At 36.9% G+C, this 144,179-nt stretch overlaps 1 pseudogene; it reads left to right on the forward strand.

Moving 5' to 3' along the window:
* The first annotated feature begins 18,240 nt into the window (after nucleotides 1-18,240).
* Nucleotides 18,241-20,753, forward strand: LOC101427808 (repressor of RNA polymerase III transcription MAF1 homolog pseudogene; annotated as a pseudogene).
* The last annotated feature ends 123,426 nt before the right edge of the window (nucleotides 20,754-144,179 follow it).

The raw sequence follows: 144,179 nt of genomic DNA on the forward strand, positions 1-144,179 counted from the left end.
CTCATCACACAATTCAATTTGATCCACAATTCCTATGCAGATAATCTGTTGAGTAGAAAATAGAAGTTTTAGAGAAAGCAATCTTTAGATTTTTAGCTAGTAGAAATTAATCAGGCAATTTTGACGGGTATTAAAATGAAGTCGATTCAGTCAATCTGCAGTACAGATTACACATATTTCTGGTTCACTACTGAACTTTGAGGAAAACAAAAACCTCTTCTGTCATCCTTGCATGGGAATATGTGATGTGGATGGAGAAAATTTAGGATGGCCTCATGTTTGTCCAAAGAATAATTCAAAGGCAGAAGAAATGTTAAATATTTATAATATCCTGAGGAAAGAGCGAAGCCCTAAGACATTATCAGAGAAGGTGGTGATCGGATATGAGGCGACAAGATAATCTCAAATATGCGAATTTCAAGGAAAACAAAATCAGCCTAAGAAGATATGACTCAAAATAAATAACCCAGTGATGGAAATCATATTAAAAGGATTGTTTGTAAACACAGAAAACAATTAAGCATAAAACTAAAACTGAACATTTGTGGGATTTATAGATAAGGGTTGTAATGAGTTTAAATCTAATGATTATTTGAGAATTATGGCGTTTTATATTGTTTTCCCTTTTTTGTAGTATTGTTTAATTATTTTTAAAAGATGATACTTCTTTTTTTAACAAATCAATTTTATTGATACCTATTAATTTAAAGCAAAAATCCATCCAAAGTGTACAATCAATGGTATCTGGTATAATCACATGGTTGTGCATTCATCATTCAATCATTATTAAAGCATTTTAATTATTTCAATAATAATAATGATAGAAACAAATGAGCAAGAAAATTCCACACCTCTCAATCTTTGTTTCCCCTGCTGTACATAGCTGCTATTATAGGCTATTCTTGCATAATTATTTATTTGTTTACTAAGCAGTTTTCCTGAGATATATTCACATACAGTATATTCAAAGCATGTAGTCAATGGCTTTTCGTTGTTGTTAAAAAGCCCTTTATTTTTAAATTGTAAAAAAATAGAAAAATAGATTGGAAGAAATTACAAATCTTAAAAGAAAGTGCAAGGCCAGGTTAGATTTAATATAATCAATTATAAAAAATAGCATAGCAACAAATACTTATAAATGTAAATAATAATTCAGATATACTAGAAATTAATTATAACATAATTCTAGTTGTTATGTTACAGCCCTGACTATTGGATATATTAATCTCTAAGAATGAAATAATTTATTGGTTAATTAGTTCGTTTCCATTTAGGTCATATTCTTTCTAGATAATCAAATTCCTATTTGGGAATTCTGTATATCTTATTGGAATAAATTACAGATACAATTTGCCAATTCATAATTTTATGAGGCAGAAAATCTCAAAATCTTGTTCAACAGTAGTCATGCTAAATCATTATTGAACCAGATAGGTTATTTTAATTAGAGTATGAATTAGAAAGGATTAAAGAAAATTGAAGTATCCAAAAAAAAAAAACCTCTTCTCCAGCCCTTCTCAATTAAAAGCAAGTGTTTATTTTATATGAAAAAAGTTACAGAATACTAATCACAGGAAAAATTTACCAGTTGCACTGAGCAATTATTGTTCAAATACTATAATGTTATTTACATTTATTTACTCCAGCTCTTTTTTGGTTACTATTTGCATGGAATAACTTTTCCCACCATTTCACTTATAACCTGGTTGTGTCCTTATGTATGAGGTGGGTCTCTTGCAGACAACATACAGATGGCTCATATTTTTTTCTCTCTTCTATCAGACTATGTCTTTGATTGGGGAGTTCAATCCATTAACATTCAGTGTTATTACTGTAAACGCACTACTTATATCACCCATTTTGTCCTTCAGCTCTCTATTGTCATGTTGTTCTATTGTCTGTCTTCTTATCCTTTAGTTTGCTCTTCCTAATAATCTTCATTTCTAAACTCCTCTCCAAATATCTCACTCTAGTTTTTTCCTTTCAGGCTGCAGCACCCCCTCTAGTATCTCTTGCAAATCTGGTGTGTTGGTCATATAGTCTACCAGTTTTTTTTTTTGTTTGAGAAGACTTTGAATTCACTTTCATATTTGAAGGAGAGCTTTGCTGGATACAGAATTCTTGGCTAGCAGTTTTTCTCTTTCAGTACCTTAAATACAGCATACCACTTTCTCCTTTCCTCCATGTTTTTTGCTGAGAAGTCAGCACTTAATTTTATTAAGTTTCCCTTGTATGTGATGTTTTGCTTTGCTTTTGCTGCTTTCAGAATCTTTTCTTTATCTCTGATATGTGTCTTTCTGAATAGTGGGACTCTCAGAAAAAGTCTATTTGCAGTATTCTGCTTGGGGTGTGTTGTCCTTCTTGGATATTGATATTTATGTCTTTCATAAGGCTTAGGAAGTTTTTGTTCATTATTTCCTCAAGTATTCTTTCTGCCCCTTTTCCATTCTTTTCTCCTTCTGGGACATTGATAATGTGAATGTTTGTGTGTTTTGAATTGTCATTCAATTCCCTGAGACATAGTTCCATTTTTTCCATTCTCTTCTCTTTCTGTTCTCCTATCTCTTCCAGTTCAGATGTTCTGTCTTCAGAATCACTAATTTTCTTTTCAAGCAATGTGCTCTTATGTGTCTCCACTGTATATTTAATCTCATCTACCATATCTTTCATTCCCATAAGGGCTATTAAGCTTTTCTTTGCATTCTTTCAAATTGTTCCTTATGCTTTATTTCTTTCATCATATTTTCTTTAAATTCTTTGAAATGATTTAGGAGAGTTGTGTGATTATCACTGATTAATTGTATGATATCCTATATTTCTTCAGGGTATTTAGTTTGTTCTTTTGACTGGACCATCTTTTCCTGTTTCCTAATATGGCTTGTAATATTTTGCTGATGTCTAGGCATCTGAATATGTTGGTGAATTTGCTGTGATGGCTAATTTCTCTTGCTATTGTTTTGTTTTTGTTTTTTTTTTTACAGCTCTTCTTTGATTCAAATTATTCTCAATCTTTAAAATTGCCCAGCTTAAGTTTTCAAAATCAGACCAGAGACTCACTAGTGTGGCACAGATTTTCTCCCAGGGGTTGGATACAGAAAGCAAGAACAGTTTTTGTCCATGAAATTTCCAGACCAGCCAGCACATCACACTAGACAACAACCTTTCCATAGCAGTGTTTCCGTCCTGGCTTTCCTTTGTTCCTGTGTTGAATCTTCAGATCAGAGATTCAAGGCAGGCTCTGCTGGTTGAATTCACAGAAGAAAACATACTGACCTCCCCTCCCTTTTCCCTTGAAACAGCTGACTGGAAGATGTCTGCTCCCTCTCTATTGGATGCAGTGAGCCAGGTGTTTTACCTCAGCTTGCTATCTTGGGAGTGAGGGAGAGGAGCCTTTCCCAGCCACCACAGGGGCTTCGTAACTCATGTTTGTCATTTCAACTTTTTCTCTTTGTCCTTCACCCTTTGGGTGTTGTGTAGCACTGTCCTGGTCTGCTGACCCCCAAAGCAGTTCCTTTGGAAAGATTTTTGCTCTTTCTCCATTGTTTTTCTGAGAGCATTCAGCTTGCCTGTGATTCCATCACCATCTTCCCCCATGTTTCTTTTTAATAAATTTAATGAAGGCATTGTTCCAAGATTAAAGAAGAAACTAAATTATCTCATAGGAATTATTATTAGCAAAATAAATCCATTTTGGCATTCAAAATTGCAGATATGTTATTCAGATATCAAATCTCAAGTCATCTATTTAAAAAATTTGATCCAACCAACAATTGCTCTAACAAATGTTTATAAATAAAATAAAATATTTAAATTTTTCTTAGCAATCAAAAACACAGCAATTTGGAACTTTAGGCTTTCTCTTATATTCTTAAAGTTTTACGTCACTTTTTTGGGTTTACCATTGCTTATTATTCCTTTGATTAAAAAAAAAATTCCCACATACCTTGGAAAAGATTAGTTGTCCTATAGTGATGGTGGCAAGTAACCACCAGAAACTGCTAAAAACTCTTCAATTGCTCATTAATGGCTCAACTCAGTGAAAACCTTTAATAATCCAACCAATCAGTAACAGAACATTTTGTTTTTGAAAGTCATATTACAATACTTAAGATATAGGCTTAGCTGCCTTATAAGAAACACCCCACCCCCACCCCCCCAAAAAAAGAGAAATATATTTCTCTCCCTGATAAGGTCAGATTTATTTAAATAAATATGTCTCTGAATGCCAACTGATCAAGAACATCTCAGTTTTATGGATAAAGTCAACACAGTTTTACTCCTGAATGTCTGTCAGCCCCAGTGTCCATTATTCTTCAAAACCCATTTTAAGATCACCAATTTGCTCTTCTATGGGACACTATGCCTGACTTTTCTATAATAAGAAATACATTCAGAAGAGCCTTTTATTTCAGGTACTGAATGGTCTCATGAGCATTTGACAATTAGGGAGGTTCTTCTAGGTTTGCTTTGAAGATGCTCAGCTGGGAGCCTTCCAGGAGACTCTCCAGTCTGCGAGGCATGCACACGCTTAAGCCAAACACCATTTGTCCTTTAAGTCTGTTGCCCAGTGAGTCAGTTACAGCAATGATCTAAGCTCAGAAAAGTTTTATTGAGCTCTTGTTACTAAATACTTTTTGTTAGGCTAGGATTTATAACCAAACAGATTTTTAAATAAGATCCTAAAACCTAGAACTTTATATAAAATTTCCAAGTCTGGAGTCTTGTAAGAAGTAATTAGTTCTTTTGGTCTGACAGTATGTCACTTAATAAATTAGACCTAATTCTTCATATAGAATCATAAGACCTTTGGTTTGAAGATGGACTATTTGAAGGTGTAAAACAATTGTTTGCTATTAACATACTTATTCTGTTGTTTGCTGGGTTTTTGCTTTTGTTTGTCTATTTTCACAAATTCTTGTTATAAGGACATTTGTTTTGTCCTTGATTTTCTTGTTTCTGTTGAATACATGAAAAGGAGTCTTTGATGGATAGAAACTCATCCTGTACAATATGAATTCAGCTCTGAATGTTAACAAGGAAGTCTATTAGACCAGTGACAAGTTCATGAAAAGCCATTAGTCAACCTTTATCTTAGGTCATTTACAAAACCTTCATAAAGACACTCTCTCCCTCTTTCCTCTTGAACTGTGAATGAATGTAACTTTGTTTGTGCGGTATTCCGGTTAAACGATTGCCAGGTTGTTGATCATGTGACACTTTCCTAGCATCTGCTTCATGGGAAACTCAAAGACAATGTTTTTAAGCAAATATAAGCAACCAAACAGTGGTCTGCCTTTTTTTTTTTTTTTTTTTTTTTTTTGCCATGGGTTTGTCTTTCTCAATGTCTCAACCTCCTTCTTGAAGAAATTCTGTTTCTACTTAAAATCTCAATATAACCCAAAAATTCCTTGGAAAATGGTCAAAGAAAAAGTAACTTAGAATAAAGATATCCATTATGGTGGGACTTCTAACATATGAAAATTTAATAAATTAATATACTTAAGAGAAGTTTTATAAAATTTAGAGGGCAAATGCCCAGAATTCAAAAGTCAGATTATTTAATTGATATGTTGAGGCCTCAAAACAAAGCTTTAACTTCAGGAAAATCTCTCTCAACAATATGAAACCTCTAAAATTTACACTCTTTCATCTCTCTCTTTCTATTCAGCTTTATTTGATTTTCTAAATAAAGTATGTTTTCTTTAGGATTTCTTCAGGAAAAAAATCTTATTGTAAAATTGCTAGATCAGAAGGTACTGTAAAATTACTAGACTCTGATCTAGAGCAAGGGCTATAATTAAGAATTTCCCTGAACTTTAATAACACAGGCAAAAGTTGCTGCAAATTCAGGATTGTATTAGATATTTATTATCTTCAAAGACAGATCTGTAGCAATTAGCTCAGTTAATTATTAGGTGCACAGATGGAGAAAAATGTTTAATAAGAGGAGAATAGGAAAGAGAAGATTTAAATACCCCAGCTGAGTAAAACATTTATTACCTTGAGAAGGTAAGTAACAGATATAAACTACATATGGCAATTTCAAACTCCATATGTAAAGAAGATTGAACAAAGATCCAAAATTACAGACTAAATTAAATGTAAATGAAGAAACTATTGCAGGAAGAGCTGCTGCAAGAGCAAGCTGATCAAAATTGTGTTCCCATAATAAGCTGTGTTTGTGCTGTCACAGTCATGCCTTCCACATCAGGGAAGTCTAAATGCAAAGCAATATTTTATACTGCTTCCTGTGTTCATGTTTAAACATCCAGGATTGCCCAAATTGGCCTGTGACCAATCTTCCAGTTAATTATTGGCTTGAAAATTTCTGCATTAATTAGTACTAATTTGGATTGCTAACCTATGGAGGAGAATTGAGATATTAATTTTCCAGAGACATCCTTTAAAAGAGGGAATTTTTGCTTTCTCCTTGCCCTGGAACAATCTTTCCATCTATTTTGATGAAGAGTATCGTCCTTAGAAGGATGCCAAATTATGCAGGGAATCTTAGTTCCAAATCCTTGCCACCTGTGGATGGGTTCAATACCTCAGAATCTGTTTCTATGTGGCACTCAAACCCAGGCCCTTTGCACTTAGAATCTATTAAAATTGTGGTATATAGTCACCCTGGGCCCAGAATATAAAAGAACTTTCCAAATATGAATTAATATTTTGTATAAACACTTTTTAACTATCCTTACCAATTAACATTTCAGTCAGTGCATTTTATAGAGGAATTAACCAGGATGACTACAACGTGGAAAAATATGAAGAATCTACACACAAAAAGACTATCCAAATTCATTCAAAAACATACAATATGGCAAAGAATTTGGCAGATATGTGTAGTTTCTAAGTTCCAAATATTATCTTAATATAATATTCCATTATAATATGTCAAACATGTAATATAATATAACCTATATTAATAAACATTGCTCGATATAATTATTAAGTACACAGAATAAGAAATCACATCCCAGCTGCCTAGCATCCTATTTATGTAACTTTGAAGAACTTATTTAATGTTTTTAATTTTCTATTTTATCATATAAGCAATGGAAAATGATTATACCTAATTTATATTGATGCTGTTAGAATTAAATATTAAGTACTTACAGAGTTTCTGTCATATAATAAGCAAACTAAGTTCTGAAAAATTTTTAACCATCCTCAGTATTATTAGAAGTAATAGTAGTATTTCTAATATTATTGTAATCCAGCAGAGTCAGTAACCAAATGATATGTAGAAAGACCAAATAAATGGATTTTAGTTAGCACTATGGAAGAAGCTATGTTCTAAATTTAAACATTTTTATCTAATAGGTCAGTGTATTTTCCTCTCAATTTTGTCTTGTTAAATAAAATAATTTTTTCTTTTTCTATGACCATTTGTTTTGATAAATGTTTTATTTCCATATTAATCTAAATCCTACAAAATTTTAAACTACGTAGACACAGAAAAACTGATATGCAAAAAAAAATCATAAAATATTGCATTCAAGAAGTTTCCATATCAAGATATTAACATTTTGGCTGTCAGCAACTATATTCATTTCCTCTAAAGAAAGGTCAAATTTTACATTTTACATTCCTAACTCTATGTTTCAAAAATCTAAACTGTTTTGACAATATTGCAAGGTAACAGACATAAAAATTAATGGTAGTCGATTTAATGAAAAATTCTATAAGTTTAGGGATGTTTTTAGGGTGTTAAAAAGTCATTTATATCAGTCTTCTTTCCCTTCCTAAATCTTGGTTCTGAAGAGTAAATATTTATAGATACCCATGCCTCTGAAAATACCACTGTACAACATCCCAGTAGAGGCAGTGTGGAAGCAATTTTAGCCCTGATTCTAATGGCATGCACAAGTGTCATTGGACTTGTGCTGCCCTGCCTTTCTTCAGCTCCTAACTTTAACAATGGCCCTTAGAGTACTCACAATTGTGTTTCCAAGGCAAAATCTCAGGAAAAGAAGTTGTATCCTGCTCTGTTATATCTGCCAATAATCTATAAAGACTTGACTTCCTCCTTCTCTTAAAGTGATCTTCTCCTCCCATTGGAAGGTATGAAAAACTGAATCACAAATTTGCATCATGCTTGGCTTTTAGGCAAATAAAGAAGATAAATAATATACTTTAAAAATAATAAGAAAAAATTACCTCAGTTTCATTATGAGGAAGGAATTTACAAAAGATGCATATATACTAGGGTATCAATTTATCTTCAGTTGCATTACAAATATTCAGAGCTTATTCATTTTTCTATACATTTTGAAAGAGCTTGGCATTCTAAAGTAACGTATGTCAGAGACAACATTTATTGAATTACAATTATGTTTACCCTCAAACAATAGGAAAAAAACGACAGCAAAATTACCATGTCAAAACCTACGCTACTGCATATTATAGAAACTCATTAATTAACATTTGAGGGAATCACACCCAAAACCTAAAATATGAGTCCTTTTAAGTAGTCTCTATGACCTATTCTTTTTGGTCTCCCTTTATCATCAATATTACCTTTTCCTTTGCCTCAAAATTATTATTTGTGAAGAAAACCTCTCTGCAGACCTCATATCCATCTCTGTCATTTGAGTATACACTCTTCTTCATTACTTTCAATTTCTTGTGAAGAAATGTATTAAAGCCACCTGAGTCTGCGTTTTGATGGATAGTTTCTCACAGAATCTTAGAATGTGCTGATTTAAAAGAGGCCTCTACTAGGTCATCTAGTTTATCTCTCTTCACAAAGCTATTTATTTCATATTTTCCCTGAAACATCTCTAAAACAAGAATAAGTTGTAATTCTGCAACTTTCTTTTGTCATTGATTTCCTCTACTTGTTCAAATATAGACTTTGTGTTGCTATGTTTTTACTCATACTGTTAGCAAGCTTTTGTTCTATGTTCCTACCCAAGATTAAAAGAATCAATTATAAGAAGTTTCTGAAAGTATTGGAGAATCACTGTAATTTAATAATGTTTATTATAAGTTTTATATTTTTTACCTAGGTGTTATTTTTCCTTTATCTTTTATTAAGTATCATATCATAGCTTACAACCTTATGAGCATATTGTACTGAAAGAAGAATATTGACAATTCTGGGATTTGCCACTAAAATCAAATGTTTATGTAATATGTTTAGAAGTAATTGTCAGTTAAAAGACCAAATTAGTATGATAACCACAAAATAGAATATTTATAGGAAATTACATCTTAAATACTATAAGGCAATTCACAAACTCAAAACAATCGTCCTATCCTAAAATAATTGCAGTAAACGTTAGAAAAATATACTTTGCAAATCATAAAATTAAAGTTTTAGAGAAGAAATTTTATTTTTAAATAAGAAGATTTAGAGTGTGTGGAAAGATAGAGATTAGTACAGTAAGACAGTTAAAAAACAGACCCAGACACAGAAAAACAAAGAAAGAGACAGATAATTAGTGGGAGAGAACACAAAACACAAAAGTTTATGAAAATTCATAGTGGGAAAATAAACCCATAGTTAGGAAAAAAAGAATAAGAAAATAGAGCCCAAAAAACACTCTAGTATAAAGAAGATATCCAAAAAGTATGTATGAATAAATTGCTCAAATTCATTCAAAAAGAGCAAAAAATAAATTAAAAGCAAATGAACCACCAACACATGCATATAAGAATAGCTAAATATTAAATGGATTGGCAATACCAAATCTTGTTGAGGATATACAGATAACAGAATTTTAAATAGATAGTATCTTTTTGGAAATCAAGGTGTCACTATCTACTGAAGTTATCTAGCATTTTATTGATCAATACAGTCAGGAGAAAAGGATACAAATGTACATCAAAAGACATGCTAAATATCTTCTTAACATTTTTCAAAGTACCTGGAACTAGAAACAACCTAAATATCCATAAACATTGAGATAGATAAATATAATCATGATGGTTTATAAAGGAATACTATGTAGCAATAGGTAAAGGTGACAAGAAAGAAACCTGCATTTACACACAACATGAGGGAATTTCACGTACATTATATGAAATGAAAGAAGCCAGACACTTGTAAATTTAAAATAAAATACATATAATAACATATGCGAGATTCTCCAAAAGAGACAACATTAACTTCTGGTGTTAGAAGTAAGGATAGATACAACCTTTCAAGAAGGAGGGGTTAGTTTTAAATAGGACAATGGAGAGATTTTCAGACTTTGATAATATTCTACATCTTGCTCTATAGAAGCTACATGGGTATGCCCAATCAACTCATTGATTTGCATTTTATGAATTTTGCACTTTCTTGATGTGAGAATATTTCAATTAAATATTATAAAGCAAAACAAAAGAAAAAATAGTATATATTTTAGGGATTATGTATGAGAAGAGAATATATATAAATATCATAATTATGAAATCTAAATTAATAGAAATTCAAGAAGAAACCACCTGACATGTAACAGGTTTAAAAACAATGGGATTAGGGGAAGCGGCTGTGGCTCAACCAGTTGGCCTCCCGTCTACCATATGGGAGGCCCTGGGTTTGCGTCCTGGGGCTTCCTTGTGAAGGCAGGCTCGCCCGCACACTGCGGAGCACTGGCCTGCAAGCACCGCGGAGAGCCAACTCAGCAAGGTGATGCAACAAAAAGGGAGACAAGCAAAAAAACTGCAGAAGAATGCAAAGCGAGTGGACACAAAGAACAGACAGCATGCAAAAGGCCACAAGGGGGGAAGGTAAAAAATAATAAAAATAAAAATGGGCATTCCATAAGAACATAATAATAAAAATGGAGTTAAGAAAATTGGAAAAGATAAGTTTTATGGATGAAATGGTGGACATACTAGATGTATATATAAATACATATTTTTATATATGTAAAATAGATGAATGACAAATAGTTTAAAATAAACAATTGCCATAAGTTTCAGACAAAGCTGTTTCTATTTTTGTAAAATTTGGACTTAAAAGACACATTTTATTGACAAAGTGAGAAAAAAAGTGGTTATTAGGTAGGTTCTAATAAAATATAAGGAAGGAAGTAGTTTGAAATACAGATAAAGCTAAGGTACTGAATGATAAGAAAAATATGGAGTTACACAAATTGAGGAGTCAAACTGTCTCCTAGGCATTTCAAATAATTGGAGATGAGTTCTTAGCAGAAAACCAATAATGGAAACTATAAAATCAGGAATACCTTTTGGAGAATAGTCACTAAGAAACCAATGCAGGAAGCATTGCTCAGTGAAACACAACAATCACAAATGTGTTCATGTGACAATTCATGCTCTTTCTGTCCTATTCATTATCCTTTATTTGTGACATTTTGCTGGGGATCGAATAATGTGCCCTACTAAAGAAGTGCTCAAAACTTAATTCTCATTCTAGGGGATGCCACCCTTTATAAATGAATTCTTTAATATGTTATCAGCTAAGGAGTAGCCAAATTGAATCAGGGTGGGTTTTAATCCAAATGATTGAGGCCTTATAAAGAAATGAAATTAGGTTTCAGTCAGTTAGTAGAAGCTGGAAACCATTAGAAGCCAGAAGCAGAAGCCAGACAGGAAAGAGAGGTCCACCGTGACTGAATGTTATGAACCTAGAGAGAAAGCATGGTATGATGATTAGTCTCATGTGTCAGCTTGGTCAGGTAATGATGCCCATTTGTTTGGTCAAGCAAGCACTAGCCTACTTGTTACTAAGGGGACATTTTGTGGTCTTAAGTCATTAGGAAGTTGACTGCTTAAATCTGAGGAGACTGCCTTTAGCAATGAGAGACTCCACATCGACTTCAGCTAGCCAGTCCTCCTGGGGAACTGATCAATGACCTTCATTGCAGTTCCTGGCTTGCAGCCTGCCCTCTGGAATTCGGACTTGTGTAACCTCACAGTCACATGAGAAAATTTTATAAAATTTCATAATATTAGAGATATCTTCTGTAAATTCTGTTTCCCTGGAGAACACTTGGTAATATATATGGCCTTATCAACATCTTGATTTGAATTTCTTGTCATAGCAGCTCTGGCAAACTAAGACACACAGGGAAAATGTATTGAAAGATCAAGAGGTCCTGTGCCTGGAAGAACTATGACATAGTTTTGTTTTACAATCTCTACTTCCTTTCTCTGTGACCTTTCCTTGGTTTAAATTCAATCTTATTTAATTACTAAACTAAGCTCTCTTTAAAAACCACAGCAAAAGGTTCTGACTAAATGAGTCCCCACTTACTTGAGAGTTTGAATTTTTAAATATGACAGTGATTATGACTGCCTCAGGAGTTATTATAACACATGCCATGTTCCCTGTACTACTCAGCCAAAAGGGGTGATGATGCAAAATACCAGGAATCTGTTGGCTTTTATAAAGGGTACTTATTTGGGGTAGAAGCTTACAGTTACCAGGTCATAAAGAGTAAGTTACTTCCCTCACTAAAGATTGTTGCCACGTGTTGGAGCAAGATGGCTGCTAATATCTTCAAGGGTTCAGCCTCCCTCTTCCTCTTAAGACTCTGTGGTCCCAGTTTCTTCCAATATCAGGTGTAGGCTGGCATAAGTCTTGTCCCTCTCTTGGAGCTTGTTTCTTTGCTGGCAGAGCTGCTCAGGGCTCTGGTCTCTGCAACTATTTATTGCAAACTATTAGGCAAATGACTTAGCTCTTTTCCCAGGGCCTTTACTAAAACTAATGTATCTACTCCAGCTCAAAAAACAGCAAATCTGTCCTTTGCCATGTCTTTTCTCTGTGAGTTCCTACCCACCAATTGAGTAGGGATGTAACGTCCTACTGACATGGCCCAATCAAAGCCTTGATCATTATTTAATCAAGTTAAGAGTTAAACCTCTGAATCCAATATAATCTAACATGCCCAGAGGAGAAGATAGGTTAACAAACATAATCCAATATCTATTTTTGGAATTCATAAATAATGCCAAACTGCTACACTCCCAATCCTTGAAAAGTTCATGATGTGCGTGTATAAGACCAAGATATGATTTTTTAAAAATCTAAAACAAAAAAGCAAGGGGTAAACCTAAGGAATGGATTCAAAGTCGAGCAAAAGAGAGTTCTGGATACGACTATGTGCTCGATCTCACCACAAGCACTGCCAACATAGGAAAGAAAAAAAAAAGTCATGCCAGGAGAAAATGTTTAAGTGAAACTTGGGGACCAGTAGATAACTTAGTAGGATATCATGTACAATGTTGCTTGGAGTAATATTTTAGGGAGCGGTGGAGCATTTAGCTTGATGACAAGTGATATTGAAAGAATTTGCTCTTACATAATGGCATTCTTGGAATATATTTCTTGTTTTTTTCAAATGTTCTTTCCTGGATTCTTCTCTCTATGCTCCTGGCACAGAAAAAAATGTGCCTGTAGTTTCCTCCCACTTGGAAAGAGGTCTTAGTTTAAGGAAAGAATCCTCATTCAGGGAGAAGAGTACGATCTAGATCATTTATACTTGTCTCTTCTGGGAAAAGCGTCCTTCATGGTTCACTCACATTTGAGCCCATTTCTTCAGGGGACAACACTCAGGTTTAGTGATAGATACGACTGATTTTGCCCAAACTGTCTCCTATGAATTTGTAAAAGATCACCTGCAGCCATTGCAGGCAATTGGAACTAAAGCTCTATTTTCTGAAAGCATGAAGTGCATTTGTTAATGAACTTTAAAGCTGCTTTTGGTAGGCTTCTTGATTAACTCAATTAATTAAAAATTAAAGGTGCTCATATTCTCCCCCCAAAAAAACTCAGTCTTTTATTTTGTTAGAGGAGGCTAGTAGGACTCAAAGCAACAGGAAGGAGGTGAAACTTAGGTAAAAGGCAGTTCTATTGGTTTCAAAATCCTAATTTTTGTCAAGGGAATATATAAATATTTAGGTTCTGGTAATTAACTATAATTTAAATTCACCAAGTAGCTATTGCCTTCATATTTTTGTTTAAGTGTAAATTAAAATTAAATTGTACCCCCAAAATACTCACATATAGCTATAACAAAGGCAAATATTGCTTAAGAGAAACACCTTTGATGGATAATCATAATTGTCTTCTTAAACTATCATATACTAATGAGACTTCTCTACTTTACTCTTCCATAGTGATATATTCTGACCAAATTGAAAAATTTCATTCATACTGTTTAATATATAGTATTTCATTTGTTTTTCCCCTAAAACCAAGTTTACAGAAGATAGATTAAAATAAGCTAAATATAAAAATTCAATAAAATACATTAAATACCTCTCCATATAGACTGATTGCCTTTTATTAATACTGTGGAATTAAAGTTTTAAATTTGAATATCATTGCTAAATCCCACAAATAATGACAGTCAAGCTCAAATATTCATAACAAGGAAAAACAAGAATGCCTTAACTATTAATAGCTGATTCATCATTATATCTAAAATTTGCTCTACTGTTAATATGAAGCAAATACTAGCTTTGTCCCAATTTCACAGCTGGCAGTTATCATTGCCAAACTATTGAATAGGTCAAAGAAGAGAGAAATTTTGGCTTTAAGGGTCAGAGGATTTGAAATCAAGAATATTTAAAAGAAATAGAATACCATGAGCTTCTAGATTTTTATTTTTTGACTCATTATGGCCTGTCAAGAATTTAATTACATTGCTTTCTTCCCAGAACACTCAATAGCCATTGTACAGTTCTACTAATATATTTGGAATCTTTGCTTCACTGCTTTTCAAAGAATGTAAGTTATAATATTAAATGCTACCCAAGGGTTACAATATATATTCATTCCCTTATTGTTATCTAAGTGGCATAAATCCTATCTACAAAGATTGAACAATGACAGAATATCTCACCACTAGGGAATCTAATAATACCCCAGGGGACTTTTAGAAAGATTGTGAAAGAGTGTTAATTATGGAAAAATTGAAAGATCTCTGTTTGCATAGTTAGGAATCATTCTAAAAGAAAGGAATAAAACTGAATGTAAGTAAAGGAAACTATAATTTTAAAAAATCATTTAAAAAGAATGTATAAATAATTTTCCATGTTTTAGAAAATCATAGAAAGAAAGCTTATTTTTAAAATATAAAGCTTAATTTTAAAAATATAACTAATGATTTAAATGAAAAATGTTCAAACTGACATGATATTCATAAAAAGAATATCAACTTGAAGAATCACAAAAAATTGAATTCAAATGAAACCTGGAGTGTATTTAGGCCCACAACTCATTACTATAGTAAGATTTCTTTATTCAGACACCAGATAGGAATTTCTGGTGTCTTCTCCACACTTCTGGATACAGTGCCTCTCAAGAAACTAATTCCCTTCTTGACCAACTCTCACTGTCACAAAGATCTTAATATTGTATTAAATATTACCTTCAAGGAAATTTTTCTAAACAGTATTAGCTTTGCCATGAAAAGTTTCTGATTTCTTCCAAGTAAATTATGATTTACTGCACAAAACATATTTGACAGTTATTTCAAACTGTATATTTTCCAAAAAAACAATGAGATATACAATAGCCACATACTCACTTCAAATTCCCATAAATATATACATTCATATATGCAAAAATTTAAAAACGAGTAAATAAAACTATGCCTACCCTTACTTCTTAGGAGCTAAACATATATTTAGTCAGTTACCAAATATTTCAGTCTTTTTCATATGCAAGGCACAATGCTAGAAGATGATACCAAGAAAATGTATTATTTTCTAATGTGGAAGAAAGTGCACAGGTGTTAGTTACATCAATCTGGGAAAATAGATTCAAGAGTGAAACTATAGATGCTAAAATGATTTGCTCCAGAAAGTAACTGGAATGATTAATAAGGAGAAGGACTCAAAAATATCATATTAAGATATGGAAACAATGCAGTACCAGTGTGCCACCAAGAAGAAACAGTCAAGTTGTGTTTATGTGAATGACACAACTGGCAGTTGTGCAGTGCACATCTAGGGTGGCCAAATGTAACAGCCCTGGGAGTGTACCAGAGAATCACTAGGAAAGAGGAGAGCTAAAGATGCTGTGCACCAGAAGCAGCAGCATAGGCCTTGGAATTAGACACACCTTTGTTTATATATTGCTCTAGTACTTACTGACCATATGAAGCTGAATAAGTTAATCAAGAGGACAAGAATTTTTACCTTAATAGTAGGAATATAATAAAATCTCCCTTGAGATAGCTTTGGGGACTGTATAAAATGAAGAATGACCACTCTAAGAAGAGCAGCCTCTGTCAGCCTGCACAGGCTGGGGCACTACAATGTAAGGCTGCACGAAGAAATATGCCTTGCTTATCAGGATTCTGGATGGTTTAAATTTATCTTCAGTTATCAATGACCTAGTGTGTTAGCTGTCTCTTTGCTCTCAATTTTAATTATTAAAATTATGTTCCGAATCAGTTACGTGAAAGGGTGTAAACTCTCTGAGGGAGGAAGTGAGGCACGCTGGTATCTGGAAAGAGGGAAGACAGCTGGGGCTGGCAGAGAACAGGGCCCTGAGACCCACCTAGCAACCTTCTGAAGGACGGCGGCTGCTGAGGACGAAGCAGGAAAGACCCTGCCGAGACCCTGGCCATGAGGCCAGGGCTAAAGGGAAGCCCTGAGTAACTTCAAGCAGGCCTCCTCATTGGTCCTGGATAACTTCTAACGAAAGACCTCTTCACTGGCCCCAAAAACAAACAGGTGAGACCCCTCGCTAACAGCAGCTAAGGGAGGAGGAAGGGTCTTAAAACGCTCACCCTGCATGGCTCACGCTGTAGCACATCCCGCACCCAGGTCTCAGGGGATGTACTTATTACTCATCTCTTTGTTGTTCCTTAAAAAACTCTTAACGCCATTGTCTACCCTTAAAAATAAAGATTAATATATTTTTTAAAAGTATCCTTTGTTAATTCAAGGCAGTGTATCTGAATTTAACCTTCTTAGTAAATTTGGATTTTTTTATGAAGGGCACACCTGTAAGTAGGAACAGCTGTGAGTTTCCATTTAGCAAAGGTACAGAGGGTGAGTTATCAAATTGATCACATTTGGATGAAAATCAAGCTTTTCAAAGAGGAAAGAGTTGAATAGATTTTTGGCAACATGTTGAAAAGACTCAAAAAAAAAAAAAAAGATCCCACTATATTTTAGCTAACCTTATTATAAAGGTAAAATATAAATTATTTTTCCTTCTAACCTCAAGTTAATTATGCCATTCACCTCTTTACCTCCTGCAGAGATTCCTCATTCTCTGGAACTGTTCTAAACATTTATTTTATCACCTCTGTATGCCTTTAGACAGATGCTCACTGTTGCAAGCGAAACTCTAACCAGATCACCCATTGTCTTCAGAGAGCTGGGATTTCAGATGAGCCCTGGAGAACCATCTTAACATTAGACTATCAGCGATTTCGAAAAGGGAAAGCAAAATATGTTTACTACACCTGGTGAGTCTCTAATTACAATGGTCTATATGCATCATTTACACACATTTGTCATTTTAATTAATTACTCAGGGCTTGACTCAGTCCCTATGTTGCATGATAAAATTCCTATTGATTTAAAAAGGTTAGTTGTTGCTATGAAGTAGTAAGCTTTTTGGAATTGGTAGCTTTTATACAATCAAGTACTGTTCTATTCAATTCGTTTCCTACATAGAGTTTAGGTTTCTGCACTTAGAATCATTATGTCTTCTTTTTTCTGACTATGAATATGAAAAACCAATTTTGAGTATCTTAAAAGGTCATTTGAAAAGTTCTGTCAGTTACAAATCCCATATTTAACATTAAGAGTCAAAAAGGATTTTCATTAAATTATATTCCTTGTGTTAATAATTATTTTAAATAAATACATAAAGACTTATTTGGCAACTAGTCTATTTGCTCATGGGCAAATTCTTCCATAAAAATAACAGGATTAATGCTCTTATGCTGTACAAATATAATTATTTGTATAATTATTTATACATTGTCTCCAATATCTCTTTTTTTTAAAATTTCATTATAAAGTATATTCTTGGCTTTCATTGTATTCAATAACTTTAAAATAGAAACTAGTATCATGAAATAAATCAATCACAACCACATTTTGGATATCCTTGGGTTTTGAGTAATTTAAATTCTGGAGGAAAAAAAATATATATCGTGGCCTAAATAAACTGAACCAGAAGTCTTCACTAATCAAATTCATTTAAGTCGTTTAATATGTACTTGACGTACTGTTATTAGCCATTTCTTTAAGCAAGGCATATGTATTCCTATGTATGACAACTGTGATTGTTTATGGTGCCTTTAAACTATGGCAGGCATAGTTCGAAGTACGTTATGTGGAGAACCCGAATATATCAATCGTACAAATTTGCCAGTAAAACCTATTTTTATCTGCATTTTTTGGGAAATGTTTTTGAAATACTTACGTTATTGTTTTAAAATGTATTTCTGATGGGAAATTTTAGTGCATTATCCTATTGATAATTTATGTCCCAGAATATGGTCTACCCCATGCAATGCATAACTGAAAAGATCATAATTTTTCAGTGTAGTTTCTACATATTTTAAATAAGACAAAGTGGTTAACTATTATTCATCTCTTCTTTATTTTAATTGATTTATTATGCAGTTGTTATATCAATTGCTGAAAGAGGGATGTTATAATGTTCCAAACTATGATTATGGATTTGTGTAATTTGTCATTTATTTATGTCACTCTTCTACATGTATTCTGAAATTCTATTATTAATCACATACACGTTTATAATTGTTATGGTTTCAAAGTTTATTGACAATTTTATCAATAAGAAATGCCCCACTTTTTCTCTAGTAATATCCATTACATTAAAATCTATTTTAACTGTCACTAATAGATTACTAAAAGGTACTCTAGCATACTTATGTTTACTGTTTGCATAGTATGTATTTCTATCCATTTTCTTTTTTTTAGATTTTTTAAAATCTTCCCTCCCCCCGCCCCGTTGTCTGCTCTCTGTGTCCATTTGCTGTGTGTTCTTCTGTGACCACTTCTATCCTTATCAGCAGCACCGGGAATCTGTGTTTCTTTTTGTTGTGTCATCTTGTAGAGTCAGCTCTCTGCATGTGCAGCGCCATTCTCGGGCAGGCTGCACTTTCTTTTGCGCTGGGTGGTTCTCCTTACGGGGTGCACTCCTTGCACATGGGAGTCCCCTACGCGGGGACACCCCTGCATGGCAGGGCATTCCTTGTGCACATCAGCACTGCGCATGGGCCAGCTCCACACGGGTCAAGGAGGCCCAGGGTTTGAACCCTGGACCTCCCATGTGGTAGACGGACGCCCTACCACTGAGCCAAGTCCGCTTCCCCATTTATTTTCAACATGTGTCTGTCTAACTTGACACATTTTTCTTTTTCATTCTTTCTGGCAATCAAAGCCTTTTAATTACAGTAGTCTAATTTGTCATCTGTGCTTATGCACCAATACTAATAAACTAAAATTGACATAAATATCAAAATCTCTAGTGTGCAGCCTCTGCATCCATCTTACTTTAGGTAAGCCTGTGGCATGTGTTGCTACAAAGTTGTGTCTTGGGAACACAAGTTCAGGACAAAATAGAAGTTACTCGCACAGTGTAAAGAGTCCAGACAGGGCACATAATCTCTTTAGTCACTTAGGTAGCACAAATTGGAGGCAAAAATAGTGGGTGGGAAGTGCAAACACTTCCTCTCTGGCTGAGAGAGGAGGGGTCCACTCATTGGTCAGGGGTGATCCGTGCCAGTGGCCCCAGATTGGTGGTGAGAGCCAGGCACTGTGCAGGGGAGAGGCTGTGGCAGTGGCGGTCAGGTTGGGTCTGCAGGAAAGGGACATCACCCAGGAGCTTCTTCTGCCCAACACCACAGCCCCGGTGGAGGCCTGGGCAAACCCCGCAGCCCTGAGGATGCCTTCTTACTGTGCCCCCACCACCCTCTGAGACCTGGCCCACGCAGGCAGCACCAGCCTCTGTGGAACCTGGACCCCCAGCTCTGAAGCTGTTGGAGAACTCTAGCTTCGAAGCCATCAGATCTCAGCTGGCCATGGAGACAGGAGATGCCCAGGTCACCGGCAGGATTCGAGCTCCTTATGTAAGACGGAGGAAGATGCAAGCACTTGTTCAAGCAGCTCTGCCCGGAGGACCGGCCACAAGTGCTGGAGGCACCCAGACCTCAGGCCTCAACCCGGTCAGACTGAGCTAGAGCCCAGGCGAGGACGAAAGCTCTCTCAGTGACAAGTGCTGCCACAAGACCCTCTTCTACCTGGCTGCATTCTCCATGGGTTCTTTCCTGGCTATGACTTCAGCAGGGCCCGCAGCTGTGAATTCAACCCAGAGCCCTGCCTTAGCTGGGTGGTGAACATAGTCCACTGCAGACATTTCTCCCAGGACAAGAGGACTTCCAGGGCCCTAAAGCCCCAGCTCTGGAACACAGTGGACAAGGAGATCTGCTTGGCCAAATGCATCATCTACAGCTACAACCCCGACTTGGACTCGGACCCCTGCCACTGCTACAACTTCTAAAAGAGGCCACTTGTGGAGCCACTTCTACAAGAGGCTCAAGTGGATCATCTTCTTCAGCTGCTGCTCAAGCAGTGGCTCCACTTACCCAAGCAAGGACGTTGGCAACGAGATGGACACAGAGGTAGGGGAGGAGGAAGGGGACAGTAGGGGAGGTGCAGGCCAGGCGAGCGGGGCCAAGAAGACCAGCGCCATCCAAGAGAACAGGAGTCAGTTGAGCTGTTGGTGGCAAGGAGGAACAGAGGCCCCCGCTTCACCTGGCTCTGACGGATGCCTGGACCTGTGCTCCTAGGAGCCTCCAGGGCCTGCCCCCACGGCTGGCTGGACCCTGCTGCAGCCACAGCTGTAGCAAAGCCACAGCATCGCCCCTGGAGTCCTTCTGCTCCAACCTGTGAGCGTCTGCCTCACTGCCTCCCCACTCCCCCTGCCCCTACTGCTCACACTGCAGCTGGACTGGACAGCAGGGAACGGGTGAGAGAGCCTTCCCAACGGAGCCGCCAGAGGCAGGGGCAGCTGGACTACAGGGCCCATCTTTGTATTTCAATGTCCTGTGCCTTCACACTCCAGCCCCAGTCTGCTGGACTTAAACCCTACCCTGGTGCCCGCCTATGCACCGCCTACCTCTTCCATGTCACTTTGCTGCAGCTCCTCTATTTCCAACAAAAGTTTTCTATTATTTTTTAAAAAAAAAGCAGATGTCTCATTTTGGCTTGTCTCCTATATGGCTGAAAATTGCTAGGATTGGTAGATTGCATCTCCACATGACCCACATTGCAATGCAGAGGGACAAATCTGTACTGGGTCAGGGTATTTTTTATCCACCTGTGGCTGTGGGATTGGGGGACTGTCACTGAGAAATCCTGTTCTTATAAGCATTTGTGGCCACTTGTTCCCAGTTTTCCTGTTAAAGTTCTGCTGGGATGTTTCCATTACACTTAGCATGTCCTCGAAATTTGGGGAGTGGATGTCTCATTGGTTGAGCATCTCCTCCTCATGTAAGAAGTCCTGGGTTCAAACCTGATACCTCCTAAAAACAAACAAACAAACAAACAAACAAAAATGAGACAGAGTATAAGTAAGGAAGATGAATGAGGAGATCAACTTCAAGACAACTGGTGTCCCTGAAGAATAGAATTGAGGTAAAGTAAGTGAGACAAAGAGAACTGGGCTGGAGAAAGGCCTATGTGTAAATATTGAAAGGACTGACAAACAGAATCCAACATGCCAGGTTTACACATACAAAGACCAGGAAGGGAAGGGTGGAGGGGGAGGGAAATGTTTTTTAAAAAATTTTTTTCCTATGATCATTAGAGAAATAAAGCTTTAAAGTAGTTCAGAAAATTTAGAGATAAATCATAGCAGAACTTAAAACATGGTATAAACCCTCTAAAACATAAGTAAGGCTGAAAGCAGAGAAAGACAGACTCATGTAATATAAGATAAAAAAGCAAACAGTAAGGAAGCACAAAAACAGCATAAAATAAGATGGCAGAGTTAAGAGCAAGCAAATTAGTTATAAAAATTATGTAAATTGCTTAAATTCCTCCATTAAAAGACAGAAACTCTCCAATTGATTAAAAAACCAAAACCAGTATGGAGTCAGACAGAACAGAATTCTGGTCTAGTAAAATTACCTGTGGGAACAAAGAGTCATTTTGTATTGTTAACAATATCCTTTATATTGATAAAGGTGCCACTTTTCTTTCTCAACATTTATTAAGTTAAATAAGTAACTCATGAATCCATTCTCATAGAGAAAGAAAAGAAACAGAAAGGAAAAGAGAAAAGAGAAGAAAAGAGCAAAGAAAAAAGACAAGACAAGAAAAGAAAAGGTGGGGTGGCAGAAGGCAGAAGAATGGCCACTTCCGTTTGTGAGCTCCCCAGAGAAGAAAGTGGGGGTAGATGAGGGACAGGTGATGGCTGCTTAACAGGGGTGTGTGATTTCCCTACCAAAGCTACTTGCCTTAACACTGACCTTTGGCTTAGGTAATAAGCAGCTTTTCAGCCCTGAGGCATAAACTTCTCCAGTGCACAAAATCCACATCTGTGGCCCACATCATGCACACAGCTCACTGAAAACCCACAGCTGGCCCCAAGTGATAAGCTAGCCATCCCCACTGCTTTAAACTAACCAATCCTTGCCTCCTGCAGGAAAACTACTAAGCTCCACCCCTGGGCCACAGTAAAGGTACAAGCCCACAGGTCTCTCTTGCTCTGCTTGGTGGAGTAAGGCAGGGCAGTTGCACTTCCTGTCAACCCCTCTTGGTACCCATTCTCTCTGGGGCCTATGAATAACCAAGTATATTTTCTCATGCATTATGGGCTTAGTTTCAATTGTGTCACATCCAACCTCCACTCAGTCCCAAATTTTAAAACCAACTTAACTAATTCAAAACAATTTTCTAAATATTTTTGGCAAACCATGTATTGTTGCAATGACTTGAAATGATTAGTATACCAAGAATTCACATCACTTGTGTCTTATTGATAGTAAACAAACAAACAGCAAGTCTCATTTTAGAAGACTGTGGAGGTGGTGAAACAAGAACTTGTGTTCACTGAAAGAAAATTTTAAAAAAAATTAATTTAGGCAAGGAAATGACAATTTGGAAATCACTGAGTCTGAGATCAGATTGAAGACATGAATAATTTGAAAAGGAGCTATCACCTTGGGTGAGGCAAGATTCAGGGGAGTGGACTTTAATTTTAGCACATTAATATTCTTTTAACTTTCCTTTCTTGTCTATCTCGTGCATAGCATTAAATGCCAAAATGGCAGAAAAGCAGTTATTAAAGGTAAACTATTATGAAGTACCTATCTGCTCCATAATAATTACTTTGATACTCCATGCCAATTCTAAATTAAAGTTATGGTTCATAACAATCTCAGTAGATCAAAATCTAATTTATTTCAGAAAGTCGGTGTAACAGTTTGATATTATTTATCAATTCCAGAAAAAGATATTTGATTATGTTTGTAAACTAGTCTGTGCCTCTAGGCATGTTACCTTAAGATTGTATTAGATTCAGCTGAGATGCCTTTGAATTTAAATTATGCCAAGATTAGGGCTTTGATTCTACCACATCATTTTTTTTTTCATCACAGAATTGAGCTATCATCAGCTCAATTGATTTTTTTTTCATTTTTAAAAATTTTATTTTATTTTATTTTTTTAAATTATTTATTTATTTTTAAAAATTACATCAAAAAAATATGAGGTCCCATTCAACCCCACCGCCCCCATCCCCCACTCCCCCCACAGCAACACTCTCTCCCATCATCATGACACATCCATTGCACCTGGTAAGTACATCTCTGAGCATCACTGCACCCCTAGTCAATGGTCCACATCATAGCCCACACTCTCCCACGTTCCATCCAGTGGGCCCTGGGGGGATCTACAATGTCCCGTAATTGTCCGTGAAGCACCACCCAGGACATCTCCTCGTCCCGAAAACGCCTCCACATCTCATCTCTTCCTCCCATTCCCCAAACCCAGCAGCCACCATGGCTACCCTTCCCACACCCATTCCACATTTTCTCTGTGGACATTGGATTGGTTGTGTCCATTGCACATCTATGTCAAGTGGGGGCTTAGATTCCACATGGATACTGGATGCACTCCTCCTGCTTTCAGTTGTAGACACTCTAGGCTCCATGGTGTGGTGGTTGACATTCTTCAACTCCATGTTAGCTGAGTGGGGTAAGTCCAATAAATCAAAGTGTAGGAGCTGAAGTCTGTTGAGGCTCTGGGCCTGGGTGTCATATTATCAGTCCAGAGATTCAAATCCCCTAAATGTATCTAAAACCCCAGCACCAACTACAATTCCATTAAAGTAGCATGCAAGTCTTGTGAAAAGAGATCCCCTCTGAGTCCAATTCCATCACACAGAAAGACCAGCTCCAAAGAAGGGCCATCTGCCATGGCAGTGAACCCCATCTGCCATGATCATAGAACCCGTGGGTCTCTTTATTCCTCAAAAGAACCAATACCTGGGGTTGTATCTACTTTATCTGTCTCTCAGACTCTGCTCAGTTGTGCATAAGGGCATTCCTTCTGACAACCTCCAGACTCTTTTTTAGAGACTCATAGCCTTATATTCTCATTTCTCCTTTCCATTTCCCCCTTACATTAGGTCAAACAGCATTTTGAAGTTATGTTATTATATGTAGACAGGGATATTCTGCTGATCCGTGTTGAACCTTTAATTCAAGGTCCTTTTCTAGTTGCATCTTCAGCTGATATGTGGTAGTGATCCCTCGGTGCCAGGGAGGCTCATCCCCGGGTGTCATGTCCCACGCTGGGGGGACTGCACTGCATTTACATGCTGAGTTTGGCTGTGAGAGTGGCCACATTTGAGTAACATGAAGGCTGTCAGGAGGAACAAGGAGTTATACAGGGCATATGCCCAGGGTATATAGTAATGTCTAGATATACTCATAGTGGAAACAATTAAAAACAATAGCTGGGGGGGGGTACTGGGCCCCTGACCGGGGGGTCACTGTCGTGGACCCTGGTGGAGCAGCGGCAGTCCCCCAGGTGCAATGGCAAGAACCAGGAAGGAAGGAGGGCCCAACAGTGGGCTCCTGATACTTATGGCTATGCTTTTGAGCCTATACACCTACCACATCATTAGGATGACACAATTCTTCAAGTCCGTGCTCCTTTTGTGGGCTATATAAACAGAAACTCAGTCAAGGAGACACACAGAAGTAGATCTACAAAAGATACATGGGAATAGAGAGAGCTCTATAGACAACGGCAGAGGAGAGAACTTGATCCTTGGGCCCCAGAGAGAGATGAGACATTTGCCTGACAATTTGCAGCTAAAGAGACCAGAACCTTGAGCAGCTGAGCCCAGAAAGAAACAAGCCCTGGGAAGAGAGATGAGCCCTCTGTCAGCCTACAGCTGAAATTAGAAAAAGCTGGACCCATGGAGCCTTAAGAGGGAAGAGGAAGGTTGAGCCCTCGCAGACATCGCCCACCATCTTGCTTCAACACGTGGCAACAGTTTGGTAAGGAAGTAACCTGGAGTTGGACTCTTTAGGGCCTTGTAACTGTAAGCTTGTACCTCTAATATATACCCTTTATAAAAACCAACAGAATTCTGGTACTTTGCCTTAGTTCCCCTTTGACTGAAAAATACGGTTGGTGCGTGCAACAAGCATTGTAGCTGAATAGGAACCCACTGGCCATTTCAATTTGATCTTGTGAAAGCCCATGTGTATAACACCTGTATGTATATTGAATGTTTACCACAAATTTTCCATAGTCAAATCATTGGTTGCCCATAGAATCACATATGGGGGAAAAAATGTTCCTTAATCATATGCTTTAAATAAGCTCTAAAGTTCTTATAGGTAATTAGCACCTCCAGTATGGACAGAGTAAATGCTATCTGCTATTAAATTTTTTTCACGTCACTCTGCTTTACTCACACAGTAAATTCAGTGTTAAATGATCACTTGACACTTAGATTTAAGTTTTTAGTTTATAGTTCTAAAGCCCTGATTTATATTCACATCTGTTATTAGAAATCAAAATGGATTAGATATTAAGTTCCAAAAATTAATTTAACAAATATCTTTCATCAGTTACACAAAATAATCAACACATGCATGTGGTTTTACACTTTACAAATGTTCTAATATCATGGATGACTTTGAAAACTTTGAATTCTCAACTTACAGCCTGGTCAAAATAAGTGTCAATTATACTAAAAAAGTAACATTTCAGAATATTTCACCTAACTTTCTTTTTTTTTTTTTTAATTTTATTCATTTTGTAAATATATTACATTCAAAAAATATGAGGTCCCATTCAACCCCACCACCCCACCACCACCACTCCCCCCCCCCCCCCCCCAGCAATACTCACTCCCATCATCATGACACATCCATTGCATTTGGTAAGTACATCTCTGGGAATCTCTGCACCTCATGGTCAATGGTCCACATCATAACCCATACTCTCCCACGTTCCATCCAGTGGGCCCTGGGAGGATTTACAATGTCCAGTAATTGTCCCTGAAGCACAACCCAGGACAACTCCAAGTCCCAAAAATGCCTCCACATCTCATCTCTTCCTCCCATTCCCCATACCCATCAGCCACCATAGCCACTTTTCCCACACCAATGCCACCTTTTCTCTGTGGACCTTGGATTGGTTGTGTCCGTTGCACCTCTATGTCAAGAGGAGGCTCAGATTCCACATGGATACTGGATGCAATCCTCCTGCTTTCAGTTGTAGGCACTCTAGGCTCCATAGTGTGGTGGTTGACATTCTTCAACTCCATGTTAGCTGAGTGGGGTAAGTCCAATAAGTCAGAGTGTAGGAGCTGAAGTCTGTTTAGGCTCAGGGCCTGGCTATCATATTGTCAGTCCAGAGATTCAAATCCCCTAGATATATCTTAAACCCCAGCACCAATTACACTTCCAGTAAAGTAGCATGAAAGCCTTGTGAAAAGAGATCCCATCTGTGTCCAGCTCCATCACGCAGAAACACCAGCTCCAAAGAAGGGCCAACTGACATGGCAGTGAACCCCATCTGCCATGATCCTAGAACATGTGGGTCTATTTAGCCCTCAAAAGAACCAATACCTGGGGTTGTATCTACTTTATCTGTCTCTCAGACTCTGCTCATGTGTGCATAAAGGCAATCCTTCTGACATCCTCCAGACTCTTTTTTAGAGACTCATAGCCATATAAACTCATTTGTCCTTTCCATTTCCCCCTTAATTTAGGTCAAACAGCATTTTTAATTCCTGTTATTATATGTAGACAGAGATATTCTGCCGGTCCGCGCTGAACCTTTAATTCAAGGTCATTTTCTAGTTGCATCAGCAGTTGGTACTTGGTAGTGATCCCTCGGTGCCAGGGAGGCTCATCCCCGGGTGTCATGTCCCATGCTGGGGGGAAGGCATGGCATTTACATGCTGAGTTTGGCTTCGAGACTGGCCACATTTGAGTAACACGAAGGCTGTCAGGAGGAAACTCCTAGGCACAGTGCTGCTCTAGGCCTTGTTCTTATTTCAGGCATATAGGCTCACAAGCATAGTCATTAGTATCATGGGCTCACTGTTGGATCCTCATTCCTTCCTGGTCCTTACCGTTGCACCTGGGGCACTGCCGCTGCTTCCCTAGGGACCACGACAGAGCCCCCCTGGCCAGGAACCCAGTACCCCCCCAGCTGTAGTTTTTAATTGTTGCCACTATGAGTATATCCAAACATTACCATGCACCCTGGACATATGCCCTGTATAGCTCCCTGTCAACCATATATCACCTGTCAATAGCATCCTATACCAGTATTCCTCCGCTGCCATTGTTGAACCACTCTGTGATCCAAAACTTCCTGAAAAGTGAAGCCCAATATAATGTCAGGATCCCTTACTAGTAAAATGGAATATAGCAATGGGTTTAAAGCTTAGATATAGAATGTGTATTGATTTGGAAAAATTCTACATCCTATCTTTTTCTTTTCTTTTTTCCTAATTATTGAGCTTCTCTTCACAAGAGCCCTAGACCACAGTAATTCATATATACACTATACAGTACTCCCACACATCTACCATAAAACCTTTTCCCTTCCACAGCGAATATTCTTATAACTTATTCATATCATATTTACTTAAACTGATGTACAGACTCTGAGACAATAGCTTTCAAACAAGGTGACATCTGTGCTTACATTGTGGTCCATACTTTAGGATATACAGTTTTCTAAATTTTTAGTTATCCTATGTTTTACATTATGGTTTACATTATTAGTCTGTCGTCCCCTATATATTTATGGTGTAATATTACATGTTTTATATCCATCCTTGTGTACTCTTGCAAAACTCCTCTCTTACCCCACATTTACCTTGGTTCCACACATTCAACATCCATTTTCCCCTCCCCTTGGGGCCCACAGTGACAGCCAACCTCCATTTCCTGAGGAGCCACGTCCAGAGATACTTGCAACAGTGTTCAGGGCCTGACTTGCTCAACTGCCCTAATGCCCTGGGAGCCACCCTTTCTCTCGAGAGATACAGTTCCCTCTATTTGATGGCATTAGTCCTCCCCAGGATGTGGGTCCACCCCCACTCTCACTACTTGGGTCTCTACCCAATGGTACAACCCACTGTGGCAAAATGAGCATTCAGACATTTCCCAGGAGCCCGTCCCGCATCAGACCATCCCCTCCGAGCATCCTAAACAGGTAACCCTCTTAATTATATTTTGATACGATTTTCTCAGCATTTTACTCTCAACCAACACCTGACACTCTCCTATGTTCATATGTTGCCCCTCCCTCCCCCCACTTTTTGGGCAATATTACCCCTCCGCCCATCCCCAGCCCCCCTCAAACCCGCAAAGCCCCACCCAAAGGCAACCCCTTGCCCCCATTTTATCTCTTCTCTGTGTTCATACTTACTGCCAGCTCATCATAAATTCCACCCCTGCAGACGTCGGCTCACATCCTTCCTCCACCCCCAGATTTCCTGTAAGCCTATCTTTCAGTCTCTAGCTCTCTGAGGCAGCTTGCTTATTTCATATCATTGAGGTCATGTAGTATTTGTCCTTCAATGCCTGGGTTGCTTCACTCAACGTAAAGTTCTCAAGATTCATCCATGTTATCACGTGTGTTTGTAGTGTATTTGTTCTTACATACATATATATGTGTATGTATATACCACATTTTATTGATCCACTCATCTGTTGATGGGCATTTGGGTTGATTGCAACTTTTGGTGATAGTGAACAATGCTGCTATGAACATTGGTGTACATATATCAGTTTGTGTCCTTGTTTTCAGTTCTGATGGGTATATACCCAGCAGTGGTATTGCTGGGTCATATGGCAAATCTATGGTTAGTTTTTTGAGAAACCGCCAAACTGCCCTCCAGAATGGTTGGATCTTTCTGCATTCCCACCGGCAGTGGATGAGTGTTCCCCTTTCTTCACATCCTCTCCAGGATTTGTATTCTTCTGTTTTTTTCATAGCTGCCAATCTTATGGGAGTAAGATGGTATCTAATTGTAGTTTTGATTAGCATTTCCCTGATAGCTAGAGATTTGGAGCATTTTTTCATGTGCTTTTTAGCCATTTGTATTTCTTCTTTGGAGAAGTGTCTGTTTAAATCTTTTTCCCATTTTTTAAATGGGTTGTTTATCTTTTTATTTTCAAGATATATGAGTTCTTTATATATGCAAGTTATAAGTTTCTTATCAGATATATGGTTGCCAAATATTTTCTCCCATTGTGTGGGTTCCCTTTTTACTTTCTTGACAAACTCCTTTGAGGTGCAGAAGGCTTTCATTTTGAGGAAGTCCCATTTATCTATTAGTTCTTTTGCTGCTCGTGCTTTTGGTGTGATATTCATGAAGCCATTTCCTATTACAAGGTCCTGTAGATGTTTCCCTACACTGCTTTCCAAGGTCTTTATGGTCTTGGCTCTTATATTTAGGTCTTTGATCCATCTTGAGTTGATCTTTGTATAAGGTGTGAGATGGTAATCCTCTTTCATTCTTCTACATATGGCTATCCAGTTCTCCAGGCACCATTTGTTGAATAGGCCATTCTCTCCCAGTTGAGAGGGTTTGGTGGCTTTATCAAATATTATATGGCTATATATGTGAGGTTCTATATCAGAAATTTCAATTCGATTCCATTGGTCTGTGTGTCTCTCCTTATGCCAATACCATGCTGTTTTCACTACTGTAGCTTTGTAGTATGTTTTGAAGTCAGGTAGTGTGGTTCTTCCAATTTCGTTTTTCTTTTTCAATATGTCTTTGGCTATTCGGGGCCTCTTTCCTTTCCAAATAAATTTCATAGTTAGTTTTTCTAGTTCCTTAAAGAAGGCTGTGTTGATTTTTATTGGGATTGCATTGAATATGTAGATCAGTTTTGGTAGGATAGACATCTTAATAATATTTAGTCTTCCTATCCATGAACAAGGAATATTCTTCCATTTATTTTAGGTCTTCTTTGATTTCCTTGAACATCTTGTATAGTTCTCACCGTATAAGTTTTTTACATCTTTAGTTAAACTTATTCCTAAATATTTGATTTTTTTATTTACTATTGTAAATGGTATTTGTTTCTTGATTTCCTCCTGATCTTTCTCATTATTGGTGTACAAAAATGCTACTGATTTTTGCGCACTGATCTTATAACCTGCGACTTTACTAAACTCATTTATGGGTTCTAGAAGCTTTGTTGTAGATCTTTCAGGGTTTTCTATGTATAGGATCATGTCATCTGCAAATAATGAAATTTTGACTTCTTCTTTTCCAATTTGAATGCCTTTTATGTCTGGTTCTTGCCTCAGTGCTCAAGCAAGTACTTCTAAGACAATGTTAAATAGAAGGGGAGATAATGGGCATCCTTGTCTTTTTCCTGACTTTAGAGGGAAGGATTTTAGGATTTCTCCATTGTAAACAATGTTGGCTGTAGGTTTTTCATACATACTTTTTATCATGTTCAAAAAATTTCCTTGTATTCCGATCTTTTGGAGTGTTTTTATCAAGAAAGGGTGCTGTATTTTGTCAAATGCTTTTTCTGCATCTATAGATATAATCATGTGATTTTTTTCCTTCAATCTGTTTATATGGTGTATTACATTGATTGATTTTCTTATGTGAAACCATCCTTGCATACCTGGAATGAATCCCTCTGGTTGTGGTGTATAATTCGTTTAATGTGTTGTTGAATACGATTAGCAAGTATTTTGTTAAGTATTTTTGTGTCTAGGTTCATTAGAGAAATTGGTCTGTAATTTTCCTTTCTTGTGGTGTCTTTGTTTGGCTTTGGTACTAGGGTAATTTGGCATCATAGAAGGAGTTAGGCAATGTTCCTTCTGTTTCAGTTTTTTGGAATAGTTTCAGCAGGATTGGTGTTAGTTCTTTCCGGAATGTTTTGTAGAATTCACCTATGAAGCCATCTGGCCCTGGGCTCTTCTTAGTTGGGAGGTTTTTAATGATGGATTCTTTCTCTTTACTTGTGATTGGTTTGTTGAGATCATCAATTTCTTCTTTTGTCAATATGGGCTGCTTATGTTTTTCTAGGAATTTGTCCATTTCCTGTGAATTGTCATTTTTGTTGGAATATAGTTTTTCAAAGTATCCTCTTATGATAGTCTTTATTTCTGTGGGGTCAGTGGTGATATCTCCTTTCTCATTTCTTATTTTGTGTATTTGCATCTTCTCTCTTTTTTTTTCTTTGTTAGTCTCGCTAAAGGTTTGTCAATTTTGTTGATCTTCTCAAAAAACCAGCTCTTGGTCTTCTTTATCTTTTCAAGTGCTTTTTTATTTTCTATTTCATTTAGTTCTGCTCTTATGTTTGTTATTTCCTTCCTTCTTCTTCCTGTTGGATTACTTTGTTGCTGTTTTTCTAATTCCTCCAAATGTGCAGTTCTTCAATTTTTGCTCTTTCTTCTTTTTTGATATATGAATTTATGGCTATAAATTTCCCTCTCAGTACTGCTTTTGCTGCATCCCATAAATTTTGGTATGTTGTGTTATCATTATCATTTGTTTCAAGGTAGTCATTGATTTCTTTTGAGATTTCCTCTTTGACCCACTGTTTTTCTAAGAGTGTGCTGTTTAATTTCCAAATTGTGGTGTGAAGTCTGGGCCGCTGACCCTTGCAAATTCCCAGCTTCACTCCACTGTGGTCAGAGATATTATTTTGTATGATTTTGATCTTTCTGAATTCATTAAGCCTTTCTTTGTGGCCTAGCATATGGTCTGTCTTGGAGAATGATCCATGTGTGCTTGAGAAAAATGTATATCCTGCTGTGTTTGGGTGTAATGATGTATATATGTCTATATATATATAATATGTCTATTAAATCCAGCTCCTCTAATATACTGTTCAAATGCTTTGTTTCTTTAGTGATTCTCTTTTGAGATGTTCTGTCCAGAGTTGATAGTGGTGTATTAAAATCCCCCACTATAATTGTAGATGCATCTATTCTTTCACTTAGTTTTTCCATCGTTTGCCTCACGTATTTAGAGGCGCCCTTGTTAGGAGCATAAATATTTATGATTGTTCGAACTTCTTGACAGATTGTCCCTTTTACTAAAATGTAGTATCCTTCTTTGTCTCTCACAATTGTTTCGCATTTAAAGTCTATTTTGTCTGATATTAATATAGCTACTCGTGCCTTTTTTTGGTTATTGTTTGCTTGTATGATTGTTTTCCAGCCATTCACTTTCAGCCTCCATGAGTCTCTGGGTCTAAGATGTATCTCTTGTAGACAGCATATAGATGGGTCATATTTCCTTATCCAGTGTCCCAGTCTGAATCTTTTGATAGGTGAGTTTAATCCGTTGACATTCAGTGTTATTACGTTCAGAGAATTATTTGTGTTAGCCATATTTTGATTGGAGTTGTGTTTATCATATTTTGTTTGCTTTTTTTTTCCCTTCTATTTTTGTCTTTTTTGTTGCTCTTACACTCTCCTCAACTCTGCCTGTCCTGTTTTTTCCTTTCTTCCTGCAGAACTCCCTTTAGAATTTCTTGAAGGGGAGGTTTCTTGTTGGCATACTCTTTCAGTTTCTGTTTATCTGTGAATATTTTGAACTCTCCATCATTTTTGAATGCTAGTTTAGCTGGATAGAGTATTCTTGGTTGGAAATTTTTTTCCTTTAGTACCTTGACTATATCATACCACTGTCTTCTTGCCTCCATGGTTTCAGATGAGAAATCAGCACTTAATCTTATGGAGCTTCCCTTGTATGTGATGTTTTTTTTTTCTCTTGCTGCTTTTAGAATTTTCTCTTTGTCTTGAGCATTAGATAATTTGACAAGTATATGTCTTGGGGTGGGCCTGTTGGGGTTTATGACCAGTGGGGTACGCTGTGCTTCTTGGATATGTACATCTGTCTCTTTCAGTATATTTGGGAAGTTTTCAGCCATTATTTCCTGCAACACTCCTTCTGACCCCTTTCCCTTCTCTTCTCCTTCTGCAATGCCTATAATACGTATGTTTGAGTGTTTTGCATTATCATTCAGGTCCCTAAGTCCTAGCTGGATTTTTTCTACCTTTTTATCGACCAATTCTACTATCTGTTTGATTTCCTATGTACTGTCTTCCACATCACTAATTCTCTGCTCTGCCTCTTCTAGTCTGCTGATATTTGCTGCAAGTGTATTTTTGATTTCTTGAACTGTGGTGTTCATTCCCATCATATCTGTTATCTTTTTGCGTATGTCTGCAATTTCCCCTCCAAGTGTTGTCTTCATGTTGTTAGCCTCTTCCTTTACTTCATTAAATTTTTCGGTGATAAATGTTCTGAGATCTTTCATTTCTTGTGCAATGTTCTGCTCCCCTTCCTGATTTTTAGTTTGTTGATTGGATTCATCCATATTTTCCTGATTACTGGTTTGGTTTGTAGATTTTTGTTGCTGTCTGGTCATCATTTTATCTTGACGGGTTTAATCAGTTCCTTAGCTTCTTTGTCTAGTCTTGGGGATTAATTAGCTGTTGTTTTTGTGTAAATGTTATATCTTCTCTTTGTCACTTTGTTCTTATTATTCTAATTTCTTATTGCTGGTTGAGTTCACTTTAAAGGAAAGTATTAGTGCCGGGGAAAGGCAATTGTTTACGCAAGGAAAAAGTGTAAAGTAGTATTGGTGATAAATGTTAACAGAGCAACAATATAAGATCTGGGAGGATGGATATTAGATTCATGTAAGTTGTGTAGAGTTATAGCAGTAGGTATAGTACCTATAATGAGGTAGTAGACTGAATATAGGAGGAATATGGTATGAATTAAAAAGCTAGTATTTTCGTGAGAGAGGGAAAGAGAAAAGAAAGGTAGTAGTTTCAAGAGTGGATAACAGACAGAAAACAAAACAAAGGTATTAGAAATTAAGAGTTAGACACTTTGTGGATCAAAGAAAGGGTGGTGGAATATAGGAGAGACAGTAGATGAAGGCGGATATCAAGATGTAGGGGAAAGGGGATAGTGTAGGTAGCCAAAATCAGTTCACACAGAAATGAGGCTGTGGAGGATGAGAAAACCCAGCAAATTGAGGTGTTCCCTGTGGCACCTATTGTATAATTAAGTTAAAATAAAATAAGAAGAAAATGAGGGACAAGAGGGAGAGAAAAAACAGAAGAAAAAAAAAAGAAGAGAAGGAAGGAAGAAAGAAAAAGGGGTGGGCAAATGGCGGGGAACAGGTAGGGGAAAGAAAAAAAAAAAAGATATACACCAACCACAATTGCAACACCAACAACAACAACAACAAAAAACCCTAAATAACTGAAAAAAAAAAGACTTTGGGGGATACGCTGGGAGAAAAGACTAGGGGATAATGCAATATTAGCAATCAGGACATTTAAAAAAGTAAAAAATAAGATAAAATGAAAATAAAAACAAAACAGAATGAAATAAAAAAGAAAAAAATGCAAACATTGAGGGCTAGGGCATTCAAGGACCTCAGATGGACCTCAGGGCATGATGGATTCAGGGATGGAAAGTCTGAGATATTGAAGGCTCAAGAGGTGTGAGTCTCTGGGGTGTGGGCCACCAGAGTTTAGGGGATTCAGACCTGGCAACCTCAAATCTGGTCAACAGGGAGCCTAGGAGCACCGCAGTGTAACACAGCCCTCAGGGATCCCCGCAGCTGGGTGCCAGCCCTATGGGGGAAGCCAGATCCACAAACTCTATGTTATGTCTGAACCCTGCAATTCACTCACTCACTGGGGTCTATTATGTGGATATATCATTAATTCAGCTTCTGGACAGCTCCCACCCTGTGATCCCCCAGAACAGCCACCTGAGGGCGCCTCTACACTGCAGCCAATTTAACAATGCAGATCAGAAGCCAGGCCGTGGGTGGGGCTTCAGCCAGAAACACCGATAACAGAGTCCAAAACCGGAGTTCCCAAGCTTGGCAAAATATTCCCCAATCGGCTTCCAGATGTGTCCTCCGCCCTCGCCGCACCCTATAACAACCTCCCAATTGCGTCCCTTTATTGCCAGCAATCTAATTCTGCTGCAGATTGGCAGCTGGGCTTGTGGGGGCAGGGCTCCAGGCAGAAGTGCTATTACTTGTGTCCGCAATCAAAAATTCCCTGTTTCGCAACAAAACACCGTTTATCTCCCCAAATCGGTCTGCAAAGGCATCCCGTCCTGTCCACCCCCTAACAGCCCACCCAGGGCTCGCAAATTCCCCAGTACCACAGAGCCTCCAAAAAGCGCGACCGCAGTGCCAGTTCCGCCGCTCCACCCCTCCCAAGGAGGGAGCAACCCGTGTGCAGCTCTCACCTCCGTGCAATAGAATTTCAATTATATCTTATAGACTAATCCTCTCCGTTACCTTCCCACCAAATTGATGTCCAGACATTTCCTGCCCTGCAAAAATCCCGAAACAGCCTGGTCCCGGAGAACCTCCAACAGTGCCCAGCCGCTTCTTTGCAGGAGAGATCGTAAGGGAAACTCACTCAGCCACCGTCTTGCTCCGCTCCCTCACCTAACTTTCTGTGACAAAGAACAAATGTCTTCAGGGTTAAGAATCAGGAAAAATGGTAAATAGGAAGGAAATATTTAGAGACTGTCAGATGAAACAATAACCCTAACGTTAAAAATATTTAAAATGGTAAATTGAAAACTATGTAGTCATTGAAACCAAATATTCTCTCAAAAATAAGATTTCTTTATGAGGAACTTTAGCTGCTTTTATAAACACTAGCTATATACAGCTTTGAGGGAAAACTTGATTCTGAAAAGAGCTAGGTTTTAAACTAAGAAGTATGTTTTTCTCTACTTAGCAAAGGAAAATGCAAATGTTAAAGTTTCAAGATCCTTGGAGAAATGGTAGAGTTCTCTACAGTGTTTGCTGTGAAACATTTCCACATGTACACACACACACACACAAACCAAACAACTTTAAATGTATTATTATGTTGGAATATGGACATGTATATAACTAAATGAACTCTGCCTACATGTTCCCTTTGTTAATGATTCAAATTAATTTTTGAAACCTCATCTTTAAAACAGTCATATCAATATTCAGGATACTTCAGCAAACAAATACTGAGGTGGTCCCTGTCATCCCCATCCACTGGATCTTAGGCCTTTGTGTAATCCTTTTTCCTTGAGTGTGGACAAGAGGTGACTTACTTTCAACAGATAAAATATAGCAAAATTGAAAGGACCTCATTCCCATGAATACATGGTGGTGGTGGGATGTCAATTCCATGGTTATGTTACATTACGTGAGATGTGGTGTGCTGGCAGATTTTCTCCCTGTTTCTCTTGCTAGCCTTGAAAAAGCAAGCTTTTGTTTGGTAACTGCCTATGTGAGAAGATCATGTGCCAGGAAAGTGTAGGCAGCCTTGAAGGCTAAAACCGGAACCTGTCAGTCCACCCACAAGGAAAGGAAGTCTGCCTTTATTCTGAGTGTGTTTGGAAGTATATTATTTCCCAGTTTAGATTCCAGATGAGAACACAGCCTGGCCAACACTGTGAATCCTGCCTTTTGAGACCCTGAGTAGAGACCAAGACTAAGCCATGCCAATAATATTGATGAACAGAAACAGGCATAAATATGCATTGTTCTAATCTGCTGATTTTGTGGTAATTTGTAATGCAGCACAAAGAACTGATACCGTAATGCTTTACAATGATATTCTGTTCATATAAACTGCATTCTTCTCAATTTCACTTATTTCTGATTACCAAGTTATTGGGAGAAGGTGCTGATTTACTATTGGGTGTTTGCCACAAGGTGATTGGTAATCATTATTGAATTAATTAGACTTCAGTTTAAGACTTTATTTATTGTATATGACTTTGTTTCTATGAAGATTTAACCTGTTACCTTGATTCGAGATATGTATGGATGAGCAACTTGTCCATACAGACAAAAAGCAGCTTATTAAATTTAGTTTATATATTTGGAAGTAGCTATCATTCATCTATCTATATCATCTATGTATCTATCTACAAATATATTTATCTATCTCTACTCCTATACATGTGTATTTTTATAATTCAAAATTATATATATTCATTTTGATGGGTCATATACCTGATATATGACTTACCAAATACATATATATGCATATATATAAATATATATATTTGATAATGAAATCCCCCTCAAAATCTTCACTAGTATCTGAAATTCATAAAATGCATGTGGATTAAATCTAAAGTCACTTAAGCAGTTTTATTTAAAAAGCCCCAAAACTCTATCAACTATTGGACCTATAAATTAACTGTTCATACATTTTTCAGGCATTTATGCTCAAAATTGTATGATAATTTTTCAGAAAACATATGAGAAGTCTTTTTCTGTAATGTGTAGTAGAAATAGATTAATGCTTTCACTGTCAACTACTAATAAAGCAAGATAAATTACAAAAATCACATTTTTAAAGCCATCACAAACCAACAAACACCAGATGGATTCAATGTATAGAGCAGACAAACTCTTCAAAGGTGAAATAAGGATTAGCAGCTGGGTTTATTTTTGCTCTCTTCTCTAGTTGCTTTAGTCACATTTGCAAATTCAGAATGTAGACTTAGACTATGTAGAAACCATTCCAGGATGCAGAGGGGGAAGTGTAAAGAGAAATGAGACAAGCTTTTAGCAGTTACTCAAGACTCATATAAAAAAAAATTGGGAGATTGATGGGCCTCAAACTCATGACTGGTTTAAGCTGCAAAAATTTTATTGAGTTTTGAGGATACAAAAGAAGATATAGAATTAGATTTTCTTGAAATCAGAGTGGAAGTCTCCATGTATTGTGGTACCTATTGGACTAAGACCTGTTAGCAAGTGACCCTAAGGAATTGAAAGCCCTGGAGAGAGTATAGAATTAACACTGAAAATTTTCAGATGCATTTTTCTTGAGTAACTTTCTACTGTGTTTATTGTTCAAGGACAAGATAATAGGCTTTGCTCCTAGCAGAGGGCTACTACTGAAGGAAAGAGACACCAACCTAGATTGTTCTGGTAGTTATTAAAATGAAAAAAAAAAAAGAGACTCTTTAAAGACACAGTCAGTCACCCCCTCAAGATATATGACATTTTTCTTTTTAATATGGAAATGCAGATCTGAAATACTTTGGAAGACTGAGACAAATTGCCAATGATCTTTCAGAGCTAAGCATCCAAATTCTAACCAGGCTATCAATTAAAATGCCTTAAGGACATTCTCTGGAAACAGAAGTGAATCACAGGTAAACTTAGTCTTATGAAAACTGAAACCTAGCCCTGACTCAACCCAGTACCTTATTGTATTATAGAAATGCACCTGATTAATAGAAGGAAGGTTAAACTCTCTTAGGTAGAACACAACATCCTCTGAAATGTCTACAGTTGTTTTATAGAGAGAGCTCAGTATAATTTTAAAACATACAAGGAAAAGGCAGGACTGTATAATTCATAAACAACTAAAACACCTGGCAATAGACGTGAACAAATCGGTCATCCAGACAGGAGAGAAAGCAGACAACTGTGATAAATTTTTTACAGAAAATAAGGAAAACATAGAATGAAAATTTGATGAAAAGACAGAAAAGTTCAGTAAAGAATTTAATGAAGGCATATAATATGTCCTAAATTTCTAGAAAATGAAAAATGTCAAGCGTATGTGATATAAACACTACAGTGGTTAAATTATTAAAATTGGAAGTTGTTAAATGGGAACATGGAACAAATAAAAATATTGATTGATTGAAAAGAAGACAACACAGGAGGGAAAATATCTTAAAAAAAGTGAGCCAAATAGAAAACACATAATAAACTTATAAGTAAATCTATAAATATCAGTCATTATACTGAATATGGGCAAAATTCTATAAGTAATACACTAATACTGTAAGAATGGATTCAATTCAAAGCCTAAACCTGTGCTATTCCAAAACAAATAAATTTTAAAGAATAAGATACATAATGGTTGAAAGAAAGCCTGGAGGAAGGTATACCATAAAAAGACCAACCAAAAACAAAACAAAACAAAGCTATTAAGACAAAATGTTTTTTAAGACAAAGAAATTATTAGAATGTTACAGAGATTTCAAAATGACCAATTATAAATATATCACAATTGCAAATTTATGTGTTCTTAGTAACATTGCTTAAATATATGAAGCAAAAAAATCAAATTCAAAATAGAAAAAGACAAATTCACAATCACATTAGGAGATTTTAACATAACTTTTTTCAATAACTGATAGAACAAATGATAAAACTAAGGAAAGGACTAAAATAATTTTTAAAGACAATTTAAAAATCTACCTTCTCTCCATATATAAAACCCCATGTGTCAGAACAACAAAATTCACACTTTTTTCCTAACTTACCATGAAGGATTTGCCGAATTTTATGGATGGGCTGGAAATCCTCAAAAATGTTCAAAATATTGAGATGTTTTCATTTTTCTTACCAAAACATAATTATAGCTAGATGGCTATAATAAAAGATCGTAATAACTAGATTATTGTTCACTGCCTGGACATCAACCACCCATACCTCTGAATATGCCTTGGGTAAAACAAGAAATAAAATGGAAATTAGAAAATATATTTAACTGTAAAATAGTGGAAATTTAATACATGAGTTCTTCTGGAATAAAATTAAAGTAGGGTTGAAGTGAAATGCACAGCCTCAGATGAATAACTAGAAACAAGAAAAACAGAGAAGCAATGAGAACTCAAAGATTTGAGCTTACTTCAACTTCAACCTAAGAAAAGAATTTCAATCAAGCTTAAATGTGGATTGAGGTACTAAAGAGCAGAATTTAAAAAAAATAATTTAAAAACCATACTATAGAGAATTTAGACATGGCCAAGCATTGATTCTTTGAAAATTTTAATAAACTTGATTAATATTTCATATTTCATCAATTTAAAAAAAGAGAAATTATCAAATGTCAAAAATTAAAAGGAATATTACCACATATCCTACAGATATCGTCATAATAAAATTATATGTAAAAATATATCAATAAACTTGAAAGTTTTGATGAACATGCCAAAGCTGATATATTCAGAAATATATTGTACCAATTCAAGAAAAATTTAATCTATTATACAAAAGCTTCACAAATGCAAAACTCTTGTTCATGTGGCTTCACCTATAAAATTTTCTAAATATTTAAGGAAAAATAACATTGATTTTATACAAAGTTTTGCAGAGAACCACAAAAATGGGAAGTTTCCCAAATCTTTTAATAAAGTCAGTATAATCTTGGCATTAAAATTTACCAGGATAATGAAAGAAAGGAAATTTGTAGAATAATCTATTTCAGAAAGCTAAATGCAAAAATAAAAATGGCATATAAGCAGATCAAATATAGAATTGTGGCAAAGGATAACATATCCTGATTTATTGCAGTAAGGTTCATTTAACACATAAGCATTTAACAATGTTTACCACGTTAGTATAAAAAGGGAGACAATCCTGTGATTATCTCAATAGATTCAGAAAAGGTATTTTGATAAAATATATCATTCATTTACAATTAAAAAGTCTTAGCATCCTTAATCTAATAAACAGTATCTATCAAATATCTACACCAAACACCATACTTCATAATGAATTTTTAAAGCTTTACCTCTTAAGATTATGAAAAAGACAAAAATGTTTGCTATCATCATTTCTACTCAATGTTTTACTACACAATCTAGCCAAAGCAAAATGTAGAAAATAAGGAAATGGTATAAGATTTGGAAAAGAAGAAAAAACCCTGTAATTTAACAGCACTATAAACACAGAATTATAAAAGAATCCAGACATATAAAATATCATGAACAACTTCAATCAAATCCAAAAGCAGAGACCAACTAGCATGAGAAGGTTCTCAACTCAATTTTTATTTAGACAATGCAAATTAATTCCACAAGTTATTAGAATGATTTAAAATTGAATTTATAGAGGTTCCTGGATGCATGGCCAATAAAAAAAATCAATGGTATTTATATATTAAGAAAACACTTAGAAAGAATATTTTTACTTATGCAGCCTACAAAGTATCAAGCATATAAACTATCTGGGAATAAATGTAACAAAAGATGAAAATTACAGAGAAAACTATGTAAATTAAAGAAGTTGTAAATAAATTGAGGAAAAATATTATGCTTATGGACTGGAAGACAATATTTTTATTGATGCCAATACTCTCCAAATTAGTCTTTGGATTTAAAACATTTGTCATCAAGATCCCACCAGGATATTTTTGTTGATGTTGAAAGTGTGAAGATAACTTTAAAATCTATTGGCAAATGTATAGGGCCACAAATACACAAGGCGATATTGTCAAAAAAAGAATATCACTGGACGACTTACAATAGCAAATATCAGTACCTATTATATAACCAGTTAATTAAGGTTACTGCCTGAAAATTACATAAAAATGACCATTGAAATAGAGTTCTAGAATACTTGCACACATGTAGAGTTTTACTTGGTTTCTGACAAAGATTACAGTGCAGTATAATGGGAGAATATGATCTTTTAAGTAAAGATATTCAGCCAATTGGATATCCCAAAATATGTCTTGACTCTTACCTCACGTCATCCACAAAATTCCATTTAAAAAGCATTGCAAATCTAAATGTGAAAGGCAAAACCACAAATTTTAAAGAATTCTTAGGGAACATTTTTGATGTTTTGGTGTAGGCAAAGATTTCTTAACAAGGACCCTAAATCACCAAGCATGAAAGAAAATGTTGATGAATTGGATTATATTAATATTAATAATTTTATCAAAAGACAGCATTCAGAGAATATAATGGCCACTTGCAGAGTAAGAGATCCTTAGTATAAATAACTGACAAAATGAGAAAAATACTTGAATATTAACATAAACAAACAATGTATCCAGATGGCCAACTAGCACATGAGAAGATAATGAACTACACTTGTTTTCATGTTTTATAAAATTCTAAAAAAAAATTTGTTGTTTTTAATTCAGTACATTTAGAAAAGATGTAAATCTTACTGAGGGCTTTGTAAGTGAAAAATAAAATTCAGAGATAGGGTTAAATGCAGACATACAGCAAGTCTTTTATATGACTTCTTATAGGTAAAAAGAATGGAAAGTCAAATTGTTTTCAAATTCTAACATGAATAACTTTAATCAAATACAAAAGCAGGGGCCAATAAATGTATCAAAAGATTCTCACCTACATTATCTATTGGATACTGCATATTCACACCAAAATCCAGTACCACTATATCCTCACTAAAACTGCTAAATTGGAAAACATGTAAAAGATAACATTTGATGCCCTGGTTTGGGTCAGTAAATTATTGCAACCTTGGAAACTGACAATATTTACTAGAGCTGGATAGTATTTGCATATTGCTGCAGCTGACACTATTTGAAGATTTGTTTTATCTTTCTCTCTGGACAATACATTTTCTGTTCAATGGTTATTTATGATAAACAGGTTACAAAAAAAATATTCATGCATGTCTTATTTTGTTTCAACTTAAAAGATAAATGGCAGATATCAGGATTGGGGAATGAATGATGGACTACAGAAAACCTACTGTTATTCTGCTATAGGCTTATTGTATTCTAGCAATGGAAAAACTTATATTTAATGTGGAGTCAGTGGTCATTGGAGGTTCTGAGGGGAGGGGGAGGGAAAAAGAGATGTAATTTGGGGGCATTTTCAAGATTTGGGAATTGTCCTAAATGACATTGCAATGACAGATACAGACCATTATATATCTTGTAATAACTTATAAAAATATGCAGGAGAGAGTGTTAACTGAAATGTAAACTATAATCCATGCATAGTGGCAATGACCCAAATGTATTCATCAATTGTAACAAATATGCAACACTAATGAAGGATGTTGTTAATGTGGTAAAATGTGGGAGGGCTATGGAGCAGGGCATATGGGAATCCCCTATAATTTTTATGGAACATTTATGTAATCTAAATATCTTTAAAAAAAAATTTTTTTTTAAGTATTTAAAAAAATAAATAAATATGTGCATGTGTTCGCCTGTCTTCAAGGGACTAATTCAAGATTGTAAGTTTAACTGCCCCTTTTTCCGCATATATTAAATGACATCTCCATAATATAAAATCATATTTATATAATAGTTTATTCCTGGGTGTGGAGGGTTGAATTAGGTACTCCAGAAAAACATATTTGCTCCGGCCGGCGGGGGCGAGTCCAGGGATCTGTGGAAAGAAGCAGAATGGGGCAGGAGTCGAGAGAAGAATGGAGACAAGACAGGATTCTGATCAAGTCTCGGTTAACACGGGAATTTATAGGGAGGGAAGGGAACGTGCACATAGGTGATAGGCTGGTCTCGTGGGTGGCAGACGTCCAAGGAGGGGATTGGCCGACAGTTTGCGTCGGGTCTTTGGAGTCTCGTGCCTTGCGCATGCGTATTGCTGTGGTCACCAGAGTTGCGGCGGGAAGGGGAGAACAAAGAAACAAAGAGGAAGAAGAACAAGGAAATGACAGGGCAGATTTGTGAACTCCGCCATGTTGTGACATCCGCCATGTTGTGGCAGGCTGTAAATAGGTCTCATAGTGGGTGGCTCCTTACACATATTCTCAGTTTTAACCCATTTCTCTGGGTGTTAAAGCTAAACGGAACCTTTCTTAGATGTTATTTTCAGTGAAGAAATGGGTCAGTTGAATGAGGTTGGGCATTAAACTTATTACTGAAGTCTTCTTTTTTTTTTTTGAGGTACTGAGGGCTGGGGCTTGAATCCAGGACCTTGTTTGAGGGAAGCTGGCACTCAACCACATCAGCTTCCCTGAGTTGTTTTTTTCATTTGTTTTGCTTGCTGTTGGTTTCTGGTTATTCAGAATTTTGTTTATTCAGGTTCTTGGGAACCAAACCCAGGACCTCCCATGTGGGAGGCAGGTGCTCAACCACTCAAGCCACAACTGCCCCTATATTATGGCAAGTGTAATGATGAGAAAGCCATGGTGAGGAGCAGAAGCTGGGGAACAAAAGGGCTGGAAGAAAATGGAGATGATGCAGTCATGTGATGGGAATATATAGGAGGTAGAGAATTTTATCACAACAATATATTAACAGAAATAAAAATTCAAAATCATAAAAACAATAGTTAACTTGAGATAATAAATATTAATGTATGATTTCTAAAAATATAAATCACACAATTTTAAAAGGTGAAAATGAAATAAAAGTAAATCCAGTAAAAAAGTATTTTTTAATTTGCCATATCTTTTCTTTTCCTTCTCTTTGAAGTTGTCTTTGTTTCTTTATGTTTGCTTGAATAAGTAAATGCATTGTTTTTTTCTGATCAGTACAAAGCTGTTATGTTTAGAATAAATTCAAATATCTTAAGAAATTGCCCTGACCATCTGTATATGTGTTTAAGAATTTCTGTTATTTCATGTACTTCAGTAACATTTATAGCAAAGAAACAGCCATAGTAATGAAACATTGAAAATATGTTTGGGCATTTAGTCACATTTTTACAAATTTAAAGGATTAAATGAGCTTATAGTCCTTGGTTTGTTTGTTTGTTTATTTTGTTATTGTGGTTGTTTTTTAATTAACCAGGATCACCTTGGCAATAACACAAATGTGGAGTATATTCCTTTATTTTGAACAATTAAATAAATTGGTTTATACTTTCTTACTCATTTATATTGATCAACAACTGTATCTTGCCAAACAAAGGCACTTCTCTTTTTTTATAATTATTTTTTTAAAGAAGCTTTAGATTACATGAATGTTACAAAAAATATAAGGGATTCCCATATGCTCCACCCCCTCCTCCTCCCACACTTTCCCACATTAACAGCATCCTTCACTGGTGTGGCACATTTGTTACAATTGATGAACCCATATTGAAGCACTGCTACTAACCATGGACAATGGTTTACATTGTAGTTTACACTTTGTCCTGCACAATTTTGTTAATTATGACAAAATGTACAATGGCCTGTATCTGTCACTATAATGGGCATTTCTTGATAATTTTTTTAAAAAAGAAAAATGTGGTTTATTGTCTTCTTCTGAAAAATCGTGTTTAATCAAATCAGAATCATTCCAATTTTATGAGAAGAAAACTAACAAGTAAACAAGATTTTCCTTTGTTTAATTTGGAACAAAAAGTGCTTCCTACCCATAACTCTGTGGACATAAGGAAGAATAAAGCTGAACTAGAAACATTTCCCTAAAAATCAGATTTTCCTTCTCTAAATCCAGTTCCAGAAAAAATGGCAATATGGTTCCAAGTCACTAAAGAATATTTTACATGCAATTGTCCCATTTAACTTCTTTTATTTTAACCAAATCTAGGACTAAATCAGAATTCTAGGCAAGGGACCCCAAAGAAACCCAGCAGGATTAAAAATAGTAATACAAAATAGAAAACAAGGGGTAACATAATTAGACTAAACCCTGGAACCCATGAAATCTAAAGACATCTCGTTCTATTTTATCCAGTTATCAGGCTTTACAATAGCACAGAAAAAGGAGTGTGTGCTCATATAAGAAGAAAATGAAGCAACTCTTAACTTTTAGATCAGAGATTCTTAACTTTTTGTGTTCCATGGGCCCTTTTGCCTGTCTGGTGAAAACCATGGACCCCTTCTCAGAATATTGCAACAGACAATTTTATGACACTTAACTGGCATTGGGTCTAATAACAACCGTAATTTATAAGTATGGATGAGCATGATTTTTCAAGATATGCAAGAACTGTAATGTGATATGAAATGAATAGTACTATAATTTATTGCATATATTCATAAGTGAAGGAAATGCTAGATTTCAGTTACAAGTCAGGGAAAATAAAAATAATAAGTTGATTTTTTTCAATTCAAGCCCACAGACCCCCAATTTAAACCTCTCTCCTCAGGGAATGTGACCACACAATATAACCAGTTACCAAAAGCACCATTTCCACATGGCAGTAACTCTAATGTAAATGATCTTAATTATTAAATAATCAACCAATCCTTATTATATTTCTTAATATGAAGAGCCATTTATTTCTAGCAACTTTTTCAGGTTGTCAGGATGTCACATTTGGACTAAATCATATGCCTTTAATCTTATTCTTACTAGTTTAAATTCATATTAATACTGAACTTGCCCTGGTAATTATAAAGTATAATTTATAGAAATCATAATTAACTTTTAACACACTGGAAAATTTTGACCAGTCAAGGACTGTTTTATTTCATTTTGTTTTTAATTTTCACAGCCTGTATTTAATATCATCAATTATAACTTCATTCTGTGGAAATAAAATATATGTTCTTTCGTAAAACTCCATGTAGTTTATATTTATTTTATATAATGCTCATGAAATTTCAATCAGGATGGAGATGGCTGCCATTATCCTTATTTTAGAAAAGGAATAGAGAAGATAAGTATGTTGCTTAGACTTTTGAGCCATAGAAAGTCAGGGATATCTTTCTAAAGCACAAATCAGGCAAAAATATTTTAATGGCTTCACTTTGCCTATGGACCTAGATTCCAAATGGCTTACCAGAGAATCCAAAGTCAGAGATTGTTTGGCTCAAATCTAAATTTTATTTCCTATTTCATCTCTTACTAAACTTTTTTACAACGATCTCAGATTTATCACCATTTCTCCAATACAGTATGCATTTTCACAGTTCTGATAGTTAACTCTTGCAGTTCTTTCAATTAAAATACCCTATCTTCTCCACACTCTGAAGGCCTACTCACTGTTCAAATTTCAGTACAAGTGTTTTATCTTTCCATCAACCCTTCCTGCTTCCTTCAGATGAATTTAGGTATTCTTCTGTTATGATCTCATTGTGAGAATAAGCATTATAGCATACACTTATTTCATTCTCCTTTGTAATATGGCAAGTTAAATCCACTGTTAATACAGTATAATTTATTATAGAGCATGGGAACATATCATCACAGGATTTCACACAAAATAGAAGCTCAATAAATGTTTATTGAGTTCAAGCCCTTGTGTTTAGAAACCACCATGCCAAAGCTGGTATTGGATATTACACCAGCCAGTGAGAATGAAAATAAGATTTCCTGAGTGACTCCTCTGTGATAAGTACGTTGCTTACAGGTTGTTTGCAGGTTCTGTAAGTTGTTTACAGGTTCTCTCTCACTAGTTGTTTGCAGGTTCTCTCTCACTAGTTGTTTGCACGTTCTCTCTCACTAGTTGTTTACAGGTTCTCTCTCACTAGTTGTTTACAGGTTCTCTCTCACTAGTTCCTTAACTCTGGTACAGGCATTCCAGGCCCCACAGGCTCTGTAATGTTGGGGGTGGGGACACTCAGGTCAGCTTTGCTTTACCACCTCTTCGTGAAGAAAAAAAACTATGTATGATTCCACCAGTATGAACACAAGAGAAATGATTATGTTGATGATCAAATCAGGAAAATAAACTTGAATGTCACAGGATAAACAATTATGCATTGTAATCTTTTTTCTCTGACTACTTTAGAAAACAAGATATTCAATTTCAAAAGTAAAGTGTCCTAAGGGGAGAACCAGCAAGATGGCGGTGGAGCAAGGAGTTCCCAGAGTCAGCTCCTGCTACAGGGCAGTTAGTAAACACCCAGAGCTCTCTGGAGCTAGCTGAAGCACCTGTGTGGGGGCTCCAGGAGACCAGAAGGGCATCCTGCAACATCCTTGAAGGAGTGGAAGGAGGAGGCTGCCCATCTGCAGAGAAGACTCGTAAGTAGAGGCTCCATGCCAGGAGGCTGGTGCCCACCCTCCACTGGAGGCACAAGCTGGATCAGATACTGTTCTGCAACTGGAATTGAAAGCTCCAGTTCCCCATAACAGGGGAGGAAGAGACGGTTGGGCACCAATTTCAGCTACTGATGAGGAAATTCAGCGGGCTACATTATTATGCTGAGAACAGCTAAGGTTTGAGCCTGTCCAGGTCCGAAAGAGGCTGCCGGTTGCCATCTTAACTCTGCACCTGGCACAAGGGGAGGCGGGGTGGACTGAGGATCTCAGTGATGGTGAGAACCAGCTTCTTCCCATCCAGATCATATTGCAGGTCTAGCCTAGGCCCCAGTGCCACCTCCAGCAGGGAAGAGGCTGTGGGGCCTGCGCCAGCCTCTCCCGGAAATGACCAGCCAAGCCGCGTAGGCCAGTGATTATCCTACTTTGGTAGCATAAGCTGCCCCAAAAGCTGTTCTGTGATGGGAATTGGAAGCTCCATTTCTCAGAAACAGGGGAGAAGGAGATGGTTGACTGCTGATTTCTGCTACTGAATGGGAGACTTGGCTGGCTAAGAGATAAACCTGAGAACAGCTGGGGTGAGTACCAGTCCAAGCCAGAAAGAGGCCAGTGGCCACCATTCTGACTCCACCCCAGCCTGCGGGGAAGCCGGGTTGACTGAAACTCTCAGTATCAGCGTAGGCAGGAACCAGTTTCTTTCATGCAGATCAGCCTGCAACCTGCCTAGACTTCAGCCCCACCTCTGGTGGGGAGGATGCTGAGGAGCCCTGCTGCTCAATCTATGGCTGGCATAGATTGAAAATCAGAAGTCTACCAGGGAAACTGTGGTCATCTTGGACTCCTCCCCCCCCACCCCCCCCCCCACACACACACATAAATCACTGCCCACACCTGCAGCTCCATCCCTGCCCCAGGCAGGGGAGAAAGGGATGTGAAGCTTCATCAGTTTCTCTGGGCAACTACATTCTAGGCCTGCAAGTAGGTCATTCCACATAGCTGTGACTCTGTCCCACCCCTGCAAAGGAGAAAGTTGAAAGAAGCTTCATTGGTTCCTGGTGCAATGAGGGCAGCTTGAGCCTCCACAGCTTACAGCACCAACTACATGATTGGCTGCTACTACACAACCAGCAAGGGAGAAAGGCTTCCTATCCTAAAGAGTAAAACTGCACCCAGAAAAAATACTCTAGTAAGTCAGATGTGAAGACACCAATCAAAAATTACAATCCACATCAAGAAACAGGAAGCTATGGCCCAATTAAAGGAACAAGATAAGCCTCCAGATGACATAAAGGAGTTGAAACAACTAATTAGAGATGTTCAAACAAATCTCCTTAATAAATTCAATGAGATGGGTAAAGAGATTAAAGACATTAAGAAGATATTGGATGAGCACAAAGAAGAATTTGAAAGCATACTTAGAAAAATAGCAGATCTTATGGGAGTGAAAGGTGTAAACAATGAAATTAAAAAAACATTGGAATCATAATAGCAGATTTGAGGATGCAAAAGAAAGGATTGGTGAGCTTTAAAAAATAACCTCTGAAAATGAACTTACAAAAGAAGAGATGAAGAAAAGAATGGAAAAATTGAACAAGGTCTCAGTGAACTAAATGACAGCAAAAGGCATGCAAACATATGTGTCATGAGTGTCCCATAAGGAGAAGGGAAAAGGAGCAGAAGGAATATTTAAAGAAATAGTGGTATGGGCAAGTGGACTTGGCCCAGTGATTAGGGTGTTCGTCTACCATATGGGAGGTCCTCAGTTCAACCCGCGGGCCTCCTTGACCCATGTGGAGCTGGCCCATGCGCAGTTGCTGATGCGCGCAAGGAGTGCCATGCCACGCAGGGGTGTCCCCCACATAGGGGAGCCCCATGTGCAAGAGTGCACCCCGTAAGGAGAGCCACCCAGTGCGAAAGAAAGTGCAGGTTGCCCAAGAATGGTGCCGCACACAAGGAGAGCTGACACAATATGATGATGCAACAAAAAGAAACAGAGATTCCCATGTCACTGACAACAACAGAAGCAGACAGAGAAGACGCAGGAAATAGACATAGAGAATGGACAACTGGTGTGGGGGAGGAGGGGAGAGAAAAAAATAAATAAATCTTAAAAAAAAAAACAAAAGAGATAGTGGTAGAAATTTTCCCAACCCTACTGAAGGACATAGATATCCATGTCCAAGAAGCACAATGTACGCCCATCTGAAAAAATCCAAATAAACCGATTCCAAGACACATACTCATCAGAATGTCAAAGGCCAAAGACAAAGAGAGAATTCTGAGAGTAGCAAGAGAAAAGCAATACATAGCATATAAGGGACACCCAATAAGATTACATGCTGATTTCTCACCAAAAGCCATGGAGGCAAAAAGACAGTGGTCTGATATATTTAAGACACTACAAGAGAAAAACTTCCAGCCAAGAATCTTATATCCAGCAAGGCTGTCTTTCAAAAATGAGGGTGAAATTAGAATATTCACAGATAGGCAGAAACTGAGAGAATTTCTAAGCAAGAGACCAGATTTTCAGGAAATACTAAAGGGTGTGCTTGAGCCTGAAAAGAAAAGACAAGAGAGAGGGGCCTGGAAGAGAGTCTAGAAATGAAGATTATATCAATAAAAGTAACTATGTGTCAAAACAGTGGTGAAAATAAAATATGACAAATAAACCTCAAATAATTAGGAAAAAAACTTAACCAATGATGTAAAGCACTTGTATTCAGAAAACTGTAACTCAATGTTAAACAAATCAAAAAAAGCACTAAATAACTGTAAGAACATTCCATGTTCGTGGATTGGAAGACTAAACATCACTAAGATGTCAATTCTACTAAAATTGATATGCAGATTTAATGCAATCCTAATAAAAATTCCCCCAGCATTAAAGAAAAAAATGAAAACATGACCATTAAATTTATTTGGAAGGGTAAGTAGTCCTGAATAGCCAGAACATCATAAAAAGGAAATGTGAACCCTCATCTCTAGACTTTAAATCATAATACCTACCTATAGTGGTAAAAACAGCATGGTACTGGCCTAAAGACAGATACAATAGACCAATGGAACCAAATTTATGATTCAGAAACAGACCCTCACATGTACGGTAAAGTGATTTTTGACTAGTCTGTCAAACTCACACAGCTCAGGCAGAACAATCCATTCAACAAATGATGCTGAAAGAATTAGATATCCATAGCTAAAAGAATGAAAGAGGACCCCTATCTCACATCTTATCCAAAAATTAACTCAAAATGGATCAAAAAACTAAAAATAAAAGCAAGAACCATAAAACTTGTAGAAGAAATTATTGGAAAATATCTTCAAGACCTGGTGATAAGTGGTGGATTCTTAAAAAAATAGGAGGACTGAGTGGACTACTGATGTTTAATATATATAGAAGTTTTAATTATCTTTACTGTAAAAGTGTGGAAATGTGTAGAGTGGATGGCAACACACACTGAGTAACAGCTAGTCTATAAATGGGAATGTGACTGAAAATGGTAGTCTAGTTACATAAATGCCAATTGACAGAATGCTAGAGAATAATCTAGGAAGTGGATAGCACAGTATACCAAGAGGTGGATGAGAATTGTGGTTGAGGATACAGATGCAAGAGTGTCCTTTGTTAGCTAGAGCAAATGTATATCACTACTGCAGAGTGTTGAGAATGTGGAGAAGCATTGGAAAAGTACAGCTGGAGTGACTTATGAACTGTTGTTAGTAGTAATAATATAATATTCTTGCATCTATGCAAAAGATGTACTGTGTTGACATTGAGGCAATATGGAAAATGTGAGCCGAATGTATACTATGGACATGGTAACAATCAGATGATATTATTTTATCTGTAGCAAATGATGGAGGGGTGTTGTTTGGGAGTTCTGCACATGTGCATGATTGTTTTATAAGTTTACAACTTCTGTCATAAAAAATGTTTAAAAAATAATAATAGGATGGGTTGGGAGAAAAACACACCAAATGTAAGATAAGAACTATGATTAGTAGTAAGATTTTGACAATATTCTTTCATAATTTGTAACAAATGACTCATGACAATGCAAGGTGTTTGTGAACGTTTGTATATGGGACCCCTGCATGATGTTATGCATGTTTGCTTTGTAAGTTCACAACTTTTACTATACAGTTAATTGTTTATGTAGGTTCATATATAAATGATATAAAGATAATAATAGGATTGGTTGGGGAAAATACTTTGTTTAGTAGTAATATTTTGACAATGGCCTTTGATCATTAGTTAAAAAGGTTTAACAATAATGCAAGTTATCAGTGGTAAGGTGAGCTATGAGAGTCCTGTATGATGTTATATATGTTTGTTTTGTATGTTCACAACTATTATTACACACTTATTGTGTATGAGTGATATATTTCAATAAATTTTTAAAAGTAGTGTCCTCATGATGACCTTGATCTTCTACTTACTTTTTAAAATAGATTCTATTTCTAGAGCAGTTTTACATTTACAGAAAAATTAAGAAGATAGTATGGAGAATCTCATATATCTTACATCCAACTTCCCCTAATATTAGCAACTTCTATCAGTAAGGCACATTTTTTACAATGAATGAACCAATATTGATATATCGTTATTAACCAAAATCCATACTTTATTTGGAATTCCTTGGTTTTTTACCTAATGACTATTTAAGTTCCAGGATTCCATCCAGATTATCACATTACATTTAATATCATATCCCTTTATTCATCTTCACTGTGACAGTTTCTTAGCCTTCCCTTGTCTTTTATGCCCTTGCTAGTTTTAGGAAGTACTGGTCAGATATATTATAGGATGCCCCTCTAAAGGAACCTACCCAAAACTATTCTCATGATTTGATTGGGTCATGGGTTTTTGGGAGGAAGACCACAGATATGAAGTATCATTTACATCACATCCTAAGAAGTTTGCAAACTATCACCATAATTTATCAATGTAGATACTGGCATTGATCACCTGACTGATCAAATGACATTGATCATTTATCAAGTTTCTGTGCTTTCAAGCTACTAATTTTTATCCTCTTTCTATTCTGTGCTTTTTCAAAATCCCTATATGCAGTCTACATTCAGGGAGTGAGGAGATGACTCCCTCTCTAAGGATGCAGTATCTAGGTATCTACAAATGTTATTGGAATTCTTCTTCACAGATCATCTTTACTCTCCCATTTATTTGTGCATTCAATAATTTACTTATAACAGTATGGACCCATGGATATTTTGGGTTATAATCCAATATCAAATTATTTTTTTAGTTCAGATTTTCCCAATATTGGTCATTGGGTTCAGTTGGCTTTTGTGCCCCTTTTGCACACCCCCATCATTGTGAGTTGTTTTCTTAAAGCAATTGCTTACTTTCTAGTACTACAATATGCTCCAAACTCATCCAGTATATTTCCTGCCCCAGAAATTAGAATAAACCATTTCTCCAAGGAACCCTATTACCATGTATTTGTAAATGGTGTTAGAAACTAAGATCTGTGCCCTCAGTGTGTTCATTGCTACTGGGGTGTCATTTCTTTTAGGCCCTCTCAGCTGATAGAGCAAATAAATATATGTTTGTATATTAACCTATGTATATACACATATCTGTAAATATTTCCATATGTAATCATTCATTTTAAGTTGAACATGAGTTCTTAATGACATCTCCAAATCTATTCTATTACCGTGACATGGATAATTCTAACCTTTCCCCCTCATTTACCTGCAAATTCTTACTCCAACAGTGAGAAGCCTGGCTCCCAGTATCCACTTTCCATATACTGAAGTATTAATTTCCATTATACACATATAGCAATATCAGAATTGGTAAACCAAATACTCTCATTGGATACAAATTTATCAACTTGGGTACAGTGCCTTTATGAAGTTCCATTTGATTTAGTTTACAGACTCCACTCATTTCCAAAGTTACTTAGGTCAGTACATTTTTCCTCCAACCCTTTCATTGATTTTGTTTCATACATTTGTAATAAAATTAGATTCTATTGTCACAGCCTGCATTCCTTCCTGGGATCCCATAACCTGACTTCCTAAATGATTTTTAAAAGATTCTTTCTACTCTTAACTTCTCTGGTTTTGCTAAATGCATAATGTCATGCATTCATCATTATATCATCGTAAAGAATAATTCCACCACCATAAAAATCCCCTGTGCTTCACCTCTTCATTTCTCATTCACCTTCTCAAACCCATTTCAGTAAACTGAAATGTTTACTTTCCCTCTAATTTTGCTTTCCTAGAATATCATATAATAGGAACCGTTACAAACCACTGGAACATTTACTATATCTGTAGTTTGTTTTGCTTTTTTGCCTTTTCTAGAATGACATATAATTGGAATAATACAGTAAAGAGTATTTTTTTTTGGATTCTTTCACTTATCATTATGCATTTGAGTTTCATCCAGGTCTTTTCATGACTTCATAGTTGTTTGTTTTTTTTAAATCACTGAATAATATTCCATCATGTGGATGGATTACAGTCTGTTTATTCATTCACCTATTAAAGGATATCCTGGTTGCTTCCAATTTTTGACAAATATTTTTTTGTCAGTGGTGTTGTCAGGGTCTGAATTTCAGCCATTCTAATAGGTATGTAGTGATATCTCATTTTTGTTTTAATATGTAAGTTCACAATGACATACAAAGTTGAGCATCTTTACATATTCTTACTTGTCATCCACTTATCTTCTTTGATGAGGCATCAGTTCAGATCTTTTGCCCACTTTTAATTATGTTATTTGTTGTCTTGTTAAATTTTAAGAACTCCTTGTATTATTTGGATATCTTCTTTCTAATTTTTAATTGTTGGAGTGAAGCCATCATCCCCTTAAGATCACCCTGGTAGTTTAAGGAAAATGCATACTAGTTGAGACACTTGTAATAAGCTGAATCATAATGCACCTTGTTTACAACTTAATTAAGTGATTTTTCAACTATTTTTTTTTTAAGATCTCTGCTTTATAATTTTAATGATATCCTATATACTTTTCTGCAAGAAAAACTAGACAATATTTTTTATCTCTCTGTCCTGGGAATAAACATACCACATTTTCTGCTGAGTTTCCTTTAGTGTTTGTGTTGCCCATTCATCTCATGATTTTACTTCTTTTGGGAATAGAATATATCATTTATCTTGCTGAGGTCACTATGAATTCTGTATAGTTTCTTGAAAATATGAGAAGGTGTATATAATACTTCAAGGTTATACTTAAACATTTAAATATGTATACAGTTTTGAAATAAAAAATGTGGAACAGATTTTCATTATGACCTTACAAAGCCAAAAATATATAAAATAACTAGTTTTAGAAAATTCCTGAGACAAAAAATTTGGAATTCGTAGCCTTGTTTCATTCCATATTTATTTAGCACTATATGCCAGATATCCTTTTGAGCATTGTAGACAGGCAATGAAATGAGAAAATGTCCATACACTTATGGCACTTATTTTATAGAAGGAGGCCAATAATAAGAAAATTAATAAATAAGAAAATGCCAAATAGTGCTAAGTAGTGTGATAAAAATAAAAGAAAACAACAAAGTATGGTAGATACTTGTCTCTATTTCCAAATAGTAGTAATTTGTAATTACTTTTAAACTAAATGTATTTACTGACTGTGTTAGTCAGCCAAAGGGTTGCTGATGCAAAATACCAGAAATCTGTTGGCTTTTAGAAAGGTATTTATTTGAAGTAGAAGCTTACAGTTCCAAGGCTGAAAAGAATAAGTTATTTCTCTTACCAAGGTCTGTTGCCATGTGTTGGAGTAAGATGGCTGCCAGACTCTGTGAGGGTTCAGGCTTCTTCTTCCTTGTAAGGCACCGTGGTCCCAGCTTCTTCCAATATCAGCTGTAGGCTAGAGCATAAGGCTTGTCTCTCCCCCCAGGGCTCCTTTCTTTCTGGGTTTTCTCATCTGTTGAGGGCTCTGGTCTCTTCAGTTGCAAACTATCAGGAGAACAGCTTGGCTCTTTCCCCAGGGCTCCAGTATCCAAAACTAAACTCTCTATATGCTCCTTTTCTGTGTATTTACTTCCTTGTCTTTGACTGAGCATCTGTTTATATAACCCACAAAGGGAGAGGCAGGTACTCAAACCAAGTTGCCCTAATGACATGGTCAAATAAAAGCCCTAGTCTTGATTTAATAAAGTAAAATTGAAACCCCTGAATCTAATATAATCTAATACACCCAGAGGAAGAGACCAGTTTACGAACACAGTCCAATATCTATTTTTGGAATTCATAAACAAAACCATACTGTCACACTGACTCAAAGTGGCTCTTTCTTTTAATATCATAGACTCTCTTCATCTCCTTTTAGCTATGTTTATTTGTCCTGGAACCCTAATATACAGGATGTATCCAAGATCTCTTTGAAACTATTGCTTATATAAAGACATGGAATTCTCATGCAATGCTATGTGCAAATGTAAGTATGCTAGTTAATATAGTTACAATTTACAGTTTTTCATAGAGTATGGGCGTATTGGAAAGCATCTTTAATATATAAATATTCTATGCTATTTTTATTATTTTAGAGTCAAAGCATAAGAAGCTAAATGGGTGCATCTTTCTGATCCTAAGGCTCTATTTTGTATAGAATTTGGAACAGAATTCAATGTCATACTTTGATTGTATACATCTATAACTCTATAGAAAGGTGACTTAGAGTACCATCTATGTAACTGTGAGGTCCAGCTCTGTTGTGACCACTCTTAAGAATTTAGGAGTTCTTGGTATGGTGGTTGCCCATCCTCTCCTCCTTGTTAGTTGTCCTGGGTGAGTCCAGTGAACTGGAGAGTAGGTGTTGCAACTCCACTGAGGCTGGCATACAATAGTCTAAAGATTCAGGTTTCTTGGATGTATACCTACCAACTCCAGCACCACCTATAGGTTCAAATAGAAGGGACAGAACCGAGTCTACAACTTCAAGCAAGAGAGTCCCATCCATCAGCCATATGGAATTGAAGCCCCCTATTAATTAGAGGGGGAGTGGGCATCACCATCCCAGAATCCTCAGGACTGGGGAATAAAATATGGACTAGAGCGGACTTCCTGGTACTCTACTATAGACTTATTGTGATTCTAGCAATGGAAGAAATTATATCATTAATATGGAGACAGTGGCCACTGGAGATGCTGAAGTCAGAGAGAAGGAAAAAGAGATGTAATATGAGGGTATCTTTGGAACTTGAAATTGCAAAGACAGATACAGGACATTATATAACCTGCCATAGCCTACAGGTTTGAGTGGGAGCGAGTATAAACTATAATGCAAACTATAATCCATGCTTAGTGGCAATGCTCCAAATGTGTTCATCAATTGAAAGAAGTTGTTAACGTGGGGAAGGGTGGGCGGTGAGGGGATTGGAGCATTTGGGAAACCCTTATATGTTTTGTGTAACAATCTGTGTAATTTAAGCATATTTTTAAAAAATAAAAAATACATTAATTTTTAAAGAAAGAATTTAGGAGTGATTGTGTGCTTAAATGCATTGAACATAGCCAAAGCCCTGTGTGAGGCATGTCAAAAGTACTATTTTATTGGCAGTTGCATGGATCAATTAATGTCTGAGTGATTTCACTAAATGGATGAGGAAATATAGTAAAGGAAAAAGTAGTTACGGGTTTTTCTAAATACTTAAATATATAAACAAACAAATATATATATACACACACATGCAATTTTATATGTATACACATATGTGTACAAACAGACACATACTAATACCTAAGCGAATCACAACCTGGAGAAATACAAGCCAACCATAAAACAAACAAGTGTCATCATGATATGATATGAAAATGCGCTATAGGAATTTGGATGGATCATATTGCAACATTAATAGGAGTGGGGATTAGTAGGGATGAAAAATATTCCTTCAGAGGCATGTTTTATCTACGGCCTTATTGTTGGAAAGAAATCTTCTGGAAGAAAATAAGGCTCACCCGACTGTGGAGAAGAAAAGAATTTATTTTCAATCTTGTAAGAAGGGACACACAACCAGAAAACGTGGCTGGCGCCCTGAACAAAGAAAAATGACACAGTTTATCCCCCTAAGCCTAGCACGCAAGCTCTTCCTCTGTTCTTAGATTGGATACTTCAGAAGTTACAGCCTATCCGAGAAGATCTAACTTTCCCATGCAAAAGTTTGTGATTAACCGCTTTCCCCATCACTTTCCAACCATTTTAGTTTTTACCTGCTCCCCTTTGTCAAATAAGGAATGGAATTTAGTGCTGGATATGTATTGACTTAGCTCTTTCTTGGGCATTTTTTTACTGCCTAAAGGACTGGCTTAAGCTGGTTTCCTTTGTTGCTGCTTAACCCGGGAATGGGAGACTGAGGCAGTCGGCTGCCAGATGACATTAATCAATATATTTTTTTCCTTTATGTGAAAACTAAACTAATCTTCATTTCTTACAGTATGAAGGCTTAATGTTTTCAATAGGAACCACCAAAATATATGAAGGTTTTTTAAGTTCTTATCTTCTAAGGAGATACTACAGCTATTGAAGTCAATGCATGGCAGAAGTGACACCAGAGCCCTGAATCAGGCTATGAGGTGGGATGTCATAACGGAAAATGTGTTGGTAGAAGGTTAAGTTTACTGGCTTACCTGTCATCAATTGATAATATATAAACCCAGTAAACTTAATATATATATAATATATATATGTATGTATATATATATACACATACATATATACATAATTACTCCTCTGTAGAAATCTTCTAAAATTATAAACACTAAACATTAAGGGAAATGCTGCAATTCATAGGAAGATTAATCAGAAAGATCTCATTTTGGCTTCTTCACTTGAAATTGTTGCAAAGTGCTTTACTTACATAAATACTCCCATGATGATGAGTATTTGTATGATGAAAATGCTATTCAGCTACAGCAAGCACAGTGACCAAAATCCCGCAGCCCACCCCTGTACTTTGTCAGACACATTTCTATCTGACAGCGTGCCCCATTTGTTCCTTGGTACGACCATGCGATTGAGAAGGGTATGCTAAAATGGCTATGGCCTAATGCCACAATTTCAAATAATGGCAACTTCTGCAGCACAGGTAAAGGAATTATGGGAATTTGCTAATTTGTTTGTGCTCAGAACTCCAGTTTACAATTCTCTGGAAAGCCACAGTTTTACATCCGTAGGAAACTGTTCACGAAAAATGAAGTATATTTTTCAGGGCAAGGGGTGGCTTTGGAGAGAACAACGGGAGACATCAGTTTCACAATGCAGCCTAAATGGAGGCTCACCCCATTCCTGGGGCCTGGACTTCCTGCCCTCAACAAATATGCAAATATATGTAAATCCAAGGAATAACAATGTACATAACATTACATGAGAAATGCGATAATACTAGATAAGGTAAATATCCACTTAAAACCAATTACATATATCTATACTTTCATAAGACCAAAAAAACCCCCAAACAACACTGAAACAAAGGAATGTTGCCCAAAGCATATATCCACAGAAGTATGAAGAAGGTTGCATTTCTTTCTCTCTTAAAGAATATCAAAGTCCAAATCCCGGCTACTTTGCAGACCTTTTTAAAAGGCACTCTGCCTAACAACTATTATTTGAAAAACCCTTTAGAAAATTGGGTCCTTTTCCTTTCGCACTCTCACTCTGGATCCCGGTAGGCGTGTTTTGTAGATAATAGGAAGACTTCCAAAACACACATGGACTTTTTATTTAATGAGAGATAACACTTGATTTTCTCCTGCCACTCGAAGAGATTTATTCCAACTCTCTTTTTGATTTTGAATAAAAGTCAACCGAGGATCATTTTTAAGGAAAAAAGTAATTTAGGAAAGAGCAAACGGTCACATCAGTGAGCTGCTTCAATATACATGAATCTGACTTGGGCCTCCACACTGCTTGCTTCCTCAAGGATTGTGAAGAGCTGTGACCGGTTCAGGAATTCCTGGTGTGGGGGAAGGGAGCCAAATCCCAGTTAAAACAATCAGGATCACTAGATGTTTACTCCCAAAACAACACAGATTTTACAAAATAAAAAACTATTGCAGGAATTTTATATTCTGCATCTGATCCCAGACACTGAAAGTTTGAAAATAAAATAAAGGTGTCTAAATACTATTTGTACCTTAAGGAATCGAAGCAATTTGTGTCATTGGGACATACTATTTTCTTGGGGGCGTGGATTTAATAATTTCTCATGGTTTATTTCTTAGAGATGTTCCTATGAAGCCATAGCCTTTAGTAACAGTATTAGAGGCAACTCGTGTAGTTTTATATAACTAAATGAGAAATCTTGACTTTATAATAAAATATTTTGTGTAAAGTATGAAATGTATGATGAAAATGTTTGCAATGTTCATTTATGTACATAAATAAACAGGTATATTAATTTTTACTTTTTGGGCTCTTTTTAATAAGTAAGCAAAAGAAATATTTCTTACATTGAAAGATAAGTCCATAGGTCCAAAATTTTACTTGAATAATATAATCGTAGAGCTCTTGGTTTCTTATAGTGGGGGGAAAAAAAACATACCAGATCACATTTGGTTAATGAGATTGGGATATGGGGGTGAAGAGTCCTACTCAAAAATGTACTCCTTCTCAGACAATCAGTGTCGGTGAACACTAATCACATTTCATACAAAAGCACATTTTAGTTCACTGTTACAGTTCTCTAGTGTTGTTCTACCTTTCCAAAGCAGGTAATTGGAAAAGGCACACTATATGGTACAAATGTTTTCTCTTGGCTTTCTGAAAAAATGACTTTTACAAATAATAAAAGCCAAAGCCTTTCCTAGTCACAAAATTTCACATAAATTATACCTCCAGCTGCCTACGTTTTTATTGCCACAGACAACATAGTAATTGACATATGTGATTCTGGATCACACTTCAGATTTTAAATCATTTCAGTCTGCTGAAATGTGTTTAAGTGCACTAACCAGATATACTTTCAGTAATTCACCTTTTAATGACTATCCTCGCTTCAGAGCTACCTTTGATGTTAAAATAGTCCAAGAAATAATGTAATTTCCCCACATGCTGGTTGGGTTACAGTCAGATGTTTCTTAAATATTTCATGTAAGAACTCTCCCTGACCCCAACCACTGTGAAAATGTGAGGAGATTTTACTTAGAATAATTTTATATCTTGTAGTTCACTAAATTAACTGGAATGATCAGGACCTCAACCAAAATTGATTGCTGAACCTAAAATAAGATCAAAGCAATAAATCAAAAGTACATAGCAGATGTAAAAATACAAATTAGAAGAATAAGTTCAGAATAATTAGTATTTGCAAAATTGAAAGGCAAAAGATCTTAGAAGGTATAAGCTCGTAGCACATTAAAATCTAAAAATTTTAAAAAGGACTCTGAACCAGAAAAAAGACTACTAATCCCGTCTAATTTGCTGTGAAGCCAACAAGCATGATACCACAGAGCTCTATTGACAATTGCAATACCTAATTTCTTCTACTGCCTTAAACTTCTTATTGCCAGACCATTCAGAGGGAAGCCACACATAAGAGCAGTCAAAGGATTTTTAATCATCCTTCATATATATTAACCAAGCTCATATTTCCTGTTCTCTTATCCTTAAAGTGTTTAGAGAAGATATAAACAAATATAGAGGAAAATTATAGAGGATTGGTCATTGGTATTGATAGAAAAGCTTAGGAAAGAAATGAGAGGAATTCCAAGATATTTTGAATGGTTATGACCCTGTTTTAGTTTGCTAAAGGCTGCCAATGCAAAAATAATATAAATTTGTTGGTTTTTATTATGGGAATTTATTAGGGTAAAAATCTTACAGCTCCAAGACTGTGAAAATGCCCAAATCAAGTCATTATCAGAGATGTTACCTCTGGACACTACCATGTGGCAAGGCAAAACCACAACAGTACTCTTTCTTGTCCAACAGGCTCACTTTCTCCCAAAGCTCAGCTTTGGAAGATCATTTATACGGTTCATCTCTCCCTCGACCTCATTTCTTCAGCTTCAAGCTTCTCCACTGGTTCCAGCCTCTGGCCTCTCTCTCCACCTCTCAGGGGTTCTCTGTCTTTCATCCCCTGCAGGTGACCCTGGAATCCTCTTGTCACATGGCAGAGTAAAAATGGCAGCTCCCTTTTCCCATGTCTTTCTGCTTTCAGTTCTCGGGGTCTGTAAGATTCCAGTAAGGGAGCCAGTAACAACCCTGGGTCACATCTCACTAAAGTAGTTCAATTAAAGACCTTAAAATGCTCTAATCAACAATGAACTAATCAAAAGTTCCCTTGACTGAATCTGATACAATCTAAGGGTCACACACCTACAGGAATGGATTAGCTCCAAGAATACGAGGTTTTTATATAGTTTATATATGTGTGTGTGTATATATATATATATATATTCCTGGGCAAAATTTAGTTATTAGTTTTAAAAACTTTCTGACTAAATGATTTGAATTCAATTTATTTTAGCTTGTCTTTAAATGCTAATATTAAAAGATGGAACATGTTGTCCAGGAAGTTCATTGGATTGTGACCTCAAAATAAAAGTCTTTTGGGGAGTGATAGAGGTAGGATTCTAACAAGCGAAGTTGAAATGCAATGCAGTTCCAACAAAGACTTCAGCTGATAACATGCAGTGCTGGGAACTCCAGATGTGATTTAGGAATTGGCCTCTCTGAAGGACAGACCTTTATACCATCTACATCAAACAGACTTCATGTAGAGGCTGTTCTTAAGGAGACAGAATATACCTAGAGGAGGCTACTCTGGTCTTCGGAGGGAATTCCGAGAGAGGGCTTAGAGTCATCAGACACCAACCCTCTAGCAGCTGAAGGACAAGTGCCTCGGTCTTCAAGGCGGATTTGGACAGATCACCATAGCATCCCCTGCAGGCTGCCTTCTGGATCCCTTTTTTTCCCCTTGTCCTAACAGTGGCATTGTCCCTTTACTTACTATTGGCTCTATCTCCAAGCTTTAAAAGCCACCCTAGAAGCATGGTGTAACTGTTTCCCAATGTAACAGGTGAGTGTTCCCATATCAATAACTTCTTTTACATCCAACCCAATAGCCTGCCCACCTTGATCCAGCATTCTCAGAATCCAGTCCTTTCTATATTTCCCCAGCTCCTCCTGTTACATGTCGGTGAGATCCTGCCACTCCATCAGTTCTAAAATGTATTATTATTTCCTAGCATTAGTAATAACACTCGTAATGCTTGTAGTAACTTTTGTAATTTTTGACAGTTTCTCGGTTGTCTTCCAGATTCCCTTCCAATCCTGTTCTAAGCAAAGCCCCCTGATTCCTTGATTAATCTCCAGTATCTGAAGCCTGCATCCTCTGTAAGACAGAAGAAAATGAGAACGTTTGTTAAAGGTTTATTAAGTGTTCTACACTCTATATGTATTGTCCTAATAACTGTGAGGCCAGTTTTACTTCCGTTTTATAAAAGAGGAACTTGGAGCCTCAGAGAAGTTAATTGGCTTGAAGTGAACAAATAGCTAATAAATGGAAGAGGAATAATTTGCTTATAAAATCTGTATGTTTGCCAGCTAATTCCTTACTAGCAATGTTAATGAAAGCTGTCAATTACTGGGCATCTGCAATGTGCTCTGCGTTGTGAAAGGGGCTTCATACATTTTGAATTTAACATTTACAACACTGCTATCAGCAAAATATATTATCCTTATGTTACAAAGGGAGAATTTGAAACTCAGAAAGGTAAAGCTCCTTTGCTCAAGGTCATGCTTCCGACTATCTTTTTCCCAAATCACTGTTACTTGAAAGTGCTGTGCCCAAAATGAATGCTTCTTAGGTATGTTGAAAATCATTAAAGACAAAAAAAAAAAAAAAAATACATATGAAATCATTCAGATGTGAAAAATCCCTTTTGTGAATGTATAGTAGCAATCTCATTGGAAGTATTTCAGGTTAGAATAAAGTCACAATAGAATAACTATCTGGTAAATTCACATGCTTTATTCTTAACCACAGAATAGTTGAATCATGCCATTTTATATATAATATGAAATATAAAATAAATCATATAATGAGTGTTGTATAGAAAATAAGATAGTATATAGGGATTTTGAAGTTCATTTTAGGCTACTCAGGAAAAATTAATAATATTCTTTATAGAGTACAGTAAATGCGTTATTTTTTTTTTAAAAGTCCCTAAAGTTGTCTCACAGATAAATGAATTTTACTGCTATTTTAATAAGGCTTGCATGATTTAAATTGGTAAGCCAAATCACTTTATCATAGCAAGTACTAAAACAACATTCAATTAATAGGTCAATCTAATGGATTAAGCTATTATGCTCAGGGTTCCCAGAGGTAAGGGAAAAACTTATATTGGTCTATAATTTTCAAGATTAACAGACATTATAAGGACAATATATATGTGTTGAATTAATTTACAAATGATAATGAAGAAAACTAAACAACCGCCAAAGCTAAAATAAAGTCTAAGCAAATAATCCTAAGCCTAGAAGACAGGCCAGTACAATCTTTCAGAGAATGGCATTAGAGAATAATTGAGAAGTTCATTTCAGTGATAGATACTGATGCACTTTATTTGAAAAGCACAGGAGTGATGACTTGGGCCTTTATAAAGAAGAGTGCATTCTAAGTTCATTCAGTTTAGAAATACATGGAATAGACATTAAATTCCTTACAACATGGGTTTGGCAGCAAAACAGTATCATTTTATAAAATTCTTCCTAACGTGGGCTTAATTATGCTGTCCAGTAGAATCATGCATGATTTAGTCTGCCAATATTTATTTGAAGATAAGTGATTACTGCTATACAACAATGTTAATCCTTTTCAATCTTGTACATAAGTAGGTAGAAATGCTAGAAGTAAAATCCAATGAAGCATTATAATCACTGAAGTTTTTCCACAGGAGTGTGCAAAATTGTGTTATAAATACTTTGACAATTTCAGAATAACATTTCTTATCTGGATGATTATACCTTGATTGTTTTAATGTAACAAATAACAACAGCACAATATTTCTAAATAGGATATGTAATTTTTGGAAGGGTAATACAACTATAAAAATTATAAATGAAATACTCTAAGAGGTGAGCTGTTATTTTTTTTTTAATAATATGAACTCTACTACTGTAGAAATGAAATAATTCAGAAAAGAAACAGATTCATCTTCTCTCACTAATGAATGAAATTGAATATCATCATTGATAGAAAGAGGCAGTATGTATTAATAAGACCTTGTCTGCAACTTTGAGATCTGTACAAATTTTACTTTTTTGTCTACAAAAAAAAAAAAAGAAATCAGTTAATGTAGTATTAAAAACCAGGCTAATGCTCTCTTCACATTACAAATATAAATTTTCTTAGGTGCTAATTATATCAATAATGGAAAATTAAAGTGAATTATACTACTAAACATGGGGCTCCATGACACAAGGAATCCCGTGCTAGAAAATGGACTGTGGTTAACAGGACAAATATGAGAATGCTGTTTCATTAACTATAACAAATGCATAATACTAATATAGGATGCTAATAAGTAGGTGGATTGAGGGAAAAATATACCAAATGTAAGATATGGGCTATAGCTAGTAGTAATATTTTGACAATGGTATTTCATAATTTGTACCAAAAGTTTCACAACAATGCCAGGTTTTGGTGATGGGGTGATATATGGAAGCCTTGTATGATGACATGCCTGTTTGTTTTGTAAGTTCACAACTTTGCTATATATTTATTGTTTATGTATATTCATGTATGAATGATATACTTCAATAAAATTTTATTTTAAAAATTAGGGGCTTGTTACCAAGGAAAGGGGAATGGAGAGTTATTAGCTAATGGGTACTGAATTTCTGTTTAAAGTGTTAGTAAAATTTTAATAATGGTTGGAGGTGATGATGGCACAACATTGTAAATGTAATCACTGCTACTGAATTGTACACTTAAAATTGTTGAAATAGTTTTATGTTATGGATATATGTTACCACACATAAATCTTGTTATATACAGTATATGTATATTTGTTATATACGTTACTATAATAATTTTTTTTAAAAATTTGTTGGCCATATAGTTGTTTTTATAGAAAAAAGTATAAATGTGGCTAACATTCTTGATAGGAAAGGAAGGGCATGTGTAAAGAACCTTGAGTAAAAGTAGGGCATGCAACAACTTGTTCATGCTGAATTTGTATAGCTCCACCAAGCAACAGACAGGCTATTAAAACTGTATTGTTTCAGGGTATAAGCCTATTATACTCTCCAAATGAAGATGATGACATTTTGCTGTATTGGCTGAAAAGATTAACAGTTCACAAAGCACAGTTCCAACTGTGCCAAATTAAATATACTAAAATTTGAAGGTTTAACATTCTATATGCCCTCCACTGTAAATGCACATACCATATAGTTTAAACGGCTACAGTTGCTCTGTTAATAATGCAGGGGCAATGTCAGTTTTGGAGATACAATTTAAGTCTTTTCTACTTTGTAATAAACCATGGCAGGGTGTATTTTTCTAAACATTAATGAGTATGTCTGGTGAAAAAGTAAAGTAAAATATGCTTAGAAGCCTATTTGTTTATTTCTTTATTTTTTTAGGCACCCATGCCCTGAGATGCCTTAATACACTTAGGAAGCAATATGCAAAATACTTAAAGAAGAAATGATAGCTATTATTTTAAATCCATAAATATATAAGATCTGATTGCTTCCCCCACACATACTTTAATTCAAAGTTTCCTATTATTTAGATAAACACTCTTTAATTCAAATAACTGGTCTCTTATTATATGAATGCAGATGCCATGGAAAGATTATGTTATTTTATCTGCTTCAACTTCAATTTTTATATGTGACCTATGGATATTAATACCAAACCCACGGGGTTCTTTGGAGGATTAAATAAATGCAGTATTTTAAAGTATTTATCATAATATCTAGCATATGAGAACATTTAAAAATTTAAATAATGACAGCTATAATGATAATTATCTGTACCACATATTTGTATTACACACTCATCTGGTATTCATGGAAAGTACCTCATATAATTGAACACATTCTCTAGGCATTGGAAAATATGCACCAAATCACCTGATGCCCTTCTTTACCCAGTAATGCCATTGTGGCAATAATGCCATATGATTTTATCTGATCCCAATTTTTTCTCTCCTGAGAAGAAAAATTGTGCAACATGTTTTATTTTTTCCACAAGAAATGCACAATCTCTCCAGAATCTTGCCCTACCTCACCTGAGGATTAAGCGAGCGTGATGACATCACATGCCCTGTCTCTCATGTAGTAGGATCATGCATCTCCACCTATAGCTATGGCCAGTTTCTGTATGCATAGCTATGTGTATTTTTTTTCCACTTCTATTCAATAATTCTTTATTTTCAAATACAAGAATGCATATTTAGTCAAGTGATTGTATGTACATATATATCAAAGGTCATATTTGTATTTATTCAACACGTTGACTTATCTTAGTAAGTTTCATCTTCAATCTTTTCAAGGAGTCATGATGTGAACTAGTTTAAAGTGGGCTACCCATAAAAGGTAGGAACTGAGTTAACTGACTTGGTAAAACATTTAGGTGCAAAATTTCTTGTAACTGCAAATTATAATAAGATAAAAAATGAGAAGGTATAAAAGGAAGAAGAAGATTGTAGGTATCATTTAGAAGGAAATTCGCTGTACCTTTCTCAGGTTTGCAAGGGAAACTACCAAATTTTAGATAAGTCCCCAAATTCCCCATGAGAAGACAAATAAGTGATGGTTCAAACCATGTTTTTGTTTTGTTTTGTTTTGTTTTGTTTGTGGGAGGTATTACTTTTTCTATTTATAACTGTTAAAAATGTCCCTGAAAAAATGCAACAAAAAGATTGTATAACCAACATGCCAATTTTTTTCTTCTTTATTTAGAGGGACAAGGAAGAGAGACAATATAAAAATAAGAAGTAAAGTCCTGGCATTCACTCTCCAGGTTGTTAGGACAGATTTTAGGGCTCTTTGAAAGAGATGGCTTAAACAAATAGAATCACTGTTTGAGCTGACTGATGATCCATCAGAAATACCCAGATTCACTATCCCTTCATTCATTAACTCACCTATTCATACAGTAAACAAGTACTGAGGGTCTTCTATAGATTGACCATTCTCTTAGGTACTGTGGCTACAGTAGGAAATAAAATAGGGAAAGTTCCTAACTCCACAAAGGTCATAGTCTAGTGGGATATTTAGAAAACCTAAAACAGCTTTTCATTTTCCACCTAATTCATAGAATTTTAAGTTCCATACTCAGTGATCACTAGTTATTTTCATTATTAAAACATACTGTTAAAATTCATTTAATGAAATTCATATGGTTAGATTTAGAAATGAGAAAATTAATTTAAGGAATCAGAAAATTGATTGCAAATACTTGTTCAAAAGAATTAAACCATCTTTTATTTAATAGAAGGCAGTATTATAGTAGTACTTTGCTTAGTGCCAATTTAATATTACAAAGCAAGTACTTTGCTTGGTGTCAATTTACTATTACAAAGCACCAAAATTATTGAAATTATTGGAAACTGAAGAAATTCTCTGTTGATGAATTTGTAAATGTACGTCTGGCAAAGGAAAAAAGAAAAAAGAAAACTACTCTGGCACTTTTCAAATAACCTTTTAAGCTTGCTACTGAATCACCTTCCTATTTTTATTGTGTATCAAGAAAATTAGTAGTATTTTAAGAATTTAAAAGATTTTGTGAGAAGTGGACTTTGGCCCAGTGGTTGGGGCATCCGTCTGCCACATGGGAGGTCCGTGGTTCGGCCCTGGGCCTCCTTGACCCGTGTGGAGCTGGCCCATGTACAGTGCTGATACACACAAGGAGTGCCGCCCCACGCGCAGGGAGTGCGCCTGTGGGGAGAGCCGCCCAGCGCGAAGGAGGGAGCAGCCTGCCGAGGAATGGCGCCTCCCACACTTCCCGCTGACGGCAGCAGAGGCGGAGGAGGAGACAGGACGCAGGGAGAAGACACAGAGAGCAGACAATCGGGGGAGGGGAGGGGAATTGAATAAATAAAAATAAATCTTTAAAAAAAAAAAAAGATTTTGTAGTTTTTTATTTGTTTTTGATGTGCAATATGTTTTAGAACTTTTTTGAAAAATAATGTGGAGCAGAATCATTTTTACAGGGAATGTACGGTGATTTTCTTCTTTAAGCCATAAGATGGTGATAAGTCTTTCATGTCCTTTATATTTTTTTACAGTTCTCTTGAAGACACCCATAATAAGTAACATAAGGGAAAAAATGTAAATTTATGGCTATTAATTTGTATCTTTTATAAAGTTTACTTTCTGGAGTGAGATTTTGTAATTCAATAACAGAATAAAAATACAGGTGTTAATTTTAAGTTCAATACTATCAGTTTTACACATATTATTATACTTTTGGGTGTGAATTTCTCTTTCCAAAGTTACTAGAAATCTTGTGAAAAGAGTCGTTTCATCTCATGAAATAGCTCTCAAAAGAGTAAAATCTTTTGATGAGTCATACAGTCCATGCGATCTAAACTAGAAATGTTTACAGGAGATGCTGTCTGGAGACAGCCCAAGTGCTCTTTCTGGAAAGTCCAACAGCCATGGCTGGTAGAGCAAATCTTACCATTCAACACAGCAGGCCTGCCAGGTGTGTCCATGTGCTCTAGTTCATAATGAACTGCATCCACACTGTAAACGGATTTCATTTTAGGGCCAAAATGTATGATGAGAAAAGAATTATATAACCACCTAAAACAATGTTTATATGAGAGGTCTGTAGGAAGTATTTAAAATTAAAATGAAAAAGAGATTATGAAATTTGATATTTAAAAATTAAGGTTGGAGTAGTAAATTTACGGATTCTGTTGCTAAAAATTAAGCCTGTAGTTTCTTCATTAGAAGTCATTTTCACTCTGCTTTAAATCGGACTGCTGTGCATTCTCTCAATATAGTTTTTCCAGATATTACCAAACAAAAATCTAGGGGGTAATCTCTGTTATACATTTTTGTTCACTAACCCACTATGCTTTAAGCAGACAATTCTAATAATCTCATTCCACCACCTAACATGTCCACTGCCTAAACTTTGAATAAAGTATGCAAGAAAAAACTCTTGACCGACTTCCCCACCTTTATCAAACAATGTCATATATTTTTACTAGGTTAAATTAACATTATCATTTGTTAGCACTTTTACAACTCAGAAAAATCTTTCACAGGCTACCAAAGATACTTTAAAATATACCTTGAAGTACCAGAGGGATGTATCAAATACAATTTGAAAATACTGCTTATGAATATACTCTTTGTGAAAGCCATTATACTTCTATTCCTAAATGGAAGAGATCACTTATACTGACATTTATATCCTTGGTGAGGAGCTGACCCTGAGGCTCCCACAATGACCAAGTGTTTCAAAGGAAGTCAAAGTTGTAATGGGTCATTGGGACTTTATGGTCCTCAGCTGAAGCAAGAGACAAATCCTCTCTACAAAATATATCACTAAATTAAGCTCTGGTTCCTTTAAATTAAGATCAAGCAGGATTTTTGTCCAGCAAAACAATTATTCAATACTGAAAGAAAAAAACAGACATTTCCAAGACCAAAACATTATTTTTTGCCACACAAATACAATTTTACTCAAGGAACCAATAAACACATACTTCAGAAAGAAGGAAAATGATCGCAAATAAGATGCAAGAAGGAACGATTATGAGAGAAATTAGTGAGCATCCAAGTAAATCTAAACATTTTTCCTAAATCATCATAATAATCATGTATATAATATAGAATTAAGAAAGACAAAACTTAAATGCAAGATCACAGTAGTACATGTGCAAAGACCCTGAGCTCCTAATGTGAAACAGACTGCAGAATTAAAATAAATTCAAAATAAGATATTAATGATATATAAATGAAATTTTTAAAAATGAGACTATGAATAGAAAAAATTAAAAATAAAATTACTGTCCTTCAAGACACACTAAAATTTCTTATATGTCTTTTCTCCATTTTGTATTACCAAGAGTAACCTAGAAGAATAGTTTGTTTTGTTTTGTTTTGTTTTGTTTTGGTTGGTTGTTGCTGTTAGTATTGCTCACTGCTCTTTCAGCAATCTTTGTTCTACTCGTACAGAATCTGAGGTGACTATTTTTCATGATGACCTTTTCTAACTTTATAAGTTACTTTTCTTTGCAAAGACAAGTATAGGTCCAACAAACACAATGCCTCATTCCAGCTAGTGGAGCTCCTGTGGTGAAGTTATCAGTTTTATCTTCCAAATCAGCAGGATAAACATGAACAGAACAAGCTGTGTATTTTCTAAGCAATATTGCTAGATAGTTTTGCATTGCCAAAATACTTCTATTTAAAAAAGCTTTTTTGGATTCCTTTGCCTTATCACCAGATACTGCCAAAATTGAAAATTGTACAATTAAAATATATTTAATGCTGAAAAATGCTATATATGTTAATTCCTATGAAGTATTCATTTGCAATTATAAAAACAATCCCTCTCTTGTTTTCTCAGGATGTTAAAAAGGTAGATTTTTGTCTACCTTACTGTTATATTTTAAGCCTCACATGGTCTTATATTTTCATTTGGACTAAATAAGATGTGACTAGGTATCTAATGGTCTCAGAGGTATTTGTACATTGTTCAATTTTTTTAATGACTAGAAAGATTCATGATTACATTGGTGTCAATATACTTTCATTCTACCATTTTAAAAATATTATGAAACTTTGGGTCACCAGCAAATGGTGGTTGAATTCTCCTGGTAATCAAGATTGGTGGTTTAGAAGTTTTGACTCAGGCCCCAGCTGACAATAACTGCCAGTAGACTAGTAAGTTTTAAGTCTGCAATGATTCAGATTTACAATGTTGCTCACCACATCAGTAAGTAGAGAGTGGCAAATACAAGAGATTCTTTTGGAGAGAACTGCGGCTCTGCTGAGTCCCTGCAATTCCTGCCAAATGCAGGCAACCGGGAAGGTCTTACATCCTCTCTGAACCTAAAGAGAGGAGACCAAAAGGGCCAGTGTTGTGGAAATTGAGTTGTGTCCCATGGAGTTTGGAAGGTAAAACAGACTATTGTTTTGATGATCCGACTCAGGAAATCAATAAGACAAGACAAAAGTACTGCTGAAATCCTTGGTAGTGAATTTCAGATTCACTCCTGGAACTTGGCAAACTCAATGATGAGTGAGGGTTTCTTGTAACACACCAGATGTATTGCCATGTTGGAAAGAGTTAATCTAGAGTCAAGACAGCGTCGACCCAAGAGTATCACCGTACGTTCAATGAGACGTGAGTAGAGAAATTTTCCATGGAGGAACTCCTAACAAACCAGGAACCTAGAGGGAGCAGGACTCAGAGGAAAGATGTCCATTGCCCAAATCATAGCAGAAGACTTACCAGAGGAGTCTCAGAGGAGCCATGAAGCTAGTAAGAAACCCTAGTACCCAAAAAGAGTCAACTTTCACAGTCAGTCAGACCTAGAAAACACAGAAACATCTTACAGCAGTGCCAGTCAAGCAAAAATTTAGAGAAAAAATGTATCCCCTTCACCACCTCAACTCAGTTAACTTTGGAAGAAAGTGAGTAGAGGAGAAAGAAGCTGGTGTTCTGAATATAATAAGCAGCTGAGCATTCTCAGATTGCTGATTTGAGGTTGTATTTTGTGATTTAAAGTTATTTAGGTCTGCCCCTCCAAGAATGAACAAAAAGGTCAGGTCATTGAGCTTACCAAAATTTTCATCTGCTGGCAAAAGAATAACTTCCCTCATTTCATCATTTTAAAAGAAGAGTAGAAATGAAAGATGAACACATATTTTAAAATAACCTCACAAGTCATGTCCCCTCAATATTTGGACATCATTTAAATGAAGGAATCCTCGTTTCTTCTACTCAAGAAAGAAAAGAAAGTATTCAAAACAGGGGACCGACTTATTTACCCTATAAAGATAGAAAATGAAATGAGAGAGAAAATATGTTCAGGAGATTTTTTTTTTTTTTCATGCTGTCCTTCTCAGTCTCACCATCTGGCAGTATTCCTGGGACAATTACTGTAGAAACAAGTGGCTTTTATCCCAGCAGTCATTGAAACACACAATAGATATTCAAAAGAAAAGAATCTCCAATCATATGCATCACAGATGTCAAAAATGTAAAATGGTCGGCTAGAGTTTTACTTCTTTTTTCTCAGTTTCACAAGGCAAACAACACATTTTGATCACCCTCTGCTTTTGAATACAATGATTACACTGCAGCAGGGGTTCTCAAGCTCTGCACTATTTACACTTTCGGCTGGTGATAATTCCTTGCAGAGGTTGACTTACGCCTTGCAGGACCGTTAGCAGCATCTAAGGTCTTTATGCACTACATCCCATAGCATCTCTCTCCCATTGTAACAACTGAAAATGTCTCCAAACATTGCCAAAGATTCCCTGGGAGGTAAAATCGTCCCCTTTCCCCTACCATAAGAACCACTGGTCTAAATAATCAGAGCACATACGTGTATCCTGACATGCAATCAAATTCTAACAAACTTTCTTTTCATTTACCAACTCTTTAACACATCATGGTAATTTCACACAAAATGCTGTCTCTTGGGAAATTTGAGTTGGAAATAGTTGATATAGGAGTCTTGAAAATTAGGGGATTTCTTTTGCCTAAGGCTGCTTGAGAGAAATCTTCGTGGAAGTATAAAATGTGCCATGGAATTTGGAAAAGATTTGAAAATTTAATAAAACTCTTTCTCAACTTTAAGACTAATGTTACATAAAGGGTTCAGAGGTTGTCATATTTTTTAAATATTCTAAACAAGATGAAACACTTCTTAAGTTTAAAGAACATCTTCAAATGAGGATTTTCTAAACTACTTTGAGATAGAATGGAATATGTCCTGCTTCCTCCCCAAGGAGGCACTTTATTCTCGAGGACAACATTTTGGTTTCTGTTATCATTGACATGGTCCCTCTCTAAGTAGAATCAAAGCAGTTAGGACAGCCAACAAGGACATTTACTCTACTGTGATGTCTATGATGTTGATTAATTTGGTCAAGAGTGACAACTATGAATACATCTTGATAGACTATTTTAAATAGAAGAGATAGTTCAAAAATCTTTAATGAGAATTATTTTTCAAATGATTCTGTTCTATTGAATGAATTTTGATTATTTTAAACTAGAGAAGAACTATCAGGTCAGCAAATAGGTATGGCACAGCTAATGCATGTACTATACTCTTTTATTCTTAATTATTTTTATGGGATGAGGGCTTGACATTGTGTACACGTATATTTATATATTCTTGCTTTATTTTGAATGAGATAAGTACATAATGGTATACATATACAAGGCAGTATATGACATGGTATCTTAATGACCTTTAAAATGTGATCTATTGCATTCCATGAGCAATTGATTTACTACCAAAGTACATAACTCTTTACCAAACCACCAAATGCTTTATCTCCCAATCTCTACTTCTCTAGCTAGAAAACGGTGACTCTGAGTTGAAGTATTCATAAGGTCTTCAAAAGGTCCCACAGGAAGTCAGTATTTTAAATAGGACTAGAAAGAATCCTGAATCACTTGACTTCACCACTAAGTGATCTTACAATCACACAGTGTGCTGAATATAATGTTTTGAATGGAGAGAAAAGGCAATGTTACGCCAATTTGAAAAAAAAAAAACTTGAAATGAAAGCACTAAAATATGTACTAAAATACAGGAGAGGAACTTAAGCATATTAAAATATTTAAGGATTTATTTAGCTGTCTCGGACATTTGTGATGCCCTATTTTTGAACAGTTGGTAGCTACTCCAGTTCCTATCAACCTCATCTAATTATCCTACAATAAAAGTAAATGGTGGATCAATAAATATATAGTAACTAAAAATAAATCACATTTTTAGAATTTTAGTTTTGTGATAGGATACATATGCAAAATGGATTACTGAATCAATTAGTGGGGAAGTCATTTAAACAGTAGTACAGATAACAGAGTGGCAAAGAATAAAATTTAAGAAGTAAACAGTTCTGTGTGAAATATTGTCATGACATGTAGCAAAGGAGCAACAGAATAAACTAAATTCACTCTAATTAAGTTCATACAAAATTGAGTCTCCAGACAAAGGCATCATTACAGATAAAAATTCATACTTAAATTAGACAATCACCATTCACCTCAGGTGACAAGGCTTAAAGCTTATTTCATAAATTTCCAATGGAATATTTATAAACAGAAACAAATTCTAATTAACTAAGTCATTTTATAAAAGAAAACTAATAAGAAACCCTCTAACCCACACTCCTTCCATTCAGTGATTTAAAAAAATATATATATAAAGCCCATTTTTAGTTCGGGGAAAATACATTAGATGTTTAATAACAGTGTAACTGCAATAATCTGAAGAAAAATGAACCATGGCCTTTTCCTTTAATCAAAAGAATTTGTATTATTATTTTAGACGAACTGGTCCTGGACTCAGAACACTTAATTTCTGTCTTTAAGACATCTGTATCTGGAACCAGATGGTTTACAGACTAAAAATAGAATTTGGAAAATATCAGAACAGCCATTCACCATAATACTGTTGTGGAATTTAAGAGAAGTTCAATTAATTGAGTATAGAGAGGCCAGGACTCAGGAATGATTTTGAGAAGGAAAAAATGGTTTATTGACGGCCGGCCGGACTCGGGAGCTTTCTGTTTGAATCCCGAGCCCGGAACAAGATTTTCAAACGTCTTTTATACAGAGAGGAAAGGCCAAATGGTCCCTTTGTTTCAGTTCTCAATAGGCTTCAATTAGCATATATCTCTTTCACATCTTAGGTAAGCTTTTAGCAAGGACTCCAGACATTTTAGATAAGCCTTGGTTTTTGCATTTCCCCTAAATACTTAAAGTTTATAGCCCTTGCTTTGTTAAACATTTCCTGGGACTGGAGCCTGCTGTCACCGTCCCTAAGGGCAGGACTGCAGCCTCTTACCATTCCACACCCACAAGTCAAATAACTTAGTTATCTCTGAAGAGACAAAGAGCCTTCCACCCATAGCCCACATCAATACCATTGCTTAACAATAGTCCATTCATATTGAACAAAAGTTGCCCCATCTGATTGCAGTGCTTATTATATGGGATGAACACACTAGATGGGGCAAAAACTCAGAAAAACTAGGAGAAAAAGTTTTGTTTCATTTTCTTTTCCAGTAAGAATTGTTTGCGCCTTAGCAAAACTCAGATTGAGTTTTTCAGAAATAAACCTAGAGTAAGAACTAATATTGCAGTTTCCTCCATAGAAAGATCGTGTCCCTTTTCCAGGCATAATGCCTTCTATAGGCACTAGAAGGCCAGAGCAGGTATCAGGCTTTGGGCCGTGAAGTTCTCAGGGTTCCTGTGAGTACGTGATTGGCCCAACTGTGAGTCAACGCAGGTGAGCGCTCTCCACTGTGGCCCCCATCCACCAATGGCAAACCTCATGCTTCCCTTGCTCAGAATCTCCGGCCTTTTGAAATTTGACCATGTTATTCTGTCTGTCCTGAATTCAGTTAGAGAAACTAACCAAAAAAATTAAATTTAGAGAGATTTATATCATGCGGGTGATAAGTAAGAGTGAAGTAAAGTGTGTATTCTCTTTTGTTTAGCGTTACTAGGAAAGGCTTCTCAGAAGAGGCAATATTTGATAAGAAATGCAACTGAAGGGAAGAATAGAGTCATGAGAGTATCTAGAGAGAAAACGTTCTTGACAGACACAAGAGCAAATCTAAGGGCCTGAGCTTGCTCAGTATGTGTAAGGAGCAGCAATAAGTTCACATGGCTCTAGCAGAAGGAGCCAGTGAAGGGGAGATAGAAGGAGAAGTCAGAGTTAGCAGGAATTGGAAAAGGGACACTGTATAGCAGCAGACTGTACAGTCACAAGGCCACTATGAGGAGTGAATTATCTTCTGCATGTCAAAGGAAGCCACTGAATGAAGGTAAGCAAGGAATGACACCATGTGACTTTCCACAGAAGAATCTCTCTGGGTTCAGGGTGGAGAATATACTACAAATAAAGGAAGTGGGAATCAGTAGCTCAGCCAGCTGGCTGTGGTGGCTCAGTTAAGAGATTATGGTCTTGGGCTATTGATAGAGAAGGTTAGATGTGGTAAAACTGGATTATTTTGAAGACAGAAGATTTATTAATGGTATGGATTTGGTGTTAAAGAAAGAAAAGTAGGAGTCTAAGGCTTCTGGCCAAGAAACAAAAAGGCAGAGCTCCTGTTTTTTATATTTTACCTGTTGTGGTTTGCTTAATAATGGCTCCCCAAAATATCCAGGTTCTAATCCCCATAACCTCTAAATGTTGCTTTATATGGCAAAATTGAATTTACAAATATCTTTGAGTTAATGCTCTTGAGATGGGGAGATGCTCCTGGATAGTCTGGTTAGGCGTTAAATCACAAGTGTCCTTGTAAGAGAGAAACTCTGGCAGATTGGATAGCAGAAGAAAATGGTAATATCACTGTTAGCCAAGGGCTCTGGGTTCTAGGCTTCTAGATTCTCGGCTTATGCTGCATAACAAGAATTTAAGGATTTGCCAGAAGGTAGGCAAAGGAGTAAAATGTTTATTAAGAAACAAGAAAAGAATACACAATCGGAGACATAGATAGTGGGCCTGCTGCAGGGGGCAACGCACACAGGGGTCCCAGGAGTGATATTGCCTCCCCCTTCATAATGTTGGGGAGGGGCCACACTTGTTTGCTGTTTTTGCTATTCTGATTGGTTGTCCCACCTGTTAGCTCTCAGGGGGCCAATGGGAAGGCTTGTTGTTTGGAGGTATCCAGGGCTTCTCTTTGACCCCAAAAAGAGCTCCAAATGAGATCTGTGGCCTGGGGTCTTTCGGCTTTGTTCTTTAGAAGCAGCCTCCCCTCAGGAGGTTTCAGGGAGGGGTCTTGTGGCCATGTTCTCTGCCTGCCATGTCCTCTGCTGAGTCCCACCCACCGCCCCTCTTTCACGCTACCTACCTGCCTCATCACCACCAAAGCAAGAGGCTAGCCTACTGACTTTGAAGATAGGGGGTGGGATCATCAGCCAAGGAACACAAGGGATTCTGCTCTAAAATCTGGACAAGGTGAAGAAGTGAATTCTATCCCAGAGTCTCTGGAGGGAACTTGGCCTTGCCAACTCCTTGATGTCTGCCTTTTGAAACCAATTTAGGACTTGTGACTGCAAAAATTGTAAGAGAATAGTTGTGAGTCTTTTTAAGCTAACAAGTTTGGGGTACTTTGTTACAGCAGCCATGGATGCCTTTGAAATATCCAAGTGGCTATAAGTAGGTTGATGGTTATATGACCAGCATTCAAATAATAGACTTAGGCCAGAGATAAAATCTGGAAGTCTTCAATTTACAGATGGCATGTGATTTTTATGGTATATTCTTAGGAATGTGTGTAGTTGAACACTAGTCCAAGAACTGAGTCCTGGGGCTTTCCAGTTGCTAGAGTTTGGAAGATGAGAATGAGTTTGAATGAAAAGAACACTGAGAGGGAACAAACAGTCAAGTAAGAAGGAAACCAAATGGAAATGGCTTTACTAGAGAGCAAATGAAGAGTGCATTTCGAGAGAGCATTGCAGAGGTTATACTTATGCACCTCTCAGGCAGATCTCACTAACTGTCACAGTAAACACAACCAGAACAGGGGTGCTCCTGAGGGCTCTAGAGACATCTGGACCCTATAGGCAAGGCAGACAACCACATGAAATCAGCACCACCTTGGTGGACCTTACCTTGGAATATATGATAACCTATTTCCCCACTGTAACAAAGTTAGTCTCATTTATAATTTCCCTACACACGATTCTTCTGTCCATTTTATTTGAACCTACGCTTAGCACTATACCCATGGAATATATATCCCAGAGACATAAGGAGAGAATACAATGCTGGATCAAAGTAGACTTATTGCTATTGTTATAGCAGAAGAACTTGTAACATTGATCTAAAGATAGTGGTTACCAGAGTTTATGTGGGAAGGGGAAAGAAAGAACAGGCAAAACACAGAGCATCTTTAGGGCATTGGAATTGGCATGATATTACAATGACAGCTACAGGCTATTATACATTTTGTCAAATCCAATAAAACTGTACAGCCAAAAGTGTAAACCACAATGCAAACTATAGACCTTGGACAATAGAAATACTTCAATACTTGTCCATAAAATATAAAAAATTTACCATAATAATGTAATATGTTATTAACAGGGAAATGGTAGGGGGGCAGGGAGTGAGGTATATGGGAATTCCCTATCCTTTTGATGTAACTTTTGTGCAAACCTCTCTATAAAGAAACTTCCCTGTATGGGAAAAAAAAAGAAGCAAGGCTGCAACTATAGCAGCATACACTGCTATCATGTAACATTGGAACAGAGGATTAAGTGTTCAGTTTGGCAACATGGAGCTCACTGTTTAAATGAAATGATGCCAACAAAGCCTGAATGACATTGCTTTAAATGAAAAACGGAGGAGAGGATGAGGATAGGGATGGGACAGCAAGTAGAGACAACTTTTTGGATGTTTACTTGAAAAGGGAGTAAAAAACAGGGTGTTAGCCAAAGGGAGTTGTGTGACCAAAGGTTTTATTTTTAGGGTAGGAAATATTAAACATTTGTATACTGAGAGTAGTGATTAAGTAGATTTTTTTTTTAAATGATAAAGCTGTAGAGAGACGTACATTTGCAAGAGAAAATGTCAAATAGAAGCAAGGAAACGAGAGGAGATAAGATCCCATGTCCAAGTGGAAGCTTGTGAAGCACAGTTCCATACAGCCACATGCGGAGACCATTGCCTTGCTTTCAGATAAAATGTTGGGTTACTTAGATATTTTAATTTCATCTCTATACCAAACTTGTAGAATTTTGCAAATTTACAAACTCAGTTAAAATAATCTGGGAAATTTCTGGAAGGCCATTCCTTTAGTAAATTTCAGAGCTGAAATTAAGTCCGTATCTCTCACTGCAAGCCCATCCTCTTTCCACTACTCACCAGTTTCTAAACCTGGATGATCACCATAATCACAAGAAAATACTTATAAGCCATGTATTTTTTTTTTTAATTTAAAGCATGTTTTATTTTTTTATTTTTTTTTAAGATTTATTTATTTATTTAATTCCCCCCCCCTCCCCTGGTTGTCTGTTCTTGGTGTCCACTCGCTGCATCTTGTTTCTTTGTCCGCCTCTGTAGTCGTCAGCGGCACGGGAAGTGTGGGCGGCGCCATTCCTGGGCAGGCTGCTCTTTCTTTTCACACTGGGCGGCTCTCCTCACGGGCGCACTCCTTGCCCGTGGGGCTCCCCCACGCAGGGGACACCCTTGCGTGGCACGGCACTCCTTGCGCACATCAGCACTGCGCATGGCCAGCTCCACACGGGTCAAGGAGGCCCGGGGTTTGAACCGTGGACCTCCTATATGGTAGACGGACGCCCTAACCACTGGGCCAAAGTCCATTTCCCAAAGCCATGTATTTCTAAGCCCTGCTCCAGACCTACAGAATCATAGTATCTGGGGAAAAGAGGTCAGAAAATTATTGTTTCAGATATTCAACTAGATTTGTGAACCATCTCATATAGCAAGTATGATGGATTTGCATACAAGATAGAGCCTTAAAACCACAGAAAAGTGATAGACTCTGTTTAGGGAGGAGCAGGGTACATGTCACAAAAGGGAAATGCAAGCAGAACCTTGAAGCACAAACTGGAGTTGCGCAACGAGGCAAAGGATTCAAAGAATAGTGTTTAGATAGAAATGCCAGAAGGAAGCCCTCCAATTTAAAATGGTACCATTCTTCCTCTGAGACTGGAACTAAGAATAGAAGCATGGATGTAGCATTCCTTTATAGGTGTTAAAGCAAATGTATACCTGCTAGCCTCAATTATCTCTGTAAAATAGCAGATAAAGTCAGCTGTTGAGGAGGATAATTAGGATGTTTGGGTAAGAGGGTTGAGGAGAAAGGAGCAGTTTTTGAATCATGGACAAGCAGAATGAGAAAGTGACCCAGGAAAGAAAGCATCAAGGTGAGACTTCAGAGAACACATGATGGCATAGAAAGAACAGAATGTACCATATACTTATCTCGTTAGTCGTGTAATTTCCTGTTTTGCTCAGCACTCTGGCATGTTAGCAGAGAAACAGTATTGTAGGAAGTTTTCAGATATGAGATTTTGCAGATTTTGAAAGTGAAAACATTCTAGATAAGAGTTACCTAAATAGCTGTGTGAGCCTGAGCAATTTATTTGTCTTCTATGCATCCCAATTTCTTTATGTGCTGGACTGGAATAAACCTTAGCTCATTAGGCTGTGAAGGGTAAAAAAGATAAGCCAACTTGATTACTGTCAGATAAATGTTCGATATTCATGGATTGATAACCAACATTACTTTTGTTATTGGTGTGAGAATATGAACCTAAATAGAATAGAGGGAAAATCATCAGACTTTAGAAGTCCAACAATGATGAGAATGAGCCTATGTGGAAACCTTGAAATCCCTGGGATAGCGGCAGGGGGACTCATGAGTGAGTGTGGAAGACTGATGTGAAGAAAGTAAACTACTTCCTCTCTTTCCAGCCTGTTTAGAGCATTTTGCATCATAATCCTGCCATCCAATTCATGTTTACTATTTGCTATAACCCCTTTCTTTGAATCACCCATAATATTTTCCTTGATTTACTTTATTATGAGTCTGGTGACCTGATATTAATCTTTGCAGTTTTTTTTTTAACTTTATTTATAAAGAAGTTTTAGATTACAGAAAAGTTACATAAAAATACAGGGGATTCCCAGGTACCCCACTCTATCCCTCTCCCATACTTTTGCCCATTAACAACTAAAGAAGTTTTAGATTACAGAAAAGTTACATAAAAATATAGGGGAGTCCCATGTACCCCACTCTCTCCCTCTCTCATACTTTTGCCCATTAACAGCAACTTTCATTAGTGTGATTCATTTGTTACAACTGATGAACACATGTTGAATCTTTGGTAGTAACCATGGTCCATGGTTTATATGATGGTATACACTTTGCATTGGCTTTAGCAAAATGTGTAATGGCTGGGATCCATCACTGGATGTCATGCAGAACGATCCTATGTTTTTGCAGCTTTAATTCACAATGGTGAAAGAGAATGCAGGGAGGGTTGTTGGATGCATTTATTTTATTTTTATCCACACAGGCTATTTCCCTTTCCTTATTTCTGTTCTCTCCTTTATCCTCTCAACCCAGCAACACCTGCTCCATGAAACCCTCCTCGTCGGCTTGTGCTATATGGCACTCCCCTGGCGTTTGGCCCACCTGTCTGACTGTTCTGGCACATTCAGATGTCACACATTCAGCAAATCATTGCTGATTATTTAGCAAATCATTTCTATCATTGGGCTCCTTACACACTTAAAAGAAGCCTGAGTTATTCCTAATATATTATGATCGCACCCCCTCTCAAGACAGAGAATATATCAAACCTGGTTTTGCTCCTCCTTTATGTAATCTCTGCATTTTAGAGTTCTCCAGGGTATATGTGGACCTTTCCTTCTATATACTTTCTTTTTAGAGAGAAAGAGATCAAAGTTTAAGGATCATTAAATATCATTTACAGACTAAAAAACTCCAAAAACATGTGCCCAGATTGTCTGTTCTCAACTCTAGACTCCCCCATCCAAAGGATGCTTGCTGTTTCACAGGTACACAAGCAAACAAACAAAAAATGATTGACCTTTCATGTCAAAAGTATAGGTTTCCTACTATTAGAATTAATGCTTCCATCCTTGTTCATTTTTATCAATAAATTATACACAATAAATATATTTATGTCATAAATACATTTAAATCTGCAAATTATATAATTTGCACAAAGCAGAGCACAATAATTTTAAGGCATAGACATGAGGGTTTGCTTAAAACCTTTAAATAGTTTCCATTGCACTTCACCTCAAATCCAAACTCCAAATCCAAACCTAAATTACTCTCTGGTTTCTGCCCAGCCCTCACAGGCCTCTCTCCATCCACTGCATGGAACCACACTGACTTCCTTTCTAGCACATTCCAGGCTTGTTTTCCTTTGCAGGGAATCCTCATGCTTTGTGTTTCCTTACCTGCCATCCTCTTCTCTGTGCTGTCACGTGACTGGTTTCATTTCAATATTGAAGTCTCTATCACATGTCACCTCATCAGAGAAAACACCCTGTTAAAGTTGGTCTCCTCTACCATTCTTTATCTCTTCAGCTTTTTTGCTTCCTATGTAGCACTTATCACAGCTTTTATTATCTATAATTCACATTTCTTGTCTGTTATCCTTCCCCATTCACAGAAACATCACTGCTTTGAAAGAGCCATGCACTGAAAGCACAGTTGAGCATTCCCCACTCACTACCTAGCACATAGCTTATCCCTGGCACATAGTAGGGAAATAAAAATATTCTGAATAAAAAAATATATGAAATATGGCACTCTTTCTAACCATGTGGAGTAGACTTTTCTTTTTAAATCTGCAAACAAACTTGGATTGGTAACTAGCCAAAATGGCTCCAAAAATTTTTAATTTCTTCTTGTAAATGTCCTTAAACAAAAAGTTGCTTGGTATTTGTGATGGTTTGAATTTGATGAATCCCTAAAAGGGATTATGATTTTCAACTAATCCATTGCTGTGGGTGCGAGGTCCTTTGACTGCATTAAATTCAGGTAAGAGCCTCTGATTAGATCACTTGATTTTATCGCATTAGGGCTTTTGATTGCACTACATCAGTAAGGTGTGACAAGCGTTGGCTCTCCGCCCTCTTGCTGGGTCTTGTATAAACAGATACACAGAGAGAACCAGGACATAGAATAGGGAGCTCTGCAATTCTGACCTGGCCATGTGAGAGAGAGGACTTGAGGATAGCAGCAGAAGCTGAAGCATGAAGCCACTAAGAGGCTGGGCACATGCAGCAGCTCAAGGCTGAAGACACAGTGAGGGGACACAGCAGGGGAAGGAAGGGACCTCAACAGAAATCAGCTGCCATCTTACTTCACCACATGGCAGGACACCAGGATTACCAAGAGCTGATTTTGGTGAGAAAGGCATCTCTGATGGTGCTTTGGTATGGACATTTCATCGCCCCGTGACTGTAAGTTTTTACCATAATAAACTTCCCATTATAAAGGCCTATACATTTCTAGTACCGTGCAGTGGCTGCCCTTTTTAGCATCTATATTTTATGTTATCTTTGAAGTAGTCATTTTCCATCTTATGATCTAGAGAGAAAACTGCTTAAATCAGGGTGAAGAAAATGTCAAGCTCTATATAATATTTTGTAACAATAATATTTAGATTAAATTTGTTTTGAGGATAAAGTTTTTCAGTTCCATAGCCAATTCAAAGGGGAAAACTATACCAAAATATTGTACATATACAGTTTAGGATTGAACTCATCTTTTCATCTTTAAACAATACTAGAATATCCTTGGGTTAGTTGCATAGGATATTTGCAAAAACTCCAGGGAACATAGCTTTTCTTCCTAAATGTTAGAATCTGCTTTGGAGTTACCCACATAATATACCACTAGTTACAAACATTCTGTTGGGCTTTCACCTTTTCTGTCATTTCAAAGTAACATGCATCCTTTTTACCAATTCTGCACAAGATAACCCTCAGCATTCCTTTTTTTTTTTTTAAGATTTATTTATGTATTTCTCCCCTGTTCTCTTCATTGTCTGCTCTTTGTGTCTGTTCGCTGTGTGTTCTTCTTACTCTGCTTGTATTCTCATTAGGCGGCTCCGGGAAATGATCCCGGGAGAGAGGCAATTACTCTATGGCGCCACCTCAGCTCCCTCTGATCCATCTTCTTATTTTCTCTCTTCTGTGTCTCTTTTTGTGTCATCTTGCACCAGTTGTGTGTCAGACGGCACTCCTGCGTGGGGTGGCTTTCCTGCGCTGGGCAGCATTCCCTGCTCAGGTGGCATTTCTGCGTGGACCAGCACTCCGTGTGGGCCAACTCACTGCGTGGGCTTTGAACCCTGGACTTCCTACTTGGTAGATGGGAGCCCAGTTTGTTGAGCCACATTCGTTTAACATAGAAGAGAAGAATATAAAAAAATCAAATATATCATTTTAGGCTTCTGTCTACAAAGCTTTGATAAGTAACTAAAATGAGAAAGCCTGCACTCCTTCCAGATTGCATGAAGCAGCTGTGAATTCGGATTCCACACTTCATCTTTCATTTTGATGTGAATTCTTTTGAGACATATATTTATAATTTCCTAAAGAACTGCCTCAAAGGTAAGTGGTATCCAAATATTGTTCTGCAGAGATAAAAAGTACAAAATGTCAGTGGTAGTTGGTTGTGGATTGATGATGCATTGCACAAGAGTAAAGAGACATCATTCCTATAAAACTTGTAACATTAAAGTTTAGGGATTATTTAACCTTTAACACAAATCACTTCTATTTTCCCACTGGAATTTAAAGCAGTTTATTCGGTTATATTGTATTTCTTTTTATTTCATCATTTTCCCTGCACTCTGCCCACCAAAATTTTTGTCTTTGACAAGCTGTAAAAATGAAAAGAATAAAGGACATAAATATAAGACCAAGCAAACTGGGAAAAGATGAAAAAAACAATTTCCTGCAAAGTTAAAATTTTAATTTAAATGAACCTAAGTCCAAAGTATTAAATTAAAAGTGAATTAAAATCAATTGTTTCTATGTTTCTTCTGATGAGTTCTGCCAGGTAAACCTAGGAGTAAATGATAACAAAGAGACAAGATGAAAGATAAACATTTTGGGACTGATAAGTTTTCTCCTGATATTTTTGCTATTCAGTGTCATAGATTGTCCTGTTAGAATTACTTGAAGGCACATCACTGACAATGTGGAAAGAGAAGAACTCTAAATGACCCTGAAAATAAAAGGAAGGAAAATAAAAGTCTGAAAAATAATTTCCTTTCTTAAATAATCTGAATTCGGTGACAAATTTTGAATGCTTATGCTCGTGGTAGAAACGGATACTGTCCTTAAGGAGTTCTTCAAATGCGTGACACATGAATCAGATTTAGCATGTCTTTTCTTTGCACCCCGGCAGAATAACATTGTAGTTGGCAATACAGTACCAAAGAGAAATATAAAATAATAAAATGTTTTCAATTCCATTGGGACAATAAAGTTGATTTGTACTAAAGGTTACATAGTCCCTGAACTATAATGTTACAAGTATTATGGGAATGATGTCTCTATATTCTTGTGAAATGCATCATCAGTTCATTGCCAAGCACCAGACTGTTGTATGTTTCTATTTCTGCACAATAGTATTTGAATAGCATTTATTTCTAAATACATCTTTCTGGATATGGGAGCAATAGGCACTCTAAGAACAAAATCAGCAATCATGACTTTAAATGACACAATAGATCATTCACCATAAAGGTTATTAAGTGTTTATTATATGACTGTATTTTTGTGTTTCCACAATTATTAAAGGAAGTTAGCTAATTCTTTTCACACACAGTGGGGAATAGTTTGATTTAATATAGATTAAGATTTTATTAATCTGTATTAAGATTAACTTTGTCTTTTTAAAACACCCTTGAGATTTGGGAGTTTTTCAATACCTATTAATTAATCATTTTTTGGAGGAAGTTTTATAAAAATATGCACAGAATTGGCAATTATTTGTTGAAGTCAGTCATCCAAGGAGATTCTAAATAAATATTTTAATTAAATGATTATATTATTCAAATGTACACTAGACTTTTAGAAGTCTAATTATACATTAAATTATTTTTACTTATAGGAAATATTACAATTTCCACTTCTTAAAATAACTAAGAAACATGGCTTTTTAATCTTTTTTTTCATGAGGTTACTTATGTCTCTTCTCAATTAAGTAAGGGTATTCAAACTAGTAAATAACAATTATAATGGAAAATTGAAGTCATTTTACCTTAGGCTATTTCCTGTAAAGGCTATTATATATACATATATATATATACACACACACATACATGTATTTTATGTATATTTATTTTAGATGATTTTTAACATAAGACACAATATCTATGTAACATAGATGGAGCAAAAATATTGAAGTTACATATAATATTTATATTATATAAATTTTATATATATTTAGAGAGAAATATGGTTAGTCTGTCAAAAACAAAAATTAGTTTCTAAAAGTACCATAAAAGCCTATTTCTAAGTATCTTTAAATGTAAGTTAGATATCTTTATTCTTTATGTTCAGGAGGAGTTAGAGGCAGTTCCTCTAAACTCTGCTCTCTTTTTCAGCTGGGGAAATAGCAACTCATTTAAAATTAAATCTGGAGACAAATTTAGGGGTCAGAGGTAAGTCATGTGATACAAATTACAGAAATAGTTGTAAAAAAATCAGCTGTCAGAAATATATCCAAACTTTGTTTATTTGTACTGAAATATGGTATAAGTATATTGCAACCAAAAAAGGATGATATTGGTTAATTACATTTTAAATTCAAAATCGAACTACCATAAATGAAAAATAGAATGTTCTTTCATCATTTTTTGATTCCTTTGATTTGGAAAGGAAAACTTGGCACCTCTTCATCTACACAAAGATGTGAAGGTCAGGTCTCATTCTTTTCATTGTAGTGTATTTTGACAGTGTATAGAATTCAGCTATCAGTCTCTTAAGTAGCAGCAAAATTTAGTTTCATTCAGTTTTCTACCTGAATACAAAATCAAGGTACTTTCATACACACAATCTTCGCATCGTGGTATTTATAATAGCTACTTTGTTTTTTTAAAAGATTTATATATTTATTTATCATCTCCACACACACACCTCGTTGTCTGCTCTCTGCGTCCATTTGCTGTGCATTCTTCTTTGTTTGTTTGTTTTCTTTTTAGTTGGCACTGGAAACAAATCCTGGGACCTTCTGGTGTGGGAGAGAGGAGCTCAATCTCTTGTGCCATCTCAATTTGCTGATCAGCTGCATCTCTTATTGTCTCTCCTCTGTGTCTCTTTCTGTAGCGTTATCTTGCTATGCCAGTTCTCCAGTAGGGCCAGCTTGCCAAATGGGCCAGTACTCCATGTGGGCCAGCTGTCTACTTGGGTCAGTTTGCCACACAGGTCAGCTTGCCTTCATCAGGAGGCCCCAGGAATCAAACCCTGAACCTCCCATATGGTAGATAGGAGCCCAATGGTTTGAGCCACATCCGCTTCTTTATAATAGCTATTGTGAAAATAGCTGTAAAATTCAAAATTTTCAACAATTTAACATTTAACGTTGCAAACTGGACTGTGTCATAGTAAGTTATCTTCTATTTCTAGCTCTTGAGTCATGCTGGCCATATTATATTATCAAATAGTTTGAAGTCACCCTAATACAATTTTAATTCTACGAACATTTTTTTTACACATCTAATTCCCCAACTCCACAATTTTAGTAATATCATTCAGGCGATCATGTTAAGTTCCAGAAGGTGATTGCTGAGAAGGATGGGCTCATTAATACTTGACAGAGAAGTTTTCCAAATTTAATTACTTCTCAACAAATATTAGCAAATAACAAATTAGTGTCACAACTTTTATTCTACATAGTATTTTATAAAGTTTTTACATGTTGACTAACAGTAAACAGAGACTCTATCATTGATGCCATCTCTGTTTGTGAGCTGAGATGGAATTTTGATTTCAGAAAACATGAACTCATAGCATTCAATATTTCAAAGTATCTGTTGAATATCACATGACAACTGATAATCCAAATTCCAGAAAGCTCAATGAAGAATAATTGAAGTCATGGGTGTATTTGCAAATGGTTTACTTAATTATTATATGTAATATGAATTCCATGTTAACTTCTTAGTTAAAGCGTTTCCTGGTAAATGATGAACGGAATGAAGGTAATTTCTGTGTCATTTTTAAACAGTTCCAAATTGGGTTTAAGAATCATATTAAGTACAAAATTAACTACAAATTAAGTGCAAATCATCTTCGAAGCATTGCCTATAAGCATTAACCTTGACCATTTTATGTTAAACATTTTCAGAATGTTCTAATACACATGCACACTTACACAGAAACACAATTAAGAACCCAAAATTCTTTGTCACATCATAATTCCACTGATGATGCATCACGAATATTTAAGATATTAGCAGCAAATGAAAACAGAATAGCATTTCCTTTTTTCCTCAATAAGAATTGGGTGTTTTTAACCTTCTGGGCAACAGTTATTTCAGTTAACCTTGTATTTCCCAATATTTGTTACTGTTCTGGATGCATCTTCTTTTTTTTCAATTAACAAGAACATCCCTAAAAAATAACTTTCACGAAGAATTGATGTATGATTTTTTCATCTATGGAGTAATTATGTTTCAAATCAGCTGTGCTTATTTGCATTAAAAAAAACATTCTTGAGATTTTAGCCCTTTCATTCTAGTTGATTAAATTTTTCATGGCATATCTTAACTTCATATAGTTCACAGCTCTTGCTGTGGTTGGTTTTAAAACGATGCCTTAAGTACCAGTCTTTTAGCATAGATACATTAGTGCTGTCATTAAACACTTGAAAATATTATTCAGTTCCACAAAATAACGCATTCTTTCATTTTTGAAACAAGCATCCCCCTAACTTCTATAAATAAACTGAATTCTGATAGAGACATTGTTCAGAAATATTTATCTATTTTAAAAAAGATTTGCACATACAATGACAAATGAAAGTTTCCGTTACTTTTGCTCTCAGAGGGAGCAGGCAATATAGGAAGTTGTGGGAACTGTGACAAACAAGAGCAGTCACTGATGGCTCTAGACTGGTATTGACAGGGGAGAACTTTGTATTTAAATCCACAGCTCCTCTAATTTTCCAAAGGAACCTGAGATTTTGGATTTTGGCTTTGAGTCTCATGCTATTTGAATGTTGTTTCAAATTTGTTTGAATCTCTGTGAATAAAAAATAAACATTACTAAACCTGGAGCTGATACACGAGACCCAAATATTTGGCCACCAAGCTTCCCCAGCCAGTTCCAACTATTTAGGTAAGAGGGAATTGAGATTCAGAAAATGAAAGTGGTTTGCCCAATACACAGTTAAAGATAATAAATTTTAATTCTTTTTACTTATTATACTAGAAGATACAAATGAAATGTATTATGTTTCAAATGTCTAACATTAATAACTTTATTGTGATTAAATCTCAAATCAACCTGCCAGGGAAGATTAAAGAACATCAAAGAGGTAAATTCTACCAAAACAACACAGAAAACCATCTGTCTTGAATTGTTTTTTTATCTGAAGGTCAGATTGGTCCAGGTGATTTCTGTATTTTAATTTTATTAGAAAGATAAAGGCAGAACTCACCACTAAATTTTAAATCAAGTGCCCTTATAGCAAAGTAAGTTTTAAAATGTGCAATTATTCAGCAATTTCAGATGGGCTTTAACAACTAATTCAGGCCAAAAATTCTGCGTGACTAAATTGTCCAAACTGGCTCTTTGGACAGCATCAAACCCTTGTTCAACTTACAGTGCATAGCTACACCCTCTGGCACTTAACCAGCAATGCCTAAAGAATATTATTAAAAATGCAATGCATTTGGCAAGCATGTCATATCAACAGTTGAGGAATAAAGGTCTGTTGATTTTGCCAAATTACTGGATGGATTTGGGTGAGTAAATGAAAAGATTATGAAAAGGCATTTCCCATCTCTCAAGCAACATTTTCTCAAAATTATATTACTTTTCTAAGCTAACGGTAATAAAATTGTGTTTTGACATAAATGTATTGCAAACCACATGTTCAAAGACAGTAAAAACCTACTAGACACATTTAGGTTAATTAGTTTAAAACTTTTAAATGCTTAACACCTAAGTTACAGAGCTTCAATATTACCTTTTCCTCAACATATTAACTAAGGTTAAAATGTTCTAAAAAAATATTAAGCACTGTTAAGAGAACTCTTTTTAAATTGCCTTGTATCATTAACTGGCATGCAATAATTTCATGCTAATCCTTCCTGAAATTGTACCTGTCTTAGAAGTAAAACAGCAAATTTCAACATCATTTGTTCTTCCTAAATAAACTAAGTTAACCTTTGCCTTATAATTTGTTTGGCATAGAAGGAAGCCCCACAGCATAAAGAGCTCAGTTTTTTATAGTGCCTCTTAAATTCACAGACATTTTTTCCAGATGTGAAATTCTCTTTAAAGCAACTTGCAAAATGAATGCACGTGTATATTACAAGAATTGGAGATAAGCAGGAGTTACATACTGCAGTCATCTCTTCATGAACTGCTCAATATGCAGGGTCAGAGGCATGAATTTTCTAGGAATACTGTGCCTTTGTCTTTGGAAAATTTTCTACTGTACATATAGTTATCTACAAATAGTTTTGAAGATCTAGTCACTTAATATTTATGGAAGATAACAAAGTTCTGCCAAGAGGAACTTCCTTATTCACAATTCTTTTTGTTCAGATGATTTTTCTGGGGCTGAACCCCTGGCTGATATAGTCATCCAACAAATATTTTTTTGAGTGTCTACAACATGCAGGCGCTATTTTAGCTACTGTGCATACAGCAGCAAACAAAACAAACCAGTTCTCTGTCCTTGTGGGTAAACATTGCAAGGGGGGAAAGACAGACGGTAAACACGAGAACAGGTCAAAATATAAAAATCACACAGTGATAAATGGTATGCATGTAAATCAAACTGAGTGGGCTAATGTGGCTTTTGAAAACATTAGCTAAAAATTTCCTTTTCTGAACATTATCATGAATCCTTAACCAGGATAAAGACATTTGCATTTCTATGCTATATCCACTCTCACCCCTTTACATTAAATAATTGCTCTTAATCTTTATGTTATGATAATGTGAGGATGAGAAAAAATACATTGAAGAATAAAAGTCCAGGAGACCCTATTTTAAAGGCCATGCATCAGTAATCTACAATTTGCTTTGTGTGCATGACAGAAAGGGACTGCTATTGCTCTAATGTAATCTTCCTTTGCTGATATTCATTCTAATAAAACATTTATTTTCATTTAGCATACACAATGTGGGGGGAGCAGTTCTCACTCTTATTCTTCTGCCACTAACTCGTAAATTATCCTATCAGTCATCCAATTGGCTTATGATACTAAGGATGCTTTTCAGATGTTGGGCTGATATCTGAAGCCTTGTCTATTAGTCAAGTGGAAAGAATCCTCTAGAGTGAAATTATCCTCATCCTAACTGCTAAACAGACTGGAGGAAAGTGATTTTTCAGTTGGATAGTACAGCTGAGCTCTTAAGAGAATATTAACACAAAGACGAAGGAGGTGGAGGACTGAGTGATATTTCTAGTGCAGAATGGTAAACCCAGAAAGGGGGAACACTGATAAAAGCAATATTACTTCAATGATGTATAAATAAAATACAAATATCTGAAACTACTGAAAAACTTGTGCTTAAGCAGCTGAATTGGCTATGTATATAGCACAGATATAAAATAATTATTTCACTTTTAGTTCATAGGTCTTCAGCTAAGCACATGGTGAGAATTTCATTCCGTTTTTTTCATTTCGTGTAACACATTTCAAGGAAAGAGGTATGAATTTATTTTTCAATAGGCATTATTTTAGAACAGGTTGAGGGTAACAAAAAATTGTACAGATAGTACAGAAAGTTTCCCTATCGCTTTCTTCCACCCCCTGAGGAAGAAAGGGGGTATCTCATTACCAAACTGAAGTTTCCCTGTCCTAAAAGGCCTCTGTCCACCTATTTATCCCTCCCTAAGTCCACGAAGCTCTGGTGACCATGCTTTTTAAACTGTATGTTTAGTTCTTCCCTTTCCAAAATGGCATATAGTTGGAATCATACATCACGCAGCTTTATCAGTCTGGCTTTTTCCAATAAGCAATGTTCATTTATATGTTTCCTCCATGTCTTTTTGTAGCTTGGTAGCTCATTTCTTTTTATCACTGAATAATCCTCCATTGTAGGGATGTACCACTATTTGTTTATCCATTCACCTATTGAAGAACATTTTAGTTGCTTTCAATTTTGGCAATTATAGTAAATCTATAGATATTCATGTGCAGCTTTTCGTACAGACAAAAGTTTTCAACCCACCTGGGAGGACGCCTGCTAGAGCATATGGTAGGCATGGGTTGAGCTTTATAAGAAGCGTTCATCCTATTTTCCAGAGTATCTGTACCATTTTCCATTTCCACCATTAATGAATGAAAGTTAATATTGCTCCACACCCATACCAGCTTCTAATGTTCTCAATGTTTTGACTTTGTACCATTCTAATAGGTATGTAATGATATCCTATTGGTGTTTTAATTTGTAATTCCCTGAGAAAATATGATAATGAGCATCTTTTCAAATGCATACTTGTTATTTGAATATCTTCTTTGGTGAGAGGTCTGTTAGATCTTCCGCCATTTTTAATTGGGCTGTTTGTTTTCTTATTGTTGAGTTTAAGAGGTTATTTTTTCCCTTAATATTTTGGATAGCAATTTTTATCCTCAGTGTGTTTTGCAAATATTTTCTCTCAATCAGTGGGTTGTCTTTTCATTGTCTTAACGGTATCTTTTTTTTTCTAAAGATTTCTTTTTTATTTATTTTCCCCCCTCTCCATCCCCCCCCCCCCCAGTTGTCTGCTCTCTGTGTCCATTAGCTGTGGGTTCTTCTGTGTCCTCTTGTGTCAGCGGCACCCAGATCCTGTGTCTCGATTTTGTTGCAGCATTTTGCTGCGTCAGCTCTCTGTGTGTGCAGAGTCACTCTTGGGCAGGCTGCACTCCCCCCGCAACCCCCCACGCCCGCAGTGGGTGGCTCTCCTTACTGGGCTCTCTCCTTTCTCATGGGGTGGCTTATGAAACTGAGTACTTTCCCGGGCTTTTTTTTTTTTGTAAGCTAAAACTTCTCTAATAAACAAAACAAAAACCTGTCCTGCAAAAGACACTGTTAAGGGTTTTTGTTTTGTTTATTAGAGAAGTTTTAGCTTACAAAAAGAAATGTCTCAGAAATTATTCAGTTTAATATACCATCCCCTATTATTAAAACCTAGAATTAGTGTAATGCATTTGTTTTCATTTTAACAAAGTCCAGCTACACTTTTTTCATCAATGCTTTTGGTATTGTATCTAAAATGCCATGGCCAAAATCTAGGTACCTAGGTTTTCTCAATTATTATCTTACAGAGACTTTATAGTTTCGTGTTTTACACTTAGGTCTATGATCTATTTGAGTTAACTTTTATGAATGGTATAATGTCTTTACTTTTTGCAAGTGGAAATCCAGTAGGTCCATTTCATTGCCTTTGCTCTGTATCAGTTGACTGCATTTGTTTGGGTATATTTCTGGTCTCTTTATTGTGTTCCATTGATCAATTTGTTTATTCTTTTGCCAATTTCACACTAACTTTTCTCACCGTGGCTTGATATTAGGTAGAGGCAGTCTCTTGATTTTTGTTCTTCTTGTATTGGTTATTCTGGGTCTTTTGCCTTTTTGTATAAATTTTAGAAAACCATTTGATGATATCCACGAACAAGTGTGTTGGCATTCTGATTGGAATTGGATCGAATTTATTGATCAACTTGGAAAGAACAGACATTTTAATAATTATGTCTCCCTATCCATGAATAATGAATATCTCTCCATTTATCTAGATCTTTGATTTCTCTCACAGAGATTTGAGATTTTCTTCATTTAGATGCTACACGTATTTTGTTAGATTTATATCTTATACTTTTTATGCTAAAGAATATGGTATTGTGTTTTAAATTTCAAATTTCAATTGTTCATTGCTAGTATATAGGAAAGCAATTTACTTTTGCCTATTAACTTTGAATCCCTCAGCCTTTTTATAATCATTTAGATGTTCCAGGACTTTTTTGTTGTTGTTATTGATTCTTTGGGATTTTCTAAATAGACAATACTATCATCTGCAATCGAAGGCAGTTTAAATCTTCCTTCCCAATTTGTATACATTTTATTTCCTTGCCTTGCCTTATTACCATAGTTAGAAATTCCAGTATAATATCAAATTCATTGTCTTATATCTGATCTTAGGAGGGAAACATCTATTTTTTCACCATTAAGTATGATATTAGCTATAGGTTTGTTGTGAATATTCTTTATCCAATTGAGGAAGTTACCTCCTATTCCTAGTTTTGTGAGGGTTGTTTTTTTTTTTTTCTCTTTTATCAGGAATGGGTGTTGGATTTTGTCAAATGTATTTTTTGCATCTACTGATACGATCATAAAATGTTCTTCCTTAGGCTGTTGATATGCTGGATTACATTAATCAGGTTTTTAATGTTAAGCTAGCCTTGACTAATTGAAATTAATCCACTTGATTGTGAGATATTTTCTTTTTATATATGATTGGATTGGATTTGCTAATATTTCCTTGAGGATTCCTGCGTCTAGGTTAATGTGAGATCTTGGTCTTTTTTTTTTTTTTTTCCTAGTAATACCTTTGTCTGGTTTTGATATTAGAGCAATGCTGGCCACGTAGAGTGAATTAGAAGTGTTCGAGCTACCTCTGCTTTCTGGAAGAGATTGTAGAGAACTGGTATCCTTTCTTTGTTAAATCTATGGTAGAAGTTACAATTGAAACCATCTGGAACTCAGGCTTTCTGGTTTGGAATTTTATTAATTGTTAATTCAAGTTCCTTAATAGAGTCTTAGAGAAACTACTTCTCCTTATGAGACTGTTATCACATTGTGTCATTCAAGAAATTGGTTCAGTTCATTTACATGACCAAATTTGTTGGCACAAAATTGTTTATAATATTCCTTTATTGTCCTTTTTAATGTCCACAGATCAATTTTGATATGGCCCTTTTATCATTTTTGCTATTGCTAATTTGTCTTTTTTTTTTTTTATTTGTTAAAGTAGCTACAGGTTTATCAATTTTAATGATCTTTACAATTTACCAAATTTGGTTTGGTCGATTTTGTTTTTCTATTTTTTTCTCTTTTTTCAATTTCACTGATTTCTGTTTTAACTTTTATTATTTCTTTTCACCTGCTTACTTTGGGTTTACTTTGCCTTTCTCTTTTCTTTTTCAAGGTTCCTAAAATTATGATTATTAGAACTGGAAGCTTAAATTATTGACTTTAAATCTTTCTTCTTTCGTAATATATTTATTCAGTGCAGTAAATTTCTTTCTACATAGCGCTTTTGCTGCATCTCACAAAGTTTAATAAACTGTATTTTCATTTTCATTTAGCTCAAAATATTTTCAAACTTTAATTTCAAATAAATTTCAATTTCTCTCAAGAATTATTGACCCATGTGTTATTTAGAAATGTATTGCTTTATCTCAAATATTTTGGGAATTCTCCATTATATTTCTCTTATTGATTTCTGGTTTAATTCCATTGAGGTCTGAGAACATAGGGTATGATTTCGATTCTTTTAAATGTAAGGTGAGTTTTATTGCTCAGCATATGTTCTATCTTGGTGACTGTTACGTGTGAATTTGAGAATAAGGTGTATTCTTCAGTTCAGGTTAAGTATTCTGTAAATGTAAGCTGGATTTAGTTGATTGGTAGTACTGTTTGGTTCATCCACATGCATACTGGTTTCCTGCTTGCTGGCTGCATCAGTTACTGACAGGAGTTTTGACGTTTCCAACCATAATAGTTGATTTGTCTATTTCTCCTTGCTTTTCGAACAGATTTTTCCTCATGTATTTTGACCCTATTTGTCAGGTACACAGCCACTCATGATTGTTATATGTTTTTGGAGAATTGATTACTTTATCATTATTTAGTGCCAACTTTTATCACTATTTGTCCTTGCTCCAAAATCTTTGTCTGAATTCTGAAATTAATATAGCTACTGTCTCTTGATTAGTGTTATCATGGTATAACTTTCCGCATACCTTTATTTTATTCTGTCTTTATATTTAATGTTAGTTTCTTGAGACAATACATAGTTGGATCTAGTTTCCAAAGCACTCTGATAATCTCTGCTTTTTAACTGGTGTATTGAGGCCATTTGCATTTAAAGTGATTTTTGGTATTGCTGGATTGATATTTACCATATTTGCAACTGTTTTTATTGCTATTGCCCTTTTGTTTTTTTTTTAAATTCCACTTTTGTTTTCTTTGGTTTTAACAGCACATTTTATATGACTCAATTTTCTCTCTTCTCCTAACATATTAAATAAACTTTTAAAAAATGTTCTTTTAGTGGCTGCACTAGATTTTGCAATATACATTTACAACTAATGTAAGTCTGCTTTCATTTAATACTATACCATTTCATGGGTAGCACAGGTGCCTTAAAACAGAGTGTTCTCAATTCCTCTCTCTCATCCCTTTAATATTCTTTAATATTCATGTCATATATTTCACTTATACATAAGCTATAAGACCCCAATATACTGTTGCTATTGTTATTATAAACTACTTAATATTAGAATAATTAAGAATAAGGAAGAAAACAGATTTTATTTTTACTTTCATATATTTCTTTTTGAATGTTCTTCCTTTATGTAGATCTGCATTTCTAATTTATATCATTTTCCTCCTCTCTGAAGAACTTCATTTAATATTTCTTGCAAAGCAGGTCTACTGGTGACAAATTCCCTCAGTTTTTTGTTTGTTTGTTTGTTTGTTTGTTTGAGAAAGTATTTATTCTTCCTCTGCACTTTTGAAGGACATTTTTACTGAATAGAGAATTCTCGATTGGTGAGGTTTTGGTTTTTTTGTTCTTTCAAAACATTGAATATTTCACACCACTGTCTTCTTGTTGAAGAGACGTCCAGTCAATGCTTCCTTTCATCCCCAGGTGTCTTTTCTTCTGGATTCATTCAAGATTTTATTTGTCCTTGTTTTTTGTTTTTTGCCTGTTTGTTTTTTCAGCCTGTATATGGTATGCCTAGTTGTAGATTTTTTATTATTATCTTGTTTGGTGTTCTCTGACCTTCCTAGACATGTAGATGGTTTGTCAAAAATTGGGGGAAATTTTAAATCTTTATTACTTCAAATATTTCCTCCATTTCTGTTTTCGTTTTCCTTCTGGTATTCCTATTACACATATGGTATACCTATGAAATCATTCTACAGTTCTTGGATATTCTATTGCAATTTTCTCATTCCATTGCAGTCTTGAAAGATATTTTTGACATATGTTCAAGATTGCTGATTCTTTTCTCATCCATATCCAGTTTACTAAGGAACCCAGCAAAGACAGTCTTCATTTTTTATATAAATATGTTTTTTCCCAAGCATTCCCTTTTAATTCTTTCTTAGAGTTTTCATCTTTCTCTTTAGGTTACCCATCTGCTCTTGCATGTTGCCCACTTTTCTCCATTAGAGCCTTCAGCTTATTAAATCTTGATCTGATAACCCAAAATCTATGCCACAGTTAAGTCTGGTTCTGATACTTGCCCCATCAATTCAGACTGCATATTTTGCCTTTTAGCATGTCTTGTAACTTTTTCTTGAAAGCCAGGCATAATGTATTGGGAGGAAAAAAACTGAAGCACACAGACCTTTGGTATGAAGTTTTATTTTTATTTGACTAGGAGTTAGGCTCTATTTGCTGTAACTATAGATATGAGAGACTAAAATTTCCTTTGGCATCTTTGTTTTTGTCTGCCGCTTTGTTTTTTTTTTTTAATATTTATTAAAGTTAATAGATCAAATAGAATGTTACATTAAAAAAATATGAAGTTCCCATATAACCCACACCCCACCCTCACCCCAACATTTTTGTAAATTGTATTTTTTTGAAGATACATACATCACAAAAAAGGTTACATTATAAAAAACATAAGAGGTTCTAGTATACCCCCATCCCCCCCACCCCACTCCTCCCACACTAACAACCTCCGCCATCATTATGGCACACTCATCATACTCGGCGAACACATTTTGGATCACTACTGCACAACGTGGATAATACTTTACTCTGTTGATGGGCTGCTTGCTCCCTGAGGGGTCGGGGGTCAGCGGGGGTAGACGGAGGGCTGGCACGGCCGACGATGATGCTCTAAGACCCAGGCGAGGAGTGGGCCAGAGCGGGGCTTCTAAGGCATGGGAGGACGCGTGGTAAGGAGAGACCACGGAGACAGTCTGGAGTGCAGAGCAAGTCTAATTTATTACGGAAGTGCAGGGGTTTATATAGAGAATGAGGAGGGCGGGGGTAGAGCAGGAGGAGTGATGGTTACGGGGCGGCTGGGGGTTGGCAGAAACTCGTGAGCGGACTTGTGGTCTTGTGTCGTTAGCTATTACTAGGGAAGTGGGCAGATTTTAGGTTAGGATACAACATTTGCCCCTTTTTCTTTTTTGAGAAGGTGGGGGGGTAAGTGGTAAGTGAGGGGTTTGCTGGAGTGTATATTTATGGACGTGTGTAGGCTATATTGGCCGCTAACAGGGGGCGGGTGGCAGGTCCAAAGAGTGGCAGGCAAGCAGAACAGACCAGCTGTGCTACACGTGAGTGGTGGGCTGCGCACTTCCCCCACTAGGTGCGGCTACGCTTGCCATTCAAACCTGGGCCTGCCCCGCCCCCTGCCCGGCCGGGGAGGGAGAGCGAGGTTGGTAGCTAAAGTGGGGAATGCACGGACTGGGGGAGCAATGGAATGCGTTGCAGGGTTCTTGGTTGAGTAGTCTTTGATTTCTTCTTGGGGCGGGCTGAACAGGGCTTGTTGGAGGGGCTGTCTTCAGTGGCGAGCTGATGGTACTGGATGCACACGAAGGACGTGAGGATTGCGTTGGTTTGGTCCTTGGCGAGCTGGATGATCTTCTTGACAGCCCAGGGCCCTATGGTAAGAGCTAGGAGAATTATTATTAGCGGGCCTAGGAGAGGGAGGAGGTATGGGAGGAGGGTATGGAAGACTCTGGAAAAATAGTTAGCGGCTTCACGCTCTTTTTGGCGCCGCTCTAGTCCTTCTCGGACCTTTCTTAAGTTGTCCTCGGCAAGGCCAGTAGAATTGGCGTATATACAGCACTCTTCTCCAAGGGTGGCACAAAGGCCTCCCTCTTTGAAGAGGAGAAGGTCAAGGCCCCAGCGGTTTTGGAGAACTACCTCAGAAAGGGAATTGAGAGAGTTTTTAAGATGGGAGATAGCGACTTGGAGGTGGGAGATATCACTGTCGACAGCTTGCCTGAGGGAGGAAAGGGAAGAGGATTGTGTGGCAAGGGCGGCGATTCCTGTGCCTGCTCCGGCGAGACCTAGAAGGGTAGCAACTGTGAGGACGGTGATAGGTTCTCTTTTCTGGAGGTAAGCAGGGAGTTTTTGATTCTGAAGGGCAGAGAAGAACTCTTTGTCACTGTGGAAAAGGACTCGAGGGGCTAGGAGAATGAGTAGACAGGTTTCATTTGTGGCATTGAGGGTGGCGACGTTGAGGCAGGGGGTTAATCCCGTGGAGGTACAAAGCCATTGGGAAGTGTTATGAGGAATTAGGAATTTGGCGGAAGCGTTGGGAGAGGAGTAATTGGAGCAGACATCGAGGAGGGGATGGGAACCTTGGCGAGAATGAACACAGCGCCCTGTGGAGGAAACAGATTGGAAGGTTAAGGGGACAAAGGAGGTGTTCCAGGTGCATCTGGTGGGGGAATTTTCAGAGGATTGGCTGAAGGTGAGGTTTGTGGCGACGGGCTCATATAGAGGAAGGGAGGGGGAGAGACAAAGCCAGCAGCTTGCAGTGAGGTTGGGGTGGGAGGAGTTTAGAGAGGTGTATGCGGCTCTGATTAGGTTAATGAGGGGGCTGGAGTACTGAGTGGGGGGTAAGCGAGGCTTGGGGTAGTGGGAGCTAAGGGGGGCAGTTGTGCGAGAGGTGCCGGGCGAAGGAGAGGGCGAAGCATAGCTGGGCGGAGAGGGAGGCTGAGCCTGTGGAGGATTGAGAACTTGATTTGGGCCTACTGGGGTGGAATGAGCGGGAATTGGCTTCTTTTTTATAATGATAAAGGCGCCATAGTCGTATCCGGTGGCAAATAAGCGGACTCCCCACGTGCGGCCAGACAGCCAGACATCGTTTGAGGGATTTTTGACCGTGAGGGTTATGCTGTTCCAGCCCTTAGTCTCAGTCAAGATGAGGTATGGGTCCTTGTTGGGGGCGCCAGACCACCCACAGGCTATGGTTTCGCATCCCCAGGAGGGGCAGTAATAGTCTGTAGGGTTATGGCATCCTCTGGCGGAGGATGGGCAGATGTAGAAGCCTGAGACAGAGGGGCTGCGCCCTCCCCACTCGCTAGCGGCGGGTGAGCCCATACATGGTTTATAGGAAGGGCTAGAGGACGGGCTCTTAATGAGTCCAGTGAGGTTACAGAGATTTGTTGTAAAGGAAGGGGCGGAGGCAGTTACGTTCGCGAGGAGAAGCTTTTCCTGCTGCCAAAGGGAGAGAGTCCAATTAAAAGGCTGATGGAGTGGGTTGGAGAAGGCAGGCTGGAGAAGAGGAATGAGAAGGAGAAGGACTGGATATAGACGAGCTTTAGTCTTCTGCTGTATCGGTGCTGTCATCTCGGGGGGCAGATGAAGAGGGGGTGCTCTGTGGTGGACTGTTGCTTGATAGCGCAGGCGCAGCGTTCTCTGGCTGTGACGATGAGGGCTGGAACTTGATCACTGCAAAAGGTGCGACGTTGTCCTGCGCGGGCGGCGTAGGGTGTTTGTCAGATGGCGGCACGAGGGGGTCAGTGGCAGGTCGGATGCAACGCGCAGGAATCCACAATGGTTGAGGCTCAGAATCTGGAAAGACACAAGCAAATCCTCGCCCTTGGGCAAGGAGGGGGGCTGGCTCTTGCCAGCGGTTAGTGAGGGGGTCCTTCCAGTGCACGAGGGGAACTTGGGAGGGCTGCCATATGGGACCCCAGTGCTTATGAGTGGGGGAAAGGCCTTCTTTGTCAAAGGAGAGGAGATTATGGTGTATAAGGCAGGCAGTGATGATGTCAGCTGGTGACTTGTGAGGAGAGGTGGCTTGCTCTTTTTGGATGAGCAGCTTGAGGTGCTGGTTGGTTCTTTCTACAACACCCTGTCCTTGGGGGTTGTAAGGGAGGCCAAAATGGTGTTTGATATTATAGAGTTGCAAAAAGGCGGCAAAGGCGGAGCTACGGTATGCTGGTCCATTGTCTGTTTTTAGGTCCCAGGGGACTCCCATGAAGAGGATGGCCTGTCAAAGGGCTTTGATGGCGTGTTTGGCAGTTTCTCCGGTTTGCGGTATGGCAAAGCACATGTGTGAGAAGGTGTCCACTGCTACATGCAAGAATTTTAGGCACCCGAAAGAATTAACATGGGTGACATCTAGTTGCCATCTGGAGTTTGGGCGAAGGCCTCGAGGGTTAGCTCCTTGGGGTTGAAGTGGTCCAAGAGGGAGCAGAGGCGCGCATGTACGGCAGGAACGCACCAAGTGTTTGCAGGTTTCTATAGGTAAGTCTGGGAAAAGTTTGCGAATGGAACGGGTGGGGAAATGGAACTGTGAATGAAGTAATTTTGCTTGGTCGATGAGGTTGCCAAGCCGTGATTCATTGACTAGTCCTTCGTGATAATTTACACGTGATAGCGCGGCGCAACATGCGGAGGAGACAGCTTGGTCTGCCATGTCATTACCACGGGCGAGAGGTCCAGGTAAGCTAGAGTGACTTCGAATGTGAGTGATGAACCAGGGCGACCGTCTGGACTCTAGTTGACGCTGCAGAAATTGGAGCGCTCTGTCAATAGCGGTGTCTGTTGGAAAGAAGGGGGCCAACGGCAGAGCATGGCACACTTGCATAGTGTAGAGACTATCTGTGAATATGTTGAGTGGTTGGTTAGGGTAGGTGTGCAAAGCAGTGGCGACTGCGAGGAGCTCTCCTACCTGAACAGAGAATGCGTTTGCGAACACAAAGTTCGCGGCTCAGGCGATCCTGAGATGTAAATGACAGCCGCGTATGAGGTCTTGGAAGCATCGGTGAAAGCCGTCGCGGCAAACGGAATGGGCTTGCGGGCTGGCAGCGGATGGAACGGGGAGGAGAGTGTGAGCCGTGAAAGGCCTTGAAGTAGTCGATGGTGAGGATAATGATTGTCAAAGGAGCCTCGGAATGTTTCTACAAGTATTTGCATATCTTCATTGTGCATGAGTAAGTTGGTGGTGGCCTTGGCATCAAAAGGCCAGATAATTGTAGAAGGAGGAACTCCATAGGTATGCACGCAAAGTCCCACAAGATCGGAAGCAAGGGTGATCCATGCCCTCGTGAAAGGGCAAATTTTTGGAAGCTTGCTTTTGGAGGTATGTAGGTAAAGCAATGGCCCATCTTGCCAAAGAAGTCCGGTAGGCGTGACTGGGGTGGGAAGAACTAACGCAAGGATTGGCTGTCCTGGAGCGTAGCGCTCGAGGCGACAGGCTTGAAGAGCCTCATTGACATCTTGTACGGCTGCTCGCGCAGCAGGGGTAATGGTGATGGAGCGGGTGACCGCATTGGCAGGAAAATCTTTTGTTTGAAGAAGCTCGAAAAGAGGTTGCATTTGGGCCGTTGTGATTGGGAGAGCCGAGCGCAGCCAATTAATTTGGCCGCAGAGCTGTTGCAGTTCTGTAAGCGACATTTTTGGCGCGACTCGAACCTTTGGTGCCACTGGCTTGACATAATGATGGAAGTGGAACCCCAAAAACTGAAAGGGGGTTTGAAGGCGAATTTTGTCTGACTGAACAGTAAGACCAATTTGAGCAAGGTTATGTAAGAGTGTACTGACGAGAGCCTCGAGCTTGCACGGGTCGTTGGCAGCGAGAAGAAGGTCATCCATGTAATGAATAATGTAGGTTTGTCCATTTGTTTCTTCACGAAGTGGATTAACGGCTTGGTTTACATAAATCTGACAAATAGCTGGGCTGTTGCGCATCCCTTGAGGGAGGACTCTCCACTGGAAACGTTGTGCTGCGCCCTGGTGGTTTGTGCATGGCACAGTGAAGGCGAACCACGGGCAGTCTCGTGGATGGAGAGGGATGGAGAAAAAGCAGTCCTTGATGTCCATGATTGCCGCATGCATATGCTGCGGGACTGCAGTGGGGTGCGGGCATCCTGGTTGAGGTGACCCCATTGGCTTGATGTGCTTGTTGATCTCACGCAGGTCGTGGAGAAGGTGGTATTTACCAGTGCCTTTCTTGCTGATTACAAAGATAGGCGAATTATAGGGACTGGTGGATGGCTCAATGTGCCCTGCCTGTAATTGCTCTTCGACGAGAGCAGAGAGGGCTTGCAGTTTGTAGGCTGGCAAGGGCCACTGCTCGACCCAGATGGGCTCCTCTGTGTCCCAATCCAGAGGGATAGGGTCAGGCGTTGTGATGGGAGCAGTGGCCCCTATAAGGGGGGGGGGGCAGATTGAGCGAAAGGGCTTCGGTAGTTAGGATAGCTCCCATTTGGCTGAGGATGTCTCTGCCCCAGAGGATGCCGCCAACGGTGGAGAGGATGAGGGGGCGGAAGCGACCCTGCCGGCCCTCTTGGTCCTCCCATTTGATAGGAGTGGTGCATCTCCAGGACTCGGCGGAGCCTGTGGCCCCAGTTACTTGAGGCCCCTGCTCAAGAGCCCAGTGATTGAAGGCGGCAATTTCAAAGGGAATGCAGGAGACTTCAGCACCGGAGTCGAGGAGTCCCTCTAAACATTGCCCTTCGATTTTGAGCTCCATGACGGGCTTGGAGGCGCTTTTGATGGGAACTGTCCACATCAAAGCTTGGGGTTTCTCTGATGGGTGGCCTCTTGGGGGCGGGGCTGAGGCTTGCCCCGCTGGGAGTTTAAAGGTTGCCGAGGGTTTGCTGAGCGGCAGTCACGGGCCCAGTGAAATCCTTTTCCGCATCGCGGGCACGGGGTAGAAGGTCCTCTTGCGCGGCCTTGAGGATGAGATACAGGCGGCAGACGAGGCGCTTGGTTTGTTGGTGGTTGAGGACAGTCGCGGGCGAAGTGACCTGTCTCTCCACATCGGAAGCATCCGGACGAGACTGCCATAGCTGATGCAAAGGCATTGGCTAATGTTTTGGCCTGTGGGTCTATTTCGCAGCATGCAAGAACCCAGTCATGTATGGCTTAGTTGAGATGATTTGGCGGCAGGCTTCAAGGCTGCCCTCTATAATGAGATCTTTTGCAAGGGCAAGTTGGGCTTCTTCCCCGCGAACTTTACGTTGACAGGCTTCAAGAACGCAGGCCACAAAGGTGGCAAAGTCCTCATCTTTGCCCTGAGTGAGTTGGGTGATTTTAGTAGGACGCGTAGTGGAAACATTTTGGTAAGCTTGCAAGGTGATAGTTTTCAGTCGTTGCCAGAATCCTGGGTCGACATTGCGGTACAGCACTGGATCGACAAAGGTGCCGGTACCGGTGTAGGCATCCGGATGGTCATTAACGCCTGTGCGAGCATTGTTGGCCATTTGCCTTTCTGCTTCGGCTTGGAAGTGTGCTCTCCATTCAATGAATTGGCCTGGTGTAAGAATGGCTCGGGCTAAGGAGATCCAGTCGTATGGGAGGACGAGTTGGGCTCCTAGTTCTTCTAACAGCTGTTGTGCATAAGGGCTGCCAACTCCATCTTCTTTAACGGCTTTTCGAAGCGTTTTCATTTCGTCGTTGGTAAATGGGAACCATTCTTGTGGGCGCGCTGCAGTGGGCACTGGATTTAAGGGAAAGAGGTGCGTAGTTGGCTGGACGAGAACACGAGGATGTTGGGGCGTCCAGGAATTCGTGGCCTGCCATGAAGTTGCATAAGATGGCGGTGGTTGGCAACATGGCGGCTTTCCTGCCGGCGTGTGCTGAGATGGTGGCGGTTGGTTTTCCGGTTTATAACAAGATGGCGGAGGCCTATCTTCCGATCTACACCAAGATGGTGGCGGCCTCTCTTCCTGTCTATACCAAGATGGCGGCGGCCTCTCTTCCGGTCTACACCAAGATGGCAGCGGCCTCTCTTCCTGTCTATACCAAGATGGTGGCGGCCTCTCTTCCAGTCTACACCAAGATGGCGGCGGCCTCTCTTCCGGTCTACACCAAGATGGCGGCGTGGCAGGAAGAGGCGGGTAGAGAGAGGCCGACTCTTTACCGGAAGGCTCATGCCTCCCTTTTTCGGGCGAGGAAGAAGGCGGAAGTTCGCCATCTTGAGGATTTGTGGGTGGGGACTCTCCGTCTTCGGGTGGAGAAGAGGGGGGAAGTTCGCCATTTTGAGGCGGTGGAAGAGGGTGACGCTCAAGATCGGCATTGAGCTGCTCGGATAAGGACTCAGTATCTGAGTTGGGAGTGTTTTCGTCATCAGGGTCGCAGTCGAGCGGCCGCGCAGCAGTCCCGGTGGAAATTTGGTAAGCATCCTTTGGGGCTGGCGCACCAAGGAGGCAGGCGCGGATGGCCACGAGGGTGGGCAGGAGGCCGGGGGGAAACGACCTGCCATCATGCTCCATAGAGGAGGTGACGCGATCAATGAGATGCGAGTAAGTGTCTGGGCTCCAAAGGTGGCAGGTGGCTAGCCACGGATTAAAGGGCAACAGAAGGTCCCAGTACTTTTGGAGCTGTCGCAAGGAGACTTTAACTTGGTTCGTATCAAGTAAGGCAGCTAGTGCCCTAACTTGGGGCGCCTGACGGGAGGATAGACGCCCGCCCATGACCTTCGCCTGGGGCCGGTAACGAGGGGTCCTTACCTTAGAAGCGCGGTGACTGAAGAGATTTATTACGGAAGTGCAGGGGTTTATATAGAGAATGAGGAGGGCGGGGGTAGAGCAGGAGGAGTGATGGTTACGGGGCGGCTGGGGGTTGGCAGAAACTCGTGAGCGGACTTGTGGTCTTGTGTCGTTAGCTGTTACTAGGGAAGTGGGCAGATTTTAGGTTAGGATACAACACTCTGTAGTTCACCCTCTCCCCTGGTACATTCAGTGGGTTATGGCAGGATATATAATGTCCAGCATCTGACCCTGCAATATCATTTAGGACAACTCCAAACTCCCAAAAATATATGTCTCCTCATCACATTTCTTCTTCCCTCTCCCTGCCCTCAGCAACTACTGTGGTCACTTTGTCACATCAGTGATATAGTTTCTTCTACTAGTAGTCAGACAAGTTTTATAGTAGAATATCAGTAAATCCACTCTAATTCATATTTTATTCCTCCATTCTGTGGGCCCTGGGATAGTGATGTCCACTCAAGATTCCTTCTTACCTACAGTTGAGTCTTGCAGTTCTATTTACTTTTAGCCCCACTTTTACAGGAGTCCTATTGATGTGGTAAGATATTGGGTGTGGGGGCCGGCTATAGCATTCTATAATCCTATGGTTAGGTGTCAGTCTTTTAGTGGGCCTGTGCTCTGGGGATGTGATCTTCACACAGTGTTTGTAAGTTTGGTTGTTTGGGTTTTTTTCACTCCTTAGGTGACACTGGAAGGATAGAAGAAGTTGGAATTGAGTATTTCACTTCTCCTATGTAGATTAGGTTCTGGTGAAGCCCACATTGATTAAACTCTGATAAAAAAATTCTCCCTGAGGAAAGAAAATGTTAAGGAGAACAGAATGATCTCAACTTCTTTCAAAATGGTTACTACTCCCTCTAGTCTATCACCTTTCCCCCTCTTCCCTTCCCCTCAACCCTCCCTACAGCCCTGGAAACACAATGGGAATTTTCTCCCATGTTCACAGTGGTAAGCTGGTGGGCCTCTTGGAGGTAAAACTCAAGAAAATTTGGAGAGCTCCATTAAGGCCGCACATCCAAGAGTTTTTAATCTCTCAAACTAACGGACATTCAATTTCTAGTAATTAGTCAATTACTTTTAAATATGCTTACCTAAAACTGTACCAGTAGTTCCTGCTCTCAGTAAGTGCTGATTCTCTGTATCTGCCCATCTCTCCAGTTTTGGGGGTGGTGGTTTTTCATATCTCCTTGATTCTTTGATGGATTTAAAAAACAGTTGATTTTCAGTTTTTCAGTTTTTCTTTTTTTGTTCTGAGGATGAACGTGATGATGCCTTCTGAGTTCTTTACAAGGAAGAATGGAAACTGGAAGCCTCTATAAATATATTTTTCAATGGAAAAATAAACTTTTTAAATATTAAAGACATCAGATGGCTTTTAATCAACATATTTCAAATAATCCACATTTACTCAGGAGTGAAAAAAAAAAACATGTGAAATCCTATGTTGAGACAAATCCTAGCTAGAATTACCATGCAGACCATTATGTGTGGGGGGTATGTGTGTGTGTGTAAGGCCACTCAAATGGCCTATAACTCCTCTTGAAGGTAAAAGGAAGAAATATATAACATAGATGCTTTTTTAATAAAGAGATAGGTCAATTCTTTAAATGAAGTAAATAAGTCATATAAAAGATTAGTCACACCAATTTATCTTCATAAATTTAGATATATTCACATGAAAAAATAGATATAGTATATCTATAACACCTTTGACTTGAAAATTTGTAGCAGTTGATTTTTTATATATTTTTTTTTAGGTACCAGGACTGGGGCTTCATAGGTGGGAAGCTGGCACCCAACCACTGAGCCACACTGGCTCCCATGTGTTGCCTCCCTTGTCTGTTTGCTCATTGCCTGCTTGTTTTTTGTTTGGTTTGGTTTCGTTTGCCCATTTTCTGCTCATCATTTGTTTTCTTTAGGAGGCATTGGGAACGAACCCAGGACCTCCCGTGTGGGAGGCAGGCACTCAACTGCTTGGGTCACATCTGCTCCCCTTAGCAGTTGATTTTAATTGAAAAGGAATAGATGCTTAGCATGAAAGGGACAACTGGAAAAGAAAACCAGCAAGTAAATCAGCTAAATAAATGCATTTGCTTAAATTGAAAACAACCATACTATTTTTTTTAATATAACTTTTTTAAGTAGTACCAGGCATTGAACCCAGAACCTCATACAAGCAAAGCAGGCGTTCAATGATTGAGCTACACTCACGCTTTTGTAATGTGATTTTATCACATTGTAATTTTCACCTATTAGTAGATCAATAGCCTTTGACCTTTGCTGTCCAGCAATGCAAACTTACTCCAATCAGCCCCAGTACAGTTTCATCATCTGTAATTGATGAAATGAACACACTAATGATACAGTAGAAGATGCCCAAATAGCAGGGCTAAAATTCAAACGGTAAAAAAAAAAAACAAAAAAACAAAACCACACTAGAATAAAAAGCTATAGTGTTATGGAATGAATTCATTTTTTCAGGGACAATGTACTGGGAGAGATAGAAGAAAGATGAGAAGGTAAATAATCACCTGCACATTGCTCAAGATTTAATGGAGAATCATGATTTTGTTTTGTTTTGTTTTTGCTTTGGCTTTGTATTAGGGACTAAGGACTCTAGTAATTACATCAAGAGCAGACCTATAAAGAGTGAGTCTATAACAAATCAAAAGGTTAATTTTATGCTGACACAGAGGGAACAAATATATCCATTAGACAAAATGGTTTCCTGAGCATGTCCTCTCAATATATGTTATTTCCTGAAGCTTGCAGAAGCCTAAATCTTCTGCCCGCTCAACTCTCCACCGTGAGCCCTAGGTGGAGCGTGAAGCAGTTGTGAACTGTATCATGTTCCTTGATGTACTCATTTATTCCCTACCAACCTGAAGGCAAAATGGAACAGGGGTACATTGTTTATTAATGAAATTAAACAGCTCTTTATTTATTGAATCATTTACTCATTCATGACTCTAACAAAGACTAGTCAAGCTCTGATTAAACCGCTTTGTGGAGAATCACTATACCATGTAATAAAACCCCAGATATAAGGCAATTGTCTTTTTAGAGGAAAAATAGGCAAATAAGAAAATTATCCGAATTCAACAAGTTAAGGTAGGAATATAAATACAATAGGAAGTAGTAGGGCAACTCCAGTCTGTGTGCCTGGACTCAGCTTCTTTCAAAATGGTTACTCCAGTCTGCTTTTGATAGGGTCCAGTGCCTGATCTAGCAATTCCTACCCTGGCACAGCAATCTGAAGAGAGGGGGGTGCAATGTCAAGGAAAAGAAAAGAAAAAGCGGGAAGAAAGAAAAGAAGGTGGGAGGAAGGGAGAAGAGAGGGAGGAAGGAAGGAAGGAAATTTTACTCCACTCCTTTTAGGTGCTAGGTATTGTGGGTAACATTTCCTCTTGAAAATCTTGATTTTCTGCCTGGTATAACAGATAAAATTATCACCATTTTTAGTTGCAAAACTTGAGGCTGAAGGAGACCAAGATATTTGCACAAGATCACACAGAAAAATCTGAAAATGTTTAAAACTTGTGTTGAAAAGATAATTCCACCTAATCTACCCTTTAATAAGTATTATATCACCATTAGGAAAGTAACAGCATCTGTATCTGCTCACTTGATCTTTTTGTTGTTGTTTTTCCTTCAGAGGAAGCCTTTATTGTAACATAAAATACACAATTTTATGATTGTCTCAAATTGTACATAATACTTTTGGGTGACTCTATACTAATCTGCTTCAACACTAAAATATATATCTGAAACAATTTCACAAGGTTTTAAAAAGAAGAATTATAAAATGTATACTTCCATTTTGTTATATTCACCTTTGCTTCCCCTCTACCCCTTACAAACCCTTGCACATATCACACATTGAGTTGAAACATGTTCATGACTTTTATGTGTGCGTCTAGGAGAGGGTGAGAGGCCGAGATGGACTGTTAGTGATGAGAAGCCTTGATTTGAATGAATTAAATATATAAACTTTCAGAATTACCCAAAAGCCAAAATCAAGGATATCTCTTTCAGAACATTTCTTAAAAAATAAAGGTTTGATTTAAATAATTGCTTTAGTGGATTAAAATAGTATTTTACTGACAAAAACTGGTATCATACCCCTTTCAGAAAGGAGCATTATATAGTGGGAATGTACTTTTACTATTATAGGTAAGTACTTCCTCCATCGACTTCTTCATTATCTCTGCTAACATCCAGCACTACAAGTACGGGGATCATAGAGGGTCAATTTTGGCCTCATCGACCTAAGTCCACCCTCGAGTCATTTCAATAACCTCAGAAGCCATGTATCAACCCAGGATGGAATCAGGAGATGATGAAGAATGCAGAAGGAGCAGGCCCTTGGGCAAAGGGTTCTTGACACTCTGAAGATAATGACTAATTATCTGATGTCTACCAGGAATGAGAAATCATATTATTGCCAAAGCTTATTCTGTAGGTGTTTGGATAAGACTAGCACTCAAAACTTATTTTCTTCTAGAAATTTTGAGAACAAGAAGGACATAATGGACAGAAGAATTTCTCAGCAGTGAAAAAAATCTCATTCAATGGTTAAATCAGTCAACCATGGGGAAGTCAGTTACTAATTTTAGGTGAAAATAGTTGGCCCAGCTATCACTTTCAAGTATTCTATGCAGGCAAGTATCCAGCCCCAGAGTTAAGTAGTTATTCAGCAGACAAGACAAATGAGGAAAGGCAACCTTGAAAATTCTACATTATATTGTTTTCTGACATATTCACCCAACCATCTTTATTAGAGAGATTTCAATATTACCCTTCCATTGCTATACGTAGATTTTACTGAGGTGGTCTTTAAATATTATATCCCATAGAGGACAGAAAGGAATAATACAGCATATTTAGAAGCTGTTCAAATCTTAATTTCTGCCATTTATTTTGTCCCTACCTTCCATATAGAAATGTTTTTAGTAAATAAATATTTTCCCTTTTAGCTACCAAGTCTATTATTTAGATGATACTTCAACTCCATTTTAATCTCAAAATTTTCTAAGCATTTTGCATTATAATATAGAATATACCAGATTTCCAACTTTACAACTTATACAATCTGAGTAGAATTTTTAGCGACACATTTCTACTGTTCTTAGAGTTCCCTTAAACTTAATTTACAGTCTTTTCTAAGATTGCTTCAGGAAGCTTCAGGGATCTTAGCTATCTGACCACTTTTCCTGTGGGTGACAGACTGTTAGTGGTATTAAGGTAAGGTGAATGACTATCCAGGCCTCAGCAACATCATATACCCAGTAATGTGGAGAACTTTCATTAAACTTTCATTTTTTTAAAGATTTATTTATTTATTTATTTATTTCTCTCCTCTTTCCCCCCACCCCGGTTGTCTGTTCTCTGTGTCTATTTGCTTCGTCTTCTTTGTCCACTTCTGTTGTTGTCATCGGCACGGAATCTGTGTTTCTTTTTGCTGTACCATCCTGCTGTGTCAGCTCTCTGTGTGTGCGGCGCCATTCCTGGGCAGGCTGCACTTTCTTTCCTGCTGGGCAGCTCTCCTTAGGGGCAGGGACACCCCCGCATGGCAGGGCACTCCTTGCGCGCATCAGCACTGCGCATGGGCCAGCTCCACACAGTCAAGGAGGCCCGGGGTTTGAACCGCGGACCTCCCATGTGGCAGACGGACTCCCTAACCACTGGGCCAAGTCCACTTCCCCTCATTAAACTTTTAGATTCTTGGTTTTCTCTCTCTTATAACATTACTGCCACTCCTCCAGTGATTGTAATAAACCTTTATATTTGAAAAAATGAAAAAGTAGGAACTAGATAAACTGTCCTGGAGATTCCTAAAAGATAGCTATGTTTTAGAGAATAATTTTTTGACACATAGTGATAATTTTCCCAAATGCCATGAAGCACAGAATTAACTAAGTCTAATGATTCAGTTACAGATGTTAATTCTTGAAGCTTAATTCTCAATAGTAGTTCCCATTTAAATTTTTTAATACAGTATTGAAAAACATCTTTAAAGTATATTATTGCAATTGCACTTATCATTTTCATATTCTAAAAACTTTACAGAAGGAAAGGTATTTCAGATATATAGTAGACTTGCATTATCCAATAGCCACAGATATTTCTGATTATGATTTATCTGATTATAATTTATCTGATTCTGAGCTTTTTCTTCATATACCTTCATGTCACCCAGGAGAATTAATGTGGTGTCTTCTGAGTGTATATAACATAGAATAAATGATTCTTAACTTCCTCAAAAAGTGATTTAAGACTGAAAAATAGAGGACTCTATGCCAAAATATAAGTGCTGTGTATTAATAATGTTTTGTACATTTCTTTTACATTGACAGAATTCATATTGAGTTATGAATATACCATTGTGCAAACCAAATAATAAACCCATTTTTATAAAGCTGGACCTAACATCTTTAATTGTACTTAGTCCAGCAAGATCCAGCAAGATAAAATTCAGTAACATAGAAATCCTGAAATACAGTTTGGCCTTTCTTTTGATTATTTCTAGCTTCAGGGTAAGAGATACTGCATCTAATCAGGTGTGATCTCATGGGAATGCTTTTTATTGATTATAGCAAAGAAGAGGGGAGCAAGTTCAATTGGCTCACGCTACTTGGTCTTGACATAGAAGCAACTTTGCTGAGGAGAAAATGAGTATGAGGTAATGCCATCATAAATAATTGCTTAAATCATCTCAGAACTATGGATGCTCAAACTTTGTGCAAGGAGAAAGCCCTGTAAATGTAAAAACATGGTGATGCAAGCTCTTAAGGTAATTGAGGATTTTTCATTGGACAGTAGCTTTATGCATTACATGGCTTTAAATCCAAGTTTGGAGTACCCTCTTGTAAATAACTGCAGATCAAAGCAACTTTTTGATTTTTTCCCTCCTAGCAGTAGCTAGTAGGAACAGAAATAAAGGGGCTAATGGAATACATACAATGAAATAGCTATCCATCTAACATTGTTCAATGACACAAGGAAGAGAAAGGTGTTTGCTACAAAGAGGCCAAAAATTTTTAAATGCATTCATTTTCTAAATATTGAAATCTATATTGATCTATATATTTTTTTTCTTTATTTGTAAAGAAGATTTAGCTTACACAAACGTTAATTCAAAAATATAGGGAATTCCCATACTTTTCACCCCCTCCCTCTCCCACACTTTCCCCCAACACAACATCTGTCAGTAGTGTGGTACATTTGTTACAAGTGATGAACACACATTGTAGCACTGCTAGTAAGCATGGTCCATAGCTTACATTATGGTTTACACTTTACACCACATCATTTTTCAGGTCTTGACAAAATGTATAATGACCTATATTCTTCATTGCCAGTGATATCAATGTTACAAGTTCTTTATATCAATGTTACAAGTTCTTTCAATACTAGAAAAATAAGTCTACTTTCATCCATAGTTGCATTCCCACCTTATTTTTGTTCATTCCTCAATCTTGAGGATTGGTCTATAATATTTAGAAAAGAAAAATCCAACAATGGATTTAATGAAGATGCACTGGTTAATTCCAGGATTGCCATTTTTGGGCAAGCCTAGTATTTAAGAAGGAATGGGGAATGAAGTGCAGTTTTTCCTGTCATTTTTCTATGTTCCAAAATGTTTCTTGACTTCAATACATAAAGGCAAATGTTTATGGTCAAATCCAATTTAATATTTTTAAAGATTTTACTTCATCTTCTTAATCTTTAACTTTACTAATAGAAGGCGGGTACCTTGCTATGTGATTTATAACATTTTATTTAACTCTTAGGGGGAAAACGTTGAAGGTAAGTATTGTCTTCTCCATTTTGTAGTTGAGGTAACTATATCATAGAGAAGTTAAACAATTATACCAGATGCTATTATCGGTAAAGCAGAAGCCAGCTCTGAGGTGCTCTCAGCCAGCCCTGGAGACAGAGCGCCCAGCGGGGGCCTCTCTGCCAGCACCTGCTGAAGGTCTTCTTAGTTCTTAGACTGCTTTCCTCCCAGTTTTCTCTTTAGTAAATTAGGGTAACCTACTCAAAGAATTGCTATAATCATTAAATGAGTTAATACTTTTAAGGCACTGCAAAAGTGTTTGCTAAATAAATTTTAAAAGCACTAAAATTTTTCAAACTAAGGTTTTCCTTTATATTTACCAATACTGCCCCTTTTCTAGCTTCATGGAGTAGTTTGTTTCTGTTAAATGTATTACCCATTAATTATAGGTAGAAAGCCAAAGTGAAAAATTACACATTGGACAGAGTTGGTAATGTTTTGATAAAATGGAACTCTACAGGGAAACATTCAATATAATTCAGAAACACAATTAGAAATGCATATTTTAATGCATAAATCTAACAGATTCTCAATTGTAAAGAAATTCATCAAAAAACCCTTTTTAGCCATAGATTGAAGACTGCTTCAGAATTTACTGTAGAATTTGAATAAATACTAATAAAATCTCTCCTGAGAATGTTAAATAGATGATTTTCACATCAAATATTTTATATTGTACTTTCTATAATTCTACTTAAAATAAGATTTTCCACAATGCTATTTTAAGGAATTAATGTTAACATGACATTTATAAAATGTCTTTTATTTGCAAATAGGATTTTATGCTTAAAAGAATTCCTAGAAGGAACATTAGAATTTTTCTAATCAAAAACACACAGAACATACAATATACAAAATACATCCTATGAGAAAGTATTGCCAATAACTTACATCATCTTTTCAATTATTTGATGAAAATGTGGTTTATTATATAGTAAATAAGTTCTTCTCTGTACAATATAATCCAAGAATACTTTATGCAAATCTTTATAACTCAAAGTTTTATTCTTTAATCTTATTTCAATTTCTTAACTTCAGCATAAAACAGAGACTTCCTATAATCTGATTTATTTTTCAATTTCTATTATTCATATATATATAATATTAAATAGCTAGTGTTAGGCAATTTTATTCCATATTTATTTTGGCATAGGAAGTAGTACACCTTGTAAACATTCAAGAAGATGAAATGGTAATGAACTTCTTAATGTTTCTACTAAGAATAAATGTAAGTATGATGTGCAGATAAATATAATGTACTAAGATGATTACAGATGTATCTCATTTTATCCAACAACAGATGCCTAATAAGTTGTATATAGATCACATGTTTTTCAAATTGAATGAAAACTTAAATGAAATGAAAAAATATGCAGAGAGCTCTGAAGAGTTTTCTCAAGAAAGGGGTTTTCTTGAGCCTCGCCTGAACTTTCCTTCCTTCTGGTTTCTGTGGCTGGGAGAAGTGCCAAAGCTTGCAGATAAAAAGACCATGGAACTTTACCCTGGTGCCTGGATGGGGGACTGATCACTGCTGGCTCTCACTAATCAAGGAGAGGAGAAACCACTCTAACTCCTACCATTTACAGGACTTTTTGTCACTCAATGAATCCCATTAGTGGAAGCAGAGAACAATTAGGAGTCCAAAAAGAGCTAAATACCTAAAGTGATGTGTCGTCCTAGACAAGCAGAACAAAGCAGAACAACACAGAGCAGGCAATATCTACTAATTAAAACACAGTCTGAATACCACTGCATTAAGGAAGAGAGACCTCACATGACTCAAATCAAGCTCAATGCACATTTACATTTTTACACACTCAGAATTATTTCTGAATCTAAAAGAATATAATTTATTAAATTAGTCTTAAGAGGTTTGTGATAAAAAAAGAAAAAGAAGACAGTTATTAACAACAGCAAAGGCTTGAACTGACTATGGCATGTAAAACCCCAGAAAACTAGAAGAATTTGAGAGAGAGTTGTATATAGAGAGAGAAAGACTGTGGAGACACAATGACTGTTAAGTATAGTTTAAAGCCTAATAACAATATCATTCAGTTATTAGGGTGAAATATGATACATTGTAAAATGCACAGATTCCGATCATTTATCACCGATATAGCACATGTGAGAAAAATAATCCAGAAATAACTTCAACAAACAACTTTATCAGAGCCCATACTGCAATACACAGGAAAATGATGGGGTAAAGTGTAATAACCCATTATACATGGCACTGAGGATTTCAGTATTAAGAAAGAACTTTTAAAGAAATACCCTGTAGGATAAAGAACTAATAATAACAGGCAATTAAACACCAACCATATCAGGAAAACCTAGAAGCTTAAGTATGCTTTAGGATCACAGAAGTCACAGTAAAAGTACCGTAAAATTCTCAGGAGGGAATCTCAGAGAGGAGGGAAATGCAAGCATTAAGCTGGTCCTATCTTTTAAAGAGGATAAAAAAAGATAAGAAGTAGAGAATTAGAGAATTTCATATGATAATAGAGAAATATATATTTAGTTATAAGTAATTTGAAAGAGAGGTTATCTTTAGCAGAAAGAAAGAACATGAGAAATTCCAAATTAAAAAAGGAAAACAAAACAAAACAATATGACTATTCCTTCAATATAAAAGAAACAGGGCCAACATTAAAAGAACAAAATATAGTAATTGTTAATATGAAATATCGTGGAAAAAATAAGGTATATCTATTGCTATATTAAATGGAAATGAGCTGAATTATTCTGTTGAAATAGAGACACAATTTTGAAAAAAAAAATCAGACATAGAAAAACAAATCACAATAATTGTACAATGTTTACTGGGCCCGGTACAAGAAAACAAAATCAAGGGTAGAATGTTGAAATGCTGTTATCTATTAGAGTGGGATTTAATATTAAAATCATTAAGCAGGAGAATACTTCTAAATTAACTTTTGGAATAACCCCAGATGGGTCACAATGAAAATTATACCCCATAGATTATATTCAAGCTTAAAAGTCTTCATTGTTTAAGATTATTAAGAGATATAGTACATAGACATAAAATGTAAAATTTTGGAAAGAGACTGAGTCAAATTCTGTTTGTACAGAATTGCATAGTAACTAAATATAAAACCAAAAATTATTGTCCTTATGAATTATCTTTACAAAATTAATTTATGCTCTGATATCTCAATAATTGTTTTTTTAAAAAATCAGTCTAGAATTTTTAAAAGTAAGGTAAAAAAATAGAAAAATACAACCACAAAATTATTTTAATAAATGAAGTTTTCAAGTTGAAAATAGAGTAATGATGTATCCATGAAACAAAAGGAAAACTAATCATGCATTTGTGCATAATTTCTCATAATATAACTAGATCTAAATAATAAATAATAGAGAGATAACCAACATGTTTAATGGAAATGGAAATTAAATTCACACATCTACAGTAACTTTTGTGTTAAACCCAATGGATCAGAGTAGAATCTTTACTTAAAAAGGGAAATTTCCTTTAAATGTCTTCATTATAGAAGAAAAAAATGATTAAAAAGAGGAATTTAAGAATCATATTGTTATCTTCATGTCAAGTACTTCAATGCTCTTTTTTGTATTATAAAAATGTGAGCCTGCACATGTTACTAATTTCTCCTTGCACTTATCTTTGATGTAATCCAATCACAAACTATATTTAATCTCAACTAGGTTGCAGCCACAGCAAGGATTAGTTTACCTTGATATGAACCTATCACTTCATGTTTTTAACTTTTGGCCCGATATGTTTTCTTCAGCCCATCACCACAAACATTAACCTTTCTTTCAAATATTACAAGGCTTTCTGCTTGGGGATACAGTCTCTGACTTTGTGCAAGCACAGAAACAGAAGGTGCCAAATTTGCAGGATGGAAAAAGAATCATGTGCTTGAAGTCCCCCAAAACTCTACCATAAGGTTTCTTTTTTTTCTATCCTCCATCAGTTGCCTAACAAAAAGACAAATGCAAGATGTTCAGCTTCCTTTCTAGGGCAAATATCAGCAAATGTCCCCAGGTAAAAGGAACAAACAAAAGGCAACTTATCTTTCATTTTATTCCATCTGTGGTACGCTTTGCTTTAGCATCTTTTTACTCAGTGTTATTTAGCTTTCCTAATTGTTTTGCTCAACATAAGTGTCCTACTACTAGCTACTCTTACACTTGGTACTTAGGGTATTTTTGATTGAGTGCTAGACATTGAATAAGAAAAACTGTAGAAATAATTTTGTGGTTAAGATAATGTTGTCTTCTGTCTCAGTTTTCCAGCCTGGTAAGTAACCATACAATGGGTTGATCAACCCATGGGCCTGTGTATGTAACCTGTTCAGAAATCACATCTTTGCAGGTGTAATGAAGTTAGGATGAGGTCATACTGGATTAGTGTGAGAGCTAAATCCAATCGTGAATATTCTTAAAAGCAGAAGAAAATAGAGAATTTGACACAGAGACCCAGCACAGAAACATGGGGAAGATCTTGTGAAGGCAGAGGTAGATATTGAAGTGATACAGCTATTTGCTAACAGAATGCCAAGAACTGCTGGGAAACACCAGGAGCTAGAAGAAACAAGGGAGGATTCTTCATTAGAGATTTCATAGACAGCATATCCCTGCTGACAACCTGAATTTGGATTATGTAGCCTCCAGATCTGTGACAGAATAAATTGTTGCTGTTTTTAGTCACTGACTTTGTATTATTGATAAATAGATGAAATAAATTTTTAAAATGATGAAATAGATAAACTCTCAATTTCAGCAAGTGTGGTATACTGCAAACAAAATAAATGTAAAGAAATAGTTTATCAGGGAAACGGACTTGGCCCAGTGGTTAGGGTGTCCGTCTACCACATGGGAGGTCCACGATTCAAACCCCGGGCCTCCTTGACCCTTGTGGAGCTGGCCCATGTGCAGTGCTGATGTGCGCAAGGAGTGCCCTGCCACGCAGGGGTGTCCCCCGCGTAGAGGAGCCCCAAACCCAAGGAGTGTGCCCGTAAGGAGAGCCGCCCAGCGTGAAAGAAAGTGCAGCCTGCCCAGGAATGGCACCGCCCACACTTCCCGTGCTGCTGACGACAACAGAAGCGGACAAAGCAACAAGACGCAGCAAATAAACACAGAGAACAGACAACGGGGGGGGGAGGTTAAATAAATAAATCTTTAAAAAAAAATAGTTTATCAAATCATCACATGGCAACTGGAAAAATCAGAGATTAAAGGGAAAAGTCATCAGTTGCCAGATTAAGAGAAATGCATTATCTTCAAAAAGTCACAGACCACAATTTATTTGAAAAAAATGATTGAAATCAGGATGCAATGAAACACATCGTTAAAGTGCTAAAAGAAAATAATTGTCAGCTTAGTTTTTATAGCCATTAAAAATACACTCCAATAAATGAAACACTAAATGGATTTTGTAGGTAAAGACAAATTAATCCAAAGAGAAATACAGAGTTGCAGGAATGAATACAGGGTGATATAAAAGTTAATTATGTGTTTAATGTAAGTTAATATTTGGGAAAGCATAAAATATATGTACAATTACAATATATAAACATTAAAGATACAAAAGACCAAAATGTAATAAATAGAAATAAAGTGTTCAAAATTCTAAAAGTATTGGGAAAATCATTTAAAAAATAATATTTGGAATTATGATATAATTTGTCAAGTATGCCTGTTGTACGTGCTAGGACAAAAATTTTAAAAGTTGCAAAATAATGTACATTAGCAAGTACTTGGAAGCAAAATGGCATGTAAAATTAATTAATAATCTTAAAAGTAATAACGAAAAAATAGAACATAAAACAGATGGGTCATACTTATTAAAAACATAATTGTAAAAACATTAATTGTAAACTCAACATATAAATTATTACACTACATGTAAAAGGTATAAATATCCAGGAAAAATTAAAAGATTATAAGTATGGTTGAGGAAAATAAAACAGTATAATGCTCATATGAGAGAAAACTTAAATATATGAATTCAATAAGGTTGAAAGGAAAAGAATGAGAAAATCTGTATCATGCAAACACCAACCCAAAAACATATATTTCTACATAAAGTGAAGTAAGTTGTACTTTAAGTCACAAGTTATTAATAAAGATTGAATGAGGTTTTGAAATGGCAAAGGAGTATGTCGACAGGAAGTTAATGACAATTCAAATCTTTATGGACAATAACATGTTTTCTATATACAAAACAAAAACTGGAAGAATTAAAAAGAGAAAAGTTTATTTATAAGTGTTATAAAGACAATATCACCTTTTTCTCCTATAGTTTTAAGATAAGCAGATAATAAGATCAGTGAACATAAAGAAGATATGAATAAACAATTTCTAAAACTTGCCCTAATTTGCCACAATCAAATTTCTGGCACTGTAGAATAGAAATGGACTGTTAGAAAATAAATTAAAAATTAAGAAAGGGTAAATAAATGGCACCTAACTAATATTAAACACTGAAATGATACAACAAAAACATAGATAATAGTAGATTTATCCAATTTAGTAAAACTAGTAGAGGAAAACACAATTAGAATGTTATATCTACCTAGCACAAAATAGGAGGAATTATGGATTCTTATTACCAAAGTTATGTATTTTTGCTCTTGATGAAAGTAAACGTGACAAATATATGAAAGTCTATGTCTAAAACACAGGAAAGAAATGGGAGAATAGAGAGCACAGAAAAACAAACATTAATTAAACAACGTAATGATGCAAAATGGTAAATTATGGCAGCTAGCAAAGAGACACTTGTTAGATCAAGTATCAGAATGATGAGACTCCAAGAGTTATTCTTAGGTACAATATTAGGTTTGGGGAATTATAAGCTGTGTTGTATATGGTCCTTTTTTATCATAAAGACTATTACTTCATTTTATCCTTTAACTCCCAGGGCAGAGACTTTTCTTCATCCTGGTGTGAGAAACACCGGACCCTTCCTCAGAATTACGGTTTGTGTTAACCATTGGCACAGGTATTTGGAAGCGGCACACTACCCCTGCACATGCCCTTTTGACCTGAATTTATCATCCTACCTGTAGGGAAAAAAAAAAAATCATTTATAATGGATGCTTCTGGACCAATGAAAATATCTTTTAATGGTATCGTAAGTATGTATGTCATGATTGGATAGGGTATTTTTTAAATGAATATAAGTTCTGCCTTCACCTAAGATGTTTAAATCCCCCTAACAAAATCATATGTTTTCTTGAAGCTGTAATCTAAAGAAAAATAATGCAGGGCAACCAAACAACCTGTAATCTAAAGAAAAATAATGCCTCCAAGGAAAGACAGGAGACAAGTACTGGTTCAACTGGAGTAGAATATGGGAAGAATACGGGACTGGCACAGCAGGTAAAATATTCAGTTAATAGATATTTTATATTTATATAAATATATATTTTTTAATTTGCTAGAGCCCAAATGTGAGCTAGTGTGAGAATTTAGAGCACAGTCACAGATGGGTCTATACCTATTCAAAGGCACTCATAAGAAAAACTAGAGGCAAAATAAGAAATTGGAAAAGGTCCAAGATTGTAAGATAGAGAGAGAAATATTCACATCCACAACCAGGCTGGGAAATATTTATTAATCATATTTCTCTCCAAAGGTGATGGAACAAAAAAAGCAAAAATTATATGTATTTGTTAAATAACATGGTTAACTAACAAACTGGATTTAACTTAATCTAATTGGCTTATCTCCTAAAAACAGCAACCTGTTTATATTACAACCCAACAATTCTACTCAGGAGAAATAGGAAATGGATGTACAGATGTATAGAACTAGATATAATAGAGATTTTAAAATGCATTATTTGTAAAATTCCACAACCGAAAACAACTCACATGTCCATTAATAGTAAAATGGATTATGAAATTATGGTATATTTATACATTACAACTTGGAAAATTAAAAAAAATATATTATGTGGTTGAATATTCCAAACATGCTATTAAGTAAAAATGCCAAACACAAAGAATGCCTGTTCTAGGACTCCTTTTATATAGAGTATATACAACAACAAAACTAAACTGTAGCATTCAGTATGCATTCTTAGGGAGAGAAGTCTAAGCAAAAGCAGGAAGTAATTGCCAAGAAGAGCAGGATACTAGTTAAATTTGGGAGAAAATAAAATACAATTATTAGGAAGGATCAAAAGAGTGGGTTTTGAGTGTTGATAATGTTTTAGATACTAATCTTGGTCGTGGCTAATAGGTTTCATCATTTGCTAAATCGCTGAGCAATACATTTATTTTGTTAAATGATCCTTATGTGTTCAAATAGTTAAAATGGTATAATACTGGAAAACATTAAAGTATTTTAACAAAAAAGAAAATTATGAAATATTTAAGGTATTAATAATTCATAAATAAATGTTAAAGTTAGGTAATAGATAAAAGAACATTTATTATCTTATTGTCTCTACATTTTGCTTGTAAATTTCCTAATAAATAATTTAAAGTGCATTTACAGTAACAATATATTAAAAAAGTATTATCTCCTCTCTGATGGTATTTTTTAAGGTTAATGAGCAAAATTGATCAAGACTTATCTCTGACTCTTTTGGTACCAAATATAATCAGTTAGTTGATCAAGGAAGCTATTAAAAGAAGTAATGAAATGTGATTTGAAATCTGCCAAACAAAATAGTTCCAAAAGGATATGGAATAATTAAATGAATCCCAGCCCTAGTGATATATACTTCTAGAACCTTGAAATGTCGATTACAATTAGTTTCCAAATCTCAAAGGACTTTCCTAGGAACTGAACCATTAAGCATTTAAATAACAATTCCCTTAATAGTTGGGATTTAAAATTAACATCTGGATTATATTTGTTCAGAGGCAACCATTGAATAAGCTTCTTTGTGGTTCCAAGACTTGTATCTTGGAAATTACAAAAGTAAAAGCTCTAATTCATATACTAAGAAGTTTAGAAATCTGGCTATATTTTTAGGAAATGACCTTCACATCAGGAAGAAATCTCTCTATTGCTTTCAATTTAAATAATGTACTTTCTTCATGACTTTCAAATATTTCTATATACAAATATGGTATGTCAGGAGTTGAATCTCAGAAATTCTTGACTTCATACAAAATAGAATTCAGAAATCTTACTTAGGTTACTCAGAAAAAAATAATATTTGCATTAAAAATTTTAATTCAATTCCAGGTTACTGTCCCAGATATCCATGTTCAATGACATATGACATGGAGAAGGAGACACAAAGAGGAGTCATGAATAATATTCATTCAAAAAAGACTTCCCAAAAAGGAAAAAAATAAATTTTAATTTCTGAATATTCATGTAAAGAATTTTGATAATAGACATAAAAGAGTGGATAGAAAAAAAATGAGATAGAAAAAATTAACCATGAAAAATAAAATTAATGAGTATTTTAAAAGTTTTCTTAAAAGGGTAATTTTTCCTTACTTCATATTTATCTTTATGGGATATTTTTTTAACAATGGTGGTAAAGGAATCATAGCCACACCAGATACAAACTCCATTTATTTCTACAGTAAATAAAATAGTAAAATGTAATGTCTTGAGGATACCTTGGCATAATATGTGTAGTCATGGTTTCCCAAAAAAACACAATTTCCAAAAGTGGTTTCCAACAACAAAACTTACATAATCTTGGCCCGAGATGAAATTTTTAAAAATGTTTTCTAGCTCTCCTTTATTTTTAATTTTTAATTGTCTTTTTTAAAAGAGGTAAATAGAGCACACAAAATGTTACATTAAAACCATAATGAGTTCCCATAGGTATATGGGACCCTACCCCTGCTGCTCCCACATCAGCATCCCCTTTCATCAATAAGGCACAGTTGTTGCATTTGGTGAATACATCCTGGAGCACTGCCACACCGCATGCACCATAGTTCACATTGTAATTCACACTCTCCCCGAGTCCATCCAGTGGGTTATGGCAGGATAAACAATGTCCTACATCTGTCCCTGCAATATCATTCAGGACAACTCCAAGTCCCAAAAATGCCCCCTGTCAAACCTATTTCCCCCTCTCCCTGCCCTCAGCAACTCCCATGGTCATGGTCTCCACATCAATGATACAATTTCTTCCATTGCTAGAGTCACAACAGCTGTATAGTAGTATACCAGCAAGTCCACTCCAATCCATATTATATTCCTCCATCTTGTGGACCCTGAGATGGTGATGTCCATTCAACCTCTAAGTCGAGAGGGGGTTTTCTAGCTCTCTTAACTAAATCACCTACTAACTTCTTCCTAAGATTTTCAATACCTTACCCCAGGTCACCTTCCCCCTGGCATGCCCATCAACAATCCTAGATGTCCATAGTAAAATATATGCCTGCCTGTTCTATATGTAGAAGCTCTTATTTTTTTTTTACTACTTCAACTCTATATTTTGAATATTTTCTAAAATGGCCCAGAGTGTTTCCACCTCTGTAGATACAAAAACACACAACTATTTCAAATATTAAGATGAAACATGTTATGATTTGTTTAAATCTGGGGTTCTTACCCTGGAATTTGTCCATGTATGAAAAACTGTATAATATGTTTTAAAGGTGTCGATGATCTCTCTAACAGTAAATTCAAAATTTATGAGTGTTTTGCCCATTTATATTTTATATGGAAATGTTTTTTGGTTTCATTGGTTTTTAAAACATTTCTGTGACCGCAAAAATACTTTTAAAGTATGCATATAAATAGAAAAAAGTTAAAGAATATGAATTAATCTAGAATGTGCTTTTCACAAAAATTTATCATTTACATGTTCAAGATATTCCTCTACATGGTGAACTATATTGTGCGAATTAATCTACAATAAATTTTTCATAAAACATGTCAGATAATATTTTCTCTGCATAACCTACAATGGAAATGAATAACTAAAAAAAATCTAGAAATATTTGTTATCTTCTCATATCATAGTGAAGGGAGGCATTAAAATATGGAGAAAAGCTTAATTGTTGTTGTTTTAGTTTCCTTGGGCTGCTCAAGCAAATACCATGAAATGGATTGGGTTAAACAATGGGAATTTATTCATTCATTTGAATGAAAAAATTGAGGCTGGAAATAAGCGCAAATCAAGGAGTCATCAAAGCAATGCATTCTTTCCAAAGATGGGAATTCTGGGGTTGGCTGCTGACAATCTTTTTTCTTAGTTTGTCATAAGGCAAGGCTCATGGCAGCATCTCCCCTATCACTCTCCGTTCTCTACAGATTGCATTGATGCTCGACGTCGGGCCGACCGCCTGTGGCTTTCTCTCTGTGTCTGAATTTCATTCTGCTTATGAAGGATGCCAGTAATAGGATTAAGACCCATTCTTATTGGGATCCACCATACCTCACTAAAGTAACCTCATCAAAAGGTCCTGCTTACAATGATTCAACACCCACAAGAATGGATTAGATTTAAGAATATGTTTTTCTGGGATACATACCGTACAGCTTTAAACTACCAGTTATGAAGTAGGATTTTATAAAGCACCACCCTAATTTTGAATTTTTTTTGTTCATTATAAGTTCCTGTCTTTAAGCATTTAAACAGTGGTGAATCATGTAAACACAATGTCTTTAGGTGACATATATGAATCCCAATATCAAGATACTTCTTGGAAATTATGTGTCTTTTATATGGTAAACTTCAATAACAGAAAGTTGATTTTCAGAGTCATATAGTCACCTTATACTTCTATGCCATCACTAAATATATCATAAAAAAAGATAACTTGAACAGTGTATTAGTCAGGGTTCTCCAGAGAAACAGAAGTGACTGGAGAAATATACGTATTACAATATTTTTTTATAGTTATTGGCTCAAGGAATTGTGGGGATGGGGCAAATCCCAATTCCAAAGGGCAGGCTGCAAGCTGGGAACCATGATGAAGATTTTCAATGAATTTCCCAGGAGACGCTGACTCGCTGAAAGAGAGATGCAAATTCTTCCTTCTGACTGCTGAAATCCTCCTCTTAAGGCTTTCAACTGATTGGTAGAAACTTCTCTCATTATTGAAGACAATGTTCTTAGTTGATTTAGATGGAATCAACCATAGATGCAATTGACTTGCTGGCAACCATTACAGTCCTCATTTCATAAATGGTCACAAGGTCACACCTCATATTTATAACATTCTCCCACTACCAATTCCATGTTCTCTTTTTTCCTCAGCAAGGCCCTCAGCTGGCCATGGCTTTTTGCCTGGTGGTGTGACCCAAGCCTTCATTCCTGAAGTCTCTAGACCATTAGTAGTCTTGCCTAGATTGGGTTGTTTCAGTTTTCCATTGGCTTTAATTAAGGGCATGATAGTACTAGGAGACGTCCTAGTGGATATACCGTATTTAAAGAAAACTCTTCTTTACTTCCATTATGGAATGACAAATATAATAAATGTGATCAGTTACCCCAGCCAATACAGTAATTCCCTTCTCTGCCTCCTGTTTCAGAGGCATTAGGAACCCAGAATGGCCAGGTGGCAGCCTTAACCTCCTGTTCAATGGAATGACTGTTTTGTCTCCTGGTGAAAGCACTTCCTTTTTGGAACTAATGCCTTTAAACGTACAAGGCTTAAGTTGCAGGGACAGGAAGCAAAAAATTTTCTACTGCATCACCAGGGGTAATAGTGAGTGATGCCAATCACTTTCAATCCCTTGATTGCGGGTCTCATGAATCCTGCTTATGGGAGAAACAGTATATAGAGCAGATACCCGTTTAGAGAATATAGCCTCCCAGAAATATTTCCCCACAAGCCTGCAAGTTATTGACACCCAATTGGCACATATAATTGAGTTTTCAAAAGCCCATTGCATCATTCTATCACTCCAGGTACTTCAAAATAATGGAGAACATGGCAAGACCATTGGAATTCATGAGCATGTGCCCACTCCCATACTTTATTTGCCATGAAGTGGGTTCCTTGATTAAAAGCAATGTTGTAGGAAATTTCATTATGGTGGATAAGGCATTCTGTAACTCCATGGATAGTAATTTGGGGCAAAATATTGCAGGCATGAAAGGCAAATAGATATCCAAAGTACGTCTCTATCCAGTTAGAACACAACACTCTACCTTCCATTATAGAAATGGTACAATGTAATCAGCCTACCACCATGTAACAGGCTAGTTTCCTTGATGACTGGTGCATATTGTAGACTGATTATTGGTTTCTGTAGTTGGCAGATAGGGCACTCAGCAATGGTTGTACCCAGGTTGACTTTAATGAGTGGAAGCCCACTTTGCTGAGCACATGACTAACCTCAGCCCCACCCACCAAGGCCCTTTATTCATGAGACCATTGGGCAATAGAGTGGCTGGGGGAAGATAATGACTGGTATCCACAAAAAGGGTCATCTTCTACACTTAGTTATTAAAGTGTTCCTCTGCATAAGTTATCCTCTAGTGAACATGCACAGGGGACACAAATATTTCCAAGTTTTTGGCTCTTCGAAATGTCAGTATATGTAACTCTTCCCCAGACATCTTTGTCACCAATGTTCTAACCATATTCCTTCCATATCCCAGTCCATCCAGCCAAACCATTGGTCACAGTCCGTGAGTCAGTGTACAAATGCACCTATTGACATTTCTCTTTCCAAGAAAAATTAATAAACAAGTGTGGTCATAGTTCTGCCCACTGGGAGGATTGATTTCCTTTACCATTGCCCTTCAGGAATGTCCCAGGAAGGGGCTGTAATGCTGCAGGTGTCAATTTTCAGGTGGCACCTGTATAGCATGCAAAGCAATCTATAAACAAGCCTGTATTTTCTCTTCCTCTGTCAAATGATATAGTGAACTCCACAGAGGCCATAGCTGTGGGCTGGGAAAGATAGGGTAATATGGCTAGAGAGGAGGCTGTGAGTATTTGGGTCACTTCATCTAAATTTCTCATGCCTTCATGACCTTCTCAAATTCTATATCATATATATAGCTTCCATTTTATGATGGAGTGCTATTGTACACACACAACTTTATGGTTTGGTGTGTCAGTCAACAACCCATTCTTGACAGACAACCCAGATCTCATGTTAACTTGTTGGCCCGTTGTTAATCATTTGGTCTTTAACAGGACCCAGGAAGCCCAAAGGCTGTTTCTCAAAAGGAATGTAATTATCTGTAGATGATAGAGCTTTGGTCCTAAATCCAAAGGATTTACCTCGGATTCTTCCAATGGGACCTGCCAAAAGCTCAATAGAGCATATCTATTCATCACTAAAACTTCCAGGACCACCAGATCTGTTGGACCATATGACCCAAGTGGCAGAACAGCTTCCATAGCAGCCTGAACCTGTTTCAGACCTCCTCTTTTTCCACTCCCCACTCAAAACCAGGAGCTTTATGTCACTCAGAAATGTGCTGGAGTAGCACAACCAAATAAGCAACATGTTGTCTCTCAAATTCAAAGAGGTCAATTACATGCCATGCCTTTTTATTTGATTGTAGAAAGGGTCAGGTGCAACACTTCTACCTCACCTCAGAAGGGATGATGGAGCTGCCCTCACAAGTTCATTCCTCATCGTCCTGGTGCATTCCTGGGGTGGCTAAGGAGTTCTTACCTGATAAATCCACTCTAACTTCCTAATCTCTCTAAGCCTTTTGATCTCTTCATCTATATCGTCTCAGGGCAGTTCTGGCATTTTGTTTTCAGGCAATGTAGGCCAACTTTTGGAACATGTTTCAACCAACCACCTGAACTAAGTTTTAGAGCCTTTTCTAATGATTTGAACTACAATATTAAATCCAGAATCTCTGTTTAGTTGTCCCATATCAACAAATTCAGCCTTGTCAAACTTTATGTTCCTTCCGTTATTACCCTAAACTTTTAATATCCATCCTTACACATATTCTTATACATATTCCCCTGATTTCTGCATATAGAAGACAGAGAAATCATGCAGTTATTTTGAAGTACAGGGTACTTCCTCCCGGGTCATATTTTGCATTACTTCACCTTTTGGGTCCTGTTGGGACTTCAGTCTAGTTATAAATCTGGAAGAAAAGAAGAGTGGTGCTGCTAGGTCATGAGAGGAATTGAAAGTGTCTTGCGAGCCAACTACCTCAGGGCATTCCACTGCAGTTTCCTTAGTAAAACAGGATTAATTGTTTAAGATGTGAAGGGAAACTGGTTACAGGTTTATCAGACATAGCAGGATTAATCTCTTCAAGTAGACTATGGATGGCTGATTCTTCAGGGCAGACCTTTATAGATTTTTTAGGCAAAGAATTTCAGCAGAATCTAGGGTGTCTATGTCCCCTCTTCCATCATTATCAATCCATATGTCCCCATTCCAACATTCGGGATCTCATTTCTTTTCTAACTTTAACAGCAAACCCTCTACAAGGTTTGAAATTCAATTTACATTATAATTCAGCCATTCACACAAGACTCTGGGACCGATTTCAAAATTCTCAAGTCTGCAGCTACTTGAATTAAGTTTCTTTCATGAAACACATAGAACTTCTATGTCCTTCATCTGGAACTTAAGCTGAGAATTTGAAGCCTTGAGCTCATCCCTTTCTTTATCAACTGTATGAGCATATTTAGAAGCAGCCAGCCAATATCATTATATTTTGTATATAATATATACAAACTCTCAGAAACTCTGTTAAGGTGTCAAATATACTGTCACCCAGAACCTTGCTTCTTATAAGCATTTGAGTAGCAGTATCAAGTGGTGTTACTTTTAATATCTCTATTGCCAATACATACTGTGGACACTCAGGGTCATTTCGATCACTAGAAATAGTCATTTGTGCCTTTGCACTTAATCACACTTGAGAATCAATTCCCAAAACCCCAGAACTGACTCAGAAATCTCATCCTTAAGGTTGTGTTTCTCCCAGTACTAAATATGTATTAGTCAAGGTTCTCAACCAGGGTAGGAGGAGGGAGGGGAGAGAAATAAATAAATAAATAAATCTTTAAAAAAAAGGTTCTCCAGAGAAACAGATCAGACTATTTATTTATTTTAGGAATTGACTCACATGATTTTGAAGAGGGGCAAGTCAGAATTCTACAAAGAAGCCCACCAGCTGACTGGTTGATGCAAATTCTTCCTTCTGACTGCTGAAATCATCAGGTCTCCTTTTAAGGCCCTCAAATGATTGGATGAGACTTCTCTCATTGTTGAAAGCAATCTCCTTAGTTGATTATAGATGGAATCAGGCACAGATGCAGCCAGTTTATTGATGATTTAAACCCAGGAAAAATCTTCATAGTAACAGGCCAGTATTTCCTTGACCAAATAACTGGCCAGCATAACCTTGCCTAGTTAACATGTAACTTAACCATCAGAAACCTCATGCCTTGCTTTAGCACATGCACTAAATATTAATAAGATATGACAATATTAAATTTGTAAATAGAGTAAGTAGTCATTTGGAGCAGACAAATAGTCTGTATAAATTGCAGAGCATATCACATAAAAATTTGGAATATAAGACACCTTTTCATGCCCTTCTTACCAACTTTAAATGGCATTTTAGGTCAATAGATTGTGTGTTTTGGTATATAGCTTAAATAAATGTAATATCATTTCCAACTATGCATCATTTCCCAATCTGAACATTTTTACATTGAGTTCTGTCTACCTTTTAATTATGACTGTTTATAAGCTACTATCTCTGTATAATAAAGATTACTTAACTTTTATAACATATTACACGAATTCAGATAGATCTAGAAAAATCTAACTTTTAGACTCTTGTATTCTTGATAGAGTAAACAGAATACCATGTTCCAGTGATTGTTCTAATGATTTATAGTAAACCATTCGTTGAAGTCCCTTGCCTGAGGAATTGCTGCTGAAAATTAAAAACTATGCCTGATTCTAACGAAAAGATCACCAACTATTATTTCCCATATGTAGAATGTTAAGAAATTGTACAATTTGCTTTTTTCTAACATTGCTTCAAAAATTGTAAAATAGCAAGCAAAATGTTTGAAATGGTATTAAGGTTAGTTTTACTCCCTCATAGTAAATACATATTCATGAAGTTATATTGCTAGCATGAAAGGTAAATAGTTGAGTTTGCATTATAACTCTCTCTCTCCTTATCTCTCTGCCTTATCACCATCAGGAGAAAAAAATATTGTATGTTTATCTATACATGACACATATGATAATTACAGCACAAAAAGAATCAAAAGACAGATTTCTTAACTGCTCACAGCTTGCAGTCTATGACAGAGAGCATCACTTTTGGATGTGAGGAAGCTCTGGCGGTGATATTAGTCTTCTCATTAATTGACAGGTTGAGTCAGAACAGCCAGTAGCTTATGTCAAAAGATTTATGTCAAGAGCCTCTCAGAACAGCTGCTTCTGCCTTTTGTAGAAGTGGTCATAGTTGAAATTTTGCATTTTATCATATAATTGATTCAGGTCTGTGCCCTCCACTATGTGATAATTCCATAGGAGCAGAGAGCATGTTTTATTACTCATTATTGCATCCCCAGCTGCCAGCACACTGCCTGGCACATATGGAAGAGATGGATAAATGGCAACAGAGGGCGACATGAGAGGGAGAAAGGCAGAAAACAAGCATGACAATGGAAGGAATCGAAATCTAAGATTGGAAGTATAAAGAAGTTAACATTGGATGTTTGTCAAAGCATACAAATTTGCATTCACATGTGTGTTTCATGAGACTCCCCCTAAGGGTAAATGATTAATTTAATGCTTTATATCACTTAGTTTTCTAGCTAATAGAAATTTAAATACATTTACATTTTATAATTTCGGTTCAATTTAAAACTTGTTTCTTTTTCAAAAATAATTTAAAAATAATATAAATGAATTTTATTTAGATTCCCTGTCTTCAAATTGCCAGAAATTGTTTTTAATTACCCATTTCAAATTCGTATCAGAACATTCTTCTAATTAATATTTTGAAGTTGAACAGTTAACTTCTTTTTTGGCCCACCTTCCCTATTCCAACCTCTAAAATGTTGCCTCAGAGTCACATCCTGAGCAAAACCAATTTTGTTTAATTCACAGAGGCAGGAGAAGGAGACATCTAACAAGAGCAGGGAGGTGATTAACTGCAGTACAGCAGCCGAGCGTGGCCTGGGACACACCTCTCCTCTTCCTGTTGCTTTCCATTAATATTGCACTGGGTTCAGTGAGAATCAGACTTGCCGGTAATAGGTTAACAGGCTCCCACAGAGAAAAAGCATCCATTCAGCTGGCAGGTCCATCACAGCAGGTTGCAAGTTAAGTTATTGTGGTGTTTCCTAACATCTTCTTTCTTCCCACCAAGCCACACATAGGCAGTAGAGAGAATATTTTCTTTACAGTAAAAAAGCATCACCTTGGTTGTCTCAGGAAGAGTACAATTACCCTATCAGCCTACAAATGCTCTCCTCACAGTGGTCTGCTGTCTTGAATGGAAGAGACTTTCTGAAGTTTTGGTGGGGCTCCTAGAGGTCTCTTATACCCCTTTGGAAGAACTGTGCCTTTTTGCAGGCAGAGCGTCCTCCTCTTGTTCTGTTGTGCTGTGGTTTTGCACTCTGGTATTTCTAATGAGGATGATCACCTACAACACGGACAAGAGGCTTGGATAGATGAGTGGCTGGTCTGTAACAGGGGTGGTAGAACCATCCTCATCCTCCCAAAGTTAGCAGACCTTTGGACCAGGTCACCTTGCCTTTAATTTTATTTCTTGTTAATCTCTACAATGAGTAATTTATCTGCTTTTTAGCTAGTAAACAAGTAAGCCACACTGTTGAAAAGGAACAAACAAAACAAAGCAAAAACTCTAGCACAAATGAAGGCATGTGTTAAATTTTAACTATAATAAGAATTTCTAGAGTTTGAAAATTGAAATATATAATCAAACACGAGAGATTTGAGAGGAGTGGGAAAGCAAAATCAAGCCCAGTTGCTGAACAGAAATTTCCTTCTGAGAACTTTAATTGTTGTGATGTAAGAACATTTCTTTCATAACATGTATAAGTTATAAAATGCTTCAGCGTTCTCATACACTATCTCATCTCATTTTCATAATTGTCAGTTTATTATTGTTAAACAATTTTTGTCATTGAGACTTCTGATTTAAAAAAAATACAACATAAGACTTCCCAGCAGCCATATAACCACAAAGCTTGTAATTATAGCAGAGCTGGAGCTCAAATCCTGATTTTTTCATTCAAGTGCAGTACACTTTTCTTTTACCTCTTTCCACAACTTTTCATCCCTTTGTTTTTCTAAATTCAGATAGTTATGAACTTGGGGTTTTCCTTAAGTTGATCCTACCTTTCATTTTCACTTCTGAGATGAAATGAATGAATCAAAAAGCAAAAACTTACCACAAAGATTAAGCATTGTGGCTAGCCAAATTAAATGTTCATCCTTGCATTGCTTACTGAGTATTAAGTTCTTTCTGAATTCTTTTCTCGTCTGTTTTTATTATGATCAGGTCTATAGGTCTTAATAGTAAATTCTTTGTCTCCGAAACAAGCAACAACTTTAATACTGTGCTTAGTAAACAATCTATTTGATATAATACCATCATAAGTACATTTAAATTAAATTACCTAAACTGACTTCATTTTTCCTTTTTAATCCCCAGACTATCTTTGTAAAAAACACTTTGAGAGCAACAATGACCATAATATGCTTGTTATTACGGGTGTTAATATCATTACCCAGTAATGAAAGTTAACATTGTATCCATTTGCTAAAAAAAAAACACATATTGAATATTGCCTGTTTATGTTTATGCAAACTGTCCATTGTAATCACTGAATTCAATAATGAAAAAGAGAATTATAAAGGCATTTAAAGTAGTAGTGATCTTGTCAATGTCCACAAAAGGAGTTAACTTTTCTCTACCAGTATTCCTAAAACTGTTCATTTTCCTTCTCATTTAAAGGGGGTTTTATAGGAAATGTTTCTTTTAATAAGCTTTCAAAAACCAGAACTACATTCTCTAGCCCACTGAACGTGAATCAGAAACTGAGAATTTATATTATTCAGGATGACCCTAAAGTAGAGTAAGATTTGTGCACCATTTAAATTATTTTAAAGGAGCAAAAATCGATCAGGACAATGACATCAAAAGGAATGACAGAAGGAACTCCAAAATCTGCTCCTCCATAAAAGCAGCAAGAAAGCTGGCCAAAAAAAAAAAAAAAAAAGTCACAATCAACATTTTCTACAACTCTGAAAATTAATCAATGACCTTCAATGATTTACATAGAGTTTGTTCAAAAAAAAAAAAAAAGAAGCTGAATTTAAGCAAGAATACTGATCATTGTGTCATTTTCAATTCCTAATCACTATGTACTCTCTCACCAGCTCCATGGTACCCTTGAAAACTAACTGTCCCACAGTCGAAGAAGTAAGAAAACCAGGACATTAGTAGCCACTGAAGAGGGTAAAAAGGGCTTGGAGCTACCCAATAAGCTCATAGCCAGATAATTGGAATATCTGTTCTGATTATAATTCCAGGAAACACCCACAATGTCTTTATTTGACCTGACCCAGAGTTTACTCACTGCAAAGAGCTTTTTCCCCGGGACATTTATGGAAAACAATTACTGTCAATCATTGAACATCTTAGCTGTCAGAGGCAATGATAAGAATTTGTGAAAAGACTATGACAAAAAAAGATTATGACTTAAATGGAAAAACTAGAGAAGACAATGTCCATGGAGGATTTTGAAAAGCTCCAACATATTTATAAGAATGCGGGAGGCCACACACATGTGCAGCGTTGTCCTCATGACTCCCCTCAAAACAACAAAAACAAACACATGAGACAACCCTAATCTTTTTTTCTCCAGCTGATCTTTAGCTTCTGCACAAACAGGAAGTAAAGTTTAAGGTAGAGACATAAACTGTCTGCCAGAGCATAAAAGGCATGCCTCCATATCCACATGGAGCCCTTGGGAAAGCCAGGGAACTTATTAGTTTTAGGAATTTATGGAAAACTGTCCAAATATCTGGCAAACAATCTAACCGAGACTTTAATGTCCACAGATGACAAAATACATACATTACAGGATTAGTTCATTAAATTAACTTTTAAGAAGCAGCAGGAACACTAACAACAACACCAAACAGTAATAAGAACAATCACTGAGGAATGGGGACTCTGATTTTCAGAATTGCCTCATTATATTGCTTAAAATGTCAAGTTATCAAAAACATAATGAGACATGCAAACAGAAATGTACAGTCAAGAAACCAGGAAGAAAAAGAAAGTTAATATAAATTTTCCCTGAGGGATTCCAGATGTTAAACTTACCAGACAACATCATAAACCACTTCTTTTAAATATGTAGTAGAAAAGTACAGTAACTGAAATAAAATTCACTAAAAGAGTCCACAGTCCAGTACACCCAGTAGAAGGAAGGATCATCAAGTGTGAAGATAGGTCCATTGAGATTATTCAGCCTAAGGAATAGAAAGAAAAGAGAATACATAAAAATGAATAGAGCTTCAGAGACCTGTGGGTAACCATCAGTGTACCAACATATAGAGTAAAGAGATTTCCAGAAAGGAAAGAGAGAAAAAAGAAGACACAAAAATATTTGAACAAACAATGGCAAAAGTTCTCCAAATTTGATGATTAAAAAAGAATCTACACATAAAAGAAACTAGACAAACTCCAAGGATAATAAACACAAAGAGATCCACACCTAAACATATCAGCATTCAATTGTTAAAAGCCAAAGACAGGTAGAAGAGAAATGACTCCTCATGGACAAGAGATCCTTAACAAGATTAATAGCATATTTCTTATCAAAACCATGGAGGTAAGAGACAGTGGGATGACATGTTCAAAGTGCTGAAAACAAAAGGAACATCAACCAAGAATTCTGTCTCTAGCAAAACTATCTTTCAAAAACAATGAAAAATTAAGACTGAAAAACATGGAAAACCTAAGAGAAAAACTGAGAGCTGCTCAGCAATAATACTCAGTGGAGGGCTTCAGATAGAAATGAACACAACACAGTACATGGAATCCACATGTAGAAATAAACAATATCAGTAAATAAGGAATATCAGTTTTATATGTACATATAAAACCAGTGTAAATGTAATTTTGTTCATAGCACTTTTTCCTCTATATGATTTGAAAGACATCTGAATAAAGCAATAATTATAAAATTCTGTTGATGATCATATAATGTGCGAAAGTAATATTTATGAGAGAAGCATGAGGAGAGAGAGAATGGTACTCTAAATGAGTAAAGATTTCTAGATTATTCAGATAAATTGGTATTAATCTGAAGTAGATATTTTATATTAAGATGTCAAGATAATCCACCCAAAATTCACTAAGAACTCAAATGTGCATTTAAAAAATCATAAGGGATTTAAAATGATACAAAGAAAATTTCTCCTTAAGACAAAAGAAGAAAGTAACAGAAGAATGGAAGAAAAATTACCTGCAACATAAATTATATAAATACACAAAAGCCAGATGTAAACACTACCCTGGTAAGTAAGTAACTGTGAATGAATTAAACACTCCAATCAAAAGGTAGAAAGGATTTTTTTTTTAAATTCAAATATATACTGTGTTTTTAAGACTCAAAGATGGAAATTGATGGAACATAAATATTTGGGATTCGGAGGGTAGACAGTTTGAGATTATTATTTTTTAATTGCAAAAAAAGAAAGATTATATTTGTAAACTAATCTACTCTTCTGGGTATGATACCTTTGATTATATTGGATTCACTTGAGGGGTCTTTGATTAAATTACCTGTTAAGGTTAGGACTTTAATTCAATCACATCAGTAAAGCATGACTCAGTGAGTTCCTGCCCCCTTGGTGGGCCGATATAGACAAACACTCATGCAGGAAGACATACCAGAAGAAAGAGAACTCTGCCATTTTGATCCTGGGGCCCAGGGAGAGATGAGCCCTTTGCCTGACTGTTTACATCTGAGATTGGGGAGATCATCGAGAATGATATAAGAAGCCCTGAGGAATAAGCCTTATACCAGACTACAGCTGAGATGGGGAAGAAGCTGGACCCTTGGAGCCTCACGAGGAAGAGGAAGCCGCGGAAGGGGAGACCAGTCAGAGCTAAGAAACCATCTTCAGTGAACACGTGGCAACTGAATTTGGTAAGAAAGCACACTTAAGCTAGACTCTTTATGGTATTTATTTAGATTTTACCCCAAGTAAATACCCTTTATAAAAGCCAACAGATTTCTGGTACTTTGCATAATCACCCCTTTGGAAGACTATGAACAACTGTATGCCAACCAATTAGATTTACCAGAGTGAAATTGATAAATTCCGAAGAAGCCAAAAACAACTGAAATTCATTCAAGAAGAAATAACAAATCCTAATAGTTCTAATAAAATTAAATTGATTGAATTGGTAATAAAAAAACTTACCATAAAGGAAGACTCAAGCTCAGATTCCTTCACCAGTGAATTCTACCAAACATTGAAAGAAAAGTGAAAACCAAGCTTTTTCTAAAAACTTTTCCAAAAATAGAAATAGAAGGAAACACTGGCAAAATCATTTTATGAAGCCTTGATACCCAAATCACACAAAGATATCATAAGAAGAGAAAGTACAAATCAATATGCCTTAGGAATATAAATTTAAAAATCTATGATGAAGCAAACCTAATTCTATTGAATCAACTGAAAATAGGAAAATACAATTGCAATAGTACAGTCCTCCTGAGTTGTGATGCCTCCTGCATTTTCAACTTTCAACTAATCAAAATTATTTCCAGATTAATCTTCCAGAAACAAATCTATTTTAATTATTGCTGATTTTTAATAAAAATTGGCCTGCATTCCTAATACCTGCATTTAAATTTGGCACTCCAAGAGTCCCTCAGATTTTAATGTCCAGTTTAACTGGCTTTGCTAACAGCAAAAGAAAAATACTGGGCAATTCAATATAAATCAATTACAAGAAATTATAAATTGGATTATTATAATTGACGAGATTATATTTTTATGTAATCAAGGAAACCAATATTAGAATAAACATAAATAGCAATGCAAATTAGTACATACCACACTTCAAATAATTAAAAAAATCTTCATGACAATAACTTAAAACTCCTGAAGTTTGGGCTGGTTTGAAAATATTTTGCAGAAGGGGTGGAATTTGAACTATATATTATAGAAACTTTAGAAACTGGAGAAATGATTGTGGATGTGGAAGAACCATTCAAACTGGGAAACTAGCATTAGCAAGTATTGAAATGCTTTTGGTATGTCTGAGGAATCCTGTATGACTCAGATTTTTGTTTAGTTAGTTTAACTTTCTAATATTTAGTCTTTTCTCATTTGGGGAATAACTTCTTCTCCCCTTTCTGAGAAATGGCCACCTATCCTCCTTTCAAATATGAGGTTCCTGCAAGAGCTGGGCCTTCCATGATATAGTTGCGGCGGCTTGCTCGGTCGGTAGAGGTGGGGTCTGGCTGCGGATGAGGGGTTGGTCCCACTTGGGAGGAGGGGTCGGTACGGCAGCAGACGAGGGGTCGGTCTCAACAAGGATTTGCGCGGTTCGGCTGACGGGGTCGCCCGGCAAAGCCGGCGACAAAGGGGTCGCCCGGAGAAGCAGGCGACGAACTGGGGACAAGGGAGGCCAGGCCCTTGTCGGGGGCTCTCAGGACTGGAGGGCGCACGGCAGAAGAACTACCGCAGAGACAAGGTAAACACGCAAGTCCCCTTTATTGAGGGAGAGGCAACAGTTTTATAGGGGCTGGGGAAGGCTGATTGGTCAAAGCCACGCCCTGTTCTGATTGGTTGCCGGCGAAAGGTCAGTGGGCCGCACTGGACGGGGGAGGGATGGTGGTTAGGGATTGGCTGTCGCTGTTGCTGGGGGAAGGGGCAGGGTTTAGGGATTGGTGGCTGCTGTTGCTGGGGTGGAGGGCAGACTTGAGTTTCCCGCCCACGCCTGGCTGTTGCTGCTGTTGGGGGGAGGGAAAAGGGCAGACTGGATTTTTCCGCCCATGCCTGGCTGTTGCTGCTGTTGGGGGGAGGGAAAAGGGCAGACTTGAATTTTCCGCCCTGCACCTGCGCAGGGAGAAAGAAGAAGGGTGCCACCCCACAGGCATCGTGTGGCGCCATCCGGGAGGAGGGGCGGCCGCGGAAGCATGGCTGCCGAGAAGGGGAGACCCGAGGGCACTCTGCGCCCATGCCGAGCTCCCTTCAGGGGTGGCGGTGAGTCCGACCAGCCACCCTATTATGGGGGCATTGGAATTAGGCCTACTGCGGCTGCTCCCCCACCAGGCCAGCAAACCACACTTCAGCCTGAGGGGTGACCGCAATAGTCTTTGTCCTACACCTCTAGCCAGGGAGAGCACTTCCCAGGAGTTCATAAACTAGAACTGAAAAAGTCTTTCCTTGTCCAGTGGTAGAAACAGTAAGCTGTGAGGTTCAAAGTTATCTCTAGGTAATATAAGTCATCATTTGTATGAAAGAATTATGTCAGTATTCTGAGAGACTAGGATATCAGCAGGGGGCTTTAAAACTTGATACCTTTGAATATTAACTATTCCTGGAACTCTCTAAGGTCAATCAACTGCCCAATCTTCTAGGATGCATTTCCAGGGGCTCTCATTCCTCCTAATATTTCCAACTACCACCCCAAACACCATCTACAGAAACAAGCATGACTTTTGAAGATGATTTCACTTTGTCTCTTTGTGTCCATTCATTCAATTTCCTATATTCATTCATACCTGCCTAATATGTGCTGGCACTAAAGATTTAATATGCTATAAACTTTTATTAATATATGTTGTGATGGTTGGGCTAATGTGTCAACTTGGCCAGGTAATTGTGCCCGGCTGTTTGGTCAAGCAAGTACTGGGCTAATTGTAATACAAGGACATTTATGGACTTTAGTCATCAGTGAGTTTACTGACATTAATGGGCTTTAGTCATCAGTGCATTTACTGCATAGATGACTGATTACATCTACAATCAACCAGGGAGATTGCCCTCAGCAGTGAGTGACATTTTATCCAATCAGTTGAAAGCTTTAAAAGAGGAAGTGTTACTCAAATGTGGCCAGTCTTGAAGCCAAACTCAGCATGTAAATGCAATGCCTTCCCCCCAGCGTGGGACATGACACCCGGGGATGAGCCTCCCTGGCAACGAGGGACCACTATCAACTACCAACTGATGATGCAACTGGAAAATGACCTTATACGGAAGGTTCAATGCGGATCAGCAGAATATCCATGTCTACATAAAATACCATGACTTTAAAATGCTGTTTGACCTAAAGTAAGGGGGAAATGGAAAGGAGAAATGAGTTTATATGGCTACGAGTTTCTAAAAAAGAGTCTGGAGGCTGGCAGAAGGTTTGCCCTCATGCACAACTGAGCAGAGTCAGAGAGACAGATAAAGCAGATACAACCCCCAGATATTGGTTCCTTTGAGGGCTAAAGAGACCCATGGGAGTTATGGTCATGGCCGATGGGGTTAACTACCAGGGCAGATGGCCCCTCTTTGGAAATGGTGTGTATGTGTGATGAATCTGGACTCAGATGGGATCTCCCTTCATAAGACTTTCATGCTAATGTGCTGGAGGTGCAGTTAATGTTGGGGTTTAAGATATATTTAGGGGATTTGAATCTCTGGACTGACAATGTGATAGCCAGATCCTGAGCCTCAACAGACTCCAGCACCTACAATCTGATTTATTGGACTTACCACACTCAGCTAAGATGGAGGTGAAGAAGGACAACCACCACACCATGGAGCCTAGAGTGATTACAACTGAAAATGGGAGGATTGCATCCAGCATCCAGGTGGAATCTGAGCCTCCTCTTGACATAAAGGTGCAATGGACACAACCAATCCAGTGTCCACATAGAAGAGGTGGCATTGGATTGGGAAAAGTGGACATAATGGACAAAGGGTATGGGGAAAGGCAGGAAGAGATGAGAGGTGGAGGCGTCTTCGGGACATGGAGCTGCCCTGGATGGTGCTTCACCGGACATTGTAAATCCTCACAGGGCCTACATGATGGACTAGAGGAGAGTATGGGCCATGATGTGAACCAATGTATATGAGGTGCAGAGGTGCCCAAAGATGTACTTACCAAATCCAATGGATGTGTCATGATGATGGGAACGAGTGTTGTTGGGGGGGGGGGGAGAGGGGGGGTGGGGGGGTGGGGTTGAATGGGACCTCACATATATATTTTTAATGTAATATTATTACAAAGTCAATAAAAAATAAAAAAATTAAAAAAAAAAAAAAATAAAAGAGGAAGTGATTTCGGCATCTAGAGAGAATTTCCCAGCTCATCTTTGGAAAGCTAAAGTCTCCCAGAAACTCATCAATGACCTTCATTGGGCTTTCATTGGAGCCCTGATTTGCAGACTGCCTGCATAACCTGGACTTGTGCATCCCCACGGTCCTGTGAGAGAACCTTATAAATCTCATACTGTTTACAGATATCTCCTGTTGATTCTGTTTCCTAGAGAGCACTGACTAATACATATATATATAATTATAAAATTAGGAGGTGATTTTAACAAATTAAAGTATGTTTATGCATGAAACCAAATCTATACTTTATCTAACAAAGAAGCACATTAATCTAAAATACTAAAAATAATGAGGACTGAGCTGAAACTTAAATTCTTTGATTTGTTATACAGCAAATAAGGATCACTGGATAAGACAGAGGACACGTGGACAAATGGAGAGAATGAGCTACCATTCTGATAGAAAGTCTGATGACGAATTTTCTGGCTAGCACGTCCTATGACATGGCTTTCCCCTAATTGAGAAAATAAAAACTGATGAAGCCAATGGAGCCCACATCAAGGACCCTCTCCAGCTTGGAATTTCAGTAAAGGTAGACATTTACTGATTTGCCTGCACAAGCCCAAAGAGTTATGTTTCCTCTTTATTAGTGAGAATTAATCCAGGAGTCAATGAAGAAGTTGATGATAAAACCACTGGACTCAGACTACCTGGAGTTTACTCCCATTCATTTCATCATTTCTCCACTCTGTCACCACAAACTCTCTAAACTCTAAGATGGTTCCTCCTAAGTATATAAAATGTGCATAATAACCCACATCACAGGGTTATAGTGAGGATTAATGGCATCAATGACAGTAAAATACTTAGCAGATTAAGTGCTCCTAAACTTATAAACTTTTCTAAATCAAGCATATCACAAAGGTATTCCTGGAAGAAAGACTGGCTCTGGCAAGGGCATGGAGGTATTGCGTAGTTAATGGAACCACACCTCGTCACTTTTGGCAGCAGCACAGTGGCTGAAGTAAGGTGGTGCTAAAAATAGGCAGAGGTAAGAATGAAAGCACAGAGGAGGAAATTTAGGCCAAAATTTATATAAATACTCATCTAGAGAGCCAAAGCTTGAAGGTAGGATTTCCCAGCACATCAAGTTGCCTTTTAATCAAGAATATGGCCCTAATACAAGTATAAACACTGTTAAATTTATGTGCCATATTTACTTGGTCATCACCAAATATGTTCAAGATTACCAATAATATTCCTCTGCATATTAAAATGACAAGTCTAAGATTTCTAAAAATAGTCCTATAATAATTGTAAAATTCTGACAAATTAAGGACTATTAAAAAGATATATTTCTATCTATCTGTACCTCTCAAAGAATAGAATGTGTAATTTTACTTTTATGTCATTTGCCTCTGATTTTACTCAGCACATATTCTTGCAGAATTACAATTCTATAACAATAAGAAGGAAATGTCAGAAGTGGAGTCACCTCCAGGAAGATCTTAATCCCAGTGATTACTTCTTCACCAGCTCTAAGGCATTTTCATTATCATAATAAATTATATAATCATTATATAATTATCTATAATTATAATATCATATAGCTATAATTATAACTAAATGAACATCTCCTAACCAAGTACAATATGCCAGAGGCTGTACATAACAAAAAGATATTTTATATTATTGGTTTTGTTCCTTTCTAGTTTTGGCAGGACTGTTTGCCTTTTTATCTTTTGATGCCAAAATAACTTCCTCTTACTTAGTGTGGTAGCATTCTACAAAGTTTTCTTCTTCTACACCTACTTAACAAACCTTAAAATTTTCTTAAAAATATTTAAAAATAGAGGAACCATCATAATAATTCTTACCTAATTTATGAAATTAAACTCCCCACGGTGTTTATGTTTATGATACAAAAATAAATGTCCTATTAATCTGTTTTTGAGACTGCATAAAGAGAGAAGCACAAAGCTTGGAGGCAAATAGAAAAAGGTTCAAAAACTTATATAATATACTGTGATGAGAGAAATCAAAGGATGGCAGATTTAATCACATGCATAACTTTAAAGTCTAATTATAGGAGTCCATCATCTGGAGCCAAAGGCCAGAAAACTAATTCTTCCTCGTAAATGTAACTGAATTGAAGCTCATTTTGCAGAAATGTCATCTGTGCTTCATGGCAGGCATGGTTGTTTCAGCCTTTTGCTTGATTTACTTTGTTGGCAAAATTCTGCAGGAATATAAAACAAATTTCAGAACTCATCAATTAGAAATCCTTTAATGCATTTTCAGAGGGAATAACTTCTGACCTAAAGCAATTCTCATCAGTAAAATTGTGTGTGTG

Source organism: Dasypus novemcinctus, chromosome 1, assembly GCF_030445035.2.
Source record: "Dasypus novemcinctus isolate mDasNov1 chromosome 1, mDasNov1.1.hap2, whole genome shotgun sequence".
Lineage (NCBI taxonomy): Eukaryota > Metazoa > Chordata > Mammalia > Cingulata > Dasypodidae > Dasypus > Dasypus novemcinctus.